The 132,576-nt window shown below is 45.8% G+C and overlaps 2 protein-coding genes across 6 annotated transcripts; one reads left to right on the forward strand and one right to left on the reverse strand.

Annotated features, from left to right (window-relative positions):
• Positions 1 to 16,443: 16,443 nt before the first annotated feature.
• CRHR2 (corticotropin releasing hormone receptor 2) lies at positions 16,444 to 64,304 on the forward strand. 5 transcript variants are annotated; one of them, XM_017877340.1, is made up of 13 exons: positions 16,444 to 16,721; positions 27,266 to 27,344; positions 34,886 to 35,011; positions 49,588 to 49,673; positions 51,262 to 51,371; positions 51,710 to 51,827; positions 54,048 to 54,201; positions 54,675 to 54,735; positions 56,268 to 56,340; positions 61,210 to 61,295; positions 61,508 to 61,643; positions 62,141 to 62,182; positions 62,632 to 64,304. In XM_017877340.1, the coding sequence occupies exons 1-13, from the start codon at positions 16,638 to 16,640 to the stop codon at positions 62,770 to 62,772; spliced, it is 1,296 nt and encodes a 431-aa protein (XP_017732829.1). In that variant the 5' UTR covers positions 16,444 to 16,637; the 3' UTR covers positions 62,773 to 64,304. The 5 variants fall into 5 exon arrangements, with proteins under 5 accessions (XP_017732829.1, XP_017732898.1, XP_017733038.1 ...); XM_017877409.1 differs by having other exon boundaries at positions 51,265 to 51,371; XM_017877549.1 differs by lacking the exon at positions 34,886 to 35,011 and having other exon boundaries at positions 62,632 to 64,298.
• Positions 64,305 to 76,343: 12,039 nt separating this feature from the next.
• GARS1 (glycyl-tRNA synthetase 1) lies at positions 76,344 to 115,841 on the reverse strand. The gene is given in 19 exon segments (XM_017877730.1): positions 76,344 to 76,653; positions 77,954 to 78,144; positions 78,850 to 78,943; positions 81,748 to 81,857; positions 84,363 to 84,448; positions 88,212 to 88,357; positions 89,178 to 89,285; positions 93,576 to 93,740; positions 94,791 to 94,953; positions 98,282 to 98,431; positions 100,815 to 100,960; positions 107,307 to 107,383; positions 107,758 to 107,846; positions 109,381 to 109,522; positions 110,510 to 110,542; positions 110,545 to 110,571; positions 110,574 to 110,610; positions 111,651 to 111,752; positions 115,386 to 115,841. Coding segments are annotated over 19 exon segments (2,211 nt in total). The 5' UTR covers positions 115,605 to 115,841; the 3' UTR covers positions 76,344 to 76,527.
• Positions 115,842 to 132,576: the final 16,735 nt, after the last annotated feature.

Genomic DNA, 132,576 nt, shown 5'->3' on the forward strand with positions numbered 1-132,576 from the left:
CTGGTGGCTTTGTGCTATTATAATATCCTTAAAATAAAGTGACAGTCTGGTGGAAAGATCAACTAAAGCAAGGGTTAGGAAAAAAACAGCTGCCTTCCCATCAGCGTGGCAACAAGAAGGATGGCCTGCACTGAGCAGATGCAGAAGTGAGCTTTCCTGCCTGCCCCTTCCTGCACTGGCCTCAGAACCTCCAGCCCACACTGGAGCTAGAGTGAAGGCATTCAGCTGGGGTGAGTGAATCCCTTCCTCTAGAAGAGTTACACTTGAAATGAACCCACCTCTTCCGCATAGCAGGATGCTGCCCCCTCCAAGCAGGGCACAAAGGAGGCTGCCAAGAAGGTGGAAGCCTGGCCTGACAGATCCAGCTCCGCTCAGCCCCCACAGATCTGAGCTTGACAAGGGTTGCAGGAAGAAGGGCAGGACCCTGTGAGTGCTCAGCCTGTGTTGAGCCTTCACTCTGGGGTGAGATGGGGGACTCACATTCAGAACCTAGCTCTGCTGCTTAACTGTGCTGGGCTATACTTTCAAAGTCTCTCAGTCTCACTTTCCTCATCTAGGAGAACAACTGGACCAGGCTAGGCCAATCTGGGATTTGGAAGTGGGATTCAGAAAAACTTTCAGAAACTTGAAAACTGGGGGGCTCAAGGTGCTGTTCTGGGGAAACCTCTATAGAATCAATGAACATGAAAAAGCATAGAAAGCTGGTTCACAGGGAGAGGAGGATGCCTGAGGGAGATCAGGGTGCCCTCAGGGAGGCGAGGGAGGTGCAGCCTGGGTTACTGATGGCTCTTCCCAATCCATGGCTGCATTTCCAGCCCGGGGTTATCTGAGATATCCCATGTCCTTATAATGCATTCTCCTTTTTTTCTCAATTTGCTTAGAAAGGATTTCAAGTGTGCTTCCCTGTGGGGTAGGGCCCACATGCTCTTTGCAAAGGGCCCTTGCCACTCCTCTGCTAAAGAGGTGGAAACTATTTCCCCTCCACTGGTCCTGTTGCTGGTTTGCAATGAATGAGGCATCAATGACATTCTGGGAATTCCTGGTCCAGGTATCAAGAAGACCTGGCAGCTTCCACTTCTGTGCTATTGGGGGAGCCAGCTGCCATGTAAAAAGTATCACTTCCCTGAAACCACTATGCTGTAAGGAAGCCTGAGCTAAACCACTTGGAGAGACTACATAGAGAGAGGTGGCCCTAGCTGGTCCAGCCATCCCAGCCCAGGCTCCAGATAGTAAACAAAGAACCCTTCTTGAATGTTTCAACCCCAGCAGATAACTCATGGAACTGTCCATTTGAAATTGGCCCAATTTTCCCATAGAACTGAAGCTTGAGAAACTTACATTTGTCTTATGAGTTCCTTTCTCAGGAAATCGACCATCAGGCCTCCCAGATAGGATCAAGAAATTGATACATTCCAGATCACCTTATCCAGACAACCAGAGACCAGACCTCTCATCTGACCATCTGCTGCCTGTTCACTAGCTCCTCTTCCTTCCCTGCTCTACAAGTTCCTAACTCTGGTCAGCGAGAAAGTCAGATTGAGACTTGTCTCCCATCTTCTGGTGGATGTCACCCATCCAAAGCCTTTCTTTCCTGGCAATACTTGGTGTCTCAGTGATTGGCTTTCTGCACAGCAAGAAACCTAGCTGAACCCCTGACATTTGGTAATACGTTGACAGCTGAGCTGCCCCCATTGAGCTCTCCTCAAATTGCAGAAACACGAGCAAATAACTTTTTTTTTTTTACCACTACATCTTGGGATAGTTTGTTATGCAGCAATAAATAATTAAGCCAAGTTGTAGTAAAAAACAAAAAAAAAATGCTATAATCCTTACTATGCACGTATATTGGGCTCCTGAGTTCAGACAGTGACAGTTTTGATAGTGAGGGATAACCAGTTACGAGGTGAGGTGAGGGCCCCAGCCTGGCCCCATGAACATCCCTCCTGGACTAGCTCAGTGATCTGGAACCTCACAGACTGCCTGCCCAGAGCCACACCACTCTTCTCCTCCCTTACCAGCGTCTTTACTAAGCACCTAATTTACTCCATGAGCAGTTCCTCTACCAATGGCCAATAACCATATGAAAATATGCTCTACCTCATGAGTAATCAGAACATGCCAATTAAAGCAAGAATGAGATTCACCTTCCTGCTTATCAGATTGGCAAAATGAAGATTGAGGGTTGTTATACACTGGGGTGGGACATATTGGGGGCCTCAGGTGCTGGGAGGCAAACAATTTGAAGGGTAGTTTAGCAGCATTATTGAAATACAAAGCATGCATAGCCTCCAATTCAGCAATTCCACTTTATATATTGGAGAAATATTTACATATGTTACACAAGGGGGCACATGAAAAATATTCTCTGCAACAGAGTTCATCACTGTGAAACTCTGAAAATGTACAACACCTCCACTAATAAGGGCATGTATCCTTGCTCTGGTTAAAAGGCAGCCATTAACATAAATGGTATTTTGTGCTATATTTATGCTATAACATAGGTAACATATAGATGACACATATACATGGTATATAGCACAAAACTACTGGCTTGGAAAGGTCTCTAAGACACATTGTTGAGTGAAAAGAGCATCCATACAGTATAATATTTGTGTAAACACCCTCACAAAAAATGGAAATACAAACATTCAAACGTAAATGCAAAATTTTAAGTGTGGGAAGAAACTCAGGAAACTGATAAGAAGTCTTCCCAGGAGAGGCAGATAGTATTGGGAGGGCCAAGGGGGATGTTTTTCTTATTTCTATTTTTTAACAATGATAATGTATTTATATATTTCTTACATTATTAAAAATAATTCTCAAAATAAGTATTTATGAATGTTCATGGAGCTTCCAAGATAGTGGGGGCAGCTAAGAAGAGTCAAGCCTAGGGAGACAGCAAGGGCTGGAGACCAAGACTTGGGGGGCTATGGGAGTACAGGGCTGGGAGATTATTGAGCACTGGTGCAGTTAGGGAAGGCAGCCTGGAGGAGAACCATCCCCGCAACAAAATGCTGGTGGGACCTGAGTGGGTGATGAGGAGGACCTGTCCAAGCTGAAGCAGGGTGCCCTGCTGCTGGGGAGCTGCAGAGGGAGCCTCTGGCTCAGTCAGAAAACGGGATTGGGCAACCTTGGAGAGTTTGCCCTGCCCCTGGCTGCTCCCATGCTCTGATTTCTTGGGTTGCTGGGATGTCCTTCCTGCTCTGCCTGTGAAGCTAAGCAGCCAGGACCCAGGACAGCAGGGATGTAGGACTTGATGGTCACCATTGCTCATCGCTCAGGAAGACACACACACACACACACCCGCACACACACACACATGACTTCTTCTGCCCCCAGAAAGACTTTATACTTATCCTCATAACATCCATCCATTTTTGCACCTATTCATCCACTGACTCCAGTGATGATTGAGAACTCGCTATGGGCCTACTCGCTATGGGCCTAGTGCTGTGTCTCAGCCACTAGCTCTCTTTTGGAGGCCCAGGTCACTACAGATGGAAGGACCCGAAGGGTTCATCTAGTCCAAACTTCACCCATTTTATAGATAAGAACAGGGCCGTGACTTACTCATAGGAAGCAGGGCCAGAACCAGGACTAGTCAGGTGCCAAGCAAATCCCCTTATTCCCTGCACCTATCCCGTCTACCTACATCTTTCCTTCAACTCTGTATCCCAGACCCACATCACACCTGCATGCAGAGAGAACTCAAAAATCTTTGGTTCAACAAATGATTCAGTAAATGAATGAGTGAGTTATGAATCAGTAAAAAGTAGGTAATGCTGGATTTCTCATCAGAGAGAAGAAAGAAGAAAGAGATCGTCTTCAGGGATATAAAGAGATTTCCGGCCTGCTCTTCAGGCTGAATCTTGGGTGGTGCACCTGTATGGGGAGGGGAAAGGTTATGGGCAGCTGGAGGGCATGTTTGTGCTTCAGTTCTAGATGTTCACTGGATCAGTATGTGCACATCTGTGCCTGTCAGGTCAGACCCAGAACAATGCTGGGAGAGAGGAACTTAGTCTAGGGCAATAGTTCTCAAATGTCAGCTTGCATTAGAATAACCTTGAGGACTTTCAAAACACAGAATGCTGCTCCCCCACTCCCAGAGCTTCTGATTCAGTGACTGTGAGATGGGCCCTACAGTTTGCATTTCTAACATGTTCCCGGGTGATGCCGCTGCTGCGGATCTGGGATGGCAGTTTCTCAATCCTAGCTGCACAGTGGAATCACCTGGGTAGCCCTGACACCAGCAGGTGCCCAGCCTGCATCCTGGACCAACTGCCTCAGAATATCTGGAGAAGAGAGCTAGACAGCAGAACTTCTCAAACTTCACCTAAGGTGAAGGGCCAGAATTTTCTTTCATTATTGTCAATCAATGGTGGATCAATATTTCTGATAAATACAACAAAAACAGATTTTCAGAAAAAAATGAAATAAACCATAAAGATCTGTAAAATATATGTTCACATTTTTCTTACTAGATTCAGCAAGCATAAAGCTACTCTATCACTTGCCATAAAAGTTTCTAAACACTTACTCTCAATTTCTGTACTTCTTTAAGGCTAGTGGCCAAAATTTCACAAGCTGGCAGCATCTAGGAATACCCTCTTTTGAGGAGTCCTCAGTTAGACCTTCTGTAATCTCAGAGACGGTCACAAGTCAGACAAAGATGACCAACAGCTTAACCTAACTTTCTCCAGGGGAGTAATCTCTTGCCTCTCTCTATATATCTACAGCCTCAAATCTAGATGGGTATAAAATCCTCTTCCCTGTGTCTATGGGGTTAGTCTTTACAAGGGCCAGAGTTGGGGGATTTTCTCAAATATTTTTAAAAACACTGGCCAGGCACAGTAGCTCACACCTGTAATCCCAGCACTTTGGGAGGCTGAGGTAGGTGGATCACTTGAGGCCAGGAGATCAAGACCAGCCTGGCCAACATGGTAAAACCCTGTCTCTACAAAAAATACAAAAATTAGTCAGGCATGGTGGTGCATGCCTCTAGTCCCAGCTATTTGGGTGCCTGAGGCATGAGAATCTCTTGAACCTGTGAGACGGAGGTTGCAGTGAACCAAGATCGCATCACTGCACTCCAGCCTGAGTGACGAGCAAGATTCTGTCTCAAAAAATAAAAAATAAAAACACTGCAATGCAGAAAATCACTGGCAAAAGGCTTGCCTAGAGAGGTACTCTTTTGTTGCAGTTAGATTCCTAGTTGGGAAGTTAGCAGTTCTGGGTTCTGGTTTTAAATCTACCACTAGCTAGCTAAGATACCAGTATTTCTCTGGGTGTCTCGCACCCTCCCTGAGAAATGGGTAGAAAAGCATCTCTGGTTCCTGCAATGTCATCACCATGGTTCTAATGATTGGAAACACATATTACCCATGGGCTCAGTCATCAATGACCAGGATGAAAATCATGGTGAGAACTTCTCAGAAAGAATCGCCTGGTTGGCTGGGTGCGGTGGCTCATGCCTATAATCCCAGCACTTTGGGAGGCCAAGGCAGACGGATCACCAGAGGTCGGGAGTTCGAGATCAACCTGACTAACATGGAGGAACCCCATCTCTACTAAAAATACTAAATTAGCCAGGTGTGGTGGCGCATGCCTGTAGTCCCACTCAGGAGGCTGAGGCAGGAAAATCGCTTGAACCAGGGAGGCAGAGGTTGCGGTGAGCCGAGATTGCGCCGTTGCACTCCAGCCTGGGTAATAAGAGTGAAACTCCATCTCAAAAAAATAATAATTAAAAAAAAAGAATTCCCTGGTTAACTAGTCACATGGCTTAGAGGACTGGTTATTAAACTGATGGCTGCTGTCCCTCCCTAGCAGTGTATGCTGGTACCTCAGCGCCAAATGTGCCAATTTGAGCTGTGATTTCTTTTCCCAAAGGCAGTATGTTGATTCTCTGACCTTCGAATCTTTTATTTGGTCACAGCCATGGATAAAGAAATGAACCTGGAGAAGCAGCATAGCCTCTTCCCTAGAAGGACTTAAGTCTCAGCTCTGACAGGGACCAACTGTAGAAGCCTGAGCAGCCCTTCCCCTCTCTGGGCCTCACTTTGAACATCTAAAATGAGGGGAATTAAGCTAGATGTTCTCTAAAGTTACTTGCAAAATTCTCTATTTTTGTATACAGTATTAATTTGCCAACTCTTGCTAGATTTTCATCAACAGTGCAAATATTTGTAGAAGATCAAAGTCACTTCTGGTGCCAATGATCAGGAGCAGGGTGGCCAGGGTGACCTCTTCTATCCCACCCATATTTTGCACTCACTTTTCCACTTGAAGGCTGTCACAGTAGCAGCTAGTCTTTGACTGAGGGTGTACGATGGTCCAGGCACTGATTTAACCACTGAGCCTTGATTCATACATGTAGTTCCCCATGATCCAAAGAGGTAGGTACCATGAAAGGTACTATTATCAGCTCCACTTTACAAAGGGAATTGTGACCCAGACAATGGAAGTCACTCGCCCAAGGTCACACAGCTAGAGTGCAGCAGACAGAATTCTCACCAGGCAATCTGGCTTTAGTCAATTCCCACTGAGCTCCTGCTATGTGCATATAATAAAAGACACTGCAAAGAATCAATATTTGGGGACATCTGTGATGGTATTTACGCCATGTTCAAAAACTAATTTCCCCTTCTTCCTGAGAAGCTGGGGGAAATTCAGGACAACTGGAATTTCCTTTGTCAATATTCTATATACCTGCCAACGAGAACATTAGCAGATTATGCAAGGAGGCGTGGTTCTCCGCACAAATACTTTCTGTTATTGCTGAATCAATAGCTCTGGTACTCAGTTTGAGAGAACCATATTTCTTAAAGAAAGAGAAAGAGAAAGAAAATGTTACTCAAAAATTCTAGTTCTCCCTTCACAAACAGCCTCCCGATAAGAGCAGCTGAGGGGCCGGTAGTTGATGGCTAGATGGGCTCTGAAATGTAGCAGGAGGACTAGGGACGGGGGATGGGAGAGTGATACTCTCATTTCATAGCAAGCCCTGGGAAAACAAGAGAGGTATTTCTAAGGACCTGCAGGCATTGGGTGGCCCTTCCCACAGAAGGGCGCCATAGTACAGCAGTTAAGAGCATGGACTCCTGGCCCAGACTGCTGGTCAACTCCTAGATCCACTGCTTATTATTAGTGCTGTGACCTTGGGCCCATGACCTCAGCTCTCTATGCTTCGGTTTCTTCATCTCTAAAACATAGATAACAATATGGTTTTATATGGGGATTATATAGATTTATAGGGTATACCTGAAAGGATTAGAATTATGCCTACCAGGGACCAAGGCTAAGTATGCATTAGCTGTTATTAGGAGTTTCAGGTAACTCACCAAGCCCTGTATTTGGAAATGCAGAAGTCAAGAGTTTAGGTGGGTGTGGGATTTAACTTTCCCTTTAAATATGTTTCCTTCTAAGAATAGAATTGTGATGGCCTTCCCAGAGTGTAAAGCAATGGGAATGAGTTTCTTTCCCTTTTCTCCACCACCCAATCGTTTCCATCCTTTGATTCCCCCCGGGATCCTTTGTTGACAGTTCCAGCCCATGTGACCTCCCATCCCTCCTGCACACTCTCACAGCCTCCAACTCACACCTAGCCTAGAATGTTCCATGACTGTGGGTAAGTCAGCCTCCCAAGAATGAGACTGGATTTTTCCTCTGCTTCTCTTCCTCCCCCGCTCATCTTCATGCAGGGGCCTGGGTCTCCTCTTCCCATATGTCCTGAGCAGAGCTAGCACAGAGCTGGGCCCACAGGAAAAATCAGAGGCCAGGAGTTTGAGACCAGCCTGGGCAACATAGTGAGACCCCATATCTACCAAAAAAACCTGGGCATGGTGGCATGCACCTGTGATCCCAGCTACTTGGGAGGCTGAGGTGGGAGAATCTCTTGATCCTGGGAAGTGACGCCTGCGGTGATCTATGATTGTGCCACCGCACTTCAGCCTGGGCACAAGAGCAAGACCCTGTCTCAAAAAAAAAAAAAAAAAAAAAAAAAAAGAAGCTGGGACTCTGACTGGAGGGGGCCATGAGAACATGATCTCCCTGGAGAACATACGTGCCTGTGGAGGTCACTGAACTCCCTCAGGGAGGCAGGATAGCGTGCTCACAGCAACTTGAGTTAAATCTCAAAGGACAGCTGTCACCACATGGTAAGAGATATGGATGAGGGAGGCCAAGGAGAATGCAGCCCTCACACAGTAGGAACGCGGCTTTCCTCCTTTCCCCAGGCGGAAGGCAGGGCAAACAGTGGCTTCAGTGTTGTTCTGTTTCACTTCTTTCTTTGAGCTTCAATTAGTTAAACATCTCCCCTTGTTGCTGGCTTATTTCTAGCCTTCAGCATTATTGAAAACTTCAGGTGTATCTTGGGACGGTGGGAGGGGTGAGCCAGGAGGTGCTACTTGCAGCTGTCATACTTCCACGTCCCCTACTTCACATTTTTTCAGGGCTTTGTCTAATTCCAGGAACAACTGAGGGCTGTGGAGAAGAGATCAGAGTGGAAGGAAGTGGATCCCTCCCCTCTTTACTGACAGGCTAGCTCAGGCCACTCACCGGCAGGCTATGATGATGATCAGAGTGTCTGCCTGAGAGGCCATCAGCCCCGGCCCAGGGAGTAGCCAAGCAGAGACCCAGGGAACCCCTGGAAGGGAGGCCGGACCCCTCAGAATGTAAACATGACCCAGGGACAATGTAAGGCAGCTCAACCATGGAGACGATTCCATTTCACAGATGAGAAGCTTGAGGTCCAGACGATGAATCCCTTTTCTCCAAGGGCTCACAGCCAGTGAGTCATACAGCCGGACTGCAATCCTCCCTCCCAGTCCAGGCTCCAGGCCAAGTGAACTAGGCAGAGGACAAACCTTGCAGGCCGCTGGCCTCACTCTCACACTACCCCGCCCAGCCCTGCCAGCCACCAGGAGAGCACTCTGAGTCAATGTGGCATTCGGCTCTGGTTTCCTCTGGCTCACTCCTTTGTTCTCCCATGGCCCAAGGGGAGGGCAGCTGTTCTGGACACAGGTGACTCCATTACAAAAGGCTACCTCCTCACCTTGCCAGTCTGATACCACTGGCCAGTGGCCCTGTCCCCACATTCAGGTATGGAAATGCCCCCAAGCTGCCCAGCCACTGGGCCTGGCATTTGCCCAGTGAAGGGCTGAGTCCAGGATCTGCCAATCCCATGGACCACTCACCTTTTATTGACCTGCTGTCTCAGGCTCTTGCCCTCTGGGGAGCCCCAAGCTCAAGGCCCTACAACGTCACCCTGCAGTAGAGGCAGTGTGGCCCAGAACAACAGGAAGAGACATGTGTCATTGATCTGTCTCACTGCCCAGGTAGAAAGAGGTTGGGGAGAGGGCCAGCTAAGTGGCTGGGGAAGAAGCCTTCCTGGGGGTGGCCTTCCTGAAAATGCCAGGTCCCAGGCCTCATGGGGCCTTGGTTTCTCCACCTGTGAGATGGAAGCATGAATTGAGTGACTGTCAAGGTCCCTTCTGGCTCCAATGTTCTTTGGGTAGCAGCATCAGGACCAGGACTCAGGCCATCACCACTTCCCTACAGAGTCCCCTGCCTGGTCTCCCTGCCCCTGGGCATGTCCCGGCCAAGCCATCCTCCACCCTATTCTTCCCACATTCCAGCCCTTGTCACTGCCACAGTGGAAACTTCCAAAGGCTGCCTTACCCAGCCCACATGCTCCAGGCCTGAGCTCTGCCCACGGCCCTGCCTCTCCCTAGTAGTCCCCCTGTTATGGACTGAATGTTTGTGTCCCACTCCCCCACCCCAAAGCCAAATGCTGAAATCCTAACCCCCATTGTGACAGTCTTAGGAAATGTGGCCTCTGGGAGGTGACTAGTCAGGAGGGCAGAACCTTCATGATGAGATTCTTGTCCTTATATAAAGGGATGGGAGAGCTTGCTCTGTCTCTGCCCCGTGAGGCTATGAGGAAAAGATGGCCATCTGCAGGCCAGGAAGTAGTTCCACACCAGACACCACCTGCCAGCTCCTTGATCTTGCACTTCCCAGCCTCCAGAACTGTGAGAAATAAAAGTCCTATTGTTTATAAGCCCCCGAGTCTATGATATTGTTCTTCAGCCCAAACTGGATAAAACATCCCCCAGGCACCCATCTGTGACAGACGCTGCCCATACAAACCACCTGCTGGTGCGTGGGCCTGCCTTGTTCTTGCTCGTTTGCTGTTGACACCTCTAGCCTCACCCAGTTGAGCTCCCCTCATTCCTTAAGCCACCTTTCCTGGCCCCACTGGTGGGGTGCATGTGTTGGTGATGCTCACTCCTCCCCCCACAGGCCTTGCCTGTTTACTTATTGTCTCCCCCACCAAGCTGGGGCAACCACTGTGTCTTCTCTCCCTGTCTCCTGCACTTAATAGTTGCTCATTAAATAAAATTGTGTTAAGTTCAAACCAAACACTGTCTCCTGCCTTCCGTCCAGTGTTCTTGTAGGGGTCCAGGAAAGGCAGGCATAGTAATGGCATCCAGAGCCTGCCCACTGTGCAACCCTGCCCACTGTGCAACCCTGCCCTTGACCACTCCATGCCCCTTGCCGTGAGGCTCCCGGGGTCCTCCCTGTCCATTCGTTCATTTGACATCTAAGAACCTTTGTTCTAAGCACCCATGGTCAGGCCTTGCATGGGGTCTTGCACATAGTAGGCCTTCAGTGTTTGTTGACTTTGAATCAAAATGACAATAATGGCAACCTCTCACATTTCTAGGCAGAGTTTGTCCACACAGGTCCTCACTTGGTCCTCACCATGGCCACCGATGACAGGGGAAAGAGTGGAGGGAGCAAGCTAGGCATCTCGTGGGCCACAAAAGACGATGAGCAGGGGCAGGGACAGGCCCTGCGGGGTGGAGCCCAGACCCTGGCACAGGCCAAGCCCTCCAGGGCAGTCTCAGCCTGCCCTGCGCCACCTGGGATCCCCTCCATGGGTTTCTGCCCAGGACAGCCCACAGCGCCTGCTCCTGGGAGGAGCCTGCACACGGGACAGGGTGCAGCTGTGAAACCACAGATGGCACAAACAGAGCCATGCCTGATGCCACTGGGCACTGGAGCCTGGACTATTGCGGAAAACATGGGCTCCACAGCTGTTCTCAGGCACAAAGTTCAGGGCTCGTTCATGAGCGGTAGAAGCTCCACCAGAGCTGACTTAATCTCTATTAATCAAACATGACCTGTTTTTCTTCAGAGACCAGTGACAACAGAACTGCATCGTCACTCCTGCTCTACCCTGGCCTTCCTGAACCAGGATTTAGGAGGCAAAAAAGAGAGAGTGGAATCAAATTAACATCCCATGGAACCCATGGGGTAAAAATGAAAATTAAAACTGAGCCAAATCAATGTCTGTTCTTTCAACAATGCTGTAAAATTGTGCTCTGAAATTGCATAGCAAGAGCAGAGTCTGCAGCCTGAGGCTAAATTGGTGTGACTCTAGCTAAATTAGGGAGACAGCATCAGAAACCTGGGGAATGTCACCTGGCCACAAGGTCAGGCCAGGAGCTCCCTCTGCGGGACCCAAGGCACCTCATCTCCTATGGCACTGGGACTGAGCAGTCTTAGTCACAGGCAGAGATGGGGTCCATGCGGTGGCCCTGAAGGCAAGGTAGAGGTCCCTTTCTCGACAGGTGCTGCCTTTCCTTAGACTCCTCCCTGGACTGCGAGGACCAGCTCATCCCTTCCTGCCTGGGCTGCTGCATTCGCCCACACTGACTTCTTAACTCCAGACTTGCCACCTCCAACCCAAGACTACCCTGCTGCCCAAGCAAACCTTCTAGAATGCAGACTCTCCCCTGCCCAGGGACACATGTGTCCCTAAGTCCTCCAGCCCATCAAAACCACCATTTCCTTTCACAATCACATGCAATGACCCAGCCACCCCATCCCATTAGATTTACAGAAGGTCTAGGCTCCCTGCAACAATGCTGGCTCCCAGGCAACTGGGTGGGGTGTCTTACATTTTCCTGGTCACTTTTTACTCTAAAGTCTACTCCTGTTCAATTCCTGAACACTTCTGTATTGGTCAGAATTCCATGGGTAGTAAGCAACAGAAACAAACTTTAAACATAAGGGAAGGTTTATTGGAAAGCTCTCTTACTGAAGGCAGGGGCAAGGCTGGCTTCAGGTCCAATTGGAATTAAAGCCTCAAAGGCTACCAGGCCCTTCTCTCCTCGTCTCTTCTCTGCCCATGCTCTTGGCTTGGCTCTCGACGAAGCCACTATATTTGGCAACTCTGGTTCTTCACGAGAAAGGAATAACCTCTTTCTGTGGAGCAAAGTTTAAAAATCCCAGCTGAGCAAGGTGGCTCATACCTGTAATCCCAGCACTTTGGGAGGTCAAGATGGGAGGATCACATGAGCCCAGGTGTTTGAGACCAGCCTAGGTAACATAGTGAGACTCTGTCCCTACAAAAAAAGTTTTAAAAATTAGCTGGGCATGGTGGCCCACACCTGTAGTTCCAGCTACTCAGGAGGCTGAGGTGTGATGATCACTTGATCCTAGAAGGTAGAGGCTATAGTGAGCCATGATCATGCCACTGTACTCCAGCCTAGGTGACAGCATAAGACCCTGTCTCAAAAAATAAAAATAAAAATCCCAGAGAAGGGCTATGATTGGGTAATTTCAGATCAGCTGTCCATTCCTGTACCAAACAACCATGGTCAACGGGGTGAGACACTCTCATTGTCCAGCTTGGTCAACAGCATTCGGCCAATCCACAGTGGCTGGCTGCTAGCCAGATCACATGGCTGGAGAACAGCATGCCTGTTCTTTGCTCCCAAGGGAAGAAAATCGGTTCTTAGGAGGCAGAATCATCTGATATGTGAATGGTCTGTGGCCCTCCAAAGAGGCAAGTACATGACAGATAAACAGTTTATTTGTGGTATTAAAATTTCATGGTAGGAGGGAAGGCAATCAGGAAAATAAATATCTAAAAAGCCTTCTTGTAAATAATAATGGGGATAAAAAAGGCTGAGCAACGTTGGAGTAGAGGATGGAGCATTTCTCAGAAGAACAGTACCATCTTAGGACAAAACAAAGAAATTTCCTGTTTAGCTCCTGCTTCCCACAACCTCTGGCCTCTCTTAACCCTGTATCCAACATAACCCAGCACCTCCCCTTTCACTGTTGGCACAGGCTCTTGTGTATTGTCGACTTTTCTGAAGATGAGGCATAACATTCATTGACAATTCACCACCATAGGGAAACTCCCAGTTCATCCATGCTTGGACCCGGCCAGTGCCCTCAGTCCCTGTCTCCTCTTCTTTTTCCTCCTCCTTTCTAGAGCCTGGCTCCTAGCCCTCCTATACCTTCTCCATCTTGGGATGCCATGCTCAATCTAGTCATTTCAATAGCTTTGCTTTACAAAGCTAGTTAGGTCTCTTTCCACCCCCTTCTCTTTTAGATCACTCTGAGTTTGTCTTTCCTCACCAAAAAGGCCCATGAAGGCATTTTCAAAAACATAAAGCCTCCTTTCCACCCTGAATCTACCCTTACTAACACAAAGCCTATAAATGACAATGTTGTTATTAACTTGCTCAGATCACATTGCTAGGCAGGGTTTCTTCTACCACCAGCGGCCTCAGAAAGTGAAAGCCTGTCTAGAGGAAACCCCACAGGCTCAAGTTTTTTGTTTTTTTATTGTTGCTTGTTGTTAACACCCTCCATTTAGAGGGATCAAGTCCAGACTTCTTTGACCATTTAAGCTCCCTTAGATGGGGTTCCCCAAAGGTGAAGATTCCTGTGCAGAGATGCGTAAAGAAAGTGCTCCCAGGAGCGACTGGTAAGAGAGGAGGCAAGGCAGGACAGAGAATGGAAAAGACCCCAGGCAGAGTCCTGGCCTCTGCCTGGCTCCGTAAGGAGTTCTAGAATGTCCATTACACTTCAGAGTTCCTTCCACCTCCAGGCAAAGGAACACCAATCAGTCAATGCTAAGAATGCCCTTAGGGGGTTGGGAGGATGTAAACTCCTGGGTACTTTGTGCAAAAAGTGGTTCTCATTGCCCCAGAGGAGTTCTAAGAAAGTTCTAGGTTGTGAAAGGGGACCTATTTAGAATCACAAGGACAGCCAGGGGACTGGTACTGCCAGCATTGAATGTGTGTGTCCCCCCAGATTCCCGAGTTGAAGCTTTAACCCCTAATGTGATGCTATTTGGGAGGTAATTAAGGTTTAGGGTTAGGTGAGGTCATGAGGGTGGAACCCCCATAATGGAATTAGTGCCTTTAGAAGAAGAGGAAGAGACAAGAGTCCAATGTCTCTGCCATGTAAGGAAACAGCAAGAAGGCAGCCACCTACAAACCCAAGAGAGAGCCCTCATCAGAACCTGACCATGCTGGCACCCTGGATGTCACAGCCTCCAGAATAGAGAGAAATCAATGTCTGTTGTTAAGGCCACCCAGAATATGGTACTCTGCTACAGCAGCCCAAGCTAAGACAGACACCCAGAACACCCCACCCAGAGAGGAAACGGGGCTAAGCACTACAGTGCCTACTGCTACCTGGACCCTTCTAAAGCTGCAGAGAATCTGGCTTCCCTCCAGCCTACCTCACCCAGCCAGGCTCCCAGCTGCATGAGACTTACCTTGCTCCCTGCTTCTGCTCAGGAGACTTCCCCATTTGCAGTAAGGGTCTCCCCTTCCTCCATCTGTTTAAACCCTTCAACGTGCTCCTGCAGTACCTTCCCAGGAAGTGCCCTCTCACTCCCCTGAGCTGGCCCAGCACCTGTGCCATGTCCTGCCTCCCATCAGTTATGGATGCCCAGGTCTCATGGGTTCCCTATGCCTCTCCTTCCCGTGTCCCTGCACGTTCTGAGGCTGGCCTCTGCTCTCGGTGCCTGCTATAAGGCTGTCCCCTGGAGACCTCCAGCTGAAGGCTGCTGAAGGGAACTGTCCCAGCCATCTTTCAGAGTCTTCCCAGCCCTCAAAGTCCTGCCAGCTTATGATGTTTTATAGAAGGTATCCATCTTCTACAAGGAGCGCTCTCTCACCAAGCCCATCTGGCTGGGTCCGGGAAAGCCAAATCCTGCCCCAGGACTTGGGATAGGGTTTTTACTCTGCCACCGTCTAATAAATGAGGAATCTGGTCAATTCTTCCTCCACTTTTCCTGTAAAGATTTCCCTGTACCACTGAGACTAAGCTCTGTAGAAAAGAGGAGGGAAGGGAGAAGAAAAAACGAGGAGAGGAAGGTTGGGGCACATCCACATTCATCCTTATCCTTGCAGAGCTTAGAGAACAGTTCAAAACAGTGAGGTGAGGTTTCAGACTCACACCTGCGAGATTTCACAGGAGAGGGAGGTGGGAGCTGGAGCAACCAGGAAGGCTGCCTGGAGGAAGGGGCTGAGGGTAGGGAGGAGGCACTCAAGGACAGAAAAGTGTCCCATGTCTCGGATAGGGAGACCAGAAGGAGCACAGAGTGTCTGAGTTACTTAAATTGGGACTGAGTTTTCCAAGGTCTCTCTCGGCCCTGCCTGCACCTCTAGGAGAAAGCTTGGTGCCCCACTAATCACATTCCTCACATGCTTTCCCCTCAGATCCTAACAACAAGCAAGGTCCAACTGCGGCTTAAGCTTTTAAACCCCCTGCACCAGGCCCATCTGTCAGCAACAGCTCCCAAGGAGGCTTCTGAGGCTCCGGAAGAACAGACCTCACCTCATGAGCCATGACCCAGCCCCAGGTTGAACCTGTCCCCACAAGAACAGCACTGCTCCACAAGATCCACCTGACATCAGGATCCCTAGCCATTTCCTGAAACATACAGACACCGAGGCCCCATCCCAAGCTACGTCATTGGAATCTCTGGGTGAGCCCTGCCATGGCTGTATTTGCTGTCAGTTGGGTTTTTTTTTTTTTTTTTAAGCATTTCATTTTGATAGAATTTCAAACGTACAGAAAAGTTGAAAGAATGATCCAAAGCATATCCATATACCCCTTTTCCAGATTTACCAACAATTTACATTTTGCCCCATCTGCTCTCTTGTTCTATCTATATCTCTATCTATGTGAGTGTATTTCTGAACGATTTGAAAGTACGTTACAAACATGGTGCCTCTTTAATCCTAAATGTGTATTTTCCAAGAACGAAAACCTTCTCTCACCTACCCACAGTACAGGCAGATGTAGCACTGATACAGTACTACTATTTACCCAGCATCCACCCTCCCATCTCAGTCATCCCAGTAGGCATTAGCACCTGTTAAAACTCCCCAGATAGGTGTTAGGCAGTGCTGGCTCAGCTGAGACCCAGGGCAGCCCAACCCTGTGCTCAAGCAAGGACCACAGCCTAGGCCCCCTCCTCCTTTTCTCAATTCCTCTCTCCCACCTGGGGAGCTACAGCCTCAGCAATGCTGGAAGCAGATAGAAGGCATTAACCCCTTCTCTGCAGGCTGGAGGCAGAGCATAGCCCCTTGGCTGGCTGGGTAGCAGCAGCTGTCCTGCACCAGCTATAAATAACCTGGAGGCTGTGGGCTGTGGGGCGGGGCCACTGCTGCCCTGTGGAAGAGGTGGGTGGAGAATACCCCCTCGTGCCCAGGGCCTTACCTCGGGCCTCCCCTCCAGGGCCGGGTCCGGTGGGGCTGGCCGGGGTGTGGCCACTGTGCTGGGCAGCACTCTCGGGGCCCTAATCCCCATCCACTACTGGCATGAGGGGTCCCTCAGGGCCCCTAGGCCTCCTCTACATCCCACACCTCCTCTGCCTGCTCTGCCTCCTTCTACTGCTTCTCCAAGTAAGTGCAGGGAGTGGGAGTCCACGAGGTGGGGCACCAGGAGTGCAGAACTCCCAGCTCTCATGACTGGGGGCGGGGGTCTGAGGGCATGGTGACTGGGCTGGATTGGGGATCCCTGAGTCTTGATGATGAATTGGAGATTCCATGCCTGGGTGAGGGGGCAGGGGAAGGGAAGATGAAACTGTGAGGCCGGCCAGGATGAGACTGGGAGTACCTTGTGGATAAGCAGAGGGTTCTGGGGTGACACCCTAGCATCCAGAACTTGCCTACCTCAGGGCCCAAGGTTCCCTGTCTCCTGTCCATTCTCTCCCTACTCCCATGATTCCCCCTCCATCTCTCCTGCAGGATCTTTGACTTCTTTCCCCAGCCCATCCCTTACCTGCAGAGACCCGCAGAGAACCACCTCCTGCCCCTGCTGCCTTGTCTCCACCCTTCCTTTCAGTGCCTGAAATCAGGCCGCCCCCAGTACCAGATGAGCGATGGGGACAGAATGGGCTCTGGGAGAACCAGCCTCTCCAAGGGTTTCTCCAGACTCTGAGCTTCGTCCAGCCACACCCCGTGCCTTTGTCCAGAGTTAGGGACTGCCGATGGAAAGTGGGGTGAAGGGACACAGAGCAGCCATCAAAAGAGAGCTGAAGAAGTGGGGGAGAGGCTGGTGGGAGTGGTCCACCATTTTACAGATGGGGAAATTGAGGCTCAGAGTGGGAGGGTGACCTGTCCTAGGCCTCACAATCTGGGGAGTGATGCCAGAGTGGAAGCTAAGAGGCCTGTCCCTGTCCAAGACTCCCCCCACAGACCAGCCTTGGGGACCATTTTCTGGGGCTTAGTGTTCCTATATGTATAAGGAGGATAATTCATTCAACAGATATTTGCCAACAAAACCAATCCAAATCCCCGCTTTGCTGCTTAATGTGTGACCTTGGACAGGTTACTCAAATCCTCAGTTTCCTCATCAGTCAAATGAGGATGACAACTGTGCTTACTGAACAGGCTTGTTGTGGGTAACACTGAGGTAATACAAGTAAAGCACGCAGCATCATGCTTGGCGTGGTGTGAGCACGCAGTGAATGCCAGCTACGCTTTTGTGCCAGGCACCACAGATACAGCATGAGGACATGAGGGTCCCTGCCTTCCTAGGGGCCTGGCCAGGTGGAGGAGAGAGGTGGGAGGCAGGTACCATGCTGAGCTGTGGTCAGTGTCCCATAGGGAGATGGCCCCCAGACCGGCTGAGTCCTTTGAGTGACATTGCAGACTGCAATTGGGATGGGTGAAGGTTGTGCAGGTGGTTCACCATCCACCCCTCTGCCCCCAAAGACATCCTGGGCTTTGAGCTCTCTTGCCCTCTCCCACTTGTTCTCTAGATAAGTGCCTTCCAGGAGATCCAAGTATTGAGGCAAGGGTGGCCCCCAGCCCGTCCCTCTGGGGGCCATGCTGCCAGCCACCCAAGCTAGTTAGACGGAGGCAGCTTCTGCTGACTGCTCCACAGGTGCCCTAGGATTATCAGGGCAACACTGTGGGCTCAGCTTCCCTTGGGTCATCCCAGGTCCTGTCCCCAGCTCTCCTGGGGATCCCAGACTGGGATAGAGACCAGTTACTTGCCCACAGCTACTCAGCACGTAAGCAGCTGGAGAGCACTTAAACCCCAGCCTTTCTGACGCCAAAGCCCAGCCTTCATCTCGCTGGGCCTTCATGGCAATGGGACTTTTTCCTGGGTCCTGAGATGATGAGACCTGGAGCAGGCAGTAGGGAGGGAAGGCAGCCGAGGAGAGTCCGGCCTGGCCTGGGAGGCTTCTCAGTTATTCATCCAGTGTTTAAGGAGGACTGCCCATGGGGAGGATCCAGGGTCTGAACGCTAATCTGGTTCCAGTTCTTGTGGAGTTTATAGCCCAGAAGGGGGCGTGGCAGGAAAGAAAGGAGTCTGTATTTACAAGTTCCAGTAAATGGGCTCAGAAGAAGTATGTGTAGGTGTGAGGGCCCTTGACAGGATGGGGGGAGCCTGGTGGGAGGTGGGCAGCATAGCAGGGATGGAGATAGGTAGTTCAAGGGAAGGGATAGGGGAGAAGGTAGCGGGGAAGGCCCCAGGGCCCCAACCCAGAAAAGACATCTGTGCGAGACTGCAGAGCTGTATGGATCTGAAGACATACCCTGAAAAGACATCTGTGGGATCTGAGGACATGGGGCGCTCTCTGAGCAGGGGAGAGGACTGGTCTGATCTGCAATTGTAGGGGTTCCAGCTGCTGTTTTTGAGTGAAGAGGATGCCCTGGCCCAGGACACCCTGAAGGCCTGGAGGAACCCACCCAGACTTGACCCCGGTGCTCCCTATTCCCCATGGAGGACTTTGGGAAGCTGCTCTGGAGGCAGGCCGTAATCTGGCAGCTTTTAAGTGGTGTTAGGCGCCTTACTCAAACACCGGGAGGTGGGGCCACTTATTTACAGACAGGAAACAGGTTTAAAGAGGCTCAGCAATGCCACTTGCCTCCCACTCTGTGAAGATCCCAGGAGCTTCTCAGCCCCTGCTGACTGAGTTCAGCTCCTTGGAGCTTTGGACAGCGAGATACCCCCATAGCGTCTCACGACGCTGCCTCTGTGACCTCTTGCCCAGGTCCTGGCTTCTGGTAAGCCCATCTGCCCCAAGAAGGCTCAGCAAAGAGAAAAGAACACGGAGAAGTCCCTGGCAGTCCCTGGACCGTCCCTGACCTGTCTGGCTCACACCAAAGACCAAGTCCACTGTGTGCCCTAAGACACACACTGAGGGTCGGCAGGACCGGGGCTCCAGGGCCATTTGCCAGCAGCTAATGCATTGAATGACTTTTCCCAAAAATTCAACTCCCTTCGGAGCATTTTCTAGCCTATCTAGCTAATTTAGTCTCTGTTTTTGCGAATTGTTGGTGTTTCAGTATTTAAAAAAAAAAAAAAAATCTGTCTGAGGGCAATGCCTACTTAATTTTGTATTCCTCCTAAGTCTCAAATTTGCAGCCTTTAAGAATTATGGGACTACTCTTTATCTTCTTAGCTGTCATATTCTACTTCATTTAATTTAAACCATTTTAAGCATTCCTCAGCCAGTTTAGCTACAGTCACTTCTTCCAAAATTCTAACTTTTTAAATGTTAATTATAATTATAATTATTTTATTTTGTTTTGTTTTAGATGGAGTCTCGCTCTGTTGCCCAGGCTGGAGTGCAGTGGCACAATCTCGGCTCACTGCAAACTCCGCCTCCTGGGTTCAAGTGATTCTCCTGCCTCAGCCTCCTGAGTAGCTAGGACTACAGCCACCCATCACCACACCCAGCTAATTTTTTTGTGTACTTTTGGTAGAGATGGGGTTTCGCCATGTCGGCCAGGATGGTCTTGATCTCCTGACCTCATGATCCACTCACCTCAGCCTCCCAAAGTGCTGGGATTACAGGCGTGAGCCACCGTGCCTGGCCTTAATTTTATTTTAATTTTGTGGGTACATAGTAGGTGTATACATTTATGGGGTACATGAGATATTTTTATACAGGCATACAATGTGTAAACAACACATCATGTAAAATGGGGCATCCATCCCCTCAAGAATTTATCCTTTGTGTTACAGACAATCCAATTGTACTTTTAGTTATTTAGTTATTTTAAAATGTACAATTAAATTATCGACTACAGTCACCCTTTTGTACTGTGAAATACTACGTCTTGTTCAGTCTATTTTTTTTTTGGTACCTGTTAGCCCATCCCCTAATACCCTTACCAGCCTCTGGTAACCATTCTTCTACTCTCTATCTCCACAAATTCAACTGTTTTGAATTTTAAATCCCACAAATAAGTGATAACATGCGATGTTTGTCTTTCTCAAAATTCTAATTTTTAATCATTGCAAACCCATGGGGGACAGATGATTCAACAAGCTTATTTTATTTCACCTAGCAGCCCTACAGGGCCTATCATGGGCGCTGACTCCCCTCACCTATGTTTAGCTTCACATCAACCCCACCAGTTAAAACCATCCTATCCCCATTTTGCAGATGAGGAAGTGAGGTGAGCTCATGTGCCCAGGGCCGCTCAGCTGGTACATGGCAGGGCCAGGATTCCAACCCACAGCCTGACTCCAGATTCCCTTCCTTTAACAAAAGTTTAATTTTAACGTTGTTTAATTTTAATGTCGAATTATTTTTAGGACATTCAGACAGATGCCAAATCAGAAGAGATGTGACTTTTAGGCAAACTGGACATTAGATGTGTTGATAATTAAGGAGATAACTTTAGGCCAAGTGGCCTGTTAGAGGACCTCCTGCTGGCCAGTTCCTGCCCCTATGTTGGGCCAAGTCACCTCTCCCTCCCCTCCCAGTCCTCCTCCTTCCCCATCAGTGTTCAGGGCCCAGGGCTCAGCACAGGGGAGGCAAGCAGGACTGAGAGGAGAGGCATTCACAGGCGTTTAGAGAGAAGAGAGAACAGCAGAATGAGGAGAGGCCTAAGGCCTCCCGGGGGAGCTGGAGGGGAACTAGGAATGTAGGAAGATGAACTCAGCTGAGCACAGACTCAGGGATGAGAAAGCCTCTGAGAGCTGCCCAGGGCGGGGGTGGGGGTCCTCACTCAACATCCAACACCCTACAAGTTAGATCTAAAGTCTCCTCTTCCAAGGAGCCTGCCTGGACACACCAGGAAATAATGACCCACTTCCCTCATCTGACTCCCCACCCCTCACCCTCCCCTGGGCCAGTCTCAGCTCCCATTACTGTCCCCTATGTCTATGCAGGGCCTGACTGCCTCCTCCTCCCCCTCCTTGTTCATGGCCACCTTCCTCCATTCTTCCCCCTCCTTCCTGTTCCTGCATCCTTCCTTCCTCCCCACCTCCTCCCCTTTCTCTTCCCAGTCTCCTCCACCTCCTTCCCCCATACTCCTCTTCCTCCCCTTCCTTCTTTCTCTCCTCCTCATTCTCCCCCTCTCCCTTTTCCGACCCCTTCTTCTCTCCTCATCATCATCCCCTCTCCTCCCCGCTCCTCCTTCCTCCTTTCCTCCCTTCCTTCTCCCTCCTCTGCATTCTTCCTTCCCTCTTTTCCAGTCTTCCCCTCCAAGCCTCCTTCTTCTCCTCTTCCTCTCCTCTTGCTCTTTCCTCTAATTCTGTGCTGCCTAAGGGGCAGGGCCTGAGCTCAGGCTCATTGAAATCCACTGAATGAAAGCAAACATGGGATGGAATCCTGCCCCTCCCAGCTGAGTCCTTCTCTGACCTTGGGAAGCAGAGGGAGGAAGCAGGGAGGGAGCTCACCCCATTCCCCTCTGGTCCCTGGCAGCCTGGGCCCAGGACGTGTGGTCCTGTAAATCTCCCCAGCTTAGACCAAGGGCTAAATATAGACAGAAGCTTTGTCACCAGGTCCTGGAGGGAACACTAGACTGGGCCAGACCCCCAGGCTCCAGGGAGGCGACACCTTTGAGGCCTGTCTGGGCCCCGGGCACAGGTTCTGTTTGGATAGGATCCAAGGTGGAAGAAGAGCAGCTGGAGTATTGGCTCTCACTCCTGCATCCTTCCCCAGCCAGGGCCTTTCCTTTGCCTCTTCTAAGGTGAGGGCCTCCCATGCCAGGCACTGAGAGGCAGGAACCAGGACCTGAGCCCTCACACAGGCTAGGCTCAGAGCAAAGTTCAGAGAGAAGGAAATATAGCAAGCAGGAAAAGCCCAGAACCTGGGCTCCCAGAATTAGGGGTGGGGATGTAGCTCTACCTGGCTGAGGGGGTCATGGTTTCATTAATCCATCCAAGCAGTTAGTCAGTCGACAAACATTTATTTAGCACCTGCTATGTGCCAGGCTCTGAACTAGGGACTGGGGACACAGATGTGGACCCTGGGCTCCCACAGCCTACAGTCAGTCTCACGGGCTGGGGTGTGGATGGTGGGGAGCTCTCTGTCCTAGGACAGCCAAGAGCTAATTAGCACACATGCCCAAGATGCTTCCCTCAGAAGAGAGAATCATGGAAACAGGAAAACAGTCTATTTCTTCTCTACACTCTTACACACCTCTGACACCAAAAGTGTGGATTTTCTGCCCCAAGCAATTCTGTACTTCTCTGGGGACCCCAACTGGGTGTCCCCCAATTCAATTCAATTCTGATGCTATCTTCCTGGAGTCAGCATCAGCCCCCACAGGTAAAGGCTCAGTCCCACAAGACTGCCCCCAATTCAGATGCCAATCACAAGACAGGGCTTCCCATTCTCTCGACGGACAGGCTATGTAAATCAAGAGTTCTCATGACCCTCTCTTTGGGTTCAATAATGTGCTATAACATTTTACAAAATTCAAGGAAACATTTCTATTTCCAGTTTATTTTAAAGTCTATCACAAAGGATACAGCTGAACAGCCAGGTGGAGAGGCACACAGGGCAAGCTGTGGGGAGGGCGCAGAGCACCATGCCCTCGCTGGATGCCACCCTCCCAGCACCACCAAGTGGTCACCACCCAGAAGCCCCCAATCCCACCTTTGAGGGGTTTCATAGAGGCTCCATTACCAAGGCATATTAACCCAATCTCCAGCCCCTCTCCCTTCCTCAAGGCATAGGAAGGTGCTGAAAGCTCCAACCTTCTAACCATGGCTTGGTCTCTCTGGTAACCAGCTCCATTTGGGAGCCCACCAAGAGTCACCTCATTAGAACAAACGACACTCCTGTCACCTAGGAAATTCCAAAGGTTTTCGGGACTCTGTGTCGGGAACCGGGGGCTAAGACCTAATATTTATAATTCCTCATCTCTCTTGTGCAAGGTCCTACCCGCTGGCTGGGTCTGCCTCCTGTGACCCAGCTCTCTGCCTCCAAGGCCCCTGCTCCTCTGTGGCAACAGAGGGGCTTCTCACTTGAGTGGCCTCCTGAGCCCCACAGCAACCCCATTCTGGGGCTGGGGTCCTCTCAGCATCTGTGACCCACAGGTCTTCACTTCCTCACCCAGGACCAACTCTTCCCATGGGTACCTGACCAAGCCACAAACCTGCCGACTGTCTGGGCTTGAATCCTGCCTCTGCCCCTTACCTGAAGTCGGACCTTTGGCGGGTGACTTTGCTTCCCTGGGCCTCAGCAGCCTCATCTGTGAAATGGGGTTGTTTGCAGCTACCTCAGAGACTGCTGTGAGGATTAAATCTGCTGTCTTCTGTAGGGCATTTAGAGGCAGGTCTAGCACTAGAGTCAGTGCTGACTTCGCATGAAAGAAGCCTCCTCTTCCTGCCTATCTCCCCTCTCCTTCTCTTGGCACCCCCAAACCAGATTCTGCAGTTTTCTGTGTGGGCCCTGGACTTGCCTGCCTCTGAGGCTTTGCTCTCTCAGTTCCTGCCTGTGTCACTTTCTCCTCTTCTTGCTGTCTGCCCTACTTATGGCCCAAGTCCTTCCATCCTTTTAGATTCTACTCCAATGCCCAGTTCTCCTAAGGGCCTTCGGTTTCCTCAATGAGCATTCACTGAGTGCCGCTGAGGAGTGAGCTCAGTGTGGGAGGTGGAGGGTATGCCTTCAGGGGCCCATTGTCCAAGGGAAGGCTGCTGAGGGCAAACGGAGTCCCACACTGACTGGAGAGCTGGGGAAGAGGGGCACAAGGTTTCCAGGAAGGTTTTCTGGGCAGGAAGAGCTTGAGCTGGGCCTTGGGAGTCCCCACGAGGGGACTCGACCTCCCATCACTCGAACTAGCTCCCTCCTAAAGTCCTCACCAAGAGTCACCATTCAGCATGTGCAGTCTACGTGCCAGGCTCTTGACCTACAGTAATTTGTTGAATGCACACAAAATCCTATGGGATCTGTATCATCCCCATTTTAAAGATGAGGAGATCAAGGCTTAGAGAACTTAAGTGGCTTGCCAAAGCCACACAGCTAAGCCCAGCATCGCCAGAACTCTGCACACAGGGATGTGTGCACTCTACCCACTCTGAGAGCTCTTCTCAAGTTCTTGGAATGGGATTATCCAAGATGTGTCTGTCCCTGACTTTCCTGGACCATGTGTTTTCTGAGGACAGCAGCCTCCCTTTCCTCCTCCTCCCTGTCCACCCATCACCACCACCACCAGGGGCTCTGCCCAGAATTGACACCTGCAGGGTATATTACAACTTGGGACTGAGTCAAATCCACCCAAACAAGCCCCTTGAAGAGAATGAGTATCTTTGGCTGTGCCAGCTTTTGGGGCCAGCAGAGAAGTTATAGGAGATGAAGCCGGGATCTGGGGTTATTCCAAAAATTACTTCTGATATGCCTGCCCTAAATTTTGCTCAGACCCAAAGAGCAAGCATCAATTGCAGAATATGGTAACCCTGTGCCCACTCCCCACAAAGTGCTTGCTCAGCCAGAAGATGGCCACAGCCTGAGACCACAGAATCCAAGGCAAGGACAACGCCACATTGCCTGAGTCCTGGGGGAGGATGCCCTGACCCTATCATGGGTTCAAAGCAGGCATCAGAACCCCCAGTAAAGTCAAACAGGAGATCACTTCTGTGATGGGGCTACAAATGTCACAGCTCAGGGACTTTGAGAGAAGGCACTAATGTCTGAGATGGAATGGCTGTGTCTGCCTAAGGGTGTACCATGGACACTGCATGCTTCTGGGTTGCCCATACCCTGACCTCCAGAGGCTGGGATTCACTGGGAACCCTCCCAGGGAGGGTTCTCAAACAAGGGGGATGGGAGCCGTAAAGAGGGTGATGGGTCAGGCCTAGAACCCTCACTCTCCCCAGACCCAACCGAAAGCAGGGCCTGAGAATTCTTCCTGGAAGGTATCAGTGTCTGGAGTGTTCCCTCCCTTCCCCAGCACCCCCGACCCCTGGCAGTGGGTCAGCAAGGTCTTCCTGATGCCAGAGAAGTTGGAGCTGAGGAACTCTCAGCAGCTCCTTTGATATGCAGACAGCAAGACCATGGCCCCCAGGGTTTGTCCTGCAGGCCAAGAGGTCAGAACTCCTGGCTGACAGCTCAGGAGGCCCCCACAGTGCCAAGACACACACACAACACACACGCCTGCTCCTCTGCATTTCCCTCAGTACCTCACATTGTGGGTGGGAGTTTAGCGGAACACAGGTGCAGTGAGTGCCTCTAAATGGTGTCTTCCTCACCCTAGGCTTCTGGGAGGGGTGCAGGGGGCAGCACTCTCCTGTCTGCACAGGTGGGATCATTCATTAGAAGCTCCAGGCTGACATGGTGAGGCTGAGCGTGCAGCTTCCAGGCCCAGCACAGGAAACGGACTGAGCCCAGTGTGGAGAACGTGATGTTTGAGGGCTTTGGGGCTCTGGCCCCTGGGGACATCCTGGGGCAAACATTGACCCAGCTGTCAGAAGGAGTACATCTGACAGGCAGCAGGAAGAGAAGGGGCTGCCCACTGATGGAGCAGTGCCTTCTGGAATCCCAGAATCAGGAATGTCAGGGTTGGGAGAGGCACAAAAGTCACACACACATGTGCATGCACACGCACACATGCTGACCACAGAGCAAGAAAGGAGTGGTCTTGGGACGAATAGGGCCAAGGGTTAGAATTTTAGAGTGCATTGCTCTCGTTCAGTCATACACCATGCATTTTCCGGCTCTCTGCCTTTGCGCATGCTGTGCTCCCTACCTAGAATGCCCTTCCTGGCCTGATCAGCTTGGCAAGCTCCTACTCACCCTTCAAAACCCACATTAGCATGACCTCTTCTGTGATGCTACCCCTGCCCTCCTCAGTAAATCATACATGCTGTAAAGCTGTATATCCTATCCATCTTTCCCACCGGAATATGGTCCCTTCACGGGTGCACATGCCCACATCTACTTTATCCATGCACATCCAGCACCCATTCTGATTATTTTTTAGGAGATGGGATCCTGGGTACTTCTCTGTCTTTTGGATGGAACTGCCATTATTGCAACAATCACATCTCTTCCCTAGTGAGTGCCTAAGCTGGCCCTATGGCACCTTCTTTTGTCCCTACTCATCTTTCTGGTTGCCCCAAAATGCTACCTCTTTCAGTAAAGCCTTCCCTGTCTTCCTGAATCCAAGTCAGGCACCTCTCTCATGTATTAACCTAATGCTGTTCGTTGCAAATGCCTGCTTACCTGTGTGACAGGGAAACAAAGTTAAATCATGCATTTGCCTCCTCTTTCTTCTGCACTTTCTAAGTCTAGAGGATCCCTACCTGGCCTGGGACTACCTGAAGGACACCCATCAAGTCCCCCCAGCCAGGGCCTGACACACAGTAGGTGTTCTGCAAATATTTGTCGGTTGAATGAACAACTAATGGAACCCACCCCTCACCCGGCTTTGCTGACAGAAGGACATGAGCTCCATCACAGGGACACATCCCAGCCTGAGGAGGAGACAGCCTTGGGAGCTGAGGGATGGACAGAGCAGACCCCTGCCCAGGAGACAATGTTACACTGGGCCACTTCTGAGGCCTTTCTTGGGTCTAGCCCAGGCCAGGCTGCTGCTGCTCCATGTGGCTGTGGGCATCTCCCTCCTCGTTGTTCTCCCTCTCTGTACTAAGAGGAGTAAGGGATAAGTGATAGGATAGGATGGGAGCAGACAGACGTTGTCAATGGCCAGCCTGGGCCTGATCTCTGACCCTCATCCCTGCTCTCCCCTAGGCAGCTGGGCAGAGCCAGAGCCTGTGGGCACTTCTGGAGCAGTACTGCCACACCATCATGAGCCTCACCAACCTCTCAGGTAGGCACCCTCCACCACCACCATCCAGCAGCTTCCAGAGATGTGGGTGGGCCCTAGGAGAGGAAGAGGCTTTCCTGAGGCCAGCCCAGGCTCAGCTGGATAGTGGGTGGGGTGCTGGCTTCCAGTCCTGGTTTGATTTCTGCCTTGCTGGGGGCCCTTAGGCAGGCGCCTTCCCCATTCTAGGCTCAGGCCTGCCCCTGATAATGAAGGGCTTGACTGGGAGGCCCCTCCCCATTCCCAGCTCCCTCGAGGTAAGTCAGTTGGCTGGCATTCAGGAGTTCAAGGAGGGGATGACCCCTCTGCTTTCCAACTCCGGGGAGACTGGCAGAAGGTGCTAAATATTCTCTGGTTGCCGTGGCTACAGGTGTCACTTCCTGGTAAGGACTTGCAAAGCAGCAGCCCGGCCCTGAGTTCTGGCCCCTCAGAGGTTTCCAGTGGCTGATTCACAGGGTCAGGGTCAGCCACTGCAGAGCTACACAGAGCCCTGGATTCTGCTGGGTTCCAGAGAGATATCTCCAGTGTCCCACCCTGTATCCTGGCCTTCCCAGGTCTGCATCCACAGGATGGGAGTGGGGGTGACCCTCGCTCGGGCCTGCGGCCACCGCCAGGGCATGAGGAGACAAGGGTACTGGCCAGCACCCGGACCCAGCCTCCAGGCGCTGCCCAAGCCAGGCATCAAAGAGAAAGTCTTGCTGCCTGTTCTCCTTCCACTGGGGCGGTCAAGAGCTCAGGTGTTGGGATCAGGTAGACCTAAGTCTGGATCCTAGCTCTTCCACCCAGCGGCCTCGCCCAGACCCTGGAAATTCGCCTAACTCATCTGTGTTAGTGTCCTAGTGTCCTGGGGCCACTGGAACAAAGCACTGCAGACTGGGGGCTTGAGCAGAAGCTGATTTCCTCACCATTCTGGAGACTGGAAGACCAAGATCAAGCTGTGGGCAGGGTTGGTTCCTCCCGAGGCCTCTCCTCTTGGCTTGCAGATGGTCTTCTTCTCCCTATGTCTTCACCTGCTGTCTCCTCTGCATGTCTGTGTCCCAATCTCCTCTTCTTCTAAGAACACCAGTACTATCGGATTAAAGCCCACTTACCTTACTTTACTTTAATCACCTCATCGAAGACCCTAAATCCAAACAAGGCCACATTCTGAGGTATTGGGAGTTAGGACTTCAACATATGAATTTTGGAGTAACACAGTTCAGCCTGTAACAGCATCTGAAGCTAGTTTCCTCATCTGTTTAGCAATGGGTCTAAGTCCACCTCGGAGGCTCACAGTGAAGGCTGAATGAGAGCCCACATGGACACCCAGCACAGGCCATGCCAGCACCAGACAGGAAATGGAGGCCCCTCCCTTCAGGAAGGCCCAGCCTTCCCTCACCCTCAGAGGCAGCGTGGGTTTGTCAGCAGACCCACAGCCTTCTCCCTGCCTTCCCCTGCTCTCCCTCCAGCAGGTGGCACAGACCCTTCCCTGTCTCCCTTGGGGGATGGTCCCCCCTCTGAGTGCAGTGGATAGGGTCCCAGCTTCTCCAAACATACACCCTTGCCTCTTCAGCTTCTAACAGCATTCATCTATTTGCAAAAGGGATCCACATGATTTCTATAAAATTGGGCACAAAAAAAATGTAACTCAAAGAAGACAATAAGTACTTGTTCTCCCGCAACCCAAGAATTTTTATAATGCCTCATATCCCTCAAGAATGTATGCATCCATAGAGCCTCATGTTCAACTGTTTTCTTCATTTTCTTTTTCTTTTCTTTTCTTTTCTTTTTTTTTTTAAATGGGATAATAGTGTGTCCATAGTTTCGTCACCTGCTTTTTCCTCTTATAACTCAGAGTGAACATTTCCCCATGTCATTAAATATTCAACCACCACATCGCTGGTAACGCTGCCTAGCAGCCACCCTGGGGATGCTTTACCCCGTATGAAGCATGACTGGATGGTGGATGTAGAGGCTGTTAGGGAGCCCCTCGAGCTTCAGGAATCATTTCTCAAGTCCCCACATGATAATGACCTTCTTTTTAGTGTCCAGTCTTTGAGGAAATACATCATGACTAACACAGAGTTCAAAACCAAGTAAAACCAAACACTATGTCTTTTAGATGTACATACCTGTGAGAAAACTGAAAAAAAACAAAAAATATATGAGCCAGAGAATGACAAATGCAATAGTCAAGGGAATGTTTCCTCTGGGGAAGGAGAATAGAAATAAATATGTAAGTGACTAGTAATGATGTAGTTTCCAGTTGGGTGGTAGGTTTATTATATTGTCTACTACATACAATAAAAAGACTAAATAAAATAAAGACTAAAAAATAAAGTTAAGCCATGCATGGGCTAATGCACAGGCTAATAATGACAAAGGGTCATGAAACTATGATCAATTCAATTGTATGCCCCTGAAAAAGGAAACACATGCATAATCACAAGAGCGATTATGACTTCAGGCAGGCTTTAAATAGATTATTTCTATTTTATTCATCACAGAAGCATCTACATATATTTGAAAAATATTAGGGCATATATTATGAGGCATTTTATTTATCCCATCCATAGACAATATAAAAATCCAAACGGACTATTTATTTATTTATTATTTTTTGTAGAGATGGGGGTCTCACTGTGTTGCCCAGGCTGGTCTTGAATTCCTGGACTCAAGCAATCTGCCTTCCTTGGCTTCCCCAAGTGCTGAGATTATAGGTGTCACCCACCGCACTTGGCCAAGAATCCGAATGGATTCAAAGATACCTTGAAATAATTCCTCAATGAGGCCAGGCGTGGTGGCTCAAGCCTATAATCCCAGCACTTTGGGAGGCCGAGACGGGTGGATCACGAGGTCAGGAGATCGAGACCATCCTGGCTAACACGGCGAAACCCCGTCTCTACTGAAAAATAAAAAAAAATAAAATAACTAGCCGGGCGAGGTGGTGGGCGCCTGGAGTCCCAGCTACTCGGGAGGCTGAGGCAGAATGGCGTAAACCTGGGAGGCAGAGCTTGCAGTGAGCTGAGATCTGGCCACTGCACTCCAGCCTGGGTGACAGAGCGAGACTTCGTCTCAAAAAAAAAAAAAAGAAATAATTCCTCAATGCAACACACACACACATACACCGGGGTTGGTCAAATGGGAAGAGAGCCGTGGCCCGAAGACAGGGTCCTGGGCTTTCCTCAGCTCTTCTGCCAAGGTATCTGTTCTTTCTTAGTGATTCACTGGGCTGAAGCCTAGAGCATTCCAATGGGTGCTGTGGATGGGTTAGTGAACAGGACCAGCCCTGCCCTTGGGGAGGCATGGGCTGGTAGATGAGACAATGAATAAAAAGCAACTTGGATGTGACATAGGCCAGCACCCAGCAGATGGGGTCACCAAAGAGCTGCATGTCTGAAGGATGAGTGTGGAGCTGTAAGGCCATTTCCAGTACAGGAACACAAACAAGGAGCAGAGATATCGAATGGTTCCTGGTAGTGACATATTGTTCTGGAGGGCCTTTCAAATGAAGCAGGAGGGTGAGGATGGGGAACAATGATCATGAAGAACCTTCTTTGCAATACCAAAGATGGTTCCCAGGAATGACACATTGTTCTGGAGGGCCTTTCAAATCAAGCAGGAGGGTGAGGATGAGGGATAGATGATCATGAAGGACCTTCTTTGCAATACCAAAGAGGTGGTCTCCATCTCAAGGGCAACGGGGTGGGGGAACTCCTATGAGGCAGAGTGACAGGATCATAATTATAAAACATCGTTTCATCTGCCATGAGGAGACAGGGAGCCCATTTGGGCTGCTGTAGAGATGAGGACGGCCTGGGAGAAGCAGGGGAGGGAAACCTCTTTTCCTTGTCTGGGAATCCTATTGTCCATTTGTAAAACAAGAATGTGGGATTGGATGTCACTGAGGGTCCTTTCTGTCCCCACAGCTTAGTCCCATGGTTTGACATGAAGACACCAGGCCACTTCCTCTGTCCTGCAGTGGAGTAGGATAGGGTGAGGAGGGGGTGCCTGGCCTGGGACCCCTGTCTCCAGTGCTACAGGGCAAGAGTGAGGCACCTTCAGGCCCCTCTGGAACCCCTGCGCCCTCAGCAACCCCATCGTAATTCCCAGGAAACACCATGACTGTTCCAGCTGTGCCTGAATAGACTCCCTGTCTATGCAGTCTAACCAAGGACAGTCCCTTGGAGAAGCAAAGATGCATCCTGTGCCTTTAAATCCTGTTTTCCAGTTGACATTTGAGTGGTAGGGGATGAATGAGAGAGAGAATGTGTGTTTATGGTGAAGATGCATAACTGTGGTTCTGTGTACGATTCTGTTGTGCCTACATGCCTGTTTGATGCCATGTAGTAGGCTTTGCAAGTGTGTCTGAGCTGACCTGGAACTGTCCACTGCCGCTACAGCTGACATCAGAGGTGGGTCATGGGATGGGATACAGGGCACCAGAGGCACCTGCCTTACCCTGCTGCTTATGGTACACAGGGGTCTTCCCGAGCACCTGTCACACTTCCCTGAACCTATTTGCCAACATGTCCCCAGCAGCTTGGGGAGACACAAACTGTTCCAAATGCTTATCCCCTAATGCCTGGCCTCCAGCTGGGATGGGGCTGGCCTGCAGCCCGGGGAATCCATCACTATCCCAAAGCCTCTAATTTACCTCTGCTTCTTTAGTTAGCAAAAAGGCCCCTGTCTTTGTTTGTTTGTACTTGGATTTAGTAAAATTGAGGGAAGTGTGGGGCTCTTCCCAATTTCCTCCTCATTTACCTATTTGCAGACACTAAAGTGAGCTGTAAAATCAATTTGTTCCCAAACTGCTACCTTTTCTAGTTTTCCCTGTGTCACATCTGGAATGACAACTATGCCTATAATAATATCCATGAAGTAATGGCCCCACATCCAGGGGACCTTGGGTCTGTGGGTCTGTGCTCAGACCCCAACTGCTCATTCAGGATGCAGAACAGCCTTTGACTCTGCCGCTGAAATGATTACTTCCCAGAGGAATCTTCGGTATGTGAGATCTCCCAGTTAAGAGTGATCCAGTTCACCCAGGCCAACCATCTGTTATGAGCTTTCCCAGTTAAGAGTGATCCAGTTCACTCAGGCCAACCCTCTGTTCTGCAGAAATCTGCATGAGATGAGAAGTCCCTGGCCTCTGGTCATTGGGAGCACACCACCTCTGGACATAGCTGCATCTCAGAAGGTGGTACACTTTAGGCAACACCCAGGTGGTGGCTCTAGTAACAAACAAGGTTAATAACTTAAGCTTGGCTTAGGATTTCTCCCTTCCTCTGTGCTGCACTGTGCTGTGTAAAGGGCCGTCCCCTGTATATTGGGGACACTATTTCCCTGTGAATACATGGGCTCACCTGGTCAGCCATACTCTGGCCTGTGTGGGATCCTGGGTTAACAGGGCTCAGTCTAGGAACAGAGGGTAGGACTCTGCCGAGGTCCTCCCCTGCTCCTAGCACTGGATGATATGAAGACCAAGGAAATTCTACCTCTGCAGTTGCCCAGAGCTGAACATGAGCTCTCACTGTCCATTCAGGAGGCAGAGGATAGACCTGGCTGAGTGCTCAGCACCTTGTACCTGCCAGTCAGCAGGCCCTGGAGAGATTCCAAGGCTCAGCCCTGGTCTTAGTGTGGCCTCGCTCGCTCTGCCTGGGCAGTGACAGAACCATTAATATGGAGGCTGGTGAGAGCAGAGCACACAAAAGCAGCCTGCCTGCCGCTTCGCCTCTCTTTGCCCAGGGCATGGTGCTGGTTCATGGTGGATTCAGCCTCTCCTAGCAGTTTAGGTTTATGTGGAGGATGGCAGGGGAACAGGACTCATTCCTGAGACTGGGTTCCAGCTCTCCCTGCCCTCTAAAGATAGAAACACACAACACATATGTATGTATTCCCCAGTCTCTCCATCTCATAACTCAGAACCAGTCTCAGAGCTGAGAGGGGCCTCGGGGAAGATTTCACTGATGGAGAAAGCCCCAGAAGAGAGGGCAAGAGTCCTGCCTGGGGTACCATGGCAGAGAGAGCAGAATCAGAACCTGGACCAAAACGCAGCCTGAGTGGAAGCATGTCTTACTCCAGGCCCTGCTGCCCGAGCCGGATGCCCCACTCAGCAGGCAGACACAGCAGGCCTGCCCTGGGCACTCTGAGGGTGCAGCCACAGCAGATCCCCAAGGAGGCAGTCTGGGGTTGGGGGACCTTAGCAAGTTCCCTGGGAAAGTTTTCAGCTCCTCCACACCTGCTGTGGGGCCTAATTCTCCCGGCCCCTGACGGCTACTGGTGTGGAAACCAGGGTCAGGTGAGGCCCTGCCCAAGCCTTGAGGAAGAGATACACATTCTCACTTTCTTTCTGGTGCCCAGGGCACCAACACCCGGGTGTATAAAGCCTTCCAGATAATTTCAGCCAATTTCTCCCCTAGACTTACTCCATCTGATTAAATGGCCACCCGGTCACTCAAGCTGGAGACCCAATGTTATCCCTGCTTCCGGGCTCCTGCTTAAAACCAGCCACCCACTCCAGTTCCTCCTCACCAGGTCTGGCTGCCCCTCGGAAATCTCTCTCCATTCCAGCTTCCACAGCCTGATCCAAGGTCTTCAACCTACTCAGGCCACTTGATCTCATTAGACTCTTGGGTGTCTCCCTGCTTCCCTCCAGGCCTCCCCAATCCATTTCCTTCCAGGAGGCTATAGAGGCTTTTGGAGGGTGCAGATCTGCCCATGGCCTCTCGGTCCCTGCTTCCCTCCAATGTCCTCGCTCAGGGAGGGGAAGCTCAGGCGGAGAGCTTTCGAACTTTGGGTCGCGGCTGTCCCTCAGTTAGGAGAGCTGCAGTGTTCTCCTCCGGCAGGCGGGCAGGTGGGAGCGCTTTGCTGCCCCCTGCAGCTCTGGGGCCTGCTATCCCCTCACGGGGCATTCCGTTACCCCAGGCCCACGCTCTCCAGCCCACAGCCCTCCTCTGGACGCCGCGAGTGGAAGAGAGCCGAGAACTGCGAAGCCGTACTCTGGGCAGGGTGGGGGGCCCGGGGGCTGGAGTCCGAGCCCCTCCGAGAGGAGCCGACCGGCCCCGCCCCCCCGGCGCCGCCATTGGCCGCGGCGGAGCGGCTGTACCCGCAGCTGGGTGCGCTCCGCAGCTCCTCTCCGGGAAGGTCCCCACTTGACAGCTCTGGGCGACCGGAGGCGGCGCCCAGAGGCTGCCCGGGAGACCGGGGCTGGGCTGGCGGGGGCCAGGACCCCGAGCCCTCTCTGCCGCTCACTCTCGCGGCCACTCCCTCGCAGCCACGCCGAGCGCGCACTCCTACTCCCTCTCCGCACGCGGCTGCGGAGCGCGATGGACGCGGCACTGCTCCACAGCCTGCTGGAGGTTAACTGCAGCCTGGCGCTGGCCGAAGAGCTGCTCTTGGACGGCTGGGGGCCACCCCTGGACCCCGAGGGTAGGCGGGAGGCGAGAGGTCGGAGGCTGCGCGGGCTCCTTCTCTTGCGCGCTGGATGCGCCCCTGACCCCGCGCTCCGAGAGCCCCGCGTCCCAGGGGGCCCCTCTGAGCCCTACTGCGCTCTCTCGCGCCGCCAGGTCCCTACTCCTACTGCAACACGACCTTGGACCAGATCGGAACGTGCTGGCCCCGCAGCGCTGCCGGAGCCCTCGTGGAGAGGCCGTGCCCCGAGTACTTCAACGGCGTCAAGTACAACACGACCCGTGAGTGCCCCCGGCTCTCGCTACCTGCTCTATACCGGCCTCCAGGGAAGGCGATTTAGGGAGTAAAGAGGATTCCGGACCCAGCGGCACAAAGCAGCTGAGGGCCGTGGTACCGCAGACCGCTGGCGTTAAGGACCCCTTACAATGTTGGGGGCGCGCCTTCTGCTTCTACCCCCAATACAGCGTCTAACCTCAGTAAGCCAGTGATTTGCCCACAATTCCCGTGCTCCATGCGGTGACAGCCCAAAAAGGGGAGAAGGAAATACTTCCTCCTCTTTGAGTGTAAACCTCCCTCCCTCATTGTAGGTTCCCGTTGCCTGAAGTTCCCCATTAGGGCTTCATTGTTTAGATAATGCTTCCCCTGCCCAGGACGGGGACCTGTCCCAGGAGGGCGGATATGCTAAGTCCCAAATCCCCCAGAGTGAGTGTAGTGACCAGATCCTACTACCAGAGTGGAGAGGAGGAGGGCAGGAGGCAGGAGGGCTGAGGCGAGCGCATATTTTGTGGGAAGGACATGCAGGCGTAGGTTATGCTAAGCCAGAGGGTGCGGGGTGTTGCATCTTCCCTAATCCGAGGTCCCAGGACTGACCTGCTGGGCTGAGTCAGGGGCTGTGGGCAGCATTATTCCTGCGTCCCCATGATGACTGTTGTCTGAATCAGCCCCCACCCCTACCCCACCCCACCGCCAACACCACTTCTCAAGGAGAACAACCTGTGCCTGCCTTCCTCCTGGCAAGTCACGGACTGGCTTGAGGCTCTGGGGGAAAGGGCAGCAGAGGTTGCTGGAGTTACACAGCCTCCAGGTGGGGTCGTTCAGTGTGGGTTCTGGGTGTGTGCATGTCTGTAAGTGCCTGTCTGTGCCCTGTGGAACAATGGGATGGGAGCCAGGCATGTGGTCTGCAGGAGGCTGTGGGGGCAGAAATCACTGCCCCACCTATAAGCCCCCTCACATCTCCAGCCGGACCCCAGTTGTCAAGCACGCTGAGACCCTATCTGGATTGTTTGTCTGAAGCCTCTCATCCTGGAAACATCCTTAGAAGCCATCTCAGAGTGTCTGTGTCTGAGTGGTGGCCCAGCTCCACCTCCACCACCCATACACACACACACACACACACACACACAAGCTTTCAGAAGCTGAGGCTGAGGGCTTTGCCATGAGGGATGGTTAGAAGGCAAGAGATGCACCTGCACCTGATGCCAAGCTGCATTCCCTTGGCTGCACCAGCTGAGGGCTCTGGTGGGCCCAGGGACCACATGCTTCCTATCCATGATTAAAACAGATCTCCCTGGAAGGAAGTAAGGTCCTCAAGCTAGGAGGTGTGCAAGCAGAAGGAATGATTTCCCTGTACCTTCCTATTCCTGACCTTATAAAACTGTATTTTTAGGATTCCATGAGCTGTGTGCGGTGGGGCAATGGAGATCAGTGTGCCTGATTCAGACTGGGCCCGGAGATTAAGGGCCATCCAGGGTAAAGTGAGGTGATGGAGCATCTTAGCCCACAGCCTGTGAACCTCAGGGAGCTCTGCTTTGGTTCTTACCCCAGCCTGGGCTATGCCTTGTTCTCCCCAACCAGCCTGGAGGCCCCCCTTTCCCAAGGCAGGGCCTGGGTCTCTTCTTCATAACTGAGCTGAGTACAGTAATATTCAGTCAATTTGTGGAACACCCACTATGTGCCAGCCACTGCACAGGCACTGTATTGAGACTCTCACTCACAATTGCGACAGACAAAAAGAACAGAATGATGAATGCCCTGATTAGGGGGGAAGCACAAGGTCTGTGGAATTGGGGTGGGGGTGGGTGATAGGGAAGACTTCCCAAAGGTGCTGCAGACAGCACATATCAGGCCATTCCTATCAATTAAGTCTAATGAGAAGCTGATAAAATGTTTGCGCACCACCCAGGCTGGTAAAAGTAGGGCCAATTAGCCCCTGGTATCTAATGAACAATTTTCTTCATTTAGACCAAAGTGCTCCTGGCACTGCAACTGCTGGAGAATGAGAGGAGCTGGTGGAGGGTGGGGATCACTTACCATTAACCAGCACCTATGAGGTCAGCCTAGGTGGGAAGAGCAAAGGCTGCTAATGGCTGTGGAAATGCATGATTGATTTCCCTCCTCCCCTTTCTTCACATCAATGCTGCTTCCTTCTTCTCTGTTTGCCTTTTCCATGGGATCCTTCCTTTAAAAAGAATGACAGAGAGAGAAAACTCCATGAGAAGCCTAAGGGAAGAACAGGAGCGTTCAGGCTCCACTTCCTGCCCCAATTTTGTTATGCTATAGCCAAACCCCCACTGAAGCCTCATTCCTTAGAGAGCAGAAATCGCCCAGGTGGGGATAGCAGTTTAGATATTAGTCTCCACAATTTTTCAACTCAACTGAGCACAGAGAATCTGCCACAAAGCTATCAAGTGGTGATCATTTTCCAGGTGCCAGCTGCTACTGAGAGAGCTTTGTATCCATATCTCAGGCATCCATAATCCCACTCACCCACACTCCCTCTGAGATACATACTGCTTTTATGCCCATATTGCAGACAAGAACACTGAGTCTCAGACACATGAAGTAACTTGTTCAAAGTCCTAATCAGCTCCTATGCACCAGTGCAGGCAGGTGAATCCACAGCCCTCACTATTAACCATGGAGCAGTACTGCCTCCATAAGAGGCATTCGGTTTGTGAGGAGAGCTTAGAGATTTGGAAAGAAGACTCATACCTCCGGCCTGGAGGATCAGGGAGGACTTAGCCCTCTGAGCTGGGCTTCGAGGGACAGTTTGGGTTTTAGCAGGTGAGTGTGTAATAGGCACAGGAGAGGCCCTCTAGGCTGAGGTGACTGGGCAAAGCATGGAGAGAGGCCGGGCTTTGTGCCTTGGGAGGAGTGAGTGTTGTATAGAGAACAGGGAGTAGGAGAAACAATGAGGCTGGGGAGGAGCATGGAGGTCAGGTGATGCAGGCCATTCTACAGGGCTTCACCATCTGGAGAGGGAGCCTGGGTGAGCTTGGGAGCAGGGGAGCTCAGCTTTGGGAGCACATTGTCCTCTGGAGGGGAAGGAGAGGTAAGGGGACTTTTGCACAGAGCCAGGTAGACTATAGGTTGTGGGAGCAAACGAGGATGAAGATGCCAGCAACCTTGGGCATTTGAAATTGACAAGATATGGTGAGAAACGGCAAGGTAAAGCATTGGGCACACAAGAAACAGCTGAGCACAGTTGGGAATGTGTTGGCTTTGAGGAGCTGGAGGGACACCTGAGCAGAGGTGTCCAGAAAGCAGCCAGCTGGGTTAGGAAAAGCTCAAGAGAGCACCAAGAGTGGAGATAAGGCATTTAGAAGTCCTCAGGATGTGGGGTTAGCAAATAGCTACAGTGTGTGAGTTTGGGAGGCTAGGTCAGAGCCTTGAGTCATCTTACCCAGAGCTATTTCCAGATGCAGCAGGGCCAAGGGAAGGGAAGGGACTAGTGCATGGCCATACATGCTAGTCAGTGGCAGAGCCAAGTTAAGCACACGAGTCTCCTTGGGTGTTCTCTACACAACCTGTGCTGGCACCTCAGTGGCTGAGCTTCCATGTGTTTGTACTGTGGTTTAACTTATTTAATCCTTGCACCATCCAGTGACAGAGACATAGCATTATCCTCATTTTACACCTGGGGAAACTGAGGTGTGGAGCAATTAAGTCACTTATAACAGAACAAGGATTCAAACCCAGGTTCTGCTGCCTCTCAAGAAGCAACTCTGCTAGGTTAAGCAGAGAAGAAGTTTTAAAAAAAATTTATTGGAGAGCTTATGGAATCACGGAGTGGGCTAGAGAACCAGATTTGGGGCCCCAAGCCAAGAACACAGGGCAGAGCTGGCCCAGTGAGGGGACCTCCCTCTCCCTGAAAGGCCCTGCCAACACCACCAGCCCTGGCCACTAGGTGGGACACAGCCCTGCTACCACCACTGCCACCACTGCTACCACTACTCTAGAGTCTTTTTTTTTTTTTTTGAGACAAGCTCTCAATCTACTACCCAGGCTGGAGTCCAGTGGCATGATCAAGGATCACTGCAATCTCAAACTCCTGTGCCCAGGCGATCCTCCTGCCTCAGCCTCCCAAGTAGCTGAGACTACAGGCACATGCCACCACACCTGGCTAATTTTTAAATTTTTTGTAGAGGTGGGATCTTGCCATTTTGCCAGAGCTGGTCTTCAACTCCTGGACTCAAGCGATCCTCCTGTCTCTGGCTCCCAAAGTGCTGGGAGAATAGGCGTGAGCTGCTGCACCTGGCCAACCTGGAGTCTTAAGCTTCCTGCAGTTATCTCTGGAGAGGCTTTCTCCCTGTCTCCATCTAGGGGCCCCCAGTTCACTAATTCCCTCAGGTAGATGCATCTGATGGTTGGGGGAGTATGTGGAGCCCCAGGTCCCATGCCAAAGCTCTGGCTACAAGGGAGCCTGGGAAGTAAGGATCTGGCATTTTAGCTGTAGGTGGGGAGGTAGCCTCGGTCTTCCCCCAGGATTCCCCGAGCCCAGGTTCAAATCCTGGGTGGCTAGAAACAATCCTAAATGTCCATATGCAATTTAATCGGGGCAAGTCCTATCCCTTTTGTGGGCCTCAGTCTCCCTATCTGTAGGCAGAAAGGAGGTGGATTAGCATGGAAGTGGTTTGGCCAGAAGTGGGGCACTTATATTCCATTTTCCTCCCACCTCTCCCCATTCCACATGGACTTCTCTGAGCCCATCTCTGTGCACATCTCTGTCTCTGTGTCTCTCTCGTTGTCTCCCTGTTTCTGTTTTTCTCTATGTGTGGTTCTGTTTCTGTGTGTATGTTTCTATGTCCTTCTCAGTTTCTCTTTTTTTTTTTCTATCTCTCTCTCTTTCTCCTTCTCCATCTCTCCTTACTGCTTTCTCCGTCCCCCGGCTCCATCTCCAAACCCACCATCTCCCCGCTCACATCCCTCACTCTATCTGCCCTCCTCCTGCACCTCATCTTGCCTGTCCCTGTGGTCCTTTTGGCTGCAAAGGAGGGTCCTGCCACCTCCCTCCTGGCCATGGTCCATTTTCCTTCTGTGGAACCACTAAGTGGAGCTTGGCTCAGCCTCAGCCTCCTTGACCTCAGGCTCCACAATGTCCTACTGGGAATGGTTGGGGTCATCTCTACTGAGGCATCTGCCAGGACAGGGGAAGAAGGGACATCCCATCTAACCTAGTCACATGGGGAGGTTAGGGGTCCCCACTTCCCAGAACCCCATTCTAGAGACATGCTGAAACACTGGTTGTGTTACAATGGAAACACATAAGCTGAGTGGTCTCCAGCCAGAGGAGTCTCTCCCATTGGGTCTGCCTGCTTAATCCCTTCTTCAGCCCTCAGGGCCAGAGGTGATAAGAAAGGCTGAGACCTGCCCTCAGGAAGCTCCAGGCTGCTTATCAACCAGGCTTGTGCAAATCAAGTCAGAGATCAGGAAGAGGGGTTTGGTGGACACTGGGACATTCCTGGGAGGCTTTCTGGAGGGAGTGGGGGTAAACTTTAAAGGTCTTAGAGCAGTTGGGATGCCACATTTGTTGAGGACAGGCACAGTGCAGGAGTGCAAGCCTCAGGAGGACCTCAGATAGACCCTGCCCTCTGGGTTGAAGAAGTAGAAGCTGTAAATCCGGAAACTTAGGTCTGCATTCTCAGACACCAGTGAGACCTGATCCTGCCCTGACTCTATTCCATTCTCCAAGGCCCATAAGTTACTCCATGTGTGAGAACAACTTCCCTGCTGGGAGAGAGGGAAGGCGGGGCAGGCACAGCCATCACAGAGGTTTAGCTAAGAGAAGAAGGAAGGAAGAGAAATAAAGCAGAAGTGGATGCCCTTGTGGCCATCCTGACACCCCAGAGCTGCCCGGCTGCAGAGCCCTCTATACGCTGAGTCCAGCCCTCCCCTCCCCTAAGGGTAGGAAATGACTGCCCAGGAGAGGGCAAAACAGTTGCCCAGAGTCCTACAGCAAGTCTGGGCCCTGGTAGGCCTCTGCTGGCTCCGGAAACTCCTGGCTTCTGCTCTAGCTTCTACCCACCTCTGCATGCATCTTGATCTTTCCTGTCTCCTGCTCTCCCCAGGAATCCTCCAGCCACCTAATCATCTTGCTCAGGCTCACCCCTTATTGAGGTTGTATTTCACCCTTTCCCCCAGAAAGCATTGAGGAGCCTAGAGACAAGGTTTTCAAAGATGCGTAAGACCTGAGCCTGCCTTCCAGGAGCTCCTGTTCTAGAAACAGTGACAGGCAGACCCTCAAAGAGAACTTTTTAATATATGCTCTCAAGTAAAATAGCGCAGTGAAGACAGTCGGGCACATGGAAGGGAATTATTCCAAGAGGAAGGGAGAGTAAGTTTGGAAGACTTCATGGAGAAAGTCTTGTTGAACAGTACCTTGAAAAATTGAGCTAATGATGTGTCAGATGGAAGGGAGGGTGGGAGCAGAAGTGGAGGAGGAGGGAGGGAAGCAGAAGCCAGATCATGGAGGCCTAAGATGTTGGCCTCAATTCTGCTGGCTTTAGAGACACCGGCTGTTTGTCCGTAGCCCTATGGTGCAGGACCAGAATACTCTGGCCATTTCCTCTCCTACCTCCTGCTCATTAAGTCAGAGGTCCCAGCATCCTTCCCTGTGCACTCCCTACCACCAATGCCACAGCAGAGCCTGGATCCCTGGAGAAGGACTAAAGGAGGAGCCCCATCTCAGTAACCCTCAGGGAGCTCCCCACAGGGCTTCTTGTCTGGGCCTCAGGTGCAGGCATCTGGGCCCCTCTGACTGCCCACCCCCACCAGGTGCTCCAGAGTCAGGCAGGCAGTCCCTTTCACACACAGCACCTGCCAGGAGAGCGGCTGGGGCAAGGGAGAGTGGAAGGAACCTGGGCTCAGATTCAGCAGGGCTGGATCTAAGTCCTGGGTTTGCCATGACTCACTGAGGGACTGGCAGGCCCTCCTTGTCCAAGTCTCGGTTTTCTTATCTGTTTGAAGGGGACAGCGAACATGCTGACCTCGTGGGGCCATCGCACACAGGGGAGATGAGGCTGCTTGGGGCTCCCTGTGGACAGCTAGGACATTGTCAGCAAGGGGAGGGGAGTTGAAGGTGGCCTGGGGCCCGGAAGGAGAGGCCATCATGTCCTTGGGGAGGGGAGAGTCCCACCCACACCAAGAATGGCTATCCTCATTCTGGAGTGGTGGTCTCCTGCTGTCTCTGAGAGTCCCCAGAATGCTGTGGTTTCTGGGGATGTCCTGGGAGGGGGAAGTCTGTCCATCTAGACTGAGAAGGTCTGGTCCCTAAAAGCCTGTAGAGAAAGGCAGCCACTTGCCCCCCCAGCTGTCTTCTCCCTGCATTGCTTCACAGGAACCATGAACTGAAAGCCAGTTCTAATTCTGGCCATCCTACTCACTGCTTTTCTCACTTTGGGCAGGTTGTCTCCCCTCTTCAGACCTCAGTTTATCTGCACCAGGTGGGTGGAGGACTTGATGAGTTCTAGTGATGTTTCTCAGTTCCAAGGCAGCTTCTACCACAGGGGTCCTCTGTTCGTCCTTTCCCCACCTTCCTCCACAGGCCGGCGTCATGGTGAGGAGCCCACTGAGCGTTGCTAGGATGGCTGGAAGGAGGGAGCCCTGTACAGTAGAGGCGGGAGCATGAGGTAGGGGCCTCCTCCCACTGCCCCTTCTCCGGGGAGGGCAGAGCTTACACAGTGAGCTGGGTTCTGCTCCCCCTTCCCTTTTTCATAGACCCAGTATGGTCTTCATTAAACTGCTCAGTGCCTCTATGACTCAGTTTCCCCACTGTCTCCTTTAAGTATGCTTATAGATCCTGCTTAAGGATGGCAGGGCACCGTGAGTGAAAAGTCCTGTGGAAATAGGGAGCTGAGGCTCTCTGGAGGTCCAGAACAGGCAGTTGAGGTTCAGAGAGCTGTGTCCATACAACACTAAGAAATGGAATCCAAGCTCCCTGGCCTGAATCTCATACATCACCAACAAAGGGCCCTGGGGATGCCTTTCCCACCCATTGGCTGGGGTTGGCAATAGTAGACTCCCAAACTCAACCTAGCACTTCTATGTCAGTCTGGGTCTGGGCTTGGGTGAACATCACCAGCTGCCTATTCCTCTCTGACCACCAATTTGCTGTGATCGGATCAAGACAGAAATATGCAAGGTGGGCCTCAACGTTGGTCAGTCCTCCTTAGCCAGAAGTGGCCTCCAGGCAATGCAGGGTACTGACTCAAGGAGATGCACCTCATTTGGGAAGCTCAGGAAAACCATGCTGTTAGCACCAGGACTATACGTCTGACCACCCCAGCTCTGGCCACACTTCCTGAAAAGTCTCTTAACTGGGTATGAAAAGCAATCCAGCCCAGGAAGTGGAGGCCAAGCTGGGAGGAGACATTGTCTGAGAGGTTTTTCCCAAAAAAAGCAAGAAAGATGGCCAGGCATGGTGACTCATGCCTGCAATCCCAACATTTTGGGAGGCTGAGGCAGGAGGATCACTTGAGGCCAGGAGTTTGAGACCAGCTAAAGCCACATAGTGAGACCCCATTTCTACAAAAAAAAAAAAAATTAACAAATTATCATGGCATGGTGGCACATGCCTGTAGTCCCATTACTCAGGAGGCTGAGGCAGGAGGATCACTTGAGTACAGGAGTTCAAGGCTGCAGAGAGCTAAGATCACACCACTGCCCTCCAACCTGGGTGACAGAGTGAGACCCCATCTCAAAAAAAGTAGGTAAGAAAGGTGCCTCGAAGTCAAGGTCAAAGATTTCCCAACTAGGCCCCAAGTCAGACAAGAAGATGGCTGGATCTGGAGTGGCCCAACTACAGGCAGTAAAAGGAATTGAGAGTGGAATATCTGGCCCCTAAGGTATTATCTTCTGGGGATCTGGACACTAAGTGGCAATGACACTGAAGAGGTGGTATAACTGGCTGCACCTGCTGAAACACAGGGTCATAGGGAGAGCCTCTCTCCTAGGTACATCAACTCCAGGGTCTCCTGTGAGGAAGTGTGTCCCAGAGGAGAGAGATCTTTTGCCTCTTTATGGTTGAGTGACCCCAGACATGTCAGTTTCTCTCTTCGGGTCCCACCAGACCAGATGCAGAAGTTGCCTTCCTTCCTAATTCCCAAGGAGATGCCTCATGACTCAGTTTCCAACTTGCTTCCCTTGGAACAGTCAAAGCTTTCATGCCAGGAACCTGGAGGATGGTGCCCACAGGTTTGCTGTTTGAGACTGACACCCCTCCCCCATGTGAGGTTGGACTGCAATGTCTGCAGTTTGGCAGCTGGGTCAGCCTACCCGTGGTGTCTTGTCGTGTGATCTTGCGTGTGTGACTGTTTTGTATTTGCCATGCATCTTGGTGGAGCATGGGCATACAAGGTGGCAGACTGTCCAGGCCCACTCTGAGCCTCCTACCTTCAATGAGTTCCCAAGTAACCTAGGAAACAGCATCAGCCTTGGTCCATCCTGAGATCCTGTGTGCTCAGCTTTGTGCAGTACTTAAGAAAGGGCCAGAAATGACAGCAATCCAGGCCATGCCTTTAGGGGTTCTCAGCCTTGTACAAAATAAGGCAAACTTCTGCTCCAGAGAACCTGGGCTGGTTAGGAAAGTACAACACCTTTACAGGGGTCAGTGAAAGAACAATCCCAGCCTAGCGTGAGCCAGGCAGACATAAGCAGCTGGACCCTTGGGGAGCTGGAACAGTCATGGAAGCTACCTGGAGGAACTGGGGCTGGAGCTGGGCCTTGAAAAGGGGCATGAATTAGCGTGACCTCGTTGGGCCGGGCCCAGGGCCAAGGTCTGAATATCAGGTGGGAAGGCTGATTCTTAGGAGCTCTCCGAGGTCTCCGAGGTCCCCAACCGTAGAGACAGGCAGGGATGAAGAATGGAGTTACGCTGTCCGCGGTGCTGAAAGTTCCGATTCCCATGTGGTGACTTCATTCCTTCTGTAAATATTGCTTCTGGCCCTCCCCACCTCAATGTCATCACCTTCTCTCCCTCACCACTACTACTACTAGTACTACCTCTTCTTTTTCTCTTCCTCCTTCTCCTCATCCTCCTTCTTCTTCTATAATCGATATCACAGGGTCTCACTCTATCACCCAGGCTGGAGTGCAGTGGCACAATCTCAGCTGACTGCAACCTCTGCCTCCCAGGCTCAAGCAATCCTCTCACTTCAGCCTTCTGAGTAGCTGGGACTATAGGCACACACCACCACGCCTGGTTGTTGTTTTTTTTTTTTTTTTTTTAGAGAGAGATGGAGTTTCATCATGTTGCTCAGACTGGTTTCAAACTCCCGGGCTCAAGCAATTCACCCACCTTGGTCTCCCAAAATGTTGGGATTACAGGCATGAGCCACCATATCCAGCCTTTCCCTCACTTCCTCCTGTACTTTTCTTTCCAAATAGCCAATGACCCCATTGCTGTGCTTCACCACAGTCCCATTCACTCTTTTCCCCATGCCTACCCCTGTCCCTTGTACTCCTTCCCCCAGAACTACCACCAAAAATAGCCCCTCATGGTCCTTGTCTCCTATGGTCCATGTCTCTCCAGACGGTATCGGAGATAGAAGTGCCAACTATTTGAAGGTGATGTGAGGATGCTTGGAGTTGTCACAATAGCTTGGGGATGCTAACTGGCATTTAGTAGACTGGGGAGTCTCACATAACATATAATTGATACACCTGAGATGCCAAACATCATAGAGAATCAATTTACTGTAGTTTTTCTAAGAGGCAAAACTGAGACTAAGAGGGAAGGGACTTAGTCATGGTCACCTAGCTATCCAGAGACAAAACTACAGCTAGAATATAGGCTCTCATGTCCTAGCCAGGCTTCAGGACCACCCCAGGTAACTGCCTGAACTGGGAACTCTTTGCAAAGTGTCAGCATCTGAAATGGGGAGAGACCATTGTAATGGGGGTTTTTGGCAGGCCTGGGCCACTCTGAGCATGGAAACCAGGTCTTCCAGACTACAGAGTCCTGCAAGAGAAGACCCTGCCTGCATCATTCAGACCCTAATGCCCCTGGAAGCCCACACTCCACATCATCAGCATTGATCCTCAGCAGGGGCACCTGTGTTGCTATGGTAATGGACACCCACCTCTCTGCATCCAGCCCCACAATTTTAGCTTTGCCATCTGCCCTCAGAGTGTGTGCCCATCCATCTATGGTTTCCAGGGGGTGGAGGGGATTCTTTCCGTCTTACTCACTCCTGTCCAAGGCTGTGCCTGAGGGCCCAGTGCCCTCATTAGCTACAGTAGACAGCTCCTCCGAAGAGTGGGGCACATCTGTCCTCCAGTCCTTTGATACCCAGTGTCTGTAGCCAGAAGCTTATCTGCAGGCAGGGCTGGGCTGCCAGAGAGGGAAGTCCTCTCCCACTACTGCATCCTACCTGCTTTCCCAGGGGTCAGCAGGTCTGAGTCAATTCTGTTCAGCCCACATTTCCTCAGTGGCTCTGTCCTGAGGGAGATCTGGTGGCTCCAATATGGTTTCTACTTACTTGTCTGTCCCCAAGGAGCTCAAGTCCAGTACCAAAGAAAAGAATGATTAGGTCCAAAGATGTGAAATTCATAGTGAATTACAGCAAATGCACTAAAACAGAATTTGTGTTTTTCAAACTATGGATTGTGATACAAGAGTGGACTGTGGAGTCAATTTAGTGGGTCATGATCAGCGTTTGTGTGTGAAATGAATAGAAGGCATTAGAATAGGCTGGATAGGAAAATAGTACAGTTGTGCTCAAGCTAAATCTTGCTTTTTGAAACTGGATTCTGTGTGTGTGTGTGTGTGTGTGTGTGTGTGTGTGTACTGGATTATAATACAAAATGTATGTGTTATTGTGGTTCAAGGGCAATAAAGTGGAAAAACTACATTACAAGAGAAGAGAAGGGATACAGGGGGAAACAAAGAAAGGATTGCCTCAGACCTAGGGGTGCTGGGGATGGCTCCATGCAGGAGGTGGCATTTGAGAGTGGGTTAAAGATGGGTAAGAGTTCATCCGTGAGCAGTGGGTAAGAAGGAGGAGGTGTTTTAAGAGGTGGATCCACACAAAGAGGGTATGTGCCAAGCCTATTTGTGCCAATGCCAGTGGCCATGCAGAATGCTGGAGATGGGTCAGGGCAGCTAGGCTGGGGCCTGTGTATCAAGGGCCTTGACTATCATGCTAAGAAATTAGACTTTACTCCTGAGAGCAATAAACAGCCACTGATGGCTTTTAAGCAGGAATCAACATGGTCAAGGTGGCAAGAGAAGAAGCAGGGAGGCGAGAGAGGAGGCCGTTGTGGCAGTCCAGGCAAGAAGACTAAAGAGCAGATGGAGGGATGGGCAGGAAGGGAGTGAACTCTGGAAAAAGAAAAGGAGGAGAAAGAATCCATGGAACTTGGGACCCCATGGACACTGGTGTGAGGGGAGGAAAGGTCTCTGATTTGCAGCATTTCTATCCTGACCCCCTCCCACCTGCAAGTCCACCCCACTATCAATGCCACCACAGGATATCATATTTGGGAAACAAGTGTTCTGAGGCCCCATCCTCAGGGAGCCCCCACACTGATCAGAGTGATCAGACTCACTCACCTGGACAGCTCAGGGCTGGTCATGGGGCAAAGTTTGGAGTGTGGGGCTCAGGCGGTCAGGACTGGAGGTGCTTGGGAGAGAGAGCTATAGAGAAAGCAATCAAGGAGGTCTTCCTGAAGGAAGGGGCCTAGCATTGAGCTTCAGGAAAGCTAGATAATATTTATGAACACATAGAAGATAAATTTTTCTGCCCTTTGAAACACAGACAGGATTCTGGTCTGCCTCACCTCACATAGACTGTTCAGAGACACTGTAAAACCCCATCAGGGAGGGACTGTTCATTTCACAAAAGAACTTACCCTCCTTACACACTTACTTTTTTAGTTCGGTGACATCACCATCACCAACCCTCAGAAGTTGAGGTAGCCTCTCCCTTTCATGAGCATGAATGTTGGTAAGAAAAGATGGTCCCAGGTATCAAATTCAGAGCCCACCTGGGGAGTTGGGCACCATGGCTAGGGGTGGGGAGCCAACTTCCTCTTCCTGGGAGTCAGAATCAGCATCAGACCAGGGCATTCCGTGACTCACTTCGCAGGGGGAGGGCAGGGCCCTGCCAGGGATGGGCCTTGGCCCAGGAGGAAGGAATAGGCCAGTCATGACCCTGGGTTTGAAGAATGGATGAGCTCCAGGCACCAAACTAAAACACAATTAAGCTAATAGAATCTTCCCCATTGATTTTGCTCTTCGGCAAGTGCTCCTTCCCAATTCCATTGCTTCAAACTCATCGGGCTCAACGGAAGTGGGTTTTTAAGTAAACTTAATTATTTCAGAACACACTGCTTCCAAAAACAACCTAAGGTTCCCCCTCCAGCTCTGCAACTCTGTGATCTGCGAGCTATTTATTTTAATTAGCTTTATATTGTATATCTAACATATGCTAAAAAGAAAAATTCACAGACAACTGCTCATTAGTCAGAGAGATGAACCCTGGTACAAATCACCCCCATACAGTGGAACATTCAGCATTTGTAACTCACCCGGGAGGTCAGAAACACACTAGTGAGGTAGGCAGAGCAGAGGCAGGCTTGGAGAGCTCCGGGCCTTCTCAGGTGGAAGGGCTTCTTCCTGACTGGAGCTGGCGTATGAAGGGGGTGTCTTAGGAGCCAGACCTTGACAGTTGGAGCTGAGATAGAGAGAAAGGCAAATATGAGCATTTTTCAACTTTCCTACCTTCCCCCTTGACAAAACCTGCACTTATGTGCACAGGACAATGCTCCTTGAAACGTCTTTTCACACATCATGTTCCAACTTGAATACAGAGGCTGGTTCTTGAACATTTAGAGACATCACATGGTGGCCTCCCAGGCAGCAGCAGCCCAAGGGCAGCGGCCCAGCCCTGAGTCCCCAGCATTCCCTCATTCCTGTTTGCCACTACTTGATATGGCCTAAAGGTTAAGAACAGAAGACCTGAAGCCAGAACTTCTGGGTTTGAATCCTCTTGTCATCTTTGTATCCTTGGCCAGCAGCTTAATCTCTTTGTGCCTCAGTTTCCTCCTGTTTGAAATGGGTTCATATTAATTCCTACTTCATGGGGTGGTTGTAGAGATTGAATGTGTATCCATAGCAGTTAGAAGAGGACCTGGCACATGGGAAACACATGCTATGTAAATGGTAGCTATTATTAAAATTGAAATGCTGATATTGGTGAAGTATGGATCTCAAATATAAAACAATTGAGATGAGGATGTAAATCATGTGGCATGCTGAAAGCAGTGAATCTTCAGGCATAACCCACTGCTCACAATTGGATTCAGTTTTGAAGCAAATGAACAAAATGAAAGTGTACAAAGTGTTAGTCAAAGATTGTGTCTAAAATAGGTTTTAGCATGCCTTTAGCAATCTTGTAAGATGAGTCTTTTGTGCTATTTTCATACAAGTGGCTTGCATGTAAACTTTCAGATGCACATTGTATTTCCTGCCCTAGGAGAGCTGAGATGTATTTACCTTATCCTGTGGGCACTAGGGAGCCAGGGAGGGCTCTTGAGGAGGGGAGTGACCTGACTCTTGGCAGTTGGCATTTTTTTGTAGGGAATGCCTATCGAGAATGCTTGGAGAATGGGACGTGGGCCTCAAAGATCAACTACTCACAGTGTGAGCCCATTTTGGATGACAAGGTGAGTGGCCCTCACCTGCTGCGACCCCAGGCCTCACAGACGTATTAGGACTCAGGTTGAACACAGAGGATCCCAAGGGGGACAGACCAATCCTTGTGTCACCCAGCCACTCCCTTCTGTACCTCCTGCCCCTGCCCCCAGTGTCCTGCCCTGTGCTCAGTGATACTGTAGAGGAGTAGAGAAGGGGGACATGGAGTCCTACCTTCAAGAGAGCTTGGGCTGCTAGAGGATACAGCCAAGGTGGCATGTGACACAAAAAGGGAATGACCGTGTAATCAATGCTCCCAACATCTTAGACGCTGTGTGGCTGCACACCTTCCTCTCCCTCTGGGCCTCAGTTTCCCAATCTGACATTCTGATTCTGTGACTCCACATGGAAACAAATGCAGCCCCACAAGGGCTGTCCCGGTGGGAAGCTGGGTCCTGCTCTGCCTCCCCAGAGCCCTGCTCCAGCTCTTGCTCTGGAATTCAATTCGGTGCTGCTGAGGCACCGAACTCCTCCCTTTGAGGCTACGCCTCATTCCTGACCTGAAAGGATACATCTCAGCTCTGTCCCCTCCTCATCACCCAGCACAGTCCTCAGTGGGGCTGGGACTTTTCCCCAAATGAAGTCCAAATTGAGAGAGAAAAACATTCACCCGCCCTGAGAAAGTGATTCTGCAAAATGTGAGCCACAGGGGTTCTGCAGGGAGGCCACTCAACGGGCAGGGAGGCCTCCAGCCCTCAGTTCTCACCTCCACTCTTTCTGCTGCTCCAGCAGTGGAGAATCAACACAGGGGGTGGGTAGGGTGGACGGGTGGCTCTCCCTGGCGGGAAGGAGTATTTCATCACTGACTTTGTTTCAAATTGCCAACACTTGGTGATAATTAAAAGTCAACTGACTTTTATTCAGTTTGAATAAAATTTCTAAATTCTCTATAGACAGTGCACCCCCTCGTGTGGTCTCCAGGGCAGAGTAATCTCAGTGCACCCCACCCCAGGCCTCCCATAGGCCATTGCTTCTGAGGCAGGATGGCAAGTTGGCCCCATTGTACAGACATCAAAACTGAGGTCCAGAGATAAAAATTAACCCACCCTCAGTCACTCAGCCAGCTGAGATCTGGGCTGAGACTAAACTCAGGAGAGGCATGCTAGAGTCTAGAATTTTTAAAAAGAATCTGTACCCATACCTCTCAAAATGTGCCCCCAAAAATGCATGTTGGTGCCTGGCACAGTGGCACATGTCTGTAGTCCCAGCTACTTGAGAGGCTGAAGTGGGAGGATTGCTTCAGGCCTGCAGATCAAGGCTGCAGTGCACTATGATTACACCTGTGAATAGCCACTGGAACCCAGCCTGAGCAACAGACTGATACCCCATCCCTAAAAAAATAAAAATAAATGCATGTTGGAAGGCCTGACCACAGCCATTTATCACAACAAGAGCCACCCAGGACCAACAGGAATGAACTCTAAGAGCCAGGCATGGCAATGACAGGTGGAGCACTTCTGCCCCCAAGATCAGGACGCAGAGGTGGCCATGGCTGGAGTACCCAGCCCCACCCCCCCATGCCCGTGCCCCCATCTGCCCTGCCCATGTCTGTCTGTCCAGCAGAGGAAGTACGATCTGCACTACCGCGTTGCCCTTGTCGTCAACTACCTGGGCCACTGCGTATCTGTGGCAGCCCTGGTGGCTGCCTTCCTGCTTTTCCTGGCCCTGCGGTGAGTCCACCCTTCCGCCTTGCTTTCTCCTCCTCCCTCCTCCTACAGTACCCCCTTCACCTCTCCCAGACATTCTCACCTCCATTCTGGGGTCCAGCAGATAAAAGGGCCAGTGGAGAAAGGGGGGGCTTGGGTGGGGTGCCAGGGCATAGATCACCAGCAGGCATGTGGGCTGCAGAGTGGGAGCTGGACTCAGAGGCCTCACTGTGGCCACCATGGGTGGGAAGTGGCTCCTAGTGCAGCCCTGCCCTCACCCTGAGTCTCTACCTGGCCTCAGGGTGAACCCAGTCCCAGTTGACCCCTGACCCCGGCTGACCCCTGACCTGCACCTCCCACAGGAGCATCCGCTGTCTGCGGAATGTGATTCACTGGAACCTCATCACCACCTTTATCCTGCGAAATGTCATGTGGTTCCTGCTGCAGCTCATCGACCATGAAGTGCACGAGAGCAATGAGGTCACTGCTCGGGGAGACTCGGGGCTAGACCTGGGGGACTCTGGGCTCTGGGGGCACCATCTCTCTGTCTGCTCTCTGCTTAGACCCCTCCTTTGACAGGAAACTCACTACCTATCAAAGCAGCCCTCTTCTTCTTGGGCAGCTTTTACTCTTACAAGCTCTTCCTAATGTTGAGCTTCTGCAACTCTACCCCATTCTTGCTCCCACTCTGAGAATAGATCCTCTGTACTCTCTCCAGGCTCTGAGACAGACCCCTTGGAGATTTGCACACAGAGACTGATGTTCACCAGTCCCCACTACTCTCAGCTGGTGACACCTGACTTTCTGGCTGCTCCTTGGCTGACCCATGGCCAGAATGCTGTCATCTGGGCTGTGGCTCAGGTGCAAAACCATACCTGAGCTCACCTCCACCCTAGCCATTGTCCCACCAGAGCTGGGCTGGGAGGAGCAGGAAGCTGCCAGGCTGGAAGCTTCACAAAGCTGACTCCAGACACATTTATCCTAATCCACTCCTCGTCTTGTGGATTCAGATGTCCTCAAAGACCCCTTTGAGAAAAAGAGGCTAGAACTAACCTCTGTTGAGCTTTCTCTGAATCCCAATGAGACTAGCAGGGATCATTTTCCTCATTACATAGACATGGAAACTGAGACTCACAGAGGTTAAGTGACTAGCCAAGGTCACATGCAGTGATGGTACCTCTACATAAGGGGCTATCCCACATGCTAACTGTCCACCCTGGATTTCTGTGCATTGCTGTGTACTGTGTCCAAGCCATTGTAAAAGTATAGACTAGTTTTGGCCATCGCAGAGCCTGTGGCACACCATTAGAGACTTCTCAGTACATTTCCTTTGGGTGGCGTGTGCCTTAGTAGACACCAGCCTGGTGTGATCCTTAACATGATCCCACAAAGAACCTTGCCTCAGAACCAAATAGGCTCACTCAAGTTGAGGGCGCCTTCCAGCTCCCACGTGGGCTTGTGCTAATAGAACATCATCAACCATGGAGGAAAAGTAGGGTTGGGAGGAGGGGCTCGGTAGCTTCCCACCTCAGCAGGACTTTCTCAGAAAAAAGGGAGACAGACATCCACAGGAGGCTGTGCAGGGAAGCCCAGAAGACAGCCACGGGGACTGGGCAGGCAAGCCCAGAAGCAGCCAGCAGCTCAGGACAGGAGGGTTATCTAAGAACCGGGGCTGTCAGAGCCAGAAGCAGAGGCCCTGACACACAGGTCCCCAGATCTTCAGCTGGCTCCATCATTCCCCATGTCCCAGCCTTGGCTCTCAGGGTGCCCTGGAGATGAGCATGTGGGGAAGATGACCAGGTGGGGGTCTGTTGAGAGGAGCTCTGGCGTGGAAGCCCAAGGCCTAGACCCTGGCCTTGCTGTGGCCCACTGTGTGGCTCTAGAGGGGCGGGGGCTTCCCCTCCCTGCTTCCTTTGGGAAGGTAACCTTTGTGCTTGGGGAAGGTAGCCTTACTCAGAGGGACAGGGACAAATTCCCCTCTGCTGGGAAGGCACGGAACCACAGCAGGCACAACCACGGCCACAACACAGCTACCCTCGTGCCTGTCTTTGTTATCCTCTGTCTCCTTCAACCACCCTGGAAGGCAGTGTTACTTTTTGAGGTTCAGAGAGGGGCAGTGACTTGCTAGGAACCGTGTCCTTTGCAAGTTTCCCTCCAGAGCCAGTAATGATTGTGCCAAGTCCAGAAGTTCCCAAACCCAGAGTCTTTGGAGAATCTCCTCCCTGGCCGCAGCCCCACTTCATACACCCTTGACTCACTTTACTCACTTTTTTTTTTTCATTTTTTTCTAAATGAAATTCCATATCCCATCCCTAAAAGGAAGCAGATCTGACTTGCTATGGATTGAAAATGACTCAAAAAAACTAAAATGAAAATACAACAAGATGGTTGAATTCCAGCCTCTGTCTACAGAAAGCTCAGAGCCAGACTCTTCTTCTCTTTAATAGAAAGAAAAATTAGAGTTAGAGAGAAGTTAAAAAAGCACACTGGCCCCAGTGGAGAATGGCACCTTAACTTAATCTGAAAGAGTGAAAGAGCACTGGAGAAGGATGAGGCTTTTCAGAGTGAGGTTCACTGGTATTTGATGGCATGTTCACGAACCCCCTTTGGGAAGCCCTGTGTCTTGTTGCCCTGCCTGGGGATGGGTATGTCCTGCCTAGGCCCTGAGCAACCTCCTGACAGCCTGTGCCCTGCACACAGATCTGGTGCCGCTGCATCACCACCATCTTCAACTACTTCGTGGTGACCAACTTCTTCTGGATGTTTGTGGAAGGCTGCTACCTGCACACGGCCATCGTCATGACCTACTCCACCGAGCGCCTGCGCAAGTGGTTCTTCCTCTTCATCGGATGGTGTGAGGGTCCTGGGGGCAGCAGGGCCTAGTTGGGGGGAGGACTTCTCACCAGGCCATTTCCCTTCATCTTGGGTCCAAGGACCAGAGCCCGGGCCTGCCCTCCACCCCCAGCCCAGTCCTGCGGATGCAGCTACTTCCCTCCACGCTGGTGAGGAACAAGCAAAGGATCCCTCCAAAGGATATTCCTCAAATAGCTCTTCTCCCCCTGCCAGGAAGGACCTGTCCAAGGCCTTTGTCTCTGGCTCAGAAACTGGCTGGCTCTACTCTATCACAAAATCACGCATCCCTGCTTGGAGAGAGGGGCAGGGACATGGGCCAGGGGTCGAGGGACAGAGCACCCCTGGGGTTATGGGTAGCCTGCTGTTGGAAGAGTAAAAACATGATCCCAGCCCCATTGTGGTCCTCCATGATATGTCCTACAAGAAGGTCCCTGACCATCGGTCTCCTGCAGCCCAAGTCTGTCCTTCTCTCAGGCATCCCCTGTCCCATCATCATCACCTGGGCCATCAGCAAGCTCTACTATGAGAATGAACAGTAAGTGGATGGGCCAGCTATGGGGGCTCATGGGGGAAGGGTGGGGGTGTTAGGAAAGGTCAGCCTTGGGCTCTGGCCAAGCCGTGGAGCAGGAGTTGTAGCCACACCTAGACAGATTCACTGTCCTGTTGTCCTTAAATTGAAAAAAATAGCCCTGCACTCAGAGGTACGCATGTAGTAGGGCTCAAGGAACTTTGCTGAATTAAGTTAGGAATCATGGTTCCTTGCAGTGTCTCCCCGGCCCCTCCCCGCACCCCCACCTCCGTGCCACGCACGCCCCCTTTGGTCTTTGTAAGACCTCCTCAGACTTGGATGTGGCAGCTCTGGCCCGGGGTATGTGGAAGGGGCCAAGGCTGCACAGGACATCCAGAGCTGTCCATGAGCATTTAACAGAGCTTTTTTTTTTTTTTTTTTTTTTTTTTTTTTTTTCTGAAGTCCCAGTCTATGCCTGGGTGCAGTGTCCCATCCTGAGGTTCTCCCTATGCCACAGGTTGTGATATGCTGAACCACAGCCCAAATGACAGCAACTCTGGCCATGGGTCAGCCAGGGAGCAGCCCGGAAGTCGAGTGTCACCAACTGAGAGCAGTGGGGACTGGGGAACATCAGCCTGTATGCAGATCTTCGAGGGGTCTGTCTCAGAGCCTGGAGAGAGCAGAGGGGATCTGTCCTCAGAGTGGGGACAAGAATGGGGTAGAGTTCCAGGAACTCAACATTAGGAAGAGCTTGTAAGAGCAAAAGCTACCCAAGAAGAAGAGGGCTGCCTTGGTAGGTGGTGAGCTTCCTGTCAAAGGAGGTGTCCAAGCAGAGACCAGAAACCCTGGAAGATAGGGAGAATCCTATCTGCGGCAGGTCTGCACTGGATGACCTCCAAGATTTCAGAGGACTGAATTCCCCAAAGTTGAGGGCCCCTCCCTGTGGTGCAGTAGTTGCTGGCCGACCCAGACCCTAAAGCATTTCTCCTGACCAGCATCCCCAGAGAATGAACTAAGCCTCTGGCAGCCAGTGAGGCCAGCCAGCCAGCAGCTCCCTTCACTGGGTGAACAAGTGTTGGCTCAAAGACACAAAATCCCAGGCTGGAGGTAGGAAGACTCCACTTCCACATCTGCTGCTTTGTGTGGCCGAGTGAGTGCCTGGCACACAGAACAGCAGGTTTCAAGCAATATGGGAACAGGTGGCCTAACGCAATTGGCCGTGGACCAGCAAGAGGGAGCCCAGCTCTCCCTATGCCTCCTACATGCCCAGTCCTGTGCCTAGCAGGCTGCAATGGGGCAGGCAGGAGAGGAGGAGCAAGAAACCCATGGCCTGTCCTCAATCTGGCTGGGGAGATCAGACCCACCGTGTAGAGCAAAAGACAGCCTGGGTGGGTGAGGGTGGTCAGTGGAGCTGGTATTTCCACCAGGGCTTTCTGGGAAGGGGCAGTCCTGGAGGCTGGGTCTCAGGAAGGGTAAAGCTGGAGGACCCTGGGCCCAAGTCTGGGGGATTCCCTCAGTTCCAGCTCAGCAGGCCCCCTAAAGCCACCCCATCTTCACAGGTGCTGGTTTGGCAAGGAGCCTGGTGACCTGGTGGACTACATCTACCAAGGCCCCATCATTCTCGTGCTCCTGGTAGGTCCTCAGTGGTGGCTGGGATGGGGCTGGGTGACAGGAGGACAGCGGAGGGTTCCCCCCGGCAGACACAGTGGCAAAGATGTGGCATGGGTGGCCCTGCGCACCCACTCTATATGCCATCCCATACCCTGTCCATGCCACCCTGTGCCCCAGCACCACCCAGCCTTCCCTTCCTCACGCTCGATGCCCTGGTACAGCCCTGCACCACACTGGTGACCTCAGGGCTCTTTCTCTGGGAGGAGAAAGGATCTAATGGGTAGACTTCCTGTGCCCTCCTGGTCTGACACTGTACAATGCTGAGATAGCCAGGTGAGCAGGCAGCTGGTGACAACAGAAGAGTGTGCAGACTTCTGTTCATTCCAGACCTACGTTCCCCTCGGCACCCAGCGACCCTCTCTGGGTCCAGCCCACCGCCCCCAGCCTGGAGTGGAGAATACTGGGATGAAGCATAATGAGCAATTGTTCCTTGTCCAGCTCCCCACCCTTTGCCAAATGTATTTGCATCTAAGGTATAATTGCCACACATCTTTAATCCACAAAGAGCTTTAATTAAGGGAGAGTTTAAGTAGAGGCTGCATTCTGCAAAAGGAACCCATTATATATCATACCTTAAAAAAAAAAAAAAAAAGAGAGAGAGAGAGAGAAAGAACGACATACATAAAAGCCCCGTAAGAAATTGGCATTTACGTAAGACTTATTTCAGGCTCAGTAATTTCAGGCTCCTGTATGTACCGGCTTCCTTAAAGGGCCACAGTACCTTCTGGGAGACTCAGCAAGAGTGCCATCTCCTCCTGCACACAGAAGGTGCCTGGTGGGGCTTTCTTTTGTCTACCTTGGAGACAATTATTATGTATCTCTTTTATTTTCTTACTCTCCTTTTTCTGTGACTTTGGGTTTCATTTGACCTCCATCTTTGGAGTGTCCTTGATATATGCGAACTGATGACAACTAGGAAGGTTTTTCACCCCACTGCTGGAAATTCCACTGTCAGGGCTTGGTTCACTTCAGAGGCAGAAACCAGGTTTTGTCAGCAGCTAGTAGGATTGTCCTTGGACTCCCAGCTGTGGTGAGTCACTCACCCCTCAGTGTGAACAGAAACCCCATGAGATCCATTTCTTCCCAACCAGCTGCCAAGGGCCATCCTGGAGGAATAAGGCTTTTGATGAGCTTGGGATGGAGCCAAGGAAGGCTGGCCTGGATGAGGGACCAATGGTGCCAGAGAGTGAGCCCCAGCTGTAAAGATGTTGGACAGGTGGTGAGGAAATGCCAAGAGAAAAGGAGGCGAGGAATGCAAGAGCTCAGTGTCAAGACCCAGCTCCCTGCTTCCTCTTCCAGACCCCTTCTTTGGCTCCACCCTGGCGTCTGTGCTCATAAGCCCTTTCCTTCTTTCCTTTGGGCCCAGCTCTTTGCATCAACAGGGGCTTCCAGATTCCAAGCTGAGCCCTTCCAGAAGCTCTATCTACGTTATTTCCAACCCTTGCACGCTCAAGTCTTAAAAGAAGTAGGGTTATGCTCTCCATTTTACAGATGAAGAAGCCGAGAGAGATGAATTGGCTTGCCCAAGGTCACCACTAATAGCTAGCACAGCTGAGGCTCAAAGACAGATCTCCTGCTTTGTCCCCACCATCTGCCTGCTGTCCTCGAAGTTGGACACGTGCTTGGCGTTCCTGCCATCCTTACACTCCCCAGCAGTTCACAGCTGCATTTCTGCTGCTAAGAGATACTTATTTCTGGTTCTGAGAAGTGAATCAGGTGGTTGAGCTTGCAGGAAACCTGACTTCTTGCTGGTGTTGTCACTGTTGGTGTCATGGGAAAGGACTGGCAGTCACTAGGCCAGACACAGGTCTTAGTGCTCTCTGTGAGTATTGTGCTAATCTTCTAAGGCAAGCTCTGTGGTTAGCCCCCTTGGAGGTAGACAAGGCAGCAGGAGCTCATGAGGTTAAGCAACTTGCCCAAGGCCACACAACTACAAATTGGAACAGTCAAAATTTGAGCCATGAGACTAGGACTTGGTGCTTCAGTTCATTTGTTGTGGCGGGGGGGTGCTTATCTTCAGTTCTTAGCCCATCCGCCATTTCTCCAGGCCTTTCTGACACCTTAGGAAAGGTGTCATCTCCCCCACCCCAACCCCTCCAGGCCCCCAGCTAGGCCACAAGCCCTCTGCAAGCAGGGGCTCTGACTGCCTGTCCACTTCCCCATCGCGGATGCCTGGCTCAGAGGCTGACACACGGTCCATTGATTCATTGAATGAATGAACAATTAAATAAAACCAGAAACAGGCTGAACAAGGACAGGGTACAATAGACAGTTCTTACTAAAGAACTGGAGTGTGTTTTTAATGGGGAGGTGGAGTTCAAGAATGGAAAGTTGGAGAGCTCAGTGTGGGCAGGGTGACCAGAAGGCTCCCTGGAGAGAGAGGAAGGTGCCTGTGGTGGTGTGAAGTGGGAGGCTGGGAAACAGGCTCAAAGGAAAGAAGGATTTTCAGGTTACATAGACCCAAGCTGAGATGAGTGGGGCCACAGAACTAAATGCCTGCCAAGTGTAAGGATGGGGACAAGGCCTTGTCTCCCAGATGCTCCACACTCAACCCTGTCCCTAACCTTGCCTCAGCACAAGAAACAGGGCCCTATAGCCAAGAGGCGCTCAGGAACCACTTGTTTACTGAATAGATGGATGGGTAGATGGGTAAAATAGCGGTTGGACAATTGAATAAATTGGTTGCTAGGTAGATGGATGGATAGATGGATGGGCCACTGGATGGGCAGATAAAACAGTAGGTGGATAACTGAATGGATTGGTTATTGGGTAGGTGGATGGATGGGTAGATGGATGGGTGCGTGGATGGATAGATAAAAGGGTAGGTGGATAATTGAATGAATTGGTTGTTGGCTAGGTGGATGGAAGGAAGGAAGAAAGAATGGATGGATGGATAAAAGTAGGTGGGTAATTGAATGAATTGGTTGTTGGCTAGGTGAATGAAAGGAAGGAAGGAAGGAAGGATGGATGGATGGATAAAAGTAGGTGGGTAATTGAATTGGTTGTTGGCTAGGTGGATAGATGGAAGGAAGGAAGGAAGGAAGGAAGGAAGGAAGGAAGGAAGGAAGGAAGGAAGGGAGGGAGGGAGGAAGGAAGGATAAAAGTAGGTGGGTAATTGAATGAATTGGTTGGTAGGTAAGTGGATGGATGGATGGATGGATGGATGAATAAAAGTGGGTGGATAATTGAACTGATTAGTGGGTTGATGGATGTCCAAAGATTAATATTGAATTCAAGAAAATGTGGCAGAAACGAGAGTATATTTTGATTCCAACAGTTTCTACTCTCAGGGAAGTCAGGAAGAATCAGAAAAGGTCAAATACTTTGCATTACTTGTATGAGAAAATTAGGATTCACTTATATGTTAAGGTGACTTGTGTCCCATGATCCAGGGGAATATGCTGGAGACCCAGGAGCTGGCAATTAGGTGAGCCTTAGGAGAAAGCTGGGGGTATCGGATCATGGCAGCCCCGCTGAAGGCTTTCCACCCCCAGCCCTCCCTTGGACCCCCCAGGCCATACCACTATGTGGTAAGAGGGCAGCAGGCAGTAGCTGAGGTGGGGTGTGAGCTCTCCCTGCCCCTAGGGCTACCCGAAAGCTTGTGGAGAGCATCCAGAGGCTACAGGGTTGACAGTCTCAGGATATCTGCCTGGATCCTGTGTCCCTCCTCTCCTAGCCAGGATTCAGAACTTGGGAGGGTTGGAAGGGCCCAGCCCAAGCTTAAGAACGAATGGATTTTCTAGACAGATCCTCAGAGGTGTGTGTGTGTGTGTGTGTGAGTGGGTGTGCGCACACGAGCCAGCAGACACCCATGGACTAACATGTGTCTCCTTCTGGCCCATGAGCACTTTGCCAGGAAACAGCTCCACTGTGTCAGGCCGATACACACTCCCTTGCCTGCCTACCTACGCTCGGAGGCAGGTGAAAAGAAACACAGATGTGCCTGGGCCCCAGATCCACGCTCACGCATGCACACGCTCTGTGAGGCAAACCCACTTGCACAAGTGCTTAAAGGATAGACCCATGGACCCACATCGCAGCTCCCAGGGGACAACACAGTCACAGTCACAGCTGACACAGATGAACAGACACTTGCAGGCCCACAGGGACCCACACCGAGCAGGGAGTGACTGGGGAGCCACACAGGCCAGTTCCAGGTCCAGGGGCTGGATGGGGAGGCTCTGGTGCTAAGGGAAAACTCAGAATGAAGATAAATGAGGCCCTTCCTGGGGCCTCAGAGCCAGCCCCGCAGCCCATCCATCTTCCCTGTCTAGAGTGCCTACGAAGGCTCTGGAGTTCCTGGGCACAGGGGGATGCTGGCAGATGAATCACTCATTCAGCAACTGAGTTCTTAATCCCTCCATCTGGCCTTGTCTGCCCCACCAGGGCAGTGCTGTCCTCAGTCAGAAGGACCTCAGGCCGTCCTAGAGCCAGTAACAGTGCAAGGGACTCAGAGAGCCCCTCAGTTAACAAGTAGGGACAGAGAGGGGAAGGGGCTTCCGTAGGGTCCCTATGCGGGGGAGAGGGTCGGGGGCTTTCTGAACCTCGGAGGGCGTGCCCCGTGCTCTCGGTCACCACCCACAGAGGCTGCCGCCTTTCCTCCTCAAGCCCGGGCTGGAGATGCAGGCCTTGGAAAATGGGCTGTCTCCCCATCCTGGCGAGGGAGGAGCACAGGCCTTGGGATGCTGGCAGGTGCTAGGGGGACAGGTAGGATAGGTGTGTACATGGGACGTGGGTTTCCAGGGGCTGCGGGGAAGGGGCTGCCTCTCGGCTTATCTCAAACACGTGCTCCTTCCTTTCCTCTCTTTCCCATGCCCGCCCTCCCTCCAGATCAATTTCATATTTCTGTTCAACATCGTCAGGATCCTAATGACAAAGTTACGTGCGTCCACCACATCCGAGACAATCCAGTACAGGTACGTGAGGGGGTGCTTTGACCCCACAGTGGGGAGAGGAGGAGGTCATTGGGCTGTCCCCCTGCTTCCTGGCAGAGCCCTCTGCTCCAGGCCTCACCCAGGGAGCTCGCTCAAGCTCCCAGAAGAAACACAGCCAGTGTCTCCCGCCATCCCACAAGGTGAGGCCCTGCCTGCCGCATGGGCTCAGACCTGTGTCCACCTCTTGCCCCCAGGAAGGCGGTGAAGGCCACCCTGGTGCTCCTGCCCCTCCTGGGCATCACCTACATGCTCTTCTTTGTCAATCCTGGGGAGGACGACCTGTCGCAGATCGTGTTCATCTATTTCAACTCCTTCCTGCAGTCGTTCCAGGTGGGGCCCATGACCAGATGAGGGCCCCACAGTGAGCTTTCCTGAGGCTGCTGTGGCAGCCATGCCCTCATTAAGATGGTCCCACGGGACTGGCACACCCGTGGCTCAGTTACATCCATAGAGTTAGAAGCCCGTACGCGCTCAGCCTGAGCCTGGTCCGTCATCCCCACGCAGCCTGCATCTGGGTCCTACCAGCCTGCACCTGTTCTGTCACAGCACCTGTTCTGAGGATGCAGGCAGCCTGGCCAAATGCCCTGGGACAGGTCACACAATATTGAGGAGACTGGAGTCTGCCTGGCTCCAGGCCTGTGGCCACTGCTCACTCAGAGTGGACCGTGGAATATCTGCACCTTGAGGCTAGGACCCCACCCAGCTCAGACTCCAGGGGTTCCTGGGTCACAGCCTTCCCCCCACCATCCTGTCCCCAGTGCCACCCCTCCAGGCAGAGCAGTTCTGCAGGCAGGTCACTGATCACTCCCTTCTTTCCTCCTCTCCAGGGTTTCTTTGTGTCTGTCTTCTACTGCTTCTTCAATGGAGAGGTATGAGGCCAGGCCCGCGGGGGGTCCTGAGATATCCAGGTCCTCAGATCCCACTCCAGGGCAGCTCCAGTGGTGCTGCCCAGCCTTGCAGGAGTCCCAGGGAGGGGAAGGCTTGAGATACCACCTGGCTTTAGGGGAACAGGAATCCTCCTTGCAGGGGCTGGAGCCAGTTTGGAAGGGAAGGCAGTGTGTCCAGAGGAAACTGGATGATCTGGGAGGACAGTGTGGAGTAAAGGAGGTGTGGAGTTAAGCCTCTCCAGGAGAAGGATAAGGAAGGGGCACCTGGAGAGAGGCAACAGCATCAGAGAAGGACCTCGGTTTTGGAAGCAGACAATTGCTTGGCATGAGGGTGGCAGTCGACCCATGAGAGCAGACAGCAGGGAAGGAAGCTGTCCCAGAAGCCCAGGGTTGGTCACTGGGAGCCGGCTGAGCCTCTGCCTTCTCCACAGGTGCGCTCGGCTGTGAGGAAGAGGTGGCACCGCTGGCAGGACCATCAATCCCTTCGAGTCCCCGTGGCCCGGGCCATGTCCATCCCTACATCACCCACACGGATGAGCTTCCACAGCATCAAGCAGACCGCCGCTGTGTGACCCCTCATGCGCCCACCTATGCAGTTCCCCCGTCCTTCTTCACTTTCTTCCTCTGGATTCTCCTTGCTGGGCAGGCTCTGGTGGGGCAGGAAATGGAAGGGGAGAGACCAGCTCTCCAGCTTGGCAGGAAAGAAGGGGTGCGGCAGCCAAGGGGGACTCCAAGGGACAGGGACCAGTGGGGGCCGCCAGGTTCAGTGCGAGAGGGAGCAGAGGGAATTCACAGGACCCCCTGAGAAGAGCCGGTCAAATGTCTGCAGGCATTTGCCCATCCCAGCCTCGCTGGCCAGAGCCTCACTGTAGAGAGGGAACTGAGGCCTAGAGCAGAGAAGGGCCTGTCCAATACACACAGCTATTTATAGTGGCAGACACGGGGCTCCCCTGCCCTACTCACGGTGCCAGCAGTCAGGTGATGGTGTGGCCCTGCACCAGCCCTTGGCCCCCACACTCAGTGGTGCCCCTGCAGCTGGGTAGGGTATGCCAGCTGGAGCAAAGGATCAATTTGACTGCCTTATCCCAGGGGCTGTCACCTAGAGAGGCTCACTTGTGCCCCACCCTTGTTCCTCTGTCCCCTCCCCAGCCATCCTCCTGCCTCAGGGGCTCCATGAAGGATGCAGGTGTCCAGGCCAGGCTTCCTCTCTTGGGAGACCCCTTCTCTGCCTAGTCCACAGATTAGGGAATCGAGGAAGATGCCATCAGGGCAGCCACATTCTTAGGTCAACCAGTTGCATCATGCAGGGCAAAATGAGGAGCAGAGGCGTGGAGGATGGAGGCATGGGATGGGAATAGCAGAAACCAACTATGTCTTCAGTGATTGAAACTCACACCCCATTGCCTTTCACCCTCCAGCCTCCCCTTCAGAAACATCTCTGCTCTCTGTGAAATAAACCATGCCTCTTGAAAATGGCCTCCCCTCAGGTCAAGTCACCCAGGCATCTAATGAGTGGTGTGGGCCAAGGATTGTGGCTGGGTCTGAGGGGCCACATCCATCTTCCTTAGTGGACTCGGGCCCTGGCCTCGGGCCAGTTCTCTCTCTCTCTGACCTCTAGTAGGTTTGGAGTCTTTATGGTCAAAGCACCTGAAGGCAGGTCTGTCCCTTATCACTCCAACCGGGCTAATACCTGGCCCTAGCCCCCAACCAAGGGCAGTTTGGTTCAGCCTGGAGGAGGTGTGCAGCTCATCCAGCAAGCCAGGGCCTGTCCCAAAGGCCAAGGCTCTGGAATCTGGTGGGAAGGGTAGACAAGGCCCCTCAGTCGACCACCGGGGCAGCTTCTGGGCTTGGCTTCCGTCCCTATGTCCCTGCAGCAGAGCCATAGGAGTCAGGGAGGGAGAAGCATCAGGTCATTGCTTCTAAAAGGAACCAATGCTCTAGGTACCCCTACAAAAATAAATTTTGAAAATCATGTATTCTATCTTGCACATTTTAAGTTGACATGTAGTATTTTACTTAAGCTTTAAAACCTTCAAAGGTGTGATTTCTGTCATTTTGTAAATATTTACATCTTTAAATAAAACTGCTGCAACACTTTAAAATATATCAAATGAATTCTGAACACCACAGTGATTTAACACCCACCCTCATCTATTTTAAAAACACCTGACTCAGCTCTTCGTCTTCCTTTTTTTTTTTGAGACTCTGTCACCCAGGCTAGGGTGCAGTGGCAAGATCTCAGCTCACTGCAACCTCCACTTCCCGGGCTCAGGTGATCTTCCCAGCTCAGCCTCCCCAGTAGCTGGGACTATAGGCATGCACCACCATGCTGGGCTAATTTTTGTATTTTTTTTGTAGAGACAGGGTCTCATCATGTTGCTCAGGCTGGTCAGCTCGGATTTAATTGTGGGAAATGTGATATTGTTTCCTTCCTCTTTAATGTGTAGCTTCATTCCATGGCCCTACAGAATTTTATACTAATGCATTACTTTTATGGCTCAAAGTGTTTTATTGCTCACTTTGTCTTACTTCTCTGCCACACAATATATGTATGAATTAAAATTAAGATATTTCATTTTCTATGACCAAAGGTTCAAGGGTTTTTACAATAATCTTCTGGGTTGAATTATTACAATTAATTTTTGATATAAAATACAGTAAGCCGCTGATTAAAACAACATAGATACCTAAAGTTTTTATACGTAACTAGTTAAACCTAAAGAGGAAAATGTATTGAAAACACAGCTCAATGAAATGGATAGGAAGTTAACGGCTCATGAATCTTTAGGTGAATATTTATTGCTAGAATAAATCGGGACTCAGCATCAATTCCTTTCCTTTTTAACCGTTTATAGTGGGCTGTGCTGAGAAGCGTTTTCGATTCAGGAGATGATCTGGCACTGCCAGTCAGTTCTCTATCTTCCTGCTGAGATGTACAGTCAAAACTGCATAGTGATCTACCACCAAAATGACCTATCAGCTGGCTGTTTAATTAAGTGTCCTTTCAATTGGGCTGGAAAAGATGAACTGAACATTATCTGACTTGCAGTAGGCTTAGGGTGCCCATGTCATCAGCTCATTCCATTTCTCACCACCAGCTGTGTGGGAGTGCACTGCAGGTTAAATGTGAGCCCTGCTTCCCTTGTCAAGAGGGCAGGCAGGTTGGGGCGCCCTGATTTTATTTTCTCAAGTGACAGAACTCAGAACTCAGGGTATCTTAGACAGTCTTACTGCACACCCAGCGGCAGCATGATGGCCGCATCCGTTAGCATCATCCGGGCTCTTGTAGAGCAACGAGCTGCAAATGGCTTGGCCCCCAAGAGGCCACTTGGAGATTTCTGTGGCCAGATGAGGCTGTGAGCAGGTGCTTATCGGAGCAGACGCTGCAGAACCTGGCACCAAGTCCCAGGCATTCATCACTGCTTCTTAACGCAGCCCCCGGCTCATTATGCCAACTGTCCTTTGCTCCCTGGAGGGACCAAGGGCCTGTGATCCCTGCTGGGAGTCCAGGCCTGCCAAGGCCAACACTGAGAAAAGCATCAAAGTTGCTAACCTTTGTTCAGCAGGCACTTCAATATGCTCTCTCTCCAGTTCAGAGGAGGCTCCTCCTTGGTCCCACCCCAGCCCTGAATCCCTCATTACTCAGTCTCCTGGTTATGGCTCCCACTGAGCTCTGCCCTTAAAATGCCAACAGAGCCATTAGGCCATCTCTCTAGGTCCCTACTTGTTAAGCTCATTAGGCACCTGTTTCTCAAGCCAAGCCAGTCCTCATTAGCATCTGCTATGGCACTGGCAGCACCTCGTGGAGCGGGCCTTCCTGGAAAGTGGCCTCATTAGCAGACTCTCCTTCTCCATAGCAGGCAAGTTCCAGCACCCAGATCTTGGGGGCTCTTAGGGTCCCTGTTTAACCCTTTCACCCACCCTGATTTACACAACTGGGGAAGACCTGAGCCAGCTGCATGTCCTCACACCAGCCTCTTGGCCCCACTCCAAGAGAGATGAACAGGCTCTGTCCTGACCCCAGCACAGCTCCAAGTCCCTGGGTCATCATCAAAGTGAGGCTAGAAAGTACCTGCTTGGGTAGAAGCTGGTAAATGACACACGGCAGCAGGAGTGGTGGGTGGTGGAGCATCTGTGGGGCAGGAGGTGAATGGCAGGGATGGCATTTCTCTCCCGGGTCCCCTGCTGGGAGGGCCCATGGTGGAGGGGCTACCCGAGGGCCTGAAGCCTCAAGACCTGCGGGGCATGGCACTCGCACAAAGTCCCTCCAACGTACAGACTTTCCTAAGAGACGGAGGCCAACAGTCCCGTGGCCACAGAGAGGGAGGCCCAGATGGAAATGACACAAGGGCAGGAACACAGAGAGACTTGCAGGAACACACACAGAGACCCAGAGAGGGAGGCACACGCACCTTCCTCCATCAGTCCCCATTCACAGAATACCAGGGTGTGCCAGGTATGGAAGTAACAGAAAGACAAGGTTCCTGTTTCAAGAAACTCAAAATCTGGTTGAGAACAGCACAAGGAAAAGGCAGGCAAAAGACACATTGGCTCCCACAGCCTGCGCCTGTCCTCAGCCCCTTGCTCTGTCCATCTCCTAGCCCACGCCCACAGTGGCCCCAAGCCAGCTGGCTTCTAGGCATGAGGACCTCAGCTGTCCTCCCCACTTCTTTCCCCTTCACCCCCATGCAGGCCCGGACTTCCGGATGCCCCAGAAACAGAATAGGGAAGAAAGCCCAGCTGTGCTGCTTGTGCTTTCCCTAGCATCTTCAGAGGCCCTGGGCAGGTGGGGGACATGTGCTGATGCAGCTGGATGGGAAGGAGGCTGTCCTATGAGGGACAGGTGAAGGGACTAGAAAATGGCACGCTCAGGAGAACAAAATCCCCCGCACATGTCATGGGGCATGGGGGCAGGCCTGGGGCTGGGAGGCCCAGGGGAGTTCTTTCCTAGAGTGACATTTCAGCCAGGGTCGGGGAGGGCTTGGCGGTAAACAGCTGTTCCCTCAGGTGGAACCAGTGGTGGGGGTGGCCGAGAGCATAGGAGGGACTTGAAGCAGGGGGACCCCTTCAGCCAGGGCCGCTGTTCTGAGAGCACACCTGGAAGCAACCAGGTGGCATGTTGCACAGCAGGCTTCAGGAGTCATGCTTGGTGGGGTCTAGGAATCCACACGCTTCACAAGCCCCGGGTGATTCTTACAGCAGGGGTGTGGGCCAGCAAAAAAAGACACATCCCTTGTCTCTTCTTTCCAACACACACCCATGTGCTGTAGAAAGTGACAGCGATGCCGGGGGTGGTGGCTCATGCCTGTAATCCCAGCACTTTGGGAGGCCGTGGTGGGCAGATCACTTGAGGTCATGAGTTCGAGACCAGCATGATCAACATGGTAAAACTCCCATATCTACTACAAATACAAAAATTAGCCAGGTATGGTGGCACGCGTCTGTAATCCCAGGTATTTGGGAGGCTGAGGCAAGAGAATCGCTTGAACCCAGGAGGCGGAGGTTGCAGTGAGCTGAGATCACACCACTGCACTCCAGCCTAGGGGACAGAGTGAGGTTCAGTCTCAAAAAAAAAAAAAAAAAAGGAAAAGAAAGAAAACATGTGAATCTACTCATCAATATGCCCAGGATGGCTTCCAGGCTCTGCCTTGAAGGTGCCACTAATTTTCCTGAGGGGGCTGTGCCACTTAGACATGTTAATTAGCAGGAGGAATGGGCAGAGGGCATCACTGCCCTGTGTTGACTGAGTTTCTGCCAGATTTTCCTCTTAGGGATTTCTTTGTTTAGGCCTCAAGGCCCTCCCACACAGCGCTGTAGCAGGCCTCCCTCATCACAGAACCATCACCTGGCAAATCCTATGCATTAGTCAGAAGTGTCCCCTCTGGGTGCTCCTTCAGCAGTCTCTGCAGACTCCACTGCTGGGCTGGTCATTCCAGGGGGCATATGCTGTTTCTTAGGCCTGCAGCAAGAGTTCTGCACTCAAGAGAAACCCTAGAAACATTCACTAAATAAACCAGCCTTTCCTATTTGTTCCACCCAGAGCTGGTTAACCCACAAGAATGACCAAAGGCACAAAGAAGTCCCAGAGATCTATTGGCTTTGCACAGCAGGAGAAATCTGTCTGTGGCTCCATACCCTACCCTTACTAGAGCCCAGAGGCCAGTTCCAGACAGAGGGCATCACCTCTTCTCTACTTCACCTGAGTGACAGCAGATGGGAGTGGAAGGGCCTTCGTCACACCCTGCAGACTCTCCTGCAGTTGTCTCCAGATTAACCTCATCCCAAGGGGCCCCAGGCCTCGATGGCTCTTGACTTCCCACTGGCAGAGGACACAGGCTGCCCTTCAGCAGTTCTGCAGTTCCCTGAGCTGGGACGAGACATGGTTTGCCCCCGTTAGTCCAGGATGATTCCGGTGACCTGGTGTAATTAATAGCATACCTTTCACTCTCATGAGTCCTGGTCTGGACAATAAATTATATGATCACTCTACTTAAACCCCACATTTGTCTGTGTACACAGCAGGGTCCACAGATGCTGCTTGGATAAATGAAGGATGAAAGCCAGATCCATAGGAAATTCTGAACGTTAGCTACTGCACTTTGGAAAGGAGAACCTGAGTAGAAGGGATTTTCCGAAGAGACGTCCTGAGTTCCGTCTCAGTGTCTGCTTGGTGGACAAATGATTGAGCAGGGGCAAGTAGGAGCTAATGATTCCAGTTTCAGAAAAAAACTACCCTTCAGCTTCTGCTGTGAATACGACAAAGTAATTAATTGTGCTTCTTCATTAGCTCTGTAGAGCACCACGTAAGGCCCTCTCTAGCTCTCTAAGGCCCCACCATGATAAACAATAAAGCATCACGAACCCCACAGAGGCTCTTCCACCCAGGAAGGTGGAGAAATCCTAAGACTCATTATCTCTTCCTTCAATCCCAGTTCTAGTCCGGTGTTCTCTGGGGAAAGCCAGTGGGGGGCCCATGAGCCATCGTGCAGCCACCTCTTTTCCCTGTGCTTCCTGCTTGGCCCAAATGCTGTACCTGCAATTACAAGGGAATTCATACTCCCTCTGGCCATTCGGGGACTTTCCACATGTGCTCCATGGAGGCCCCCAATTCCTAAGCAAATTAACACCCCAGCCTGGTGTCTCCAGATCCATCTCACCCTTCAGCTTGAAAGATCCTGGGCCACCCCCTCCCCCTTCATTGCAGACTTGAATGTGAAGGTCTTTGCATCTGAAGAAATGAGGTGCCAATGCTGGTGGGGTTCCCCATAAAGAAGCTCCATCTGGAAAGCGGCCCCCAGGACCTGCAGTCAGACCTGGACTTCAGTTGGGCAGCTGACCCCTTGGAGACGGGATACATCCATTCCCCTAGAAAAACACAGATGGGTATAAATAGAGCATGACATCTCTACAGAAATCCTTGAAGGAACTACAGACCCAAGTTTATAAGCCCCTAACATCAAGATAAAATTAAAACACTCTCATTTAGCTAGCAAGAATTCCCTAAGTTGGTGGTGCTCAGGCCTGGCTGTGTTTTAGATGCCCCACCCCAGGCCCCCTGAAACACATGTTGGGAGGCATGGACCCACATGTGAACAGGCTGCAGGAGTGCTCACAAGGCCCTGCGCTCGCCGTGACTCCCACGGGACCCACCTCCCCACTGCATGGGGCGACGTCACCTTTCTGGGCCCAGGGCCAAGCCTCCTCAGTGGCCACCCTCGCTGTATGTGAGGTTAGAGCTCACCGTCAGGTCGTGAAGGGTTCGAAGGCAGGGCCACATCTGGTCCAACCCCGAGTTGCCAATATCAGTTACCCAGTGTTACTGTTCCTTTCAGGAGGCCTCAACCAGCCCAGGAACTCTTGTGTCTAAAAGACCTTAAAGTCTTACAGTTTCTCTGCATGGAACCTCTTCTCAGAGTCCACCAGTGTTATAAAGATTTTTAAATTTACTTTTATTTTAGTGATAATCTTTAAAAATGCTTACCAGTTACCTCTCCTACAGTGTCAAATGGAAGATGGTCTTAGAGTAAGTATACAACATTAGCTAAAATTTCTCAAAATGGGGACTCCTGGCGTACTACAGAGGCTTTTGAGGTCTTGTTTCCTTTAAAAAGGGCACCACTTCTACTAAGTTTGGAAACCTGCCTTCGTGCCCAAGCATTCAGTGGCTGCAGGCCTTTTGCAGAGTACAGACGTGGGGCTTGAGCCAAGGAGTGAGTTGTGTGTGAGAGTAGCCGTTTCTAAGCAAGCCAATTTTTATACCAAAATATGGAACGTAGAGCTGCCCTGCAGGGAAAGATTCATTCGTTCATTAAGTCATTCTTATATTTACTGAGGACTTACTAACTGCTAGGCACTTCCCTAGGCACTGAGGATACAGCCAAGAACGAAACACACCCAAATCCTTGTCCTCATGGAACTTACATTCTAATGGGGAGACCAAAAATTAAACAAATTAAAAAAGTAAAATACTTTTAAAGTGTTTAGTGCTCAAGAGGAAAAAGAAAACAAGGAAGGTGATTATGAAAGGGATGTGTCTGAATGTGGGGGTTGTTGGGGGTTTGCAGAGCATGTTGAAACTTCAGATGAAGCAGCTGAGGAAGGCCTTAGGCGACTACTGAATGACATCCAGAGATGAGAGAGTGGTTGTGGAAACCTCATCTTTGGAGGAAGCACTGCGGGCAGAGAGAATTCACTGAGTACCAAGGTCCTGTCCTGGGCATGCTGGGGTCACTGGAAAAGGGCCAGCATGGGGGGTGGTTGGCAGGGGAGTGGGTGTAGATCCACATGTTATTCTTGCAGGACAAGAAAAGCTGGACTGGTGAGGTGGCTCACACCTGTAATCACAGCACTTTGGGAGGCTGAGGTGGGTGGATCACCTGAGGTCAGGAGTTCAAGACCAGCCTGGCCAACATGGTGAAACCCCATCTCTACTAAAAACACAAAAATTAGCAGGGGGCAGTGGCAGGCACCTGTAATCCTAGCTACTTGGGAGGTTGAGGCAGGAGAATTGCTTGAACCGGGGAGGCGGAGGTTGCAGTGAGCTGAAATCACGCCACTGAGCTCCAGCCTGGGCAACAGAGCAAGACTTCATCTGAAAGAAAGAAAAAGAAAGAACGAAAAAGAACGGAAAAGGAAGGAAGGAAGGAAGGAAGGAGGGAGGGAGGGAAGGAAGGAAGGGGAAAAGACAGAAAAAAAAGAAAAGAAAGAAAAGAAAGAAAGAGAGAGAAAGAAAAGAGAAAGGAGAAAGAAAAGGAAAGAGAAAGAAACAAGAAAGAAAAGAAGAAAGAGAAAGAAAGGAAGGAAGGAAGGAAGGAAGGAAAGAAGAAAGGAAGGAAGGAAGGAAGGAAGGAAGGAAGGAAGGAAGGAAGGAAGGAAGGNCAGAGCAAGACTTCATCTGAAAGAAAGAAAAAGAAAGAACGAAAAAGAACGGAAAAGGAAGGAAGGAAGGAAGGAAGGAGGGAGGGAGGGAAGGAAGGAAGGGGAAAAGACAGAAAAAAAAGAAAAGAAAGAAAAAGAAAGAAAGAGAGAGAAAGAAAAAGAGAAAGGAGAAAGAAAAGGAAAGAGAAAGAAACAAGAAAGAAAAAGAAGAAAGAGAAAGAAAGGAAGGAAGGAAGGAAGGAAGGAAAGAAGAAAGGAAGGAAGGAAGGAAGGAAGGAAGGAAGGAAGGAAGGAAGGAAGGAAGGAAGGAAGGAAAGAAGGAAGGGAAAGAAAGAGAAAGAAAGGCAAGAAAGGCCACTGAGTTCTGAGGACCAATGCAATCATTCTGGTGCCAGGTGGAAAACTGCTGATGAAGGGGCAAGGGCACGAGCAGGGAGTTCAGACAAGTCTTTTGCAATAAACCAGATGGGTGATGATGGCGGCTTGCCCCAAGCTGGTGGCCATGAAGGTGGTGAGAAGTGGCCCGATTCTGGTGGAGGTGGAGTTGACAGGCTGGACAAAAAAATGGAAAATCTGGGCTCAAATTAAAAAAAAAAAAAATTAATAAAGACTTTCTAAAGCTTGCCAGTGGGTTTTTTCTTTCCCACAATTTCATTGTACTTAATCTCACTGTCAATTAGTTCACACTTAGATGCACAACAGTGAGTTTTGATGAGCCAAAAAAGGTTTTAACTTGCCTAAATTGTTTCAGTTAGCATAACTGCTTTTGTGCTAATTATTGGTGATTGAGTTTTAAGACCCAACAAATACAGGCATAGGCTGGCAAATTCTATGCAGGCTCACTTTGCACTAAGTCTTGCACATTAAAAAAAGGAGGGCAGAGAGCTTTGGCTCCCAAAGAGAGAAGGGCTCTCTTCCCAGCATCAAGCTCCTGAAACTACCATTAGGTTCAGACACTAGAAGAGTCAGACACTAGAAGAGTCAGGACAAGAAGCCAGCTTACTTTATTTCCGGCCCAGAGCTCACAGCACCCCTCTGCTCTTTGGCACAACCAACCTCATCCAGCAAGAATAAGGTTCCCTAAAATTCCCCCGGAAAACAGAAATCCTACTGCTCACTTCCCCACCCTCACATCTACTTCTCTAATTGTCTCACTGGATACAATGTCCCACAAATTCATATTCTCAGAGGAAACCCCTTTTGAGAGAGCAACGGGTCCAGCCTCTCACACGGTTACAAAGTTCACAAGGTGCCAACAGTGGTCGTGGTGTTTCTCCTAAGGGACTTAACATACTGATGGCCAGGCCCCACCCTCAACTCATTAAATTGGTTTAAGGAGGAGCCCAGACATGAGTATTGTTTTAAAGCTCAAGTTACTTTAATGTGCGGCCAGGGTTGAGAACCACTGCCCCAACATCTTCTACTGAGGCAACAGATTTTCAAAGGTGTGTCCTTCAACACGCAAGGAAGACAGCCCATCCAGCAAGAGGGGTGCATGTCAGCAGCAAGAGTGAAGGGGCTCTTAGCCAGGAGGGTGAAGCTGCAGGCTGTGCCTCTCAGGCAACCCATGGTGATACTCCCAAATCACATCCCAGTTTCTAGAGGAGACATTCCTCCAGACATCCACACAGCCTTAACACAATTACTGCTTAGAGGCAGCTCAATAACCAAGAATTATTCAAAAGGCAACAACATGTGAACATTGAGGCACAGCAAAATTAGTCATCCACTTACTTACTGAATCTTCAACTAAATTTCACTTTGATGTTGGCCAAATGCCACAAACACCTGCCTTAAACGTTGTCAGACTATCAGCAAAGATGCCGGTGCAAGCAATGCTCTCAAAGCCTCTCCATCCTAGCCCAGCCCAAGAGATACAGGTAATTGTTTTTCTTTGGGAAAGAAGGTTTATTTCAGGGCAACTATAACCAGAGATAATTTGGGTTTATCTCTAGGGCATCCAGCCCTCTCAAGGAATAGACTCCACTGACTAAGATAGTTGCTGCCATTACCCTGCAATTACATTGGTTAAGGGAGTAGTAAATAAAGGTCTAGAATGAATGTATTTCATGTGACTTACAATGAAAACAATGATTTTGCAAGTTCTTATCACAAAGAACTTGAGATGTCTGACATCTCTAGTACCAGCTCATGAAAACAGTAAGATCATTTCCATGTTCTTTAGACTTGGTGATGAATTCCTTTTCTGGAACACCATCTATAGTCACTATTTTGCTGTTAATGAGCTGTTGAGCAACATTAAGGTGGTGGACTCCTGCAGAAACCAGGCACTGATAGCCTCTCTAGAAGTAACTCCGCATTGCATTTGACTGAATGCCCCGAATTCCAACCTAAGTATTAAAAACCTAATTCCTGTGTTCTTACATAACAGTCCACGGAAATTAGCTAGAATCTGACCTTCCCCCATCACTATTTTTGGGAGAGGTAATAAACAGGAGTAACTTCTCCAAGATACAATGCTATTTATCTCGCTCTTGTTTAGCCTACAGTCCGATAAATACAGGTATATAAATAAATTAAAACGCCTCAAAGAGCATTAAGCCAGAAAGACCCATGCTTTAAATACACATTGGGCTTGAACAGAAGTGTGTGCATATGCATACGCAAACTCATGTGTAAAGAGTCTCTTAATTTAGAAAACAGCACTTCAACCTCTTGTGCTTAAAGTCAAGCAAATATGGTACAGACAGAACCAGAGAGCTCTGCTGCTGGCCCATCTCCCTCACTCAGGTATCAGTCACTTGAGAGACCCGCTTTAGAGCAAGTGTTCCAGGAGAAATCACGCATTGCTACCCAGGGGAAAGAACAAAAGAGGGCTTGCAGATTCAATATCCAGCCTCCACCTCACGACAAATGTATTTGTCAGTGAAAAGGAAGAGAGGTTTGCTTCCAATTCCTTTATGATCCAAAGTATTAGGTTGGCACAAAAATAATTGCAGGTTTTGTCATTATTTTTATTTATTTATTTATTTATTTATTTACTTTTTTTAGATGCAGTCTCACTCTGGGCCCAGACTGGAGTGCTGTGGCACGTTCTTGGCTGACTGTGACCCCCGCCTCCTGGGTTCAAGTGATTCTCCTGCCTCAGCTTCCCTTGTAGCTGGGAGTACAGGAATGTGTCACCACGCCCAGCTGATTTCTGTATTTTTAGTAGAGGGGTTTCACCATGTTGGCCAGGCTGGTCTCGAACTCCTGACCTCAGATGATCCACCCTCCTTGGCCTCCTAAAGTGCTGGGATTACAGGCGTAAGCCAACGCGCCCAGCCTGTCATTACTTTTAATGGCAAAAACCGCAACTACTTTGGCACCAATCTGATAGGCAAATGTCACTGTGTATTTAATGTATCCTTCCTTGTTAATGAGCTTAAACCAATGTCTGAGGCTGTGGTGACTGTTTGACTATGGAGGTACCTGCTGTAAAAGGAAGTAAATAAATGCAAAGTTAGGGCAGCCCCCTGCCAATGTAAAGCTGCTAGAACATATGCCCAGTTACAAGCTATATTATATGGAATTTGAAGTGAGAGAAATCCCTAGAAAATGGGATTTCATTTTCTAGAAAATGAAAACTCAGTTTATTTAAAATCTGGCTCCTTCTAATTTAATAATGAATGCTCACAAAAGTATGAGACAGAAGAGAAATAAGCTTCAGTGTAAAGCTTTCCTTCCAAAGAGGTTTGTTCAAAAAAGAAGTCTGTTCAAAATTTTAAGACTCATCTAAAGACTATTTATTGAAGACCTACTATGTACAGCACTGCAGTAGGCACCACTGGAGATCAGATACAAATGAGGGAAATCCCTGGGAGATTCCTACTTTACATCTAAGAAATCACAACTTCAATTGTTCTTCACACCAGAGACAAAAGGGCACACTGGAGACCACCACTCCTCTATCCAATACTGTGGGGGAGGAAGTGGGGACACTAGACACGGTAGTAGCTCTGGAAATAAATAGCTGCTTAAGTTCACACACCCTTGAATTTTTCCCTTACAAATAAGCATAGTCTTCTGAGTTTTCTATACAAAAACATAAAAGAAGTAAAGCACCTTAAAACCTGAGTCAAAACTACTAGCCTAGAATCAAGACACTGTGATAGGAATTGCTAAATCAGATGAGACAGATGGGTTCCCCTAGTATCAGGAGCTTAATGATTTCCCGGTTACCAGTGGAGCTGAGTACAAGCATGCCTTAAGATAGAAGGCAAATCTGTCAAGGCCCTCCCCTCCTGGAGAATCTGCAGTGGGGTTAGCAGTCCTAAAGCTCCACTCCAGCACTCTGCCTCCTCCACTGCGCCACTCCTGCCACCCCATCCTCGCCTCAGTCTTTCCCAGAAGTCATTTCATCTGCTTGGAGACTGTTGTCACAGTATCTGCACGATGCATCATTTTCTCAGAAAAAGATAAAGAATAGAAAAGGTAAATCAATAGACAGAAAGTAGAGGAGTGGTTGCCTGGGCTGAGGTTAGAATGGGAGTGAGGTAAAGGAGCATGAGACTTTTGGAGTGATGGAAATGTTCTAAAATTGGTTTGTGGTGGTGGTTGCACAACTCTGTAAATATACTAAACATCATTGAACTGTACACTTAAAACAGGTTATTTTTATGGTATGTAAATGATATCCCAATAAAGCTGTTAATTTTTTTAAAAGTGTTAACTGTGTTTAACATTAAGCCATGAGAATGTCTACCCAAACGTGGGAGAAACAGCCTTGCTGAAAATGTGAAAACACGAGCAAATAGATCATAAGTTTGTTCAGGATTCCTTCAAACTTTAATTGTGGGGGTAAAATCAGGCAGCCACTGAAGATAAAATACAGTCCCTGGGAGTAATCACAATGCTGTTTTCTTTTGTAACGTGGACATGATAAGAGTTTTTTGTTTTGTTTTGTTTTGTTTTTCAGCGCAAGTGGTCAAAAGTTGTCAAAATTGTCTTCATTCCTCGATTGTCTCTTTTTTACCAGTCTCTTGCCCTTCAAACAGAGGATACCTGGCCTCCACATCAGCCCATGTGGTGCTGCCATTGCCTAGGTCTCGGACTATGCTGGGCAGCTCAGAGACCTAGAGACGAGGAGAGAGAAGCCAAGTATCAACCAACTTGTTCAGATTTTTAAGAGGAAGATTCATCCTGAACTCAGGAAACCTTACACAGAGCCAAACAATGTCATGCCGGGCATGGGTTCATGTTCTTCTTCTAGCCCACAATGCCCACCAGTTCCCCCAGACAACTCAATTCTGCCACAAAGCCTTTCCTAACTTTTCTAAATCTCTATGTCCCTTGCCTCACGTGTATTAAATTTAACTATTAGAACAAACAGGAGTCAGTCAAGTAACTCGTGTGAGGGAGTTACATAACACTGGCAAACTGGAGAGCTCTGACGAAGGAGGCCACTGTTCCTTAGCCAAAATCAAACACTGGCTGCCACACAGCAATGGTTCTCAAACTCGAGTGCACGTCAGAATCATCTGGAGGTCTCGTTAAAACTAAAAAAGTTTTGCCTGCCCCCACTGCCTCTCCATCCCCAGTTTATGATGTAGTAGGTCTGGGGAGGTTTTGCTTATCTTACACATTTCCAGGTGATACTGATGGTGCTGGTCTAGGGACTACACTTTTGAGAACCACACCTAGATGGGTACACAGGTCCAGAGTAGCCAGATGGTCTCTAAAAAGTCAAGCTAGAAATTCACGACTTCTGGATTAGACTATAAACTCCTTCAGAAAAAAAAAAGTAGTCTTTTGCTTCTGTTTTCCCTATTAGTATCTGTACCAAGCTAAGTACGGAACAGGCACTTGAAATATGTGCTCAAAGTTGATAAATTAGGCAGGGAGACGTCAATTAGAGCAGCTACTCTTTCCTTTCCCTTACCACCCATCCTTCCCCTTCTGTGCTTCTACCATCTCCATTACTGCCTTCCTATTGACCAAAATTACTGAAACATGACTCACTGTTTTCAATATCTGAACACGGAAAAGTTTATACATACACATGTATATGTGTCTGTAAAAATAAAAAATTAAAATGTCTAACCCCTCAAAAGCCTACCAATAAAACTATGGCAACAAATTCTTGGCATCATATTTCTCTTGCCCAATAAACAAACAAGTATAAAAGCAAACTGCTGGAGAACGAGCCCAGAGCAATACAAATGGTTATAAAATATTAGAGAAGTCCTAATGGATATTTTCATAATTAAACCAGGGGGACTTGAGAATCTGGGCTCTGTCTGATAGAAGCCGTTCATTAAAATTAAAAAGAAAAAAAAAAGGAAAAGGAGCATATACACATCAAAATCCAACACAAATCAGTAAGAAGCAGTATACATTTCTAAGGCTAAAAATGCCAAAGAGAAGGCCAGATACCTCTGCTCTTATCTGCCGCATTGAGTCACGGTCCCTCAGAGTTGCAGTGTGGGGGGTCTTGTTCACTGTGTCAAAGTCAATGGTGACGCCAAAAGCCACGCCTATCTCATCAGTCCTGGCATAGCGCCTTCCAATTGACCCAGAGGAATCGTCTACCTTGTGAGACACTCCATGCCTGGTGAGGGCTTCCGCTATCCAAAATAAACAAAGTAAATTAAATATAGAACAATGGAGTTAAGCCCAGTGTTATCTAACTACTGTCTTACAAGCTCAGGAGACTTATAAAAGGGACCAAGACAAGACAGCAACAAGTTGAGCTGCAACACAAAGAAACATCCCTAAAGTTTAATAAATCCCTTGTGAGAATCCAAATCTTCACGCATACCTCCATCTGATACAGCTATAGGGGGAACAAATATAGGACCAAGAGCCAAGGCCAGAAGGTGAGTCCTGACTCCACCACCTCCATTTTTATGGCTCTGAGCAGGTCAATGGAATCTCCCCACTTCCCGACTCTGAAATAAGTGGGATGTGCCAGATGACCACTAGGATTCCTTTCAGGGCCGTGGATTCCGTGGCTGTAGATCCACTAGGGTTGCTACACTCCACTTGCGTTCCCTCGATGAACTGAGCACCAAGGTCAGTATGAGAAGGAAATAATTTTTAAATCTGACTCTTGGGTCCTACCTTGACTCACTCAAACGCCACAATAAAACATCTGAGTAAGCATACCCTCTCTCTTAGAAATAAGAGTACAGGCTAAAATCATGTACTCTTTATAAAATCATTTATATTCATTATTCAATCTCTATTTTTATTGAAATAAACGATATATTTCCTAAGATTGAGTCTCCTGATGGTGTTCCCATGGAGTTTACCCAATTGAATTTGCTTACATAATTCCTTGACAAATGGCATGAACTCCTGGTTTTGGCTCAGTGGGAGGACGGAACATTTGAATGGAGCGACTACAGCAGGGAAACTGAAGAACTGGATGATTTAAAAAGAAAAAAATCCAAATATGTTAATTCGTAAATATCTAAATGCTAATACACCAAACCAAAAGAGGTTAATATTCAGCAAGTGTTCAAGCATAACATCATTACCCAAATGCCAGAAAACATGACATGAAAAGCAGTATGGCAAAAGAGAAGCAGGAGAACCAGCATCAGAAACACCTGGTTTCAGCTCCGAATTTGGCCAACTCATGAACTCTCTTTCTAAGCCTTAGTTTCTCCATCTAAAAAGCAGGTCTCTACCACCTGCTCTGCTTGCTTCACAAACCCGTTACTAAAAAAGTCAAATGATGTGAAAGCATTCTGAAAGCTACTACATACAAAAGACGGTAATTTTTGGTCCCACATAAAAGACAGTTTTTCTGTGGAGACTACCTAAATCATCAAACAAGTGGCAGTGTCCCAAACCAAAAGCCCATTCTGTCTTTCAAGAAAAGAACCTATGAGCCTTAGTGACCAAGTGAAACAGAAAAGTTTAATTAGCTCACAAACGTATGTCCAAAAGCAATAGTACAAAACAAAAAAGATGCTCCATATGCCTACACTAAAAAGTACATACAGCCTTCTTAAACTGCCCTGAAATAGTTTCTGAGTAACTCAGAAATCAAAGAAAGCAAAAATAAGGCTGGGCACAGTGGCTCCTGCCTGTAACCCCAGCACTTTGGGAAGCTGAGGCAGAATAATTGCTTGAGCCCAGGAATTCAAGACCAGCCAGGGCAACATGGCAAGACCCCATCTCTCCAAAAACTAAAAAATTAGCTGGGCATTGTGAGGCGCACCTGTGGTCCCAGCTACTCGGGAGGCTGAAGCAGGAGGATTGCTTGAGCCCAGAAGTTTGAGGCTGTAGTCAGCTGAGATCATGCCACTGCACTCCAGCTGAGCAACAAAGCGAGACCAAAAAAAAAAAAAAAAAAAAAGCGAAAATAAAAATATTCTGTGGAAGGCAAACCAATCTACTACTTTGGGTTGGAAATGGGAACTGAAGGCAGTTCTTAATACTTGTACAAAAGGTTCACTTGAAGGCAAAAACACAGAATAAATTTGTCCCATAAAAATAATGAATGACACAGATTCCAGTTTAGCCTCTTACCCAAAGTTCAATTAACCTTTAATGCCAAGCAATGAATATCCCACTCTAAGTAAGGCCTGTATTCCACTAACATTGCTGCTCACATCACAGAAGGTTCAGAATTATATTCCCTTCCTCCATCGTGTGATATTTCTATTTAATATGAGACAGTAATAGGGACCTGCCTTTATAGAAAATAGTTTTAGAATTTCACTAGCAATGTTTTTATATGAAATTTATAGGCAAATAGATTGAGGAACTAGGTGCTAATAATTTAGAAGCATTTTTGGCTTCCCACAGTCTAATCAAATTTCTCTTCATCATGGGAATTCACGCAATTCATAAAACACTGTGACTAATTTATTCTTGTTTAGCCCTTACGAAATTTCTATTAAAGCTCTAGTTATATTAATATTGTTAGATTCAAAGAACAGCTAAAAGATTTTCTAAAACCTTTGTATTAGAAAATAAGCAGAAAAGCTTGAAGCAGACTTGACATCTAAAAAGAACACATGCAGTTATGTTTGATATCATTTCTCAAAAAGAACCAAGCCTTATGTTTGTATACCTGGGGCCTAGCCCAGGTTCTTACAATCTGTTGAATGACTAGGGCTGCTTCTTCAAGGTTGGGAAATGAAGATGCAACTTTAGGGCAGAGAGTACAATACTAACTTTATTAGCTATGTATTACAATAGTGTGTCAGACTGAAGTACTGCTGCCGAGAATGCACTAGTTCATCCTTCAAGGTTAAATGTCCTAGAAAGAACCACAGGGTTGATGTCTAACATTACATACACTCAAGCTTTAGAATGGCCAAGTGGATGACAGTTTCTTTCAATTAGCCTGACATATACAACCTCTCCTTTTTAACCATTCTTCTGGTTGGCTTTCCTAGCAATCTGACCAGGAGTGTAACTTCTGCAGGCAGAGGCGAGGTAAAAATGGTGAAGTAAGGCAAGGAGATAGAGAGGAAGAAGGCAAGGAGCAGTGATTCAGAAGCATCAGAACCAAAAGAAAATTTGGTTTTTAGAATTTCTAAAAATTCTGATGGAGCTGATGAAGACTTCTTATAAACTTCTATCTTCAGCAATACTTGAATGCTAGGAAAGGCTATATACCCCAGATTATTATCCCATTTACGATCTGTCAAGCTTTCACAGTGAAATCACCCAGGGTTCTTATTATTAAAACACCCAGATTCCTGGGTCTTAGACCTAGTGAATCAGCATCTCCAGAGTAGAACCTAGGAATTCACATCTTTACCCCAAAAGTACCCCAGACAATTTTATGCAGTTTGAGAGGGTTCCCTTTGATACTTTACCAGAGTATAGATAGAGTTTAGTGGTCTGGCTAAATTCTATGAGTCATCTCATCCTTCTCAAATTTCTGAAAACACAGCATATCCAGAAAGTATCATTCCTTCCATTGACATAATATAGATTGTTCCCCAAAGTAATTGGTTCAGTCTCAGAATAGAGAGCACCAGGCAACTAAAACAATAGCTTCTAGAATAACCTAAAGCTCAAATAAGATAACATAGGAAAGTGGTTTGTCTATAAAAACTTAAGCAAAGATGAATGTTAATAGCACTAGTAGATTATAGTAATAACTAGTTGATCATTCTAGAGTCTTATTAATGTACTTCACAATGTAATTCAGAACATTTTTATTTTCTGACACTATAACAGCACACTACATGACAACTTACTGTTCTCTGTTCATCTCCTTCTCGTACATGGAATGTATGTTCAAATACCGTATACATGATCCTACCCAGGCCGAAGGAGGGTTCAATTACATTCGGAACAACTTCTTCCACTGCGAAAGAGATAGAAATTCAGTAACATTCTCTTAAATACCACATAATGCATTTCAGATTCTCTCTATAAACAATTCGCTGGGCATGGTGCTCACGCCTGTAATCCCAGCATTTTGGGAGGCTGAGGTGGGTGGATCATCTGAGGTCAGGAGTTCGAGACCAGCCTGGCCAACATGGTGAAACCCCGTCTCTACCAAAAATACAAAAATTAGCTGAGAGTGGTGGCAGTTGCCTGTAATCCCAGCTACTTGGGAGGCTGAGGCAGCAGAATCACTTGAATCCCGGAGGCGGAGATTGCAGTGAGCCAAGATCGTGCCATTGTACGCCAACCTGGAAAACAAGGGCGAGACTTGGTCTCAAAAAAAAAAAAAAATCTTAGCACTAAAAATATCTCTATTCTAGATGGATTTTTTATCTCTGTATATTAGAACAAAGAAACCAGAACATACCTAAAAACTATTTGCTAATAGGAAACATGCCTCTGAACAGAAAGTTAGAGTGAAAAAACCTTTCACCAAATTCTGTTTATACTGTGTAAAAATGAAATCTGAGTTACCAGAATATTTCTTCACCAGTTGGCAAACTACGAAGAGCAGCAGCTACACTTTGTCTCTATCACCTGCCTTGGCTACCCAGAAAGCACAAAAAAATCTAAGGCTTTTAATAAGATTTTACTAGAATTTAAAATCTAACACAGCTGGCAAAATTCACAAAAACAATTCCTACACACAGAAAGTATTACACAGTTTGTGTTTCTTTAACTTTTTAGCTTGTTATCTTGATGAGAACTTGTTCAGAACCAAATTACTGGCATTGTATTACCAACGTTCTGGGGTCAGGACACCCTTAGGGAAGAGTTTGCTCAAAGAACAGCAATCCATCAAAGACATCTTACAGTGGCCTACAGCTCTTCCTGTGGGTAAGACAACACCCGTGGTATACACAGGAAATATATTGATAATTATTACTTATTATGTGGAAAGGAAGAAGCACTGCTAAGCACTGTCCAGGTCTAAGATAACTGGTCATAACCTTGGAGAGTTCATGTTGTTTGGGAAATGAGATCATTGGAACCAAAAACTCACACATGTAGGGGAAAAGAGATCCTGTTTGTCTACGATAAAGAGTAATATTTTAGAACCACGATCAAGGCATTTCCCCACCATCCTTCTGTGGTATCTGAGTAATGGTGATGTGCAGCTCTGAACTAGCTGCCAGGATCGTGGCTACAAAGCCCCAGAGCGTGATGGAGAAGCCCCTGCTTACTCCTACCACTGCTCACTGAAGCCTGGCTACAAGACAGGCCAAGAACAAAGGCTCACTCTCTCCACTGGCAGTAGCTTCTCAAACACCCACTACTATTCTGTTTCCAGGAATTTCAATTCAGCCACAAATAAACTTCGGCATCCTTCATATATGCTCCAAATTGCTCATTGCCTGATTCACATAATTTGTTCTACAAAAAAAAATCATCTTCTTAACTTTTAAAAAAGCATGAAACATCACTGGTCTAAATGGCTTTTTTTTTTTTTGGAGACACAGTCTCGCCCTGTCACCCAGGCTGGAGTACAATGGCGCGATATCGGCTTACTGCAAACCTCCCGGGTTGAAGGGATTCACCTGCCTCAACCTCCCGAGTAGCAGGGATTACAGGCACGCACCTCCACGCCCAGCTAATTTTTGTATTTTTTGTTTGTTTGTTTTTGAGACGGTGTCTTGCTCAGTCGCCCAGGCTGGAGTGCAGTGGCATGCTCTCAGATCACTGCAAGCTCTGCCTCCCGGGTTCATGCCATTCTCCTGCCTCAGCCTCCTGAGTAGCTGGGATTACAGGTGCCCGCCACCACACCCAGCTAATTTTTTTTGTATTTTTAGTAGAGATGGGGTTTCACCATGTAAGCCAGGATGGTCTCGATCTCCTGACCTCGTGATCCACCCACCTCAGCCTCCCAAAATGCTGGGATTACAGGCGTGAGCCACTGTACCCGGCAAAATTTTCGCATTTTTAGTAGAGACGGGGTTTCACCATGTTGGCCAGGCTGGTCTCAAACTCCTGACCTCGTGATCTACCCGCTCTCGGCCTCCCAAAGTGTTGGGATTACAGGCATGAGCCACCGCGTCTGGCCCCTAAAGGACTTTTTAACAAGTTATTTTGCCAAAAAAGACAGGGAATGAGGGCTAGGCGTGGTCGCTCATGCCTGTAATCCCAGCACTTTGGGAGGCCGAGGCGGGTGGACTGCTTCAGCCTAGGAGTTCAAGACCAGCCTGGGCAACATGGCAAAAACCTCATCTCTACAAAAAATACAAAAATTCGCTGGGTATGGTAGTGTGCTCCTGTAGTCCCAGCTAATTGGGAGGCTGAGACAGGAGGGAGGAATGCTTCAGCCCGGGAGGCAGAAGTTGTGCCACTGCACTCCAGCCTGGGTGACAGAGCGAGACCCTGTCTCAAACAACAGCAAAAGCTTTAGGGAGCAGTGACTTTTAGTTTATCATTTTTACAAATTTACCATATAGTGTTTTCTGGAATCTCTTCACATTGACCATGTCTTTTGTTAACTGAAATGTTTTCCCTTCAGTTTCAATTGTAAATTCCCTACAAAGAAACAAAATACATTTTGTATTAGTTCAAACAGGCACCCCATGCCTTAATTTAAAGGAATTTTGTAGATTGCTAAATTGCTTTTTATTTTTATAACTTGATCAACTCTCCAGATACAATAAGTGATGTCAAATTTAAATTATTTCATAAGGAACACCAAATTAAGTATTATTCTAACAATGGCACCATTTGGAGGAGATACACCAAATTTTGACTAGTTTCATAAAATTCCACGAGTAACTTAATGACTAATGCCTTTGGTTTTGAGATCAAGGTAAAACCAAAAACAACTTTCTGAAAATTCAGTTTTAGAATAATAACAACTTTGTCAGAAATAAGCCTGCTGGTAAAAACACAAGGGTTCTCATTATTGTCCCAACAAATGTACAAATGAACCAGCATGTCATCTTACAGAAGTAATTTTACAGTCCAATGCCCACACTATTTTCAAAATAAATTTTGACATTTGTGTTGATGAAGATCAGTTTAAAAGAAGTTTAATGTTTCTGTTTCATATGGCAACATAAAATATTATCCCCCCCAAAATCACTGGCTGTCATGTATTTGTGTCCTGAGATATACCCATTCAGTTTCAGGTTATAATAATTCACCCTTATAAAGAGTTTCATGTAATACCTGTATTTCAGCTTAGGAGGTGTTTCCTCACATTTTGAGTATCAATTTGGATTTCTCTTGCCTCCCAAGCAATTCAGTGCTAGGATAGAGAGCCCTCATGTGGTTGACTCGGAAGCTGGATACTTGGCATACGTAACAACTGCATTTTGCTTGTTTCCACCTGTGATAATTTCATGACTCATCTGACTGGTGTTCACTGAATTCTTCCATTTTTACTATTCTGTCTGAAGTCTGTGTGTGCATACATTAAAGATTCCATTACATACACAGTGTTATATTCACCCTCTCTGTGAGCACAGTCTAAGTGTATCATAGTGAACAGCTATAAAAGAGTTGCAATTGGGTCAGGCATGGTGGCTCATGCCTGTAATCCCAGCACTCTGGGAGGCCAAGGCAGGCGAATCACCTGAGGTCAGGAGTTCAAGACCAGCCTGGTCAACATGGTGAAACCCTGTCTCTACTAAAAATACAAAAAATTAGCTAGGTGTGGTGGTGCACATCTGTAGTCCCAGCTACTCGGGAGGCTAAGGTGGGAGAATTGCTTGAAACTGGGAAGCAGAGGTTGCAGTGAGCTGAGATCACACCACTGCACCCCAGCCTGGGTGACAGAGTGAGACTCCATCTCAAAAAAAAGAAAGAGTTGCAATTGACAAGGAGACAGCCATTACTTGAGAATAAGTAATAAAGCAAACTGTGTTTATGGATAATGATATTTAACTAGTAATATAACTTAGTCCATTTTAATGGGATTTGATATTGTTTTAGTATAAATAGGTGTTAATTCTAGAAGACTAGAAATGTTTTAAAATTTTTCTGAAACAGATATCTTCAACTTGCAAGAGTTCATCTTTGTCCCATCTGTTCTTTGTTCCTTTTCCTCTTCTCCCATCTTCTTGTGGAATATTTTTTCTTATTCTACTTTATCTCCACTATTGGTTTATTAGTTACACTCCTTGTTTTCTTGTGTTTTTTTTTCCCAGGTGATTGCTCTAGAGTTCACTCTATGCATTTTTTAACTTATCATAGTTTATCTTCAAGTAACATTACACCATTTCATATATAATGTATACACCTCACAAGAGTATATTCCTAATTCTTTGCTCCCACCCTTTGTGCTATTGATAGCATACATTTTACTTCCACGAGTTATAGATTCTGTATTATTATTTTTACTTTAAATACTCCATTATCTTTTAAAGAAATTAAGAGATGAGAAAGAAAATGCCATTTCTATTTACCCACATATTTATCATTTCTAGATCTTTTAAGTCTTCTGGGTAGATCTAAACTTTCATACTTCTGCCTGAAGAAGTTCCTTTAACAATTCTCATAGTGGAGGTCTGTTGGTAATGCACTTTCAGAGCCCTGGATTGTCTAAAACAGAGGTGTTCAATCTTTTGGCTTCCCTGGGCCACACTAGAAGAACTGTCTTGGATTGCAAGTAAAATACACTAACACTAGCCATAGCTGATGAGCAAAGAAAAAAAAAACTGCAAAAAAAACTCATAATGTTTTTCGAAAGTTTACGAACTTGTGTTGGGCAGCATCAAAAGCCATCCTGGGCCATATACAGCCTGCAGGCTGCAGGTTGGACAAGCTTGGTCTTAAAGTATTTCCTCTTCATTTTTGAAAGATATTTTTGCTGGGCGTAGGAATTTTAAAACACTTTAAAAGATTTTAAAGCACTTTAAAAGATTTCATTCCATTATATGGTGATCTGCATAGTTTTTGATATGAATTCTAATCATTCTTATCTTCATTTGTTTTTATGTAATGAGTCTTTTCCCCTTTAGCTGCTTTAAAGGTTCTTCTCTTCATCCCTGGTTTTTAGCTATTGATTTTCATGTGTCTTCATATGGTCATCTTTGTGTTTATCCTGCTTGGGGCTAAGCTTCTTCAATCTGTAGTTTTATTGTTTTCATCAAATTTGGAAAATTTCCAGCTATTGTATATTTTTTCTATATGCCCTGTCTAGGCTCTCAATTACACATGCATTAGATGGTCTGATATTGTCCTATTGGACATTTTTTTCCCAGTCTCGTTTTTTCTATGCTTCATTTTGGATAGTTTTTGTTGCTATGTCTTTGAGTTCAATGACCTTTCTCCTGTAATGTTTAATCTACTGTTAATCCCATCCAGTGACATTTTCATTTGAGATACTGTCTCTAAATGTTTCATGTTGTTTATATATATAAAAAACATGTGTTTATATCCATATTACACATATATTTTTCCATTTCTCACCTCACATGTTCATGTTTTCCTTTACACCCTTGAGTACATGAAGCATATTTATAGTAAGTGCTTTAACATCCTTATGTATTTACCGCATCATGTTTTTTCTAGGTGTTTCTTTCAACTGACTTTACTCCTCATTTTCCTGCTATTTCATATATATATATAGTAATTTTTATTGTTTGCTGGATATTGAAAATTTTACATTGTTCAGTGCTGGATTTTGTTGTATTCCTTTAAAGACTTTTCTCTAGTTTTTTTTTTTGAGACGGAGTCTCGCTCTGTTGCCCAGGCTGGAGTGCAGTGGCAAGATCGCGGCTCACCGCAAGCTCTGCCTCCTAGGTTCACGCCATTCTCCTGCCTCAGCCTCCGAGTAGCTGGGACTATAGGCGCCCACTGCCATGCCCGGCTAAATTTTTGTATTTTTAGTACAGATGGGGTTTCACCGCGTTAGCCAGGATGGTCTCCTGACCTCGTGATCTGCCTGCCTCGGCCTCCCAAAGTCCTGGGATTACAGGTGTGAGCCACCATGCCCTGCCTTCTCTATTGTTTATATTCATGCTTAAACAATTAGAGAGTATTCTAAACCTCCAAAAAGGAGAAGTGACCTGAGAGATAGTAGATGTAGTTTCTAACCCTTCCTGGCTGGGTAAGTCTCTTTAAGAAAGTTAATAGGAAAAAAAAAAAAAAATCTTTATATTCTACTTCAAATCTTTTTCCAGGCTCTAATGCCAAAATCTCAGCAAAGACAGTCCTTCAAATGCAGCCAAGATACAGTACTTACCTGCAAAAAATCTTAAGAAATTAATCACACCCTAACTTTCAGAACCTGGCAGAAGACACAACTGACTGGAGCCCATGGAAGACTAAACATCTGAAATCTTACCCTTTCTCATTCAGCAGCATCTCCATTTCTGTAACATAGCACTCATCACAAATGGCAAGATACTCCATCACCAGTTTTGCATCCTTCTTATACGCCTTACCAATTGCTCCCTTATTGGGTTCAAACTGAACAACATTGACTGTTTTGTATGAAGTAGTCAAGGAATCCAAAACTACAGCACTGCCTCAGTATTTCAGAAAACGAGCCTGAAAACAATCAGTCAACAACTTAAAACCACCCCAGCTCTCTATCAGTACTCCAGATCCTGTTTATGTTGATTTTAAGGCAAGATGAAACACCTGTCCACAAAATCATTCAGGCAAATCTCACCCAAAATTAATACCATCAATAGAAACTTTTCCAGTTACAGCGAGAAAAAAGAGATATTATCTAATCAGCAATGACCCAACCCATGGCATAAGAACTTCTGATAAGAATTTATTTCTAAAATGCCCAAAACAAGATCTATTTCCTGTCACTGACCTACCCCTAAGAAATCAGCTCATAACTTCACTGCCTAGTAAAGAAAGAAAATTTCTATTTTGCTGATTTTCAGACCAAGTGAGTTAAACTATTATTTCATCTACTATCAAATGGCACTCATCTTTTAATGGAAAAAGCTTTCACCAGGCACTCTTTATTTAAAGAGCATGTAGGTAGGTGCAGGTGTGAAGCGCATTTTGGAAACAGCTGAGAAAAACTATTAACGCTCTGAAAGATATTCAGAGTATTTTTCTAAATATGCTTCTTTTAAAGGCCAAACATTGAGTGGGCACACGTCAGACTACAAGTGCAGAGAACAGGAAAGGAACAAAGAGATAGGTAAAATAATAGGTTTAAACAAGTGTTACTACGGTATTGAAAACATCTCCATTTATCCATAGAACACGGTAAAGACTTGGACTTAGTCATTAGCAAGATGTTCACATGTGAATCCTGAGTTTCTGGAGTGACCAGAAAGGATATGGGTTCTTTCAGAGGTTTCTCAGCTACAAGTGGGACTTTGGTGGCTCGTGTATGACAGGAGAGGTCATAACAGGAACGATCAGCACATCCAACAATCTCAATCCAACCCTAAAAAGATATAATCAATAAAAACATTACTTACTTATTACTTACATTGGGTTCATTCACAAATGCATGCAGATTATAACCCTTTCATATATTCAAGGATAATTCGATTATATAATCTTCATTCAAATTTTATAAATATTTGAAATGGGAATAGCCTCATATATCAGGCAGCTAATAAACCTATAAAATATAATTCACACGGATCTGGGTGTGATGGCTCACGCCTGTAATCCCAGGTACTTGGGAAGTTGAAGTGGAAGGATCACTTGAGACCAGGAGTTTGAGACCAATCTGGGCAACATAGTGAGACCCCATCTTTAAAAAAAAAAAAAGAAAGAAAGAAAAAATATATAATTCACACTGTACACAAAATAGTCTTCCTTTCTGGGTGGATTTATATTGTCATACTTAGTCTGCGGTGTAAACTAATATATTCTGGAATTTAATTACGGAAATTAAATGTGAACCTAGACAAAGCCTGTAAATTTGGTTCAAATTTGTGAACAGGAATCAAAATGAACTTGGCAGAAACCATAATTCTTTGGATGAAGTACCTACTGTTCTCACAACTTGACAGATGGCTGACTAAACACCTACTTCAGCTTGCCATAAATGTGGGCATTTGGATTCAATTCACTTTCTTTACTGAACAAAAGAAAACTCAGTATAAGAGTGGATAAAGTTTAGGTCACACAATAAAATTATATAAGAGCATTATGATCACATCGATGCCAGGTTCCCTGTCTTATAAATACATACATAAGATACTTTTAAAAAGCAAAATTTTAATTATTTTCAAAGAACCTGCAATGAATTGAATGCTTGTGTCCTTGGCAAAATTCATATACTGAAATCCTAACTCCCAACATGATGGTATTAGGAGGAGGTGCCTTTGGGAGGTGATTAGGTCATGAGGATGGAGCCCTGATCACTGGAATCTGGGACCCCAGAGAGCTCTCTTGCCCTCTTTCACCATGTGAAGATACAACAAGAAGTTGGCAGTATGCGACTGAGAATGGGGCCCTCACAAGAATCAGACCATGCTGGCACCCTGATCTCTGACTTTCAGCCTCCAGAACAGTGAGAAATCAATGTCCGTTGTTTATAAGCCACTCCGTATGTGGTACTTTCTTATAGCAACCCCAACTATGACAAACTCTTAAGAACCCGTTATTTCAATAAGAAAAAGAGTTTGTAAAGAGCTTATTTTGGTCGATATCTAGTTAGTCCTTCTCACGAAGATTCGTTTTTTTTTTTTTTTTTTTTTTTTTGCCCTTGATCCAAAGAGTTTGGGGGAACTAAACCATCAAAACTACTAAGCTTGGCCAGACACAGTGGCTCATGTCTGTAATCCCAGCACTTTGGGAGGCTGAGGCGGGCAGATCACCTGAGGTCAGAAGTTCAAGACCAGCCTGGCTAACATGGAGAAACTCCGTCTTCACAAAAAATACAAAAATTAGCCGGGTGCAGTGCCATCCATCTGTAATCCCAGCTACTCGGGAGGCTGAGGCAGGAGAATCGTTTGAACACAGGAGGCAGAGGCTGCAGTGAGCGGAGAATGCACCACTGCATTCCAGCCTGGGTGACAGAGGAAGGCTTTGTCTCAAAAAAAGAAAAAAGACAAAACTATTAAGCTTTCCAAGCCCATGTTATCACATGGGGTGTCTGTAATAAAGCAAGCAAATATAAAACTCATATGAGCTCAGAAACTCCAACACAAAACAAAAGGAATTAAACAACAAAGCCTAAAAACATGCAATCTGGCAATCTGACATTCCCTATACATGTCGACTGGTAAATATACTTATGTTCTTAAACATACAGTTTGGTGGTTATAATTTACCAAAGATGTCAACTAACATTTATGTACTAAAAGGTAAAATTACAAAAACGTGCCTGAGAATAACAACGTTGGGATAGCGATTACTTCTCTGGAGGGAAAGAGGATTAGTGTGGCATTAACTACAATGGTAACTTTTTTTATTAAAAAAAATATATAAAGCACACAAAAGTATTAAACTCTCTAAGGGAGTTCTTCCCTCTCGTTAAGAGCATCTGGGACTCTGGAGCTTCTTGTTTCATTTAGCCCTGTTTTCCAGTGACTTTCCATTTTCTGATCCCCAGCCTCACAGTAGCACTCAGATAAGGACTAGAAGGCATACAGTGGGGTTTATAAAGCAGTACAGCATAACTGTTAAGAGCATGGGCCTGGCGTCAGACAGCCAGGTTTATATCCCAGCCTCACCACTCACTGGCTGTGAGACTTAAGCAAATTACTTAATGGAGACAGCAAGAACAACATCTGGTTTAATCTGAAATTAGAGTCAGAGCAAACTAAAAGAAGGAGCTGGGTATGAAACAAAAAGAAAAGAAATAATCTTTTCTCATAAAAAAGGAAAACATTTTATTGGTTTGATCCGAAAATAAAAGAAGTCCCAGAAAATCTAAAAGTGTAAAGAAATTAGTGATCACCCATAATCCTAAGAATAATTACTATTATCATTTTGACATATGTCAAGTAAGCTTGCTAAGAAAATCCTAACAGATTACAGTAATTCTTTCCTAATTCCACAAGGGAAAAGAATATATTAAAAACAACATCATTAATAGCCATTTATAAACATATGCAGATTATTATGCATTTATGCATGTGTGTGTTAGAACACATAGAAAAATCATCTAGAGAAGGCAGACATACCCAAGACCATGGAGCTAAGCATGATCTTTTTTTGTTTGTTTGAGACAGGGCCTCACTCTGTCGCCCAGGCTTGAGTTCAGTGGTGCAATCACGGCTCACTACAGCCTCAACCTCCTGGGTTCATGTGATCTTCCCACCTCAGCCTCCCAAGTAGCTGAAACTACAGGGGCGTGCTATCACACCTGGCTAATTTTGTACTTTTGTAGAGACAGGGTCTTGCTATGTTGCCCAGGCTGGTCTCAAATTTCTGAGCTCAAGCAATCCTCCCACCTCGGCCTCCCAAAGTCCTGGGATTATGAGCATGAGTCACCACACCCAGCCAGTTTGGACATGTTTTAAAAGCTGTAAAAAAACAACAAAGTTACGTGACAAAGACTCATAAAGCTAAAAATATTTACCATCTGGTCCTTTATAGAAAATGTCTGCTCAATACAAAGAAGAGACATAAAACACCTGGGGAGAGGCACATAACTGGAAGCTTCATTTTCTACATAATATTCTTCAGAATTATTTTTTCCTTTTGTTTCAAAAAAAGTAGCCGTTACTTTTAAAATATGACTGATTTTGATTTTAATTTTCAAAATCCATAAAAGAAAGCCATTTTAAAAAGTAAAAACTGCGCCTATAGTCCCAGCTACTCGGGAGGCTGAGGCAGGAGAATGGTGTAGGCCCGGGAGGCAGAGCTTGCAGTGAGCTGAGATCTGGCCACTGTACTCCAGCCTGGGCAACAGAGCAAGACTCTGTCTCGAAATAAATAAATAAAGAAAGAAAGAAAGAAAGAAAGAAAGAAAGAAAGAAAGAAAGAAAGAAAGAAAGAAAGAGTGAAAACTGAACCAAGGGTACAGTGGAACAAATGACCCTGGACTAGAATAAAGTCTCTTTCCATGCAGGTGAGGAAGCCTCTCTAACACCCAAGAAGGGAAATGCCAAAAGACTCTCAGCCTTGTTTTAGATGCCACATTTCCTCCTGCCACCAGTATAGACAGCATCTCCTATACGCAAATGCCTTTCGTCCCTCAGCTTCAGTACTGATGTTCATGTTTGGTGGTGGAGGCTGGAGGGGTGACAGGGCACAGGGGCAGGAGAGTACCTCGAGATCGTCTGTGAATTTTGAGTTAAATACATGACATTTGAGAAAGGTAATACTTAAGCAAGAGATCAGAATCAACTAGTATATTCCCCAAAGTTACCACATAGCTCATTGAGCTAAGAGCACTATGACTTTCTTTACTCAACCTCTCCACCATTTCCAATGTTTGCTGGGATTCTTGCCAGGAAGGAGAGGCCAACGTGTCTTAGATCCACTCTAGGATATTGCCGGTAACACTGCCAACACACTGTACAGCTAGTGTACACATCAGCACTGTCCCATCATCAACTAACTCTTTCTCTCAGCTGTCTAAGACTACAACGGGCTCTCTAGGACACATAAAAAGGCAGGAGGCAACTGCTTTTTCCATTTTGCTCAGGAAAAGATCTCTTTTCTTTTCCCTTTGTTCCTCTGTGACATAAAGTGCACAAAAATCCATTTTGATACCTGGGCTCCTAAGTTAACAATGTGAAAACCACATGGTAAACAGCACTCCACTTACGTAGGATGTTTTGGATTCTGCATCCCAACAGTCACAGGCGTAATGGGCCATCTCATTCTCCATGTGCTGCCGGAAGCGGAGTTTATCTGGAGATATTCCAACCTTCGTGAGGTAGAGGTAGATGCGGCCAATGAAATAGCCTAATACTGTGTTATTAATCACACCCTAAATCAACCAGTAAGAAAGCAAGCATGGAGGAAGAAAACACACATTAATTTGAAAGCCAAGATACCATTTTCCATTGACTCCTACTGAAAAATACTTGAAACCCAACGCAAACTATTATATCTTGCTTTCAAAACAATTTCAAATACTCAGAATGAGATCTTGGTTATTTTTTAATGGGTTAATGTCAAGATGATGATAATGGAGTTATTCAAAATCTGTCCAACATACTTAGTGGGTAAGCAAAAATTCAGCCCAGTACCTCATACCTTCTCAATCTACAGTACTAAAAACAATATTCATAATGACGCTAAAGAATGGCAAAGACATTCCCTTCTGAATTAACCAAAGTAATGAGACATGTTGAGGGGATTTTAATGTATCCTTACCCACTGAAATTTGTGAACCCCATAGAGTACACATAATCATTTTAGTGTTTGGAAGGACCTTAGAAAACATCTAGCCCCATCTCCATACACTGCAGAGGTCTTCTCTGCAAAGTGGCTGACAAGCTATGGACCAATCTTGCCAGGAATGTTTTCAGGGCCAGGAAGCTCACTGCTCCGCGAGGCAACTCATTCCACTGGTGGACAGCAGCTACTGTTGGCAAGTTTTCATGCACTCACTTCTCCAGGCAAATATTTACAAAGTGCTTATATGCAAGGCCTTATTCCACTGCTATGAATACAGAAGAGTCTGAAACCCAGAGGGCTTGCTCTCTGTGGGTCCAATTCTGTCTCCCCCAAAGAAGTACATACTGTTGAGAGTCAGATTGGTGAGGCACAATGCAAACCAAGATCTATTTTCCAAGTGCTCTGCTAAACATTTTTTTTTCATGCTAGCCCCAAGGCCCACAAATTGAGATGTTCAGGTGATTTTTCTCTTACTATAATAATACTGTATAATAAATTCTGTACAAAACCAAGTTCTGTATAAAAAGCAAATGACCGCCAAAATAAAATACTCTGTCACCCAGAACACATAGAATTTGCTAATTACTGCAAACCCTGAACAGGCACAATCTAAGTTAAGTTACCTCCAGAATCCTACCTGTTCAACAGCATCTCCCAGGCGCATTTTCCGAGCGGACTGTCCGCTGACCTGGGCTTTTGCTGAATACAAATAAAGGTGAAGGTCTGCCACATTTTGGAACTTGGGGTGGTCTTTCTCACTGGGATCGACAAAGTGCTCAATTTCTGCCATTGTGAATTCTCTGAAAGCAAAAACATAAGTAATAAATCTGCATATTTAACTACAAAAAAAAAAATAAAACAAACAGTAAATAAGGCCCCTATTTTCAACTGCATTCTAGTGATAAAGGCTCCATACTACAGTCATCTTTTTCACTAAACAGAAAGTTGGTTTCCTAAGGGAATGGCCAAAAAAATTTTGAATTAAATTTGTCTAGGTAGTTGTTATTTTTATTTTTTTGATGTATTATATTTCTACAAATGTATGGGGTACATGTGAAGGTTGTTATTTTTAAACACATTAATGAAAATTTTATTACTCACTATTTAAAATAAACATGATCTAACTTCTCTGAAGTACTAATTCCTTCCCTCCAGCTACGTTCAAAAAGATTATTACTTTTAACTGAAAATAACTTGTTAAAGGCAGATTAATACAGTTTTTTAAATTAGGAAAACACACGCAAATATCACATGTAAAATAAGAAATAAGACATTGAATAGTGACATCCAGATAAAATGGTTTTCCTTAAAGCATTAGCAAGTCTTTATAAGTATACACTAAATGAAGTTCTTCATCCTATTCAAAGAATGGGAAATTAAAAGCAAAATGAAATGGTTCTTCAGTTTTCACAGCAGTTTGATTTCTTCTTTTTTACTGCTACAAAAAAGTAAATGACTGATAATGGCATCATACAGCTGGTTTCTTTGGAGTAAGAGTTTCTTAAATAAAGTGTTATTCAAGGCAAAGGACATAAGGCATGAATTGAACAAGCTAACATCAAGCTAATTACCTAACGATGAAGTGCACACTGTAATGGTTTCCCAAAGAGATTTCTCTGAATGCAATTTAGTAGCTATTTGGGGGGAAAGTGTTTCAAGTTAATTTTATGAGTCAAAATCAATCTCTCTTCTTTCAAGAAAAATCACATTTTCTGGTGTACTTCCATGATTATCGCAGATGTTTTACAAGTAATGTAAAATTGCTTAAATGGATCCTAAAATACATGAAATATACTGCAAAAGAGGTTTAATTTTTAAATTTTATTTAATAGTGTCTCTTATTTGGTCCTGCAGCACCTATGTTTTAGTTGTCTTTCAACAACTAGGAAACATCTTCTGTGCCCATATAAATGTGAGAGAAACAAACATGATGTTTGTTCTCACATAGCTTGTAACTGGGCTGACAGCGACTGAACATCTACAATGTGGGACAGGATAAATTAAGGGCCCTGTTTAGAATCTCCAAAAGGCTGCTGTCAAAGTCTTTCCACCTGTTCCGTCACAAATCTCAGCACAGTGTCTATAGTTAATGATTCACCGTATACCTGAAATCTGCTCAAAGAGTAGATCTTAAGTAGATCTCACCACTAAAAAAAAAAAAGTAACTATGTGAGGTGATAATTATGTTAATTAGCTTGACTGTGGTAATCATTTCACAATGTTTAAGCATATCAAAGCACCACACTGTGTGACTTGAAATCATACAAATCAAACAAAATTTACTCATCAATAATCTCAGCTCATAGATAGGAGGCAGGAATCATCAGAATTCTGAGTAACTGTATCTGAGTTCAGAGACTATACTTGAAACTATAGAGAACTAAAATATATACAGGCTAGGAAGACAGACAAGTCAATCAAAATAAAATAAAATTTTAGAAAATCTTCATATGAACAATCTAATACCCCTAAACTAACAAAAGGAAATACAGCTATGCAAAGATTAATCACCAGAGAACTCTGCCATCAAGAAGAATCAGAACACTACATGTCCTACCATGGAACAAAGCCAGGAGGATGCTGACTCATGAAAAAATTAGTGGCCTTCTGGTCAGGAACTTGCAAGGGACATAACAAAACTAGCCAGAATTCAGACACAACACTTTGAAGTGAAAATGACCAAAGAATACACTGTTGAGAAACCCCAGAGCCTTTCCACCAGTTAACCCCTGAGATCACTCCCAAGTTCCAAGCTGGTTTCCCTACCCACCACTTTGTTACTGCACAGGCCCCAGACACTGCCTTACTTCTCAGTCCTTCTCAATAATCTTCCCATAGCTACTCTGTGTAAACCCTCTTCGTAACAATGGCTTTAGACAAGGTCAGTCTTACACAGCTTCCTCAGTTTGGGAAGGCATGCTTGCTAGATATTGAAACAGTCAAAAACAAACAAAAAAACACTCAGACACCGGGAATAAAACGAAGTCTCAAATCTGACAAATTTTTCATTGCTATCATACCTGGCTAAAGTTTCTGATGACCTCCTCTTTTTACATGAAAGCCCAGCGGGGTCCTTCCCCCCACTTTCTCTAAGTTGTGCACATTCTTTCCTCTGTAAGTCCCTCCTTCCTAAACTATCTCTAAGCCTGAAGGGCCTTAGAGATACAGTTTGCACAGAACGTAGGCATCTTCTCCCAGACAGCATCATGGGAACTAACAAGATGAGGCAGGTGCTGTGGATGCTTTGATTCAGAGTCAGTGACTGGGCTATGTTATGACTCAAGTCTGTAATTACAGTGAGTAAGAAGAGAAGATAGGAAATGGGTGGGCGCTGGGGCTGGGAAAACACTTTGGGGCCTTAGAAAGTTATGTTTAGCTACACCTCATATTTTATATGGAATGTATTACACTGAGAGATGGTACCAGGAATAACATGTATAGAAATCACAAAAAGCTTAAGTCATAAACAGCTAAGTCATAACAAATTTCTAAAGAAATGTGGAACTCACCAGCCCCAATATGCCTTCCCATACAACCCTGGATAGATCAGACAAAAGTAGACTAATTGAATAGAGGCAAGTGAGTGAACATGAGTGATGAGGGTAAGCTTGCTTGCTGGCCTTTCTGTCATACAGGCCCCCAAATACCTGGACGGAGGTTGTGTCCAGAACACTAGTTGGTTACTGATACATCCTCACCCCAACTTTACCAATGTTGTCTGCCCTAGACACCTAGAACAATCCTCCCGTCATAACTTTTACCCTATCCCCACTCCACACTTTCATACACATCACCATTGCCCAGAATGCCTTGGTTTAGACAATCAAGATACTACCACCCTCGAAATATATGATGAACAAGGAAAAAGGTAATTTTGGAGCAGGTGAGATTTAAGATATTCTCCATCCTCCTTCCTTTCCCTTCAAGTTCACTTTTGTCACTCAAAACTGCCTGTCATCCTAGAGATTACATTTAGAGGATTCCAAATGTAAAACATGATTTTTGGAGAAGACAAAAATAAATTCATAATCGGGATTATGAAGCAGAATTGTTTCAATATAGCAAGCTTTCATTTTCAATGCAATGCCAAGGTCATTCACTAATTTGTAAGAGTAACCTGAGCAGTACCTGACTCTGATCAGTCCAGATCGAGGGGAGATCTCATTTCTAAAAGAATTTCCAATCTGGGCAGCAGCAAAAGGCAACTTTCCTTGGTTGAATTCCAAAAGTCGTTTGAAATTCAAGAAAATTCCCTGTGCAGTTTCTGGTCTCAAGTACCTATAAATTTAAGTAAATCAGTCTGTTACAAAGAAATAAATTATGTTTTCCAACAATCCTGAAATTCTAGATACAAATCCTAAAAGTCCTAAATATACCATTTTCACGACAAAGTTGTACAGGCCCTAAAATGAAGTTTTAGAAATATTTTCCTCAGTATCAAACATTTTCATAGCAAATATTAGAAAATGTATTAATTAGTGTGGCAATACTACTGTTGGCAATGCCATTTCATTTAATTACACCAGTGAGTCAAAACCTCATTTCTCAAAAAGCAGAAATAAAAATAATTTAAAAACACCACCTCAGGCCAGGTGCAGTTGCTCACACCTGTAATCCCAGCACTTTGGATGGCTGAGGTGGGCGGATCATCTGAGGTTGGGAGTTCAAGATCAGCCTGACCAACATGGAGAAACCCCGACTCTACTAAAAATACAAAATTAGCCAGGCGTGGTGGCACATGCCTGTAATCCCAGCTACTCAGGAGGCTGAGGCAGGAGAATCGCTTGAACCCGGGAGGCAGAGGTTGCAGTTAGCCGAGATCACACCATTGCACTCCAGCCTGGGCAACAAGAGTGAAACTCCATCTCAAAAAACAAACAAAAAAAAACACCACCTCTCCCATAGAGCCCCTTAAACCCCTGATGTCTTCTAAGTCATCATGTACATGAAGGCAGATGACAATGTTAGATCCTCTGGAAAATAATACCTACGCCTATGTTTAGCCCTGTTAACCCACATATTAAAACTTAACTGAGGGGCTAAAAAGAAATCAGTATGGGATCACATTTAACATCAGCACTCACTTATCACTAACTATCACCTCACCAAGCCAGGTAATTTTCAATGTTTTTCAAATCATTTTATTCTCTGCAGTATTTTATATTTTCAACCAGAGGCTTCCGCATTTCTCTGTATTTTGAAGATATAGTCAAGCAAATACACTACTAAAGCCACTGCCCTCTCAGTTTCCTAGGAAATATCCTGTGCAAAACATCCACTAAGGAAGTGCTCCCAATGGCCTACTTCAAAATAAGTATTTTACTAAAATAACTTTAAAACCAAGGGGTAAAAACCCTAAAATTGTACCCTCTGCTTACTTAACAGACAAACTCTTTTGATTTTTATGGCCCTTTCCAGATTTAATCCAAATGTAAGTAAAGTTTACATGCATATTTACAGTTACTATGTATAAAATTATGTATTATTTATATTTTATACTGTTCCATTTTCTAAATAATAGTACCAATTTCTCACATTAATAGTGGCAGAATATTATACTAAACTAATCCACTTTACTATAATTTGTTTAACCACTGTCAAATTACTGAATAGGTTATTTCTACTTTCAGTTTATATACTTCTTGTGAGTATAGTTTCCTTTCCTTCTGAATTATTTCCTTAGATCAGTTCCCAGAAATGGAACGTCTGGGTCACAGGTTATATCTTGTTTTATGACTCTCTGTACATATGGCCAAAATGAAAGGCTTGCCACTGGCCTCTTTCCACGAAATATTCCAAATCAACCTGATGTTTCATTAGAATAATTAACTGTGACACATTTTGCCACAATTAATTTTCCTTATTCTTCAGTTCCTCCTCTGGGAAACACGATCTATCTAGCTCATGTAGCAAAAACTTACTCTCTTACCCTAACATAAGAAAAATATCTAAAGCTATGAAAGGGAACATTGGCTAAGTCTGTTAAACAGTGGACAAGGAATCAGAAGATAAAGATTCCAATTCTGAATCATACTGTAAACTAACCAGATATTCTTTATCCGTGAAAACCACATCTTTCAAATCAACAGGCTACACCTATGCTGTCCAATATGGTAGGCCACTAGTCACATGTCTATTTAAATTTCAATTAAGATGAAATAAATTTTAAAATTCAGTGCCTCAGAAGAACTTGACCCATTACGAGTGCTCAAGAGTCAAATGTGGCTGGTAGCTAATCACACTGGACAACACAGATTACAGAAAATTTCCATCACTGCAGAAAGTTCCATTGGACAGTGTCAGGCTAAACTAAATGGTTTCTAAAGTATCCTTCAGCCATAAGTTCAATGGCTTTCAAAACTATTCTTCAACTGTCCCTTCTGCCCTATGCAGCTATAACTAGAAGACATAGTGATCAGAGATTTTACATCTATTTTATGGCAAAAAAAAAAATACATATATACCAAAACAGAAATTATATTCAGAAAGAATTTTTTTAAAGTAAGACATTTCTGCCATTATTTCTCCATAATATATTCATCTGTAGTTCTGTATATCACTTTTTAAAAGTTTTTCCTTCATAACATTGATATTTACCTTTTATTATAAGCAATTTTAAAAACTTCATTACATAAACAGGTAAACAATAAGTGATACACACCCAGGCATGTTTCCTCCAGGCCCAATGAAAGTCTTGAACATTAAGTTAAAAGACACTGGAGGGGATAGCTCATTTCCAGTAATGGGAGATTTTACATTATAGTTCACAAAAAGATCCGCAAGCTCTTGCTGTCCATAGTTATCAAGCTAAAGGACATATAAAGAAATTAGTGTAAAAGACAAAGAAAACAAGGCATAAGATATAAAGTATTATATATAACCCTAGCAATCAATCCACTGTTATGCAACTCACACAAAATTTAGGAACATCACAATTAACCTAACCTTCAGGACACCCACATTAAAACCATAACCAGCCGGGCGCTGTGGCTCACAGCTGTAATCCTAGCACTTTGGGAGGCCGAGACGGGCGGATCACGAGGTCAGGAGATCGAGACCATCCTGGCTAACACAGTGAAATCCCGTCTCTACTAAAATACAAAAAAAAAAAAAAAAAATTAGCTGGACGTGGTGGCCGGTGCCTGTAGTCCCAGCTACTTCGGAGGCTGAGGCAGGAGAATGGGGTGAACCCAGGAGGCGGAGCTTGCGGTGAGCCGAGATCACGCCACTGCACTCCAGTCTGGGCGACTAAGACTCCGTCTCAAAAAAAAAATAAAATAAAATAAAAGCCCACAACCAATTTACACACTTTCCATTTATCAAGAGAGAAACAAAATATCTTTCTGGGACCTAAAACTCATATAGTCACTGTTTCAAAATGAAAGATAAAGCAAAATACCTCTTATTCAATTATAACAGTTATTAGTTGGCAAGAATCTGAAATTACATAAATAAGTTTTCAAAGCTGAATTTTACTACTCTGAACACATTTAAGGTGCATTTCTGCATTTCTCTGTATTTTAAAGATCCAATCAAGCAAATATACTATTAATAGCCACCACCCTCTCCTCAAATGAGTAATTAAATGTGCATTGAACTTTCCTTTCCCTTAGGAGCTAAGATATTAAGCTCCTAGAAGATAGAAGCTGTATCTTATTTACCTCAGCATTTTCCAGTGTATTGCACATTCTATACATTGATCATCAATGCCAAATCCTGTAAAATGATATATGACCTCCAATTCAAGAATTTCAAGTGGCTATGACAAACCATCTAATAGTAAGCAATATTTAAAACTTAAAAGTCTCCTAATGGAAACAAAATAATTCAATAAATCAATTAATGGCCATAAGAACTGACGCTTTGAGTTCAGAAAGACCTGGGTGTATCTCCCAACTCTATGCCACTTATAGGTTGTGTGACTACAGATTAAGTCTTACGTAACCTCTCTAAGAAGAGGGGAGAACAGCATCTACTTCACTATGTAAGACTATTATGAAGATTAAACAAAACATGTAAAGTACTTAGCACAGGCAGGACCTGGTACATAATACCTCCTCGATAAAGAGCAATTATGTTTGCTCCCCTCATAAATCCAATGGTATTTCTACTCCATAAAAAGGCAACTCACTCACACTAACCGCATGTTCCAGGTTTGAATGCGCGATTTAAAACACTAAGCCTTCTAGACTCTATTTCTACAGAATTTCTAGGGGGAATCCACAAAATAACATTATACAATTACCCAAGAGGCTGGATCAATGAGGAAACTGTTCCAGTGACCTTCAAGACACGGGTACCGTAAATATAAGCTGGTCCTACTGGAGCAGAAAGTCAAAGAGCCTGAGGAACATCTATTTCCCAGGTAATTCAAGAATATATAGTGCTTTCCAATAAAAGGCATAATTTAAAAAGAAATCAGGAGGAAAAAGATTCCGCCAATACAGATAGAAATCAAAACCCCTGGGAAAGGGAATCTGGCAATATCTGACAAAATTACATTTGTATGTATCCTTTGACCCAGCAATCCCATTTCCAGGCATCTATCCCAAAGATACAATAGCAAAAACATGGAAAGATATAAGCACAAGATTATTCAATGTAGCACTATCTGTAATGTTAAAGATGGGAAATAACCCAAATGTCCAGCAGTGGACAACTGGTTATATAAAACATATCCACACAATGCAGAATTACGTAGCTTTAAAATGGAAGGAGGCAATCTCTATATACTATGAGGGACCAATCTCTGAAATATTTTGTTATGTGAAGAAAACCACAGTGGAGAAAAGTGTGTATGGAATGCAACCATTTATCTAGAAAGGGGGGCATACAAGTATCTATGTCTTTGTTTATATTCTATTTTTTTTAAAAAGGCAGCTGTTTCAAGTTAAAAACTCCTCAGGAAGCAGGGAAGTGGAAGGACGGAAGGTGAAGGGAAGAGAGATAGTAGACTACTTAAATATACCTTGTTTTTTAGATTTGCCTGTAGAGGTATAAAAAATGCTTTATATGATTATAAAACAAATTTTAATATTTTAAATTATACTTTAAGTTCTAGAGTACATGTGCACAACGTGCAGGTTTGATACGTAGGTATACATGTGCCATGTTGGTTTGCTGCACCCATCAACTCGTCATTTACATTAGGTATTTCTCCTAATGCTATCCCTCCCCCACCACCCCACCCCCTGGCAGGTGTGTGATGTCCCCACCCTGTGTCCAAGTGTGCTCATTGTTCAATTCCCACCTATGCGTGAGAACATGCAGTGTTTGGTTTTCTGTCCTTGTGATAGTTTGCTGAGAATGATGGCTTCCAGCTTCATCCATATCTCTGCAAAGGACGTGAATTCATCCTTTTTATGGCTGCATAGTATTCCATGGTATATATGTGCCACATTTTCTTAATCCAGTCTATCACTGATGGACATTTGGATTGGTTCCAAGTCTTTGCTATTATGCTATATGATTATAATACAACTTTTTAAAAATGAAACCCTGAATACTGAAAATAAAATGAAATACATGGACTAACTGCATATCTAGCTGATGACATAGCCACACAGACAGAATGACTCCAAGTGACTTTAAACACAGTTATCAGACTGTAAGACTACACACTGCTGGCATATCCCTAAAGAAAAGAATAAAATGTTTTAACTGTTTTAACATTCATATTGCCGATAGTAGTGTGGGTACTGTCATTCTGAGACTGTTAATGTATACAGTGGGAGATAAGGCATGTCAATAGTTATGTTTTGTTGCTGAGAAGTGGGATTTTTCGTGAGGTTTACATGAAGGAGAGAGATGTAAGATTAACATAGTAAAAACCCCATAAACCTAACTTTAAGTAAACTATTAAGTATCTACATTAACTCACAAAAATTTTATCTCTTAAAAAATACCAATTTCCTAGCTCAGATCACTGACAAGGTCCATAATTAGTGATCAATACCAACCCCACTAGTAAGTACAAGGGCTCCTTTGAGAAATGTCTGATTCCAAGTCCGGGACAGGAAATGTACAAGATGAGATGGCAATATCTTGTCATATTAAAGGAAGTTTTCAGAGACTACTAGGGCTGTGTCAAAAGGACTCAGCAGAGAACTCCTAGTCACCAAAGACTGGACAATTTAACCATCAATAAGAAAAATGCAACTGACTGAATATCAAATATTTGAATCTAAAGTTCACAACAGTAGGAGGAAAAAAGGAAAAGGCAGGCAGGAACTCATGAATTTCTGAAGGATGTTAGGGAACCAACTAATGGAAAACAGGTTAAAAAAGACAATGGGTGGGAGAATGGATTAAGCACTTTTTCTCACTTTTCTTTATAAATGGTGTCTCAGAGAAATCAAATAGTTGATAGAAAAGTTTTCCATACAGAAATAGTCTAGCTAAAAAAAAAAAAAAAAAAAAAGAATAACAAAACCACCATTTTGAAACCCCCTCATCAGTTAATGCATCTAAACAATGGACATCAATGGCCACAGCCCACAGAAGAGCTGACCAGGTACTATGTACCTCCGGACAGGAGGCCATAACACCACTTAACCAAATGTCTTGCCAAAAATACCTGGTCAAGCCTCTAAATCTAATACAGAAAAAGATGAACATGTGTAACCTCACTATAATAACATAATTAGCCAAATCCAGACCAAATTCCAGTAGAAAACAATAAGGAACAAATGACTCAGCTTCTTGAAAAAAATTTTAATGAAAATGCTGGGAAAAAAGGGAATGAAGGAAGGCCATATATAGATTGGAAGAGATTTAAGAAACATATCAACCATTCACAAAGTACAGACTTTATCTGGATCCCAATTCAAATTTTAAAAACTGGAAATATTTAAGACAGCCTAGAAAACATGAACACTGATTAAATATTTGATATTAAATTATTAACATTTCCCAAGGTAAGAGGATTGAAAAGGATTTTTTAAATCATTTAAAAGCCTTTATTTTAAAGGATTTTCTCTTTTAGAGATAGATAATGAAAAATTTACAGGTATAATAAAATAATGTTTGAGATCTGCTTCAAAAAAATTCAGGCTGGGCACCATGGCTCACATCTGTAATCCTAGCACTTTGGGAGGTCCAGACAGGAGGATCGCTTGAGCTCAGGAGGTTGTGGCTGCAGTGAGCCACGTTCATGTCCCTGCACTCCAGCCTGTGCTACAGAGTAGGACTCTGTCCCCACCCTACTACACACAAAAATTTAGGGGAAAGAAGTCAGTAAAGTGAGAGGGGAACAGCTACAAAAAAATTTAACAGTGAAGCATGGGGATAGGTACATAATTGTTTATTATGTTTTTATTTAACATATAAAATTTCGTATGTTTTAAATTTTCATAAACAAGTTAAAATGATTTTAAAACTGGAACATCCAGAGATGTGCCAGCAAAAACAGAGACGAGAAACAAAAGAATTCATTCTGAGCCGTTAAATCCACACAATAGGAGTAGAGGTCTTCCTACCACAGAAGGTAAATCAGGACCTTTAAAGAAACAATCGTGCTTCATAAAGCTGAAAAGGAGTCAGACACTAAGGCGCAGAAAACGCTATTCTGTGCTTAAGCAACAGATGGGCTTTCAGCCAGTGAATCCACCAGGGCCATTTCTGAGTGCTACACCATTTCCCATGGGTCCCTAACTTTTCATTGAAGATTATATTGACAGCTGTACATGTATCTGATATGCCAAATCAAAAAACAAATTGCTCCCCTAGAACACGGATCTAAAATAAAAGAGAAGGCCAATGCTCAAACAATAAATTGACTTGTCAAATCAACTAGTTACTTCCCAACTCTGACAACGTACTTGGAAATGAATGATACTATTAAGGTCGAAAACATATATATACAAAACCTCAGTAAATCTAAAATTCTGAATGGAAAATTTTAGGGATACTTAGAGGCACTTTCCATTTTTTCTAATAAAGGGTACGCTTTTGGAAAAGAAAATGAGATGAACGTGTGGCTTCAACAGCATCAAAATATAAGAAATAATTTTCTAAACCATGAGTAACTGTACTAAAACAATGAGCTTCAAGCAAGGGATAAAATTATACTCCACAAGGATCAAAATAAATCAGCAGATGATTCAACAGCCAAATTAAGAGAGTTTTCAATGTAAATGAAGGAGAAATTATTTTAGCTATGTTGGAAAGTTAACTATCACAGAGAAAAATAAGCATGCTAAAAAAAAATTAGGACAACAGTGGAAAAGTATCCAGTAATTCCCATGAGAAAAAAACAACAAATTAGGGAGTTCTATATTCAAACACAGAGAGAGACACAGATCGGTGTAAAGAAAATAGGTTTAATCACTGTACTGGTTTTTTGTTTGTTTTTCACCCAAGGAAGTAAATAAAATTTAAGAAGTGAGCCTCAGTAGATCTCATGAGTAAACATGGTGTTGGAGAAATGTACTTTGCCTAAATGGAACAGCTGATAGATGAGGTGAGACACCAGCAACATATATACCTGAGCACATGCATCTTCCCAGGGAGACATGCAGTTTTGATCATATTCTTAGGGTGATCTGTGACTCAAAAAAAGGATAAGAACTACTTCTAATATAGAAAGTATTCCTGCAATTGGCAAAAGGTCAGAATAATCTCTGTGGTCTATTTTTTGTCTTATCTAAAATTTGTCAGCTTAAATATACAAATTATATAACTTTAGAACTACAGGCAAACTGGGAAAAGCAAGGACAGAAAGGTAGGGACCTGCTGATGAGGTTCTAAGAATAATAGCACAAAATCAGGGTCCAAGCAGAGGCAGATCAAATAGCTAGTGAGAAAGTGCTCATCAAGTTATCTGCCCCGAAATCTCCACACCAGTGCTGAACACTACCCATCATCAGTCACTCCTGTGGTTTTAGCTATTAAATCCAGAAAAGCAGTTTCCAAGGACAGACAACTTTAATGCCTATTTACACTGACTTGTTAGTTTTGGCTGAAATAAAGGGTTAGTCACAAAAGAGAGAAGAAAATAAAACTGCAAAAAGAGATGGTATAAAGGACAGAATTAACCTCTGCTTCTTTACAATGTGGCCAGGGTCAGCATAATGGGAAATGCAACAATCATTAAACACTGGAAGAAGGACAGCGACCACCTAGGTTACTCTGATAGCATCTCTAGAGTACTCACCTGGGCCAAAACACTTTCCATCTCTGATTTCTTTTCGACAGAACACTTCTTATCAGACATCAATTTCTGTAAATGAGCTGTAAGAACAGTGTTGACATATGATAATCAATGGGAAAAAGGACAATGCACTTTTCAGTTTCAATGCTGGACAATTAAAAAGTAAATCCATGGATAAAGTTCTTAATTTACATGAATCCCATGGTTGATTTTACAGCAGTAGTCATGGTATTGTCTTGATTCATTTGCTAATTAGAAAAATTATCTGTATATAACTAATTAATCTACACATAACTTTTTTAAAAAATAAGGGACTTGATTTATATACTTAACATCTGTGCACTTTACTCTTTGAATGTTATGCCTCAATAAAACATTTAATGGAGAACATCTGAGAGAAAGTTTAAACCTTTTATTTTGATCAATCCTACCTGAAGGAGATGAAGAACCTCACCTTTTAATAGATGGTCAGCACGAAAACATTCTCCATTTTTTACATCTTTCACCATGAAGTCAGCAAATTTGTCTACATGGCCAGAGGTCCTAAATTAACAAACGCCAACTCAATTTGTCATTCTCATACAAATTACACATAGATATTACCTTATAAGATAATTCCCCATCAGTGTTTATATCTGTGTATCTCAAACATGGAAGCTCCCACATCTATAGTAATGATGTATCCATGACAGACAGTATGCCAGACAAAATTCTTCCTCAAATCTATTTTTCACCCTCTCCCACATTCTTCCTTCCCATAAGAAAAAACACATTAACCACACAATAAAAAGACAATTCTTTTCTACAAGTTGTCATAAAGTCTGTACTATTCTTCAGGATCAATTAATCCATGCCTATGCCATTATTATTAGTGATCTAAACAAAGGTCAAAATCATTGGGAATTTGACTAGTTAAGAATTCATGGCAGCTTGGTATAGACATTGAACCTTAAGAAAGTAGTTTCTGCCACTGAAACCTGTACTGACATTGGTATTATCTCTACAAAGTTCCTATTGGTGGAACAAGTAGCTAAAAGGATAGGCAGCCTTGATCTTATAGAGCCACCATCCAGAATTCCTCATCTTAACGGGCTGAAATTATTAAGAGAACCTAACGGATGCCAATAGTAAAAATTAGCTCTCCACCAGGCAACCTTAAATGAATAATGACAAGTTACAAAATGGCAAGAATTCCTCTTTCAGTTTCCCATTCTGAAATTCTGCCCTACTTTGGGAGGCCGAGGTGGGCGGATCACTAGGTCAGGAGATCGAGACCACCCTGGCTAACACAGTAAAACCCTGTCTCTACTAAAAATACAAAAAAAATTGGCCAGACGTGGTGGTGGATGCCTATAGTCCCAGGTACCTGGGAGGCTGAGGCAGGAGAATGGCGTGAACCCGGCAGGTGGAGCTTGCAGTGAGCCGAGATAAAGCCACTGCACTCCAGCCTGGGCGACAGAGCGAGACTCCGTCTCAAAAAAAAAAAAAATTCTGCCCTACTTTCAATAATGTTGGTAGGAATAATCTACATTTCTGCATTGAAACTTCAATACAAATAGTATTTAATTGAAAATCTCTACAAATATACCTTTGCTCAGAACTTCTAAAAACTTGTATTAAGGAAATAATCAAGGATACACCCAAAAATCCATCTATCAAGATATACAGTGCAGTAAAAAATGAGAAACACCTTAATGCTTTCAATATGGCACAAAGTAACATATTATGGCACTTCCATAAAACAATACTATGCTGTCATTAAAAATGCTTTAGATGAAGTTAATGACATGAGTATATATTAATCTATATTACATGAAAATAAGCAGTGTACTGCTAACACTGAAATACATGGGGACATACAGAAAAAACAGATTGGAAGGACAAACACAATCATCTTAACATTGCTATCTGTGAGCAGAAGGTATATGTTTCTTTGTTTTTCCATATTTTCCAGATTTTCTACATGAACATGAGTAGTTCTTTATAATCAGGAAGTTATTTAGATAAGTATATTAAATAATTTAATAAGTTGTTTTATTTAAAGTAGGATTCCCCCCACTCCAAAGTAGGATCTCACTTTAAAACTGGCTCAGGGGTAAGCATGGTGCAATCGATCTCCAGGATCTGTTCCTCTTGGATAAAGTGCTGCCTCCAGGTCTGAATAATATTGTTCTTCAAAGCACAGCCAACTGGCCCAAAGTCATACAGACCACTAACACCTATAGAATATGAGAGGAAAACATGTACTTTACCTTGTTACTCTGAACAAATGAAGGCAAGGAGACATGAGAAACTGATACCTACAAGACTTCACATACTCCCTAAAAGTGTATTCAAGTCAACAATGGAAATTCCTCAACACTGAAGAGCCTTACTTTCAGCTAGCTGATGGAAGTAAAATAAAAAAGCTCTTACACCATTTACTAATTTCCTATTTATTCCCTAATTTCAAGCAGGACTAGCCCAAAATCTACAACAAAAGTTCCCCCTTGTACAAGAAACAGAATGAAAAAAGATTATAGTTTTCTGCCATAAAAATTAGAAAATAATTTCTCACAACAACAATGATCTATAATTTTAGCATCCAATTCTCTACTTTATTCCTGGGTATTTGAGGCACTATTTAACCTCAAAAGGGTAAACATTTACAGATCTGCTTAGCCAAACTCAAGTCAACTTTCAGTGGCAAAGTACTATATGTCTAACGTCGTAATAATCTACTGACTATGAAAAATACAGTTTTACATTTCATCACTGAATTGTATTTGCCTATATACCTTCATATGGCATTCAGAGTGATTTATCTACATCCCTGGGAAGAATGCTTTCTCCTGGCAGATGACCATAAAGAATAAACTAAGGACTGTTTTATCACCGCCCCTGTGTGAAGGGGCACAGTATAGTTAGCCAGTACTACAATGGCCCAAAAGAGTACATGAGTACACAGACACATCAAATGCATACATGGGCCTCCAACAATTCCCTACATCCTAATAGAAAATAGTGCTCTCCAAGAATAAATACAGTGGAGAAAAATAACAGGTATTACACCAAATGGTGACTCCAAGCAAACAAAAGCAAAATATCTATCCTCTGCTTTGTAGCCTGATACAAGCGGATACCAACAGGCAAGCCATGTTCTCGATTTAAGTATAATATTAGAGCCACTAACAACACAACAGTTCTTTTTGTTGTTAATCCCTTACCTCCATAAATAGCAAAAGCTTGATCATAGAAAACCTCCTCTTCAGGGTATCTTCCATTTTGCTCGGTCTACAATATCATCTTTGGGCTGTAACGCCAGCTCCTGTTAGAGATTAAATAAAAAGTGAGTGATTGGAGGGGTGGGTGGGAATCTGAACTTACGTATCTGAATTTAGTTTATTCCTCACCAGAATTAAATATAAAATTTATCAAACAGACAAGATTTTGATAGGTTAAAAACAATAGAAGCCACAGGTCTTTTTTTCCCTTTGAGTAATATAAAAGATACCTTTACTTCATCATTTAGGAAAATATATGATCATTTCCAAGATTACAAGACTAAGCTTGGCCAGGTGCAGTGGCTCATGCCTGTAATTCCAGTACTTTGGGAGGCCAAAGTGGTGGATCACCTGATGTCAGGAGTTCAAGTCTAGCCTGGCCAACATGGCAAAACACCATCTCTACTAAAATACAAAAATTAGCCAAGCGTGGTGGCAGGCACCTGTAATCCCAGCTATTTGGGAGGCTGAGGCAGGAGAACCACTTGAACCTGGGAGGCAGAGGTTGCAGTGAGCTGAGATCGCACCATTGCACTCCAGCCTGGGCAACAGAGCGAGACTCCATCTCAAAAAAAAAAAAAGACTAAGTTTACTTCGATGTAGATACTGATAAGCAATATAAGCAATATTTGAATTGTTAGTGGATTGCTATAGCAAAATGATTAATTTAAAACCCCAAACAACTTAAGTTTGGTGATGGGAGATCTATGGGAGATCTATTGTTTGAAAGGTCTGGGAGCAGGTATCAAATAAACAGACTTTTTCCTTAAAACAAACAAACAAAAATCATTATTTCCAGACATAAGAGAAGTCGTAAAGAAGAGCACAATCCTTTCCATGGAAATTCATGTAGCATACTGAGTCCAGAATTTGCAGGGTCAGGAAGGCGTTATTAAAAAGTTGACATTTTGAAAGGATGAGGAGCCTACCAGGTAGAGGGAAAGGAGACGAAGGCATTATGGATAAACAGATAAACCAAATGATACTTGTTCAGAAACTTTTCTAGGTCTCTCCCATCCAAAGAAATTAAAGATGAACAATCCCATACCTACTTACGCTCCTATTTTAGCATCCCAGGACTCACCTTTGCTTCCAGAACCCTCTTGCGGGCTTTGAGCTCAGCCACTGCTTTGTCTACATCTACTTGGGGTGCTTTATCTTCTTTCAGTTTTCGCACAAGATCTCCCTAGCCAACAAAAAGAATTTATGTTCAGGATTGGTTTCAGAAGTCAAGAAATGTTAGAAATGTGTTTTTAAGCATGCCTTTTAAAGTCTATGTAAGAATGATACAATTCAGGTCAAGTGTGGTGGCTCATGCCTGTAATACCAGCACTTTGGAAGGCCCTCTTCACCACCTGAGGTCAGGAGTTTCAGATCATTCTGGCCAACATGGTGATACCCCATCACTACTAAACATACACAAATCAGCCAGCCGTGGTGGTGGACGCTTGTAATCCCAGCCACTCGGGAGGCTGAGGCAGGAGAATCACTTGAACCCAGAAGGCAGAGGCTGCAGTGAGCTAAGATCACGTCACTGCACTCCAGCCTGGGCGACAAAGTGAGACTCCGTCTCAAAATGAAAAAAAAAAAAAGAATGATGCAATTTAAATGTTTATTATGCGAGTGGTCACTATGAATGAAGGTCTCTGCCCTCTTCATTTATAATCTAGAAGAACATACAGGCAAATTAACAAATAACTGCTCACATGGTGAATTTTTTCCTTTGGGTATAGAGGGGAGAAAAAGGAGGGGAGAAAAGCATTGATTAAAAAGCAAGAAAGAGCAAGATTTGTACTGAGAACACAGAAGAACCAAGAAATCGACCACCCTCTTAAATCTCTCTCCTCTCGCTTACAAAAAACAAAAAAAATATTATTCAGTTTTCCTCCCACTTCTCTGATCATTCTTCTGTCACTGCTGGCTCATCTTCCTTTGCCTTTCTCTTTATAGTTGGAATTTTTTCCTTGCTAATATTTCTGAATTATTTTATTAACTTCCAACAACCTATACTAATTCCATATTTATAGTAATATGGTGAACTAGGTCATCTGAGAAAACAAACAAAATATTACCTATATAGGATGAAAAACTTTCAGCTGAGTAATTAAAGTTGTTAAATTGATAGAGCCCTTGGGCACCCAACAGAGTTTTTAATTTCAGTGATCCATTTCCATACAATATGTGGTTCATTTTCACACTGCAAGATTGTGTTTGGTAGTCTCTTGTTCTTTGCTCATGTCTTTGAGTCCTCCTTCTATTTTAAAAAATTATCTTAAGCATTTTAAAAGTATGTGATTATTCTAATACTTTTGGAGAATCTAATTCTATTATCATTTCCCCTGAGTCTCACTCAAGGTGGCTTGTTTCCTTGTGGGTTTTTAAATTTTGAGTTTAGCACTTATTATTTTGGTAAATGTAATCTGTGAATTATCCTAGAAGACCAATGTGGAAAGTCTGCTTCTTTTGCAATATGACGTTCTGGGTAAAGTATATGAAGAAAGACATACGTAGGTGGAAAAGGAAAAATAATTTTAAAAGCCGTTTCGCATAATTGTGGATATTCTTTGATACTACCTCAAAACTCTGACAAGTATTACTTTCTTCAAGGTTATTTCTAACTCAGAAACTATAGCAACGAATTTTTTGTACTGTTAGAATAAATCTATTAATGTATCTTAAGCTTTGAATGGCTCTTTCACCAATACCTGATTTCATATCATGCACTGGTCACCTGGAAAAACATTGGTTCACTGAGTTATGCAGATTATCCAACTACTATAAAAAAAAAATTCCACGTTTGTTAATATCACCACTCATCTCATCACAAATATCTTTAAGGACTGTGAAGCTGCCAAGCTCACAGCAAAAGATACACGTTTTCTCAAATTCTAAAATTTCTCCAAAGCTTATTATTGGCCACAAATAGTAACCACTGTTTTCTTAAAGTGACAAGCTCACTCATTCATTTTCCAAATTAACAAGTTTCTATGAAACATGTGCTACTAGCAAGACCAGTCGTTAAGTAAAAATCCCACTCCGGAAAGGTTTTCAATTGCATTTCACAATGGAATTATCCAAAATGGATAGGGGTGACAGTGTGTCTCATTTCCCCATAAACAAAAAGTGGGTAAAATTAGATCCTCTTTAAATTATCTTTCAGCTGACATCGGACTCAATAATTCACACAATTAACTAACTGATATATGTGTGTTCCTGGAAAATTAGAAAAAATATCCAAACTAACTTAAATCAACTAACTCACATATTCGGAAAATATCTTAAAGTACAAAACAATTAATAATCAAGACAATATAAACCGTACACAAGGCAGTAACAGCATCGGAAAGCTGCCGCGATCAAAGTTTACTTTAGTTAACTTGATCCAGTCTTAACTACCGATGGTTGACTTTCACTGCAGTTCCAGGCTAACGTGGCAGAGGGAGGGGTTTGGGTGTGGTTTTTTTTCCCCCAAATTAGTTGTATGCTCCCTTCTAAAGGGAAGGATATTTTTTAAAATGGCAAGTTAAGAAAAGACAAAAGAACCACACCTAATTTTATTTGTGGAGTGGAAGGTGGGTGGAGGGAGACAGAGAAAATACAATCTGTGTTCTGACACCAATCATGAAGAAAAAAGTTAAGCCCGTGGTGATATTTCAAAATGAAAGGCTATTTATTAAAATCGGTCAGGCTCAAACCAGCGAAGAGGACAGATGGCAAAGTGGCTGAATTTGCGGCAGCTATACCCCAATGAATTATTTCCGAGAGAGGGTTCCACCCTCTGTAGCTAAGGCAAATTATTGCATCAGGCGCCCATGCAGGAGAAACCCGTTTGGTGTTTACTACTAGGTCATCGATCTCGGGGTCCCACTGCAAGCTTCTGGCTCTCCCTAATTGGATATGGGAATCATCTGAAATAATCTTTTCCTCGCCATCTCTAAATTCTAATCTCTATGGCAGTGCCCTAGGTAAAGGAGGTCTATATTAAATCACCAAGCCCTCCAGCCCATGAAACCTTCCCTCACCGTCGGGAAAATCAAATTTCAAAATATTCCATACTAAGGATGGCTGACATCACCAAGTAACTCCGCAACATTTAGTTTCCCAGGTTTACGATCTGAGAGCTCACTGGTTCCAAATGGCCTGTTCAGAAGCCAGAAAAGATGACACGAGCAAAGGATGATGAGTTTACAGCATTAATAGAAAAGTTCGACACCTCCCCACATCCACGTGTCAACTCTGTTTTCTCAGTCAATCATTCGGCTAAACTAAGCACTGAATGAAGGAAGATGTTAAGGAGGAAACACTATTCAAAGCGTCCTGAAGATTAAAGGGCCTGGCCGTAAGACGAAAGAACCGGCAGTTTTTCGGCTCATCACTGACCACGGAAAGTACTAGGAAGCTTTCCACCCAAGGTGCACAAAGAGTACAGCAGAGCCTGGAAAACTGAAGGTTATTCAGTTAGGAGGCGAGGAGAACCCAAGGGTCACAGATCCCAGCCCCACTGGAAATAGAGGAGACGCGGGCTGTGACAGAATGGGGAAGGGAGAACAGAGCCAGAGGAGAGAGACGCAGGAAGTCGGAGGGGTTCCAGGGAGTCATCCAAACAGAGAGGAGCACGGAGGTCCGCGGGAGATGAGGTGGCTGACGCACGGGGGACTTAGGACCAAAGTGGGGGAGGCGAAGAAGACGCCAGAGGATGAATGGAAAGAAAGGGGTAACCGAAGAGGAGGACAGTTCCTCGGGGAGGAGGGAAGGATAGCCAGAAGAGGGCCCTGGAAGAAGAGCCGAAGGCTTAGCAGAGGGCGCAAAACACCGGTACCTGCTGGCGCACTGCTAGCCTGAGAGGTGCCAGCACCTCCTCAGCCCCCGCGCAGTCCATGCTGCTCCGGGAGGCGGCGGGGAAGGAGATCCGGGCGCAGGAGTGTGCGCTGAGGAGCCGGCGGAGGGGGAGCGAGGGCCGGGCTAAGAGCCGGGGCGGCAGCAGCAGCAGTAGAGCGGCGCGAGCACCTCTAAGCAGCGTTGGACGCGGAGAGGGCATGAGCCGGCGGCCCTGGGCGGTCTAGAGAGGGTGGCGACGGAAGCGGCGCGCGCGGCCCGGCCCGGAGCATGATGAAATCGCCGCGTAAACGCCGCGGCGCGCGTGCTGCAGCAGATTCCCCACCCCACGACGCGGCGCCGAGTAGCCGCGGCAGATTCGACACAAAACCCGGAAGGACACATCCTAGGGTTTTCTCTGGCTCGGGCGAGGGGTAGGGCTGCGAGTGAACAGATTTGCACAGAAGTGCGTCAAGCCACCCCAGCAGGATGGGGTGGATGTTCAAGGACACAGCTCTGAGCGAGACCTGCAGGCCGAGGCACACGAGAACCTTCAAAGCATAGGTTCTTACACGAGTGACACCCCGGCGGACCTCCTTGAACGCACACTTCTGTTTCTGTTCTTTCGCGCCCTGCGCCTTAGAAGGGTCGCAAAACATCAAATCAGATAGGGACCTTAGACTTATGTTGCTCAAGTGCAGATGTTCCCCAGATGAGGAAATAGGCCCAGAGAGGTTAATGATTTTCCCAGTGTCATTCATTCCTGGTCCGCCGATGTCAAGACAAAAGCTGGCGAAAGGCGGAGGAGTGAGGGGAAAGGGTCACCCCAGGCTTTCTGGAGAAGGTAAATTCCAATCTGCCCTTGCGGGGCGAGCAGGATTTGAACCAGCAGAGATGAGGAAAGGCAAGAGGTGCCTGATACGTCCTTCTGCTTGGCATAGCGTCAGTCTGTCTGCCTCCTGTGGTTAGGCCCCAGCAGACCAACCACCCAGAGATGACTTCCGCCTGCCCCACATTAGGTTCCTCCTGCCCAAAGAGTGGAGGGCCTAGAAAAGCTGGGTTCCCCCTCCAGAAAAGGAAGAGAAAAGTAATGTGTTGGTTATAAAAAGAGCATTGCGCACACCTGCAAAAATGGCTGAAATGAAAATGATGGAAAATGCCAAGTGACCCTCTGAGACTCTCCTACACTGCTCAGGGGAGTGTCAACTGGTGCAGCCAGACACTTGGGAGCTCTTCCGCAGTATCCACTGAAGCGGAGCACATACATCTCCTGTCACCCACAATCACACCCAGGGGTATGCAGGAGTAGACGGGCTCGCTATAATGAAGTCTCCTTTCCTAATAGGATGAAAGTCCATGTTAGTTCTCTTCCCATTCCAGTGTGCAGTTCTGGAGAAGTTCTTCCAATTCAACATGAGCAGGGTGGGTTGCTTAAGAACCTTCTGCAATATTGAACAGTTATATTTTTAAACACTTTCAAGATTTGATATTAATTATAATTTATTTGACTTTTATTTTACTAGGTAATTTTGAATTTATTTTAATATTTTTAAATGTGAAAATCATTTTAAGTATTACTTTTATTTTATTTAGATTTTATTAAAATGTTGAAATTCTATATCCTTTGAATAAAACTGTATTTTATTTCTAAAGAATTCCTTAGATCAATAATGTCTCATCCATTTTCATGTTAGAACAGTCCTGAAAGGACTCTAAATCTGTTCTTCCCTCCTCCCCCACCAATTCATCCTTCCCACTGCTGCTTCAGTCATTCTTTCTTTCTTTCTTTTTTTTTCAGACAGACTCTCGCTCTTTCACCCAGGCTGGAGTGCAGTGGCATGATCTTGGCTCATTGCAACCTCCGCCTCCCGGGTTCAAGCGATTCTCCTTCCTCAGCCTCCTGAGTAGCTGGGATTACAGGCGCGTGCCACCACGCCAAGCTAATTTTTTTTATTTTTAGTAGAGACAGGGTTTCACCGTTTTTGTCAGGCTGGTCTCAAACTCCTGACCTCGTGATCCACCCGCCTCGGCCTCCCAAAGTGCTGGGATTATAGGCGTGAGCCACTGCGCTCGGCCCAGTCATTATTTGTGAAAGGCAAATCTGACTGTCCCTTCTCTTCTCAAGACACTTCAGTAGTTCCTTCATGGCCCTTGGCAGAATTTCCCAAACTGTTTTCCTGTGTCTGCACAATAATGATAATAGTTTACGTTTGTTGAGGACTCACAATGTACCATTTCATTCTAATTTATCTCATGGAATTTATTCACCAATTTAGTGAGATAGGTTCTATAATTATTCCCAGTTTTCACATGTGGGATTCAAGGGACTGAGATATCAAACAACTTGTCCATGGTCACACAACTGAGTGTTGGGCCAGAATGTGAGCTGGGGGCAGAGGCAGATTTTCTACATAGCTAATGAAGCTTCAAGTGAGTTTAGCCCCTTTCTCGGTTGGGCTCTTTAAGTGCCCTGCAAGAGGCCCTAGTATTGTGTATGTATGATCATATATTTTTCTTTCTTTATTAAAGTTCATTTCTTTGAGGGAAATACATTTTGCATACATTAAAATGAACAAAAATGTATAGTTCAACGGGTTGCAACAAAACAATACCCTCTTGTAACCCCAACACCAAGCAAGATAAAGAACATTTTTCCCTGACCCCACAAAGTTCCCTTGCATGTCATCCTGGTCGTCCCACCCTCCACAACCAGGCAATCACTATTTTGATTTATTTTCCTCTTAGATCTAGACTGTTGTATAAATGAAATCATGTAATATGTACTCTGTGTCTGATGTCTTTAATTGGCCATAATGTGTGAGAGATTAATCCGTATTGCTTCACATATCAGAAATTTGCCCTTTTTTGCTCTGTAGTATCCCATTGTGTGAGTATACTATAATTTATTAATTTATTCACTAGTTGATAGACATTTGGGTTGTTTCATATTCTAGACCATTATGAATAATGCTACTGTGAACATTCTCATACATCTTTTTTTGTAGATATATGTTTTTATTTATCTTGGGTAAATATCTAGGTGCAGAATTGCTGAGTCAAACGATAGATGCATATTTAATTTTATTAGATTGTCACAAGTTTTTCCAATGTGGTTGTATGTAAGAGTTTTCTCATGAGCAATATGTAAGAGTTTTAGTTGCTCCACATCCTTGTTAACATTTGATGTTGCTGGCCTTCCAGATTTTAGCTATTCTAACAGCTATATCTCTTTGTGGCTTTTATGTATTTTCTTGGTGATTAATAGAGTTGATTGTGTTTTCATGTGCTTAGTGGTCATTTGTACTCTTCTTTTGTGAAACATCCACATTTTTTGTCTTTGCTTTTTAATATTGAATTATAGGAATTTTAGATATGCTGGATACAGTCTTTTGCTAGGTACATGTTTCATGAATATTTTCTTCCAGTCTGTGGCGTGCCTATTTGTTAATGATGATTTCGATAAGCAGAAATTTTTAATTTTGATAAAGTCTAATTTATCAATTTCTTTTTTTTTTTTCTGTGTTCTAAAAAATCTTTGCCTACACTCAGATATTCACCCATATTTTTGTCCAAAATGTTAATAGTTTTGTGTTTAGGTCTATGATGCATCTTGAATTAATTTTTGTGTATAGTTTTAGGTAAGGGTCAGAGTTCATTCTTCCCGTTTCACGTGTCCCTGTGAAGAGACCACCAAACAGCCTTTGTGTGAGCAACAGCCTTTGTGTGAGCAAGCTGAGTCCAAAAAGAGAGTCAGCAAAGGGTGGTGGGATTGTCATTAGTTCTTATAGGTTTTGGGATAGGTGGTGGAGTTAAGAGCAATGTTTTGGGGTAGGGGGCGGATCTCACAAAGTACATTCTCAAGAGTGGGGAGAATGACAAAGAACCTTCTTAAATTTGGGGGAGATTATAAAGAATCTTCTTAAGGGTGGAGGAGATTACAAAGTACATTGATGAGTTAGGGTGGGACAGAAACAAATCACCATGGTGGAATGTCATCAGTTAAGGCTATTTTCACTTTTGTGGATATTCAGTTGCTTCAGGCCATCTGGATGTATACGTGCAGGTCACTGGGGATAGGATGCCTTAGCTTGGGCTCAGAGGCCTGACACTTCCCATATAGATATCCACTTGCTACAGCACCATTTGTTGGAAAAAAGAAGAGCTTACAAAAAATTATTGCCATTGATCAGCTGTAGTGCCTTTGTCAAAAATAAGTTGACCATATAAGGTGGGTCTATATCTGGGGTCTCTATTCTGTTCTAATGATCCATTTATCTATCAATAATTTTTATGCTAGTATCACACTTCCTTGATGACTGTTGCTTGAGGATAATTCTTGAAGTCAAATAATGTATATTGTCTATCCTTTCTTCTTTTTCAAAATTGTTTTTCTATTCCGGGTTCTTTCTATTTCTATATACATTTTAGAATTGACTTGCCAACTTTTTAAAAATACCTGCTGGTATTGTGAACCTGTAGGTTAATTCGGGGAGAATTCATAGTTTAAAGGACTGAATGCATTTTGGTAAATAAATGTATTCCTAAGTATTTTTTTCTTTGAGTCTTGTAAATGTTATTTTATTTTCCATTGGTTTGCTGTTAATGTAGAGAAATAAAATTGATTTTGTATAGTGATGTTGAAACTTTCACTTATTAGTGCTATTATTTGTTTTGTAGGGGCAGGGGTTGTAGATTCCTTAGGATTTTCTATATTAATATGCACATCTTTTGTAAATAGAATCAGTTTTACTTCTTTCTTTCCAATATTTATGCCTTTTTCTTTTACTTGCGTGGTTGCATAGTCTGGGTCATCTTGCACAATATTGAATAGAAGCAGTGAATGCACATCTTGCCTTGTTCCTGATCTTAGAGGGAAAAGTGTTCAATGTTTCTCTATTAATGTAATGTTAACAAATTCAACTTGATTTTGTCTTTCTTATATTCTGCTGGATTTTATTTACTAACATCTTGATAAAGATTTTTGCCTGTATGTTCATAAAAAATATCAGCTTATCATTTTCTTTTCTTGTATCTTTGTAAGGTCTTGGCCTGGCTTTATAAAATAAGAGTTTCTTTCTCTTCTATTTTCTGAAATTTCAGTCTTTGTAAGATTGTTATCATTTCTTCCATAACCATTTGATAGAATTCACCAGTGAATTCTGGAGTTTTCTTTGTGGAAAAGTTTTTTTGCAGATGCAGAGCCATCCATGCTTTCTATTTCATCTTTTGCCACTTTTGGTAAGTTTTGTTTTTCAAGGAATCTGGCCATTTCATGTAAGTTATCAGATTTATTGTTTTAAAGTTGTTTATAATATTCCAGTATTATTATTTGAATATATGTATAAGATCTGGAATGAAATCTCCTCTTTCATTCCTGATACCAGTAATTAGTTTTTTTCTCTCCCTCTCTTTTCTTGATTAGTCTTGCTAAAAGTTTACAACTTTATCAATTTTGTTAAACATAAAAGTTTTGGGTTTGTTAATGTTCTCTATTATTTTGTCTATTTTCTATTCCATTGATTTCCACTTTTATCTTTATAAGTTTTCCTTTTTACTTACCCTGGGTTTAATTTGCTCTTCTTTTTTAGCTTCTCAATATGAAAATTTATAAGCCTTTCTTCTAAGACAAACATTTGAAATTATAGATTTCCTTCTACTTACTGCTTTAGTTAAATCTACAAATTTTTGATACATTGTTTTCATTTTCATTTAGTTTAAAGTACTTTCTAATTTTCTTTTGATTTCTTCCTTGACTTACTCCTTATCAAGAAGAGTGTTGTTTAATTTCCAAATATCTAGGGCTTTTTAACATATCCTATTATTTTAATTGTTGCTTTCTAGTTTAATTCCTGTGTAATCTGAGAAAGCCTTTTGAAATTTATTGACTTGTTTATGACTCAACATATGGTATATCTTGGCAAACACTCCATATGTACTTAAAAAGTGTGTATTATCCAGTTATTGTATGTTGTGTTTTATACATGTCAATTAGATCAAGGTGGTTGATAGTGTTGTTCAGGTCTTCTATATTACTTCAACCCAAATAACAGACAGAGGGAGATTCTCCAGAGATACTGAGTTTATTTGAGATGCGCAGGGGACTTGCAAATCCAGGACATGGGGCTCTTGGGACCATAGGCATATCTGAAGAGGCTGAGGCAAAGGGAAGCTTTTAAAGGCAACAGGGAAAAGTACACATAATTTGCTTTGAAACAAAGAGAATATTGGTTACAGCAGCTTATCACAGGAGTTGAAGCCAGTTCATTAGTGAAGACAGTGTGTCAGGCAGGTGTTCTTGTACATCTGGCTAGCTATCCTTGTGATCCATGTAACAGTTTGGGAAGTCTTTGACAAAACTTCTTGTTACAGGCATGGGCGGGTAAGAGCTCTTCAGAGAGTCTTTGTAATTGAGTTCTTATCACAGATATGTGTGCAAGCCCCCCCCTCACCACCACCGCCTCACTTCTCAGCCTCCCGGCCTTATTTATTTATTTTTGTTAGAGTTTGACATAAGTAATTCCACTTAGACTCTGACAACTTTCATGATCATTACTAATTTTTTATCTAGTTCTATCAGTAACTAAGCAAGGAAGTTAAAATATCTAACCACAACTGTGGATTTGTCTATTTTTCCCTTTAGTTCTTTCATGTTTGCTTTATGTATTTTGAATTTGTTATGAGGCATGTACACATTTATAATTGTTATATCTTACTGGCAAATGACATTTTTATTATTATGAAATATTCTTCTTCATCTCAAAATATACTTTGTATCTTATAATCTGTTCAGCCTAACATTAATATAGCCACTCCAGCTTTTTTATGATTACTACCAATAGTCAGTGAGGAGCTGAGGCCTCCTGCCAACAGCCATGGGGGTGAGCCATGCAGGAGGTAGATTTTCCAGCCCCAGTCCAACCTTCAAATGACTGTAGCCCCAGATGACCTCTTGAATCTAACCTTATGAAAGACCTTGATCCACAACTTGCCAGCTAAGCTTCTCCCATATTTTTGAATTTCAAAAACATTGAGACAATAAATATGTGTTGTTTTTTAAGCTGCTAGTTTTGGAGTAATTTGTCACATAACGGTAGATAACTAATACAGGGATCTTCCCTGAACCGAGTATACGATTCCTTTTCTTGAGAATGGAGGTTCCTTCAAGGTGCCTCCTGGGGCTTTGACAATGAGTGTCACAGCAGTGAGGTAGTATCCTCCCTGAATCTTCTGTGCCATGTAAGAGCCCCGGCACCTGTCGTATAGTCATTTAATCAACATTTACCCCTTGAGAAGCTGAGAGTTCCAAAGTGATATGGTTTGGCTGTGTCCTCACCCAAATCTCATCTTGAATTCCCATATGTTGTGGGAGGGACCCAGTGGGAGGTAACTGAATCATAGGGGTAGGTCTTTCCTGTGTTGTTCTCATGATAGTGAATAAATCTCATGAGATAATGATGGTTATTATAAGGGGGAGTTTTCCTGCACAAACTGTCTTTGCCTGCTGCCATCCATGTAAGATGTGACTTGCTCCTCCTTGCCTTCTGCCATGATTGTGAGGCTTCCCCAGCCACGTGGAACTGTAAGTCCAATTAAACCTCTTTCTTTTGTAAATTGCCCACTCTTCGGTGTGTCTTTATCAGCAGCATGAAAACAGACTAATACACAAAGCTTGATTTTTTTAGTCTTATTTCCTTAGGCTCACGCAGCCCTAGCAAGAGCCAAAGCAGATAGGTGCACTGAGGAAGCCTCAGAATGTAGGATGAGTAAGCCCAGCTTGTGGGCCAGATGATCTGGCCTCATTAATCCTCCCTCACTGACTCTCCTTTCTGGCCCGTGACCCATTAATAATGTTTTGCCCCAACTTCCAGCCTCCCTTAGCAAAGATTTGTTTCAGCCTCTGTCCTCCAAAAGTGAGGAGATGAGGTCCCTTGAATTATGTGGGATAGTGTCAATAGCTGAAGCAGTGCCATTTGTTGTAAGATTTAATTCTCTTTTGATTTTACTGGTACAGAAGCATCAGGAGGGAAGAGGTATGTTTCCCTTCCCTCCCTCCTTGATTCCCAGGGCATAGGTAAGGGAAAACTTTATCTTCTAATCTGTTAAAGTAGGATTGGGGAGGTGGCATTCAGGGGCGTGGAGAGTGAGAAGCAGAAGTGGCCAGAGTGACAAGATTTTCTCTGAGATGAAAACCTGCAGAATCAAGGCCTGTGGGTGCCAGAAGAAATGGAGACCTGTTCACTGACTGTGACAATGCCAGGGTCTCAGGGAAGAAATGGTCATGTGTTGCTCTGGTGGAAACTGGGTCCTAGTGATGGGATTCTGAACCTTTGAAAGGACTCCTGTGTTCCAACTTGACACTGAGTGACCAAACTTTTGGCCTTCAAGAGACCTCTTAGGACTTAAACGTGTATGTCATGGGAGTGAGGTAGTGTCCTCTGTGAATCTTCTATGCTGCACGAGAGTCGTACACCTGTCACATAGTCATTCAATAAAGGTTACCAAGCACCTACTATGTGCCAGGCATTGTTCTAGGCACTGGAGGGGCAGCAGTGAACAAAAATAATGAAGTTCCTGTTTGCAAGGAGCTCATAGTCTTTGGGACCAGATTGGCAAAATAAAAATAAGCTGATTAATACATCATTTCAGATATTGATACTCTAAAAATAATAAAGTAGGGAAAATTGACAGAGCATGATGTGAGATGAAGGTGGTCTTTAGATAGGTGGTCAGTCCTCTCTGAGGAAGGAACATCTGCTCTAGGACATGAACATGACAAGGAATCAGTCACAATAAGAGCATGTGCCAAGGTCCTGAGGTAGAAACCTGCTTGGCCAGTGAAAAGAACAGTAAGAAAACCCATCTGTCTAGAATATTGTGAGTGAAGAGGAGACTGGTATAAAATAAGAACAGAGAGGTAAGCAGAAGCTAAATCATATAGATATTGTAGGCCATGGTAAGAAAATTGTATTTTCAGTGCAATGAGAAGTCACTGAAGCATTTTAAGCAGGGGTGTAAATGGTCTGATTTCTGCTTTAAAAGGATGATTTTGGCTATGTGTGGAGATTGGGCTGGAATGGGATGAGGATGGAGGCAGGATACTAGTTAGGGAGTCATTGTTGGTGCCCTTTAGCTTGCCTGGGTCAGGGTACGAATAGTGGAGATGTGAAGAGAGGTTGGATTTAGAAGCTATTTTGAAAGTGAAGCAAATCAGACTTGCTGATAGAAAGACATACTGCAGGAGGGAGGAAAATCAAGAGAAGAAAATAATACTTACTTGTAGATAGTTTTACTCTAAGAAAATGAATAAATTGTGGTGTCACTTCCTGGTATGGAGGGAACAGGGAGAGGAGCAGGCTCCCTGCATCAGTGAGAAGGGATCCAAAAAATAAGACATGGATTAGACCTGTGGAAGAACATGCTGATGGAGAACAGGAAAGGAGGATGAGTGAAGTGAGAGGTAGAAGCTGCATGAAATTCAGAGATTTCCTTTCTGTGACTTCTGTGAAGTAGGAGGTAAAGTCACCTGTTGAATGTGAGGGGAAAGGTTGCCAGGCTGTAATGTTGTGGAGGATGGAGGAGGTTGCAAGAGCCTGTATAAAGAACACCAGCATAAACCCTGTTGGGGAGATGTGTAAACAATTCAGGCCAGTGCTGGAGGCCCAGCTGAGCTTGGAGACTGTTATGGATTGAATTGCATCCCCCAAAAATGTTTATTGAAATCCCAACTCCTGGTACTTGGGAATATAAACTTGTTTGGAAATAGGGTCTTTGCAGATGTAAACAAGATGAAGTCATTAGGATGGGCCCTTATTATGACTGGAGTCCTTAGAAGAGTTTGGTCACAGACAGATTTGCAGAGGGAGAATGCCAAGTGAAGATGGAGCGATGCAGCTGCAGGCCAGGGAACACCACAGGTGGCAGCCACCACCAGAAGCTGAGACAAGGCAGGGAAGGATGCCACCCAGGGACTCAAGGAAGCACAGCCCTGCTGAGGCCTTGATTTCAGACTTCCAGCCTCTAGAATGCTGGGATGATACATTTCTGATGTTTTAAGCCACCAAGCTTGTGGTACTTTGTTATGGCAGTCCCAGGAACCTAATTCATAGACTTTATAGACCATAGCTCTTTCTTCATCCTCTTAATCTTTATTCTTTCTAATTACAGAAATAATACAAGCTCTTTGGAAAATACAAATATTATAGCAGCATATGGCTTGGAAATTGAAAGCCAGAGAGAGAAAGAATAAGGAGGGAGGGGGACAAGTCACATATATTTAATATATATCAATATTTAATATACACACACATTTTTTAGAGATAGTTTCTCACTCTGTCACCCAGGCTGGAGTGCATTAGTGCCATCATGGCTCACTGAAGCCTTGAACTCATGAGATCAAGCCATCCTCCTGCCCTAGCCTCTCAAGGCATGTGCCACCACTCCTGGCTAATTTTTTTGGTTTTTGTAGAGAGAGGTCTTGCGATGTTGCCAAGGCTGGTCTCCAACACCTGCCTCCAGTGATCCCCCAGCATTGGCCTCCCAAAGTGCTGGGATTACAGGTGTGAGCCACTGTGCCCAGCCTCTGGTTTTAAATATTTAGAATGCATTTGTGTTGTTTATATTTTTACAAGCTAAATTACCTCTACATTTAAAAACACTTTTGTCAGCTGGGTTCACAACTTGTACTCTTTCCTTTTTTTTTTTTTGAGATGGAGTTTTGCTCTTGTTGCCCAGGCTGGAGTGCAATGGCGTGATCTCAGCTCACCACAACCTCCCCCTCCTAGGTTCAAGTGATTCTCCTGCCTCAGCCTCTCTAGTAGCTGGGATTACAGGCACCCACCACAATGCCTGTAAAAATACCATGTATTTTTAGTAGAGGCGGGGTTTCTCCATGTTCGTCAGGCTGGTCTTGATCTCCCAACCTCAGGTGATCCGCCTGCCTCGGCCTCCCAAAGTGCTGGAATTACAGGTGTGAGCCACCACGACCGGCCAACTTGTACTATTTCTAAGCAAACACAAGTCCATTTCACATAGATAACACATTACATTTCTACAGAAATCATTGCATTAAGCCTATTGAAATGCATCTTGCCGTTTTTTAAACTTAAGACCATGTATAAGTGATAGTTCTTTCATATCAATACATGAATCTGGGAAGACCCTAATTTTCAGTGACCACAGGTCTTTAATCTGTTTTGATTTTTGCCTGGCAGTGCTCAACAGCTGGGAGCTGCCCCATGGAAAGGGACTACTGGCCTAATCCCAGGCTGGGGTTTGACTAAAAGGTTGCACCAGGAGGACAAAAGGGAATGAGAGTAAGACCACTGGCAAAAGAATGACCAAAATGATAGACTTGGGCCATATTTTGGGCTAATTGTGCCCCCCAAAATATATATGTTGAAGCCCTAACCCCCAATGTATTGGTATTTGGAGATGGGGCCTTTTGGAGGATAATTAGGTTTAGATGAGGTCACGAAGTAGAGCCCGCATGCTGGGATTAGTGCTCCTACAAGACATCAGGAAGTTTGCTCTCTCCTTCTGTCATGTGAGGATACAGTGAGAAGGCAGCCGTCTGCAAGCTAGGAAGAGGGCCCATGCCAGAACCTGACCACGCTGGCACTCTGATTTTGGATTTCTAGTCTCTAGAACTGTGAATAAGTACATTTCTATTGCATAAGCCACCCAGTCTATGGTATTTCCTTATGGCAGCCTGAGCTGACTGATATAGGCCTCAAGATTGGAAGGGGAAGGAAGTAAAGAGAGAGAATTGGTAGGGATAAAGAAGAGGCATCAAGAGACTTGGGGTATCTACTACTGAAGACATCAGCCCTCCATGGCAAAACTGCACAGCATGTTTGGAGTAAGAGAAAGCTGAAGTCTCAGCAAACAAATAGTCTTCAGCAAACAAATAGATTCTTAATGTTCTATATCACCGGACAAACTGCAGCCCTTTTATACATAAGGAGTGCTTTCTGGGCCAGTCCTGTGGCCCCTTTCAAATGTATGGTGTTGAAATGTATTAAGTTTATGTCTTCAAGGTCTGCCCCTCCCTTCTTGCATTATATCATAAACTCTTCTCATTTCTTTTCTTTTCTTTTTTTTTTTTTTTGAGATGGAGTCCCACTCTGTCACCCAGACTGCCAGGCTGGAGTACAGTGGCGGTTCAAGCGATTTTCTTGCCTCAGCCTCCCATACTCAGGATTACTGGCACACACCACAATGCCCAGGTAATTTTTTTGTATTTTTTAATAGAGACAGTGTTGGCTAAGCTGGTCTCGAACTCCTGACTTCAGTGATCCACCCGTCTCGCCTTCCTGATGTGCTGGGATTACAGCCATGAGCCACCGCGCCCGGCCAACTCTTCTCAGTTCTAAGTGTCCTAACACCCTGCATCTCCTGCTGACTGCAAGGCAATTCTCAGGGAGGAGGCTGGATTGTGTCCATGTATGAAGAAAGACTCTGCTGCTGATGTGCAAAGGAATGTGGATGTGATAGTTTCCAGCCTGAAAGTCCCCCTCTTTTCATCTCTGCAATGTAGTTCTTAGAAACAACAAGCCTTACTTTTACAGTGAGTCCACGTCTAAAACTTTATGTGAACCCAAAATACCTGAGATAGGTCTCAGTCAGTTTAGAAAGTTAATTTTGCTAAGGTTAAGGATGCATCCAAGACAGCTTCAGGAGGTCTTGATAACATGACAACGTGTGTCCAAGGTGGTCGGGGCACAGCTTGGTTTTATACATTTTTAGGGAGACGTGAGACATCAATCGATATATGTAAGACATACATCAGTTTCATCTGGAAAGATGGGACAACATGAAGCAGGCAGGGGGCTCCCAGGTCATAGGTACAACTGCATTCTTTTGAGTTTCTAATTAGCCTTTCACTGAATACATCACTTACAGGAATGGTCACTTACGCCTTAGTCTGGCTTAGTGAAACGATAGGGAAAAGCAAGCAATTAGATATGCATTTATCTCACATGAGCAAAGGGATGACTTTGAGTTCTGTCTGTCTTTTGTCCACAAGGAATTTTCTTGTGGGCAAATTGTGAGGGAGGTACGTAGCTTTTTAATCTTTGTAGCTATCTTGTTTAGGAATAAAATGGGAGGCAGGTTTGCCTGCAGTTCACAGCTTGACTTTTCCCTTTGGCTTAGTAATTTTGGAGTCCTGAGATTTATTTTCCTCTCACATCTCCCCCCTTTTCTTTTTAAAATCTTTCAGAGAGAGCATTTTAGAAGAAAACAAGTATCTGGTCTCAGGCTTTGTCTGATCTCTCATGGCTAGGATAGTTTATTCCTAGATGGACAAGTACCACGTTATTTGGAAAGCTCATTTTTAGTAGGTTATGAAGTCTCATGTCCTAGGAAGAGAAAATAGGGGAGGAAGGAAGAAAACAACAACAAACAAACAAACAAAATGAAGAAGAATCCTGGAAAATCGATATAGGCTGTATTACTCTGAAGTCCATGTCAGTAGGCAGGTATGAAAGTGGTTTATGTGTGTAAATAGGTTGCTATTGTTTTCTTCTGAAATTTATGTTGTCTAGCTTCAGTTTGTAGGGCTTTAAGAAAGACTGCTTAATTTTAAGTGATTTCGAATCAGGAAAAATGGGGTGGGGGGAAGTAAAGGAAAGAAGAAAAAAATTGAAAACATTATTTTGGAGACTTATAGCCAGGAAAAAATTTAGAATTCAATCCAAACTATAGAAAATAATAAAAATTGGAAAACATTAGGCAAGGCAAGACTGGAATATAATAACAGGTGTACTATAGTTTATGTTGAAATATAATTTTCCTCTGTCCAGTCTCATTTTCACTAAAGACAAGTCGTAGGACGAATTCATTTGCAAAATAGGTTTTAGTCTTATTATACTTGGCTGGAGTATTTGCATAAAGTCAGAAGGATAATTATTTGCTATATAGGCTCCTCTTTTTTTTTATTGGCTTTGCTGGAACTTTATTCCACTCAGATTTAACTTTAATGCATTAAGCCTGGCCTGTGCCTGCAAATACTTGCATTAGTTGAGTGAATTCCTCATTTCAACGTCCCAAGAAAACTTGGGGCTCTTGGGCCTGTCAGAAAGTGACATTCTTTGCTCACTACAGGTCACCCTGTTTCAGGACTGTGTAGACAAGGTATGAGACCAGCTTTCTCAAGGAGTTTTTATTGGCTCTAAAGTCAAGTTTCATCCTTTAAAGGAGTCTGTTTGTATTTGAAAGCATCCCATTCCAATCAAAACCTTGGTAAAATAACCAGTGTCTCCAATTGTGCCCTGTTACAAAGGAACATTCTTGAGAAAGAATCTTTCTCAAAGGGAAGATTCTTATTGCATGTATGCAAATAACTATATTGCCATAAGTTAAGAATACTCACAACTGGTTTCTAAATTTTGGAGAAATCAGGTAGAGAGAAATATGCTCCAAATTTTGTTTACAGGAATATACTTTACTCCACTGTTAAACTATAAATAGCTCAAAGTTTTCTTGGCTCTGAAAAATAAAGGGTCAGCAATGTTTTAGGCAAAAGTCATAAAAGGATTATTTCAGTTTTCTATTAGTTCAGTCCAGGCAGTTAACTCCTTTTCTGGTTGATATTCATGAACATTTCAGCTCTCCAATGGAGTCTTGGAAGTTTTTCCTCTCTTCTAGTGTCACAGTCTCCAAAGTTATTATAAGCCTGCATTCAAGAGCACCTGTCAGAGTCCCATAGCTGACTATAAAACCACCTTTTGAATAGGATAAAAGTTAAGCAACTGTGGATGACAAAAGTCTTAGAACAGTTATAAAGACACAATTGACAAGGATATTTGGTTACTTCTGTGGCATACAACAATTTTACATAATTATCATTACCATAATTACATAATCATAATTACCATTGATAACATATGCCAAGACATATCAGAATCACAGGAATTTAATACAATTCTCAAACACATACCAATAACACATGTGCATAAATATAATCCAAAGAAGGTTAAACATTGTTTCTTACTTGACAATACTTCCTGTATGATTTTATTATATCAAATAAACCAAATATGTCTCTTTTGAACTTCAGGGGACTAATATAAAAAAATTGATGAGGACCAAAGTTAGAATTTGATTTTGGAAGGTTTGTCAAATAAAAAGTTTAAAACACTTAATAGCACAAAGTAGGACCACAGGTCATTGTAAAGTCATTCATTTAGACAAAGTGATAACTCAAAGATTTTTTTTTAAGGCGAAAACCCTTATTCTTTGAGAGAAGACTTCATTTCCCAAACTATAAGCCTTAATCAAGATAGAATGAGGCCAATTAAACTTGTTTTTCAAAATTTTATAGTCTATAATATTAAATAGTTTAATCATCTTGACCATAAGATGTAATTTCCATAAGCCTTTTTTATAACCTTTTATTAAGGAGTGGGTTAATGCTCCAAGAAAACCTTGTTAATCTGACTCAGAGGCCCATATGCTAGTCTTGCATCAGTGCCTTCGACATTAATGGTTAATTTATAGAGAAACTAAACTTATTTTAGCTCTCAAAATTGGCTCTTACAATGTCACACATCCATGTCTTCCATGATAGTTTCCGGGTCTTGAGGAGTTGAATAGTTTTAATTTCTGGCCCTGTGTATCATGAACACTTTTGGTTGGTAACTTCTACAGGGTCTGAAGACAAAGCTTTAACTGCTGTCAGGGTTTAAGATTTAGCAGGACTTGGCGTCCTTTTTAGACCCAGGAGTCTAAACCCTGTAACTTGATGGCACAAGGACTTTAAAAGCACATACAGAAAGTTACACAGATGTACTAACCTTAATGGAAAATATTTTTTCTTTTAATCTCAGTTTTTTCTAAGCAGACCAAAACTTAGTAATAATGACATAGGAATTATTTCAATATGAAGTGTAAAATCCGTTGTTAGGCCAGTTACCCAAAAGCAAAAGAAAAGAGCTTCTGCAGTGTGACTGCTGTTCCCTATGGAGAATCCATTTAGATTAACTGCAAGTCAAAACTAATGAAAGAGATACTTGAATTAGTTATGAGAGATGAAGCCAGCTGGGCTTCTAGGTTGGATGGGGACTTGGAGAACTTTTCTGTCTAGCTAAAGGATTGTAAACACACAAATCAGTGCTCTGTGTCTAGCTAAAAAGATTTGTAAATGCACCAATCAGCACTCTGTAAAAATGCACTAATCAGTGCTCTGTGTCTAGCTAAAGGTTTGTAAGCACACCAATCAGCACTCTGTAAAAACACACCAATCAGCGCTCTGTGTCTAGCTAAAGGTTTGTAAACGCACCAATCTGCACTCTAAAAACAGACCAATCAGTGCTCTGTAAAATGGACCAATCAGCAGGACGTGGGCAGGGCCAAATAAGGGAATAAAAGCTGGCCACCCGAGCCAGCAGCTGCAACCCACTAGGGTCCCCTTCCACACCGTGGAATCTTTGTTCTTTTGCTCTTCACAATGAATCTTGCTTCTGCTCACTCTTTGGGTCTGCACTACCTTTATTAGCTATAACATTCACTGTGAAGGCCTGTGGCTTCACTCCTGAAGTCAGTGAGACCATGAACCCACTGAGAGGAACAAACAACTCCAGACATGCCACCTTTAAGAGCTGTAGCACTCACTGTGAAGGTCTGCAGCTTCACTCCTGAAGTCAGCAAGACCACGAACCAACCAGAAGGAGGAAACTCTATAGACACATCTGAACATTTGAAGGAACAAACTCCAGACACACTGTCTTTAGGAACTGTAACACTCACCGTGACGGTCCGCAGCTTCATTCTTGAACTCAGTGAGACCAAGAACCCATAGGAAGGAACCAATTCCAGACACAGTTAGACATAGGAAGAATGTTTCCTGGGTCATGTGTGAAAATTTTTGATTTCATAGAACAATTTAAAGCCAAGAGCACAGAATATTATGTTGCAATGGAACATTTCCTTTAGACCTTTAAGAGAAAACATTTTTAGCATCAGACCACAACAGAACCCAAAAAAAAAGAAACTTACAGAAGCTGAAAATAAGTTGAAGAATAGAGTGATTATTTCAGGCACTGTAAGAGGGGAGAGAAAGCTGAAAACAGTGAGATGCAATACAAGTTGAAATTTGCTTAAAAATTATAATGTCTTTTATTAATTTTATTAAGAATGAAGCAATACTTCAAGAAAATTCCATTGTTCTAACCAATTCTTTTTTTTTTTTTTTTTTT

The sequence above is a fragment of the Rhinopithecus bieti genome, unplaced genomic scaffold (assembly GCF_001698545.2).
Source record: "Rhinopithecus bieti isolate Rb0 unplaced genomic scaffold, ASM169854v2 scaffold_429, whole genome shotgun sequence".
NCBI lineage: Eukaryota > Metazoa > Chordata > Mammalia > Primates > Cercopithecidae > Rhinopithecus > Rhinopithecus bieti.

Bases quoted from the DNA above. Each gene is read 5' to 3' on its own strand.
- CRHR2 (XM_017877340.1), top strand. From the start codon at position 16,638: ATGAGGGGTCCCTCAGGGCCCCTAGGCCTCCTCTACATCCCACACCTC. The intron at 49,674-51,261 runs GTGAGTGGCCCT...CTGTCTGTCCAG, and splicing joins AGCCCATTTTGGATGACAAG to CAGAGGAAGTACGATCTGCA. The intron at 54,736-56,267 runs GTAAGTGGATGG...CCATCTTCACAG, and splicing joins CTCTACTATGAGAATGAACA to GTGCTGGTTTGGCAAGGAGC.